The following is a 144,179-nucleotide window of genomic DNA, read 5'->3' as shown; positions in this document are numbered from 1 at the left end:
CATTACCTTCGCAAGGTCAACTTGGGGTGGCCAATAAATGCTGGCCCAGGCAGCGAAGTCCATTTCCCGTGAATGAATAAGAATAAAACCAATCCTAACTACCCTCTGTAATGGCCTAGCAAGCCAATCAGTTCACGGGCAATTAGGGATAGACAACAAATGCTGGCCTTGCCTTCGGTGCCCAAGTCCTATCAAAAAAAAACAGTGTTAGACATAAAAATAAGTTTGTGGATCTTTTTCACACTGAAAGCAATCGTTCTGAAGAGACAGTGAAGCTCTGAAGAACCGGAGTAGCTGACAGTGAATTTAAATACATTGAACAGGAGCTATCCACTCTGAACGCAATTGCGCTGAAACACACATATTCATGCCGAATGCCACTTAGGAACTGGGCATTTTTCACGTTGGGCTTCAACATTGATGGTAGTGACAATGATCTGGGCAATTCTGCATTGGAAGCCATCACGAAGAACTGGGCTTGCGCACAAGATGTGAAATGGAACGGCATTGACAACACTGATTACACAGAATGTGACAGTAAAGAGAGTGAACAATCACAGAGAGAGTGGAACCAGGTGAACGCGGCCCGTGAGCACACGGACGGAATGATCCTCGAGAACTGCGAGAGCTTGGTGGCGTTTTGCTATTGGTTGAGACTATCTCTCGTCAGATGTTCCTGGGGCGATTAACTCAACATTAAATTGTTCAACCTCGTAATTTCTCGTGTATAGATACTGACTTTGAGGCGGCCTGAATTAATAATTGATCTGGGAACAGAATGACAGAAGCGAAGGGGTGAGAAAACTTTATTGGATGAAGCCAGAAAAAATTTATTAAGTCAACAGATAAGCTATCACAATACAGGCAGTAATTTTCGGCCAAAGGCGGTGTATATGCTCGCAGGAGCTACATGATCACAGGATCACAGAAACACAGCGCAGAAGCGACCCTTCGGCCCATCGAGTCTGCACCGACACGTGAGAAACACCTGAGCTACGTGCCAAATCCCATTTAACAGTACTTGGCCCATAGACTTGAATGTTATGACGTGCCAAGTGCTCATCCAGGTACTTTTTATAGGATGTGAGGCAACCCGCCTCCACCACCCTCCCAGGCAGTGCATTCCAGACCGTCACCACACTCTGGGTAAAAAAAACCTTTTTCTCATATACCCCCTAATCCTCCTGCCCCTCACCTTGAACTTGTGCCCCCTTGTGACTGAGCCTTCAACTAAGGAGAGCAGCTGCTCCCTATCCACCCTGTCCAGGCCCCTCATAATCTTGTACACCTCAACCAGGTCGCCCCTCAGTCCTCTCTGCTCTAACGAAAACAACCCAAGTCTATAGAACCTATCTTCATAACTTAAATGTTTCATCCTCGGCAACATCCTGGTGAATCTCCTCTGCACCCTCCCCAGTGCATTCGCATACTTCCTATAATGTGGCGACCAGAAATGCAAACAGTACTCCAGCTGTGGCCTCACCAAGGTTCTATACAACTCCAACATGACCTCCCTACTTTTGTAATCTATGTCTCGATTGATCAAGGTAAGTGTCCCAAATGTCTTTTTCACCAGCCAACTAACGTCCCCCTCTATCTTCAGAGATTTATGGACACACACGCCAAGGTACCTTTGATCCTCGGAACTTCCTAGTGCCATGCCGTTAATTGAATACTTCCTTGTAAAATTACTCCTTCCAAAGTGTATCACCTCACAATTTTCAGGGTTAAATTCCATCTGCCTTTTATCTGCCTATTTGACCATCCCGTCTATATCGTCCTGTAGCCCATGACATTCAACCTCACTGTTAACCACCCGACCGTTCTATGTGTCATCTGCAAATTTATTAATCCTACCCCCCACGTAAACATCTATGTCGTTTATATAAATGACAAATAATAGTGGACCGAGCACAGATTCCTGTTGTATGCCACTGGACGCTGGCTTCCAGTCACTAAAGCATCCTTCTATCATCACACTCTGCCTCCTACAACTAAGCCAACTTTGTATCCACCTTATCAAATTACCCTGTATCGCATGTGCATTTGCCTTCTTTATAAGTCTTCTATGTGGGACCTTGTCAAAGGCTTTGCTGAAATACTTATAAACTACATCAACTACACTACCCTTATCTACACAACTGGCCACCGCCTCAAAAATTTCAATCAAATTTGTTAGGCATGACCTCCCTATGACAAAGCCATACTGAATATCCCTGATCAAACCTTGCCTCTCCAAGTGGAGATTGATACCCTCCTTCAGAACTTTCTCCGATAATTTCCCTACCACTGACATGAGACTCACTGGCCTGTAGTTCTCTGGCTTATCTCTGCAAACCTTCTTAAATAGCGGAACCACATTAGCTGTTCTCCAGTTGTCTGGCACCTCCCCCGGGGCCAGAGAGGAATTAAAAATTCGGGTCAGAGCCCCTGCGATCTCCTCCCTTGCGTCCCTCAGCAGCCTGGGACACAAGTCATCCGGACCTGGAGATTTTTCCACTTTTAAGCCTACCAACTCTCCAATACCTTGTCACTCCCTATGTCAATTTGCTGAAGAAACTCGCAGTCTCTCTCCCTGAGTTCAATAACTTCATCCTCATTCTCCTGGGTGAAGACGGATGTGAAGTATTCATTCAATGCTCTAAAGATGTCCTCCGGCTCCATACATATATTACCCCCTTGGTCACTTCTGGGCCCTACTCTTTCCCTGTTTATAATCTTCCCATTGATATACTTATAGAATATCTTGGGATTTTCCTAACTTTTAAAAGCCAGAGCTTTCTCATATCCCCTCTATGTTCTCCTAATTGCTTTCTTAAGCTCCAACCTCCACTAGCGTCTCTGCTGATTTGCTTCCCTTGAAACTGCTAAAAGCCTCTCTTTTCCTTCTCATTGTAACCTGAATATCTCTGGTCATACATGGTTCTCTGGGCTTGTTACTCCATCCTATCACCCTAGAGGGAACATGTTGAGCCCGTACCCACCCCATTTCCTTTTTGAACACCCCCCACTGTTCCTCTGTAGATTTCCCCACAAGTATCTGTTCCCAATCTACCTTGGCCAGATCCTGCCTTATTTTACTAAAATCCACTCTCCACCAATCAAAAACATTTTTTTTTTGCAAATTGTCGATATCTTTGTCCATAACAAACTTAAACTGGAGCATGTTGTGGTCGCTATTTATAAAATGCTCTCCCACCAACACCTCAGCCACCTTCATTCCCCAGAATTAGGTCCAGCAATGCACCGACCCTTGTTGGACCCTCTACATACTTTCCTAAAAAGTTCTCCTGTACACATTTCAAGAAATCAACTCCATCCAAGCCCTTAACACTATGTCTATCCTAATTAATGTTGTGAACGTTCAAATCACCGAATGTAATTACCCGATTGTTATTGTTTTTACACACCTCCACAAATTGTGCTCCTCAATTTCCCGCTGACTATCTGAAGGTATATAATAAACACCTAATAATGTGGTTGCCCCTTTTTTATTCCTATGCTCTACCCACAAAGCTTCCTTCGATGCCCCCTGCAAGGTATAACCTCTCCTTACTGCAGTAACGGACTCCTTAACTAATAATGCAATGTCTCCTCCTCTTTTACCCCCTCCCCTGTCTCGCCTGAAGATTCTGTATCCCGTAATGTTGAGTTGCCAATCCTGCCCTTCCCTTAACTACATCTCTACTATATCGCAATTCCACGTTTCAATCCTCAACCTTTACTCATCCGTTTTACCCTTAATACTCCTGGCATTAAAGTAGAGGCCATCCAGCCTTGTCTTAATCCCTTGAAGCTTATTGCAGCTGTACACCCTCTGAGTTGATTGTTTTACTCTATTGTTATGTGCCCCTATTCTGCTAACATTATGTGTCCCCTCTCCCTGCTAAATTAGTTTAAACTCCTCCCAACTGCGCTAGCAAACCCGCCCGCAAGGATGTTAGTCCCTCTCTGGTTCAGATGCAGACTCTCCCGTTTGTATACGTTCCACCTTCCCCAGAAACGGACCCAGTGATCCAGGAATCTAAAACCCTCCCTCCTGCACCAACTCTTAAGCCACGTATTCATCTGTGCTATTCTCCTGTTTCTGAGCTCGCTAGCACGTAGCACTGGGAGGAATCCAGAGATGACAACCCGATGACGTCTTGCTTTTCAGTCTACTGCCTAACTCCCTGAATTCTTGATGCAAGGCCGCATCCCTCTTTCTACCTGTGTCGTTGGTAACAACATGTACCAAGACCTCTGCCTTATCACTTTCCCCTTTCAGGATGCCTTGCAGCCATTGAGTGACCTCCCGGGCCCTGGCACCAGGGAGGCAACGCGTCATCCTGGAGTCACGTTGACGGCCACATTAGCGCGTATCTGTTCCCCTGACCATAGAATCCCCTATTACTATTGCTCTTCCTCACATTCTCCCCTCCTGTACAGACAGGATGCTTGTGTGCCAGAAGCTTGGCTCTGACCGCACTCTCTGGAGGAACCAGTGCCCTCATCAGCCTCCAAAACAGAATACCGATTTGCGAGCGGGGCCCCATGGGACTCTTGAAATACCTGCCTTTTCTCTTGGACTGCCTGGTGGTCTCCCATTTCCTTCCTTCCTCAAGTCCCTTCATCTGCTGTGTGACGACCTGTTTAAACGTGCTAACCACAGTGCTCTCAGACCCATGGATGCTCCACAGTGTTCCCAGCTGCTGTTCCAGCTCTGAAACCCTTGATTCCAGGAGCTGCAGCTGGACACATTTCCTGCACACAGGCTGGTCCCGGGCACTGGAAATGTCCCCGCCTTCCAACATGGAGCATTATGAGCACAACACGGCTTTGAGCGCTCCTGCCATGACTTATCCCTTTAAATTAAACCTTTTAAGTCAACTCCTCTAGGGCCCTTCTTTCATGATCCTCTTTACTGTAGAATATACAAACTGTAAACGACAAAAACCTTAAACTATAAGCGATTAAAGAAGTAAATACCTTCCCCACTACTTACCAGTGATTCCTTTACCTTGTAACCTCTCCTGCTGCAGCACACTGAAGATTTAAGAATTTGGATAGCAAGGAAAAAATACAAAGAGCACCTCGGCCCCTATGTACCGAATTCCTGCTTTGCACGAAATTCCGAACATCCACTCTGGCTGTGCCGCACTCAGGATGTGCTCTCTCTCCTGTTCGTGTGCAAGCACACTGTAGAGTTTATGTTCTTGTAGGTTTTGTCTTTTTATGGGGCTCAACTTCTCTGTTTCTCTGCCTTTACCCTGTCTCTCATTCAGTTGGCTCCAGTGATGGATGGGTTGCCCCGCTGTACAGAGACAAACAGCTTAATTACCCAAGCCCTCTGGCGGTGGGCATGATATGTGGCATGTGCAGAAAAAATGGTACGATCAGCATCACGGCGGCGAGAAGAGACATCGCGATCATCCATTCAGCCCGAAGATGGCAGACCGCGTTTTCCGTCATCGAACGGCACGGAGCTCATTGTGGTACATCAGCAGATAATTAAAAGGCCACCCCGCCTGGCCCTTGGAACCCCACTGGATCATCCGCCCACGTTGGAAGCAAAGCACGGTGACATGTTTCACAACAGCATGCAGGAGACGTGCACTTGGCGGCCTTCACTTTGGGGGAAATAAGGTAAGTGAGCGGCACCATTTTCAACAGCTCGCCTGCTGTTTCCTGGCCTCAGGGGGCACGGGGGGCGGAGGAAACTGATGTCTGGCCCCAGCGGCGATGGCTGAGGGGGCTGTGTTTCTGGGGGTAAAGTGCTGGCCAGGCTTGGAGGTGACTGCTGAAGAGGAGGTGGGTGGGCCGCTGGGGGAGTGGGGGCGGGTGTGTCTCCGGGGTCAAGTGCTAGCCAGCCTGGGAGGCGGTTGCAGGGGAGGGAGGGGTGAAATTCTGCCCAGGCGCTGCATCCCTCACCCGGGCAATTGAGGTGGATGGCAGGGTATGCGAGGGGAGCTGCCTAGCTTTAGAGACACCTTATAAATTGACCATGTTTCCGCAACTGAGATAGATCAGGCGCAGCAAGTGAAATGATTGGGGTTATGCTGATAGCCTGCGAGCAGTGTGGAGGCAGCAAAGGGCCGACAGGCGATCGATACGTTACCACCACAACCCTCCGCCTCTGCCCCACCCCCACCCAAACCAGCATAGATTTTGAGTCTGCCACCACTTTTTTTGGAACGCACAGCAGTTGTACAAACACCTCGCCAACGCTGGCCATGTGGCAGTCACTGCTGGAGGCGTTTACAGCCCCTTGCAATCTCAGCATCCAGGTTTGGGCCAGTGTCGCCCATGGCACAGGTTAACTGGGCAGTCAGGCAGCACACTCATCTCTGGCCTTCTGAGGGGTGACCAGCACTTTCCGGGAAGCGTTAAGAAACAGTCAAACAGGGCCAGGAAAGGTAGTCTTTACAATCATGAAAAACACGTCTCTCTCTCTTTCATGCTGCAGGAGGACCACGTCAGGTTCATGGATCCTGGTGACCTAGATGTTTGCATATTGGCCAATAGAGAACGTAGAAGGCAGATGGGAGAGCATCTGAGGCTCTTGGCTGCACAAAGACAGGAGCAACTGCCTCAAGGAGAAGAGGAAGCAGGTGCTCCTGTACGCGATGCCCAGTAGTGAAAGTGAACCATGACTGGTTGTCGCCTAGCTCAGGGTCTTTGGACGCCTCGTGCCATTCCTGCAGCTGACTGAGAATCAGTGGCACCAACGACTGCAGATGTATAGGGACCTGGTGGCTCACATCTGCTACTTGCTGTATGACTTTTCACCTAGAGTATATGGAGAGCATCAACTGACAGTGACTGTGAAAGTGACTGCGGCACTCAATTTCTACGTTAGTTGCCCGTTTCAGGGCTCCTCTGGTTACCTTTGTGGGATTTCACAATCCTCCACTCAGAAATGCATCCATAAGGTCATTGATGCCAGCTTCTCCATGGAAACACAACTTAGGACAATTTGCCTGGACTGGGCAGATTGGTTTCGGTATGATCCCAGGATTCGCACAGGTGCAGGGTGCTATTAACTGCACTCATGTGGCGCACAGGTCTCCATCATTACACCCGGTGGACTTCTTCAACCACAAGGGCTTCCACTCACTGAACGTGCAGCTGGTATGCGGCCACCAGAAACACATCCTGCAGATGTGCTCACGGCTTCCAGAAAGTGTGCACGACGCCCACTCCCTGAGTTGCTCGCAGATCCCTGCAGTCTTCCAGGGTCCACAGAGGCTGCAAGGTTGTGTCGTTGGGAACAAGGGCTGCCCGCAGGGGCTGTGGGTGATAATACCTGTGCGCTGGTCTCAGACTGCAGCAGACTGACGCTATAACGAGGCTCATGTAGCAGCTCGCAACTTGGTGGAGCAGACCTTTTGGATGCTGAAGATAAGGTTCAGGTGCCTGGGCTGGTCTGGTGCAGCCCTGAAATACAGTCCGCAGAGGGTGTCACACGTCATCTTTATCTGCTGCACCCTTTACAACCTGGTGCTCTAACGGGGAGAGGAGCTGGCAGAGGAGATGATGGAGGAGCTGCACGCCTCCTCCAATAAAGAGGTCACCGACCTGGATGAGGATGATGGGCCTCGGTGGTGCAGATGACGAGGATGATCCTCTCCCACTCGCCATACGAGGCAGTCGCCCTCGGGAGGCTGTCATAGCTGCCAGACTTTTGGACTATGATGACGACATGCAGTGAGGTGACCCCTTAGATCCTCACATCACAGTTGTGGAAGTTTGATTCCAGTCTGGTTTATGGCAGCACCAGCGTCTGCGATAATGCTCCTGTCATGAAGATACAGTGGACACCCTAATAGTCGCTCGATCACAGGAGGATGATGACAATATGTAGTCAAGAGACTCCATAGGTCTTCACATAGCCTCTGAGAATGTCTGACTGCTGTCTGGCCGAGGGCAGCCCGCTTGCATTACAAGATCAGGGACATCTCAGAGACGCAGCCATGGAAACGTAGACGCATCTGAAGCTGTATCCTCCACAACACCTCAGCCCTGCTGGGGCTGGTGCAGAGTATCATTGGTAGCAGATGCTATTGTGATGGGGGCCAGCCCCACCTTAAAGGCGCTGAGATGACACCGAGACAATCAGTGAATGCTGTGGCGCCAGCCCACCACATTCTGGAAGCAATGACCAGCACCCTCGAGGGGCAGATATCAATAATGTTTCCAGGGAGTGTGAGGCTGGACCATCACTGTGGTCTTAAAGCTGCACAGAGCACAGGGAAGAGGCCCTGAACTGAGTCACCTGCCTTTTACCTTGTTCAATAAGCTTTCACATCTGAGTGACGAGAACAGTCCTCATCAGAACAGGAATCCACAGGCAGGGAGACATTCTTACGGGTTTATTGACAATAGTGAGCAATATGTACAGGTGATCAACACCCGTGCCCAGGCTGTGCAACTACTTTTACCTGACTTTCCTAACCCTGCCACTATGTCTTGGTGCTCCCCGGACATCCACAGCAGAGCTGGAGGCATAGTGCTCTCTGTGGCGCCCTGTCTGTGATGACTTTGGCGGGCTTCCTCTGGAGTGCCAAGGCTTGGTGGGGGGGGGGAGGGTGGGGGGGGGGGGGGAAAGAGAGAGAGAGAGAGAGAGAGAGGGGGTGCCCGGCCTGATTTTAGGATCCTGTTGTGCAGCAGTGGCACCCCCATCAGCCTAAAAATCTGGAGCTGCAGAGTTCACAAGAAGAGGGAGTCCGGATGGGCCTGTCGCTCCCAGAGTCACCTGGGTGGATGGCCCAGAGTCTGCATCTGCTGACCCTCCTCCCTCTGGGTGCCCGAGGGCCGTTGGCTGACTCCGTGAGCGGAAGGGCCAGCTGGAGGATGCTGGAGCTGCCCAGCACTCCTCCCGCTTACAGACGGTTGGAGGCCAACTGTGGCTTCAGTAATGGGGCTATGCCCCCGCAGCAGTGCAGGAGGGACGACCTGGACCATTTACGTGACTGCTGCAGATCTTAAACATTGATTTCAGCAATGCCAATTGCATTCCCTACTGTATTTAAACTTTTCTTTTTGCATCCACAGGTTTCTTATCTCATAAAGAGAGACATGTATATTCCACGCTCACACAAACAGTTCCTTCAGACAACTTCAAGATATGTTTGCAACGAGTAAACTATTTTAAAAATTGACAAAATTTTCCCATGGCTCCACTACCTTGACTTCGTTCTATATTGTACCTTATTTCTAATTGCCATCCTTTACTGTCCTACAGAGCGGAGTAGCCAATAAGGAAGATTTTACTTAAAAATGAAGCTAGATGTTAGTTATTTTTTTCTTCTGAGTTGGGTCTTGGCAATTAGTATTATGTTTGTGATCAAATAATCTTACACAGCACTCACTTCCATTTTTGAAATAATCTATTTAACTTTTAATTGTTTTTTAAAAATATAACAGAACAATAACGGGACCATACTGTACACCCTGGATATTTCATTATGGGGCCTACCAGTGCCATGGGGAACATTTAATTCCAGCTGCTCACGTGCATGGGACTGGCAACAGCTTCACAGCGCTGTTTTTTTTTTCAATTAGTGTAATTCGTGGAAAAGATGAAACCATTTAATTGCCTCCCTGGAGCGAGACAATTGGTATAAATTCCACAATTTTCAATTGTCTCCCTGGAGCCAGACACGAAATATTAATGTGACAATATTCGGTTAAAAAGGGAACACACTCCGAGCTTCATCTCGAGTTGCACGCCGCACCAAAATGTCTTGCCTTTGCCATTTACTACCCCGTACTAGCAGTCATCGCTGTTCCAGGTAACGTGTTTTGCATAGTTAGCCGTTTTTGGAGTCATTGCTTACCAGCATCATTGTTCTCATTAACTTGCAGTGTTAATCACTGGTACTAATATCCCTCCTGTCCTTTAACGGGATAATTTCTCCTATTCAACGGAACAATTGCTTCATTTTAATTGGGATAATTTATCTCTTTGTACAGTTTAACGGCATTAATTATTCACGTTAACAATATCATTTTACTGCTTATGGACACAATTGCTCGTCATTACAGGTGTGCTTTGAACTTCAATGGTGCCATTTCTCCCCTGTAACGGTTTTTTTTTCATTGCCGGTACAATTCCTCACCTTTAACGGCTATATTATCTTCCATTTAGCTGAAAATTTCCATTCTTTTTAATGTACCCTTTCTAGCATTTAGCTTTACCACTAGATTTTACTGAGGTGGAGGGTTGCATCCAGTTCTCGGCACAGCCCTTTTGGAAAGCTGTGAAGTCATTCGGGAGGGTGCAGGAAAGATTCACGGGAATAGTTCCGCGGATTAGGTGTTCAGTTCAGAGAAGAATGCCAACTAAGCTCCATCAGGAAGATATGAGATATTTTAGTTGATGCCTCAATTGGTTAACAATCAGTTGTCCAGGTTGCTTTTATTTCCCATGCACCGGGTTTATTTCCACTTAAATAATATTATTATTGTCCCCATGTGAAGCAATTTGTCTATACCGAATGCAATTTTCTGACTTTCTGTCCATCTGGCTGATATAATATATGTGTTCCTTGACAATTTCCAGCAACTTGAACTGTCATTGTCTTTGCATATTTTATTGTATTGAATCGGTGAATGATAAATTTCATTACTCATAGCTGAGTTGCAAGTTCACAAAGTTGAAAGTTCATTTATAAAGTTGATTCTGTAGCCTTCCTGACAGTACTGTGCAGTATTGAGAATGGGATGTAATTTTTGAGTGAACTTAATCCAGTAGCACATATAGGTCATCAGCAGAAATGTTTTCCTCTCTGTGTAATTATTGCTCAGTAAATGTTTCCCAGATTGTCGGTTGTACCACAAAGTCAATTCATTGCTTATTCATTCGCTGTGTTTCTCTGTGTTCCACAGCTAATTTGTCAGTGATCGTGATCCTATCCAGAGGAAGATGTGGTCTCTCCAAATGTATCACCTATTACCTGGTATCCATGGCGGTGACGGATTTCCTTGTAATTATGACCTCTGTGATATTAAATCGGATTGTTGGTATTTATTTCCCATTTAGTTTCCTGTCCATCACTTCGGTATGTAGTCTTAGTTTTGTACTAATTTATGGAATCAGAGATTGTTCTGTGGGTGTAGCTGTTGCATTCACCTTTGATAGATTTTTAGCCATTTGCTGCCCGAAACTGAAAAATAAATTTTGCAACGAGAAAGTGGCTACCCTGGTTATAGGCTCTGTTTGTGTTTTTGGCTGTGTGAGAAATATTCCCTGGTACTTTGTTTATGAGCCTACTTTTATAATTAACAATGTTCCCTTTTTCTGCAGTGCGAAATTAATATTTTATACATCACCACTATGGGCTGCATTTGACTGGGTTCTCGCTATTTTAACCCTGTGGCTTCCATTAATTGTTATTTTGCTGCTCAATGCTCTGACGGTCAGACACATTCTACATGTAAATAGAGCGCGGAGAAGACTCCGGGCCCAGAGCAATGGAAAGGATCAGAGTGACCCAGAAATGGAGAGGCGGAAGAAATCCATTGTTTTACTCTTCACCATTTCGGGCAGTTTCATTTCATTATATTTGTTATATTTTATTAATATCATTTCTGTCCACACTGCAAATGTTACTTATTTCTCAGGTACAGGCTCCGGTCAATCAACGTTTCTTCTGGAGGAAAGTGGATACATGCTTCAGTTCTTGAGTTCCTGTATAAACCCGTTTATATACGCAGGGACCCAGAGTAAATTCAGAGACGAGTTAAAGAATGGAGTGAAATATCTACTGAGGCTTTTTTGCTGCAACATTTAAATGATGAAAATTTAATAATATGCATGTTACTTTCCTAAATTTTAACATGGAAACCCCCAAACATATTGTTTATAATTGGCATTTAAAATAAACAGTGATCTTCAAGTCAAGGGCAACATTGCACTCTAATGAGCACATCGGATTTTTCTTCCTAATGTTCCATATTCCTCTAATCCTTGCTGAAAACATTCCGGAACTGAAGCAACCTTCTGTTTGTGTCAGCATCCAGCACTTCTGGAGTGAGCAGTCTATGGGCTAAATGCTGAGCAATTCTATTCACAGTTCGCAGCATTTCTCAGATCCTAAAAACAAAACACTGCGGATGCTGGAAATCCAAAACAAACACAGAAACAGATATACCTGGAAAAACAAAGCAGGCCTAGCAACATCGGCGGAGAAGAGTACAGTTGACCTTTCGAGTCCTCATGACCCTTCAACAAAACTAAGTAAAATTAGGAAAGGGGCGAAATATAAACTGGTTTAAGTGGGGGGGGGGGGGGGGGGGGTGGGGGGGTGGGGGGTGGGGGGGGGGGGGGGGTGGAGGGGGGGGGCGTTGTTTGGACAAGCAGCCAGTGATAGGAGGAGATAACCAAAAGAGTAAAGAGGTGTTGAAGGTGGTGATATTATCTAAAGGAATGTGCTAATTAAGAGTATAAGACAGGACAGATATGGTACAGATAGCTCTAGTCGGGGTGGGGGAATACTAAAAGTTAGAAATAAACAATGGTGGAAATACATTTAAAATTAGTGAAAATAGGTTGGAAAAGAAAAAAGATCTATATAAATTATTGGTAAAAACAAAAAGGAGGGGGAATAAACGGGAAGGGGTGGGGATGGAGGAGAGAGTTTAAGATCTAAAATTGTTGAACTCAATATTCAGTCCGGAAGGCTGTAAAGTGCCTAGTCGGAAGATGAGGTGCTGTTCCTCCAGTTTGCGTTGAGCTTCACTGGAACAATGCAGCAAGCCAAGGACAGACATATGGGCAAGAGAGCAGGGTGGAGTGTTGAAGTGGCAAGCGACAGGGAGGTTTGGGTCATTCTTGCGGACAGACCAAAGGTGTTCTGCAAAGCAGTCACCCAGTCTGCTTTTAGACTCTCCAATGTAGAGGAAACCGAATTGGGAGCAACAAATGCAGTAGACTAAGTTGGGGGAAATGCAAGTGAAATACTGCTTCACTTGAAAGGAGTGTTTGGGCCCTTGGACGGTGAGCAGAGAGGAAATGAAGAGGAAGGTGTTGCATCTTCTGTGTTTGCATGGGGAGGTGCCGTTTGAGGAGGAGTAGTGGGTGATGGAGGAGTGGACCAGGGTGTCACGGAGGGAACGATCCCTACGGAATGCCGCCAGGGAGGGGGTGAAGGGAAGTTGTGTTTGGTGGTGGCATCATTATGGAGTTGGTGGAAATGGCGGAGGATGGACCTTTGAATGCGGAGGCTGGTGGGGTGATAAGTGAGGACAAGGGGGACCCTATCATGTTTCTGGGATGGAGGAGAAGGTGTGAGGGTGGATGCGAGGGAGATGGGCCGGACATGGTTGAGGGCCCTGTCAACTACCGTGGGTGGAAAACCTCTGTTAAGGAAGAAGGAGGACATGTCAGAGGAACTGTTTTTCAAAGTAGCATCATCAGAACAGATGCGACGGAGGCGAAGGAACTGAGAGAATGGTATGGAGTCCTTACATGAAGTAGGGTGTGAAGAGCTGTAGTCAAGGTAGCTGTGGGAGTCGATAGGCCTGTAATGGATGTTGGTGGACCCTCTATCACCAGAAATTGAGACAGAGACGTCAATGAAGGGAAGGAAAGTGTCAGAGATGGACCATGTGAAAATGATGGAGGGGTGGAGATTGGAAGCAAAATTAATAAATTTTTCCAGGTCCTGACGAGAGGATGAAGCAGTACCGAAGTAATCATCGATGTACCGGAGAAAGTGTTGTGGGACGGGGCCGGAGTAGGACTGGAACAAAGAATGTTCCACATACCCCAAAAAGAGACAGACATAGCTGGGACCCTTCCGGCTACCCATAGCCACACATTTTATTTGGAGGAAGTGAGAGGAGTTAAAGGAGAAATTGTTCAGTGTGAGAACAAGTCAGCCAGATGGGGGAGAGTCGTGGTGGATGAGGATTGTTCGGGCCTCTGTTCGAGGAAGAAGCAGAGAGCCCTCAGACCATCCCGGTGGGGGATGGAGGATGGTCTGACGGCTCTCTGCTTCTCCCTCGAACAGAGGCCCGAACAATCCTCATCCACCACTACTCTCCCCCATCTGGCTGAACTTGTTCTCACACTGAACAATTTCTCCTTTAACTCCTCTCACTTCCTCCAAATAAAAGGTGTGGCTATGGGTACCCGCATCGGTCCCAGCTATGCCTGTCTCTTTAAGGGGAATGTGGAACATTCCTTGTACCAGTCCTACTCCGGCCCCCTCCCACAACTCCTTCTCCGGTACAGAGATGCTTACTTTGGTGCTAATTCATGCTCTTGTTGGGACCTGGAAAGATTTATTAATTTTGTTTCCAATCTCCACCTCTCCATCATTGTCACATGGTCCGTTTCTGACACTTCCCTTCCCTTCCTTGACCTCTCTGTCTCAATTTCTGGTTATAGACGGTCCACCAACATCCATTACAAGCCTACCGACTCCCACAGCTACCTCGACTACAGCTCCTCACACCCTACTTCCTGTTAGGACTCCATCTCATTCTTTCAGTTCCTTCGCCTCCGTCGCATCTGTTCTGATGATGCTACTTTGAAAAACAGTTCCTCTGACATGTCCTCCTTCTTCCTTAACAGAGGTTTTCCACCCACGGTAGTTGACAGGGCCCTCAACCATGTCCGGCCCATCTCCCGCGCATCCGCCCTCACACCTTCTCCTCCCTCCCAGAAACATGATAGGGTCCCCCTTGTCCTCACTCATCACCCCACCAGCCTCCGCATTCAAAGGATCATCCTCCGCCATTTCCGCCAACTCCATAATGATGCCACCTCCTAACACAACTTCCCTTCACCCCCCCAGGCGGCATTCCGTAGGGATCGTTGCTTCCGTGAAACCCTGGTCCACTCCTCCATCACACTCTACTCCTCCTCCCACGGCACCTTCCCATGCAAACACAGAAGATGCAACACCTGCATCTTCATTTCCTCTCTGCTCACCGTCCAAGGGCCCAAACACTCCTTTCAAGTGAAGCAGCATTTCACTTGCATTTCCCCTAACGTAGTCTACTGCATTTGTTGCTCCCAATTCGGTTTCCTCTTCATTCGAGAGACCAAACGCAAACTGGGTGACCGCTTTGCAGAACACCTTTGGTCTGTCCGCAAGAATGACCCAGACCTCCCTGTCGCTTGCCATTTCAACACACCACACTGCTCTCATGCCCACATGTCTGTCCTTGGCTTGCTGCATTGTTCCAGTGAAGCTCAACGGAAACTGGAGGAACAGCACCTCATCTTCCGATTAGGCACTTTACAGCCTTCCGGACTGAATATTGAGTTCTACAATTTTAGATTTTGAACTCTCTCCCCCACCCCCACCCCATTCCCGTTTCTTCCCCCTCCTTTTTGTTTTTTCCAATAATTTATATAGATTTCTTCTTTTCCCACCTATTTCCACTAATTTTAAATTTATTTCCACAATTGTTTATTTCTACCTTTTAGTATTCCCCCACCCCCACTAGAGCTATTTGTACCTTATCTGTCCTATCTTATACTCTTAATTATCACATTCCTTTAGATAATATCACCACCTTCAACACCTCTTTGATCTTTTGTCTGTGACAGCTTTTGGCTATCTCCTCCTATCACTGTCTGCTTGTCCCAACAAACCTCCTTCCCCCGCACCCCCCACCATCCCCCCACCTTAATCCAACTTATATTTCACCCCCTTCCTAATTTTACTTAGTTCTGTTGAAGGGTAATGAGAACTCGAAACGTCAACTGTACTCTTCTCCGGCGATTTCTCAGTTCCTGCCTTGCATTGCCCCCGGCTCTGAGTAACACAGGAACACCAGGGCAGAACAGATAAGCACAGCGGTAAATCATACGTCCCAGTGGAGGCTGCTGAGGCTTTCTATACGATTATGGCTGATGTTGGACTCCAAAACCACTTTTTGCCCCCATCCCAGGTCCCTTGATTTACGGAGAGGATAGGTTTTCTCTATATTTGACCTAAATATATTTAACGATCCAGCACTTCCATAACTCTGTGGTAAAGAATTATGAAGCTTCGTAAATCTTTGAGTGAAGAAATTTCCCCTCAAATTAGTTCGATCTAGACATTCCCAGTGAACATTCGTCGCACTGCACATAAATCCTTCTTTAAAGATAGGGGCGAAAATTGCACACAATATAACCGGTCTGGTATCGCCAGGCCCTTGTGCAATTTTAGCAAGGCTTCCTTTTTTCCCGGTCATTAATCGGCTTGCATTTAAGGCTAACGTTCACAAAAATGCCGAAGAACTTTGTCAAGCAGCATTCCGTTTGGTAAAACAATGTTGACTTGTGATATTCAACCTGGACTTATTCAAATTGCTTTGTTAAGACTTGCTTAATACCAGATTCCAGCTCCTTCCCCATGGCTAACAAAAGGTTCAATGGCCTGTCACTCCATGCTATCTACATCCTCCACACCACCCCTTTAATTGAATAATACAGCTACATTTGTGGAGTTCCAATCTGTTCGACCATAAGACATAGGAGCAAATATTAGTCCATTCGGCCCATCGTGTCTGCTCCGCCATCCAATCATGGCTGATAAGTTTCTCAACCGCATTCTCCCGCCTTCTCCCCGTAACCTTTGATCGCCTTACCAAGCAAGAACCTATCTATCTTGGTCTTAAATACACTCAATGACCTGGCCTCCACAGCCTTCTGTGGCAATGAATTCCATAGATTCACCACTCTCTGGCTAAAGAAGTTTCTCCTCATCTCTGTTCTAAATGGTCTTCCCTTTACTCTGAAGCTGTGCCCTCGGGTCCTAGACTCTCCTACTAATGGAAACATCTTCCCTACGCCCACACTATCCAGGCCTTTCAGTATTCTGTAAGTTTCAATGAGGCCCCTCCTCATCCTTCTAAACTCCATCGAGTATAGACCCAGAGTCCTCAAACGTTCCTCATATGTTAAGTCTTTCACTCCTGGGATCATTCTCGTTAACCTCCTCTGGACCCTCTCCAGGGCCAGCACATCCTTCATGAGATACGGGGCCCAAAATTGCTCACAATATTCTAAATGTGGTCTGACCCGAGCCTGATAAAGCCTCAGCAGCATATCCCTGCTTTTATATTCTAGTCCTCTGGAAATAAATTCCAACATTGCATTTGCCTTCCTAACTACCGACTCTACCTGCAAGTTAACTTTAAAAGAATCCTGGACTAGGACTCCAAACTCCCTTTGCACTCCAGATTTCTGAATTCTCTCCCCATTTAGAAAATAGTCTATGCTTCTATTCTTCCTAGCAAAGTGCATGACCTCACATTTGCCCACGTTGTATTCCATCTGCCACTTCTTTGCTCATTCACCTAACCTGTCCAAATCCTTCTGCAGCCTCCCTGCCTCTTCAATACTACCTGTCCCTCCACGTAACTTTGTATCATCTGCAAACTTAGCCAGGATGCCCTCAGTTACTTCATCTAGATCATTAATGTATAGAGTGAAAAGTTGTGGTCCCAACACTGACCCCTGCGGAACTCCGCTAGTCACCGGCCGCCATCCTGAGAAGGACCCCCTTATCGCCACTCTCTGCCTCCTGCCAGACAGCCAATCTTCTATCCATGCTAACCCCTTGCTTCTTACACCATGGTCTCTTATCTTACTGAGCGGCCTCCTGTGCGGCACCTTGTCAAAGGCCTTCTGGAAGTCCAAGTAGATAACATCCATTGGCTCTCCTTTGTCTAACCTACTCATTACCTCCTCAAAGAATTCTATCAGATTTGTCGGGCATGACCTGCCCTTGATGAAACCATGCTGACTTTGCCCGATTTTACCATGCACTTCCAAGTATTCTGAAATTTCATCCTTAATTATGGACTCTAAAATCTTAGCAACGACCGACGTCAGGCTAATCGGCCTGTAATTTCCCATCCTTTGCCTCACTCCCTTCTTAAACAGAGGGGTTACATTAGCGATTTTCCAGTCCTCTGGGACTCTCCCTGACTCCAGTGATTCCTGAAAGATCACCACTAACGCCTCCACTATCACTTCAGCTATCTCCTTCAGAAATCTGGGGTGTAATCCATCTGGTCCAGGTGATTTATGCACCTTCAGACCTTTCAGTTTTCCTAGCACCTTCTCCTTGGTAATGGCCACCATATTCACCTCTGTCCCCCGACTCTCTTGTACTTTGGGGATGTCACTTGTGTCTTCCACTGTGAAGACTGATGCAAAGTACTATTCAGTTCCTCTGCCATTTCTTTGTTCCCCACTACTACTTTTCCAGTGTCATTTTCCAGCGGCCCAATATCCACTTTTGCCTCTCTCTTACCCTTTATATATCTAAAAAATACTCTTGCAATCTTCTTTTATTTTACTGGCTAGTTTCCTCTCATTTTTAATCTTCTCCCTCCTTATTTCTTTTTTAGTGGTCCTCTGTTGGTCTGTGTGGACTTCCCAATCCCCTGGTTTCCCACTGCTCTTCGTCGCATTGTATGCTTTCTCTTTAGCTTTTTTGCTGTCCCTGACTTCCCTTGTCAGCCATGGTTGCCTCGTCCTCCCTTTAGTATGCCTCTTCTTCCTGGGGATGAACTTTTGCTGTGTCTGCCAAATTACTCCCAGAAACTCCTGCCATTGCTGTTCCACTGTCTTTCCTGCTAGGCTCATCTCCCAGTCAATTCTGGCCAGCTCCTCCCTCGTGCCTCTGTAGTTGCCTTTATTCAACTGTAATACCGTTACATCTTATTCCAGCTTTTTCCTCTCAAATTGCAGGGTAAATTCTATCATATTATGGTCACTTCCTCCTAAGGGTTCCTTCACCTTCAGCTCCCTTATCAAATCTGCCTCATTACACATCACTAAATCTAGAATTGCCTGTTCTCTCGTGGGCTCCACCACAAGCTGCTCCAAAAAGCCATCACGTAAACATTCAACAAATTCCTTTTCTTGGGATCCCCTACCAACCTGATTTTCCCAGTCTACCTGCATATTGAAATACCCCATGATCACTGTAACCTTGCCTTTTTTACACACCTTTTCTATCTCCTGGTGTATCTTGTGCCCAACATCCTGACTACTGTTCGGAGGCCTGTACATAACTCCCATTATGTTTTTTTTTTACCTTTGCGGTTCCTCAACTCTACCCACACAGATTCTACATCATCTGACGCTACATGATTTCTGGCTATCGATTTAATTTCATTTCTTACTAACAAAGCAACCCCACCCCCTCTCCCAACCTGCCTAACTTTTCGATAGGATTTATATCCTTGGATATTTAGCTCCCAGTCCTGATCCCCTGGCAGCCATGTCTCCGTGATGCCCACCACATCATACATGCCAATTTCAATCTGCGCCACAAGTTCATTTACCTTATTTCGTATACTGCGTACAATCAGATACAAAACTTTAAGTCCTGTATTTCCCATCCCCTTTCTCATTGTCGTCCCTTTAGCTGATGTGCTTGAAGTTAGATTCCTAGCCCTGCCCAAAAACTCTGTCCTATTTTGTGTTCTGGAGACTTTAGTAGCCTCTCCTGGGCTCTCCTTTCTTTTCAGTTTTTTCATAATTTTCCATGAAGTTGAATCCACCCACCCACACGCTAACCTGCTGCTTTGTCTCCCATTAGTCATACTTCTTGGAGTTTTACGCTTCCCTCCCCCACCCCCCCAGCGCCCCCCCCCCCCCCCCCCCCAAACCCCCACCACTTTCTAGTTTAAAGTCCTGTTGACCACCCTATTTACCCTTTTCGCTTGAACATTGGTCTCAGATCGGTTCAGGTGGAGACCATCCCAACGGTACAGATCCCTCCTGACCCAATACTGATGCCAATGCCCCATGAAATGGAACCCCTCTTTCCCGCACCACTCCTTTAGCCACGTGTTTAGTTCCCTTATTCTCGCGTGCCGAAGCCAATTTGCACGTGGCTCGGCTAGTAATCCGGAGATTATAACCCTGGAGGACGTGTTCTTTAATTTAGTTCCTAGTTCCTGATAATCCCCAAACAGGTCCTCTTTCCTAGTCTTACCTCTGTTATTTGTCCTGACATGGACCACAACAACTGGATCCTCCCCCTCCCTCTCCAATACCCTTTCAAGCCGGTCAGAGATGTCCCTCACCCTGGCACCGAGCAGGCAACGTACCATGGCGGGACCCTCTATCCTGCTTACAAAGGAAGCTATCAATTACCCTAATTATAGAATCCCCTGCAACTACCACTTGTCTTTTTGGTCCCCCCTCTTGAATGGCCTCCTGTGCCACGGTGCCGTGGTCAGCTGGCTCATCCTCCCTACAGGCCGCTTCCTCATCCACACAGGGAGCAAGTACCTCGCACCTGTTGGACAAGGTCAAGAGCTCAGGCTCCTCTGTTCCTGAACACAGGATCCCTCTATCTGCCTCACTTGCAGTCACACCCTCCTGACCCTGACTACTAACCAGACTTGATGTGCTTAATCTACCGGGTGTGACCGCCTCCTGATATAAAGAATCCAGGTAATTGTCCCCCTCCCGGATGTGCTGCAGTGTCCAGAGCTCGGACTCCAGCTCATCAATTCTGAGCCGGTGTTCCTCCAGCAACCAACACTTGCTGCTGATGTGGTCACTGTGTCTCGCAATGGGATCTCCCAGCTCCCACATCATACAGCTACAGCACATCACCTGCCCAGCCATCTCTACTTAGATAATTATTTTTTTAATTAGCTTTGCAGTGTTTTTTTTCAAATTTGGTGCATATTTCCTACCAACCAATCAGGTCACAGCATTCCTGTGACGTCACTTTTTTCAGTTTTGGCTTCAGTTACTCTGTGCCCCGAGGTCACCGCTCCAGTGCTCCTCCCTCCAATTCTCCTCCCTAGTGACAAGGCCGCGAATCTCCAAGTTAAGCTAAATTTATACTCACCGCTCCTGTGCTCCTCCCTCCGAGTCTGCTCCCTGGAGACAAGGCCGTGAATCCCTGAAGTAAGCTAGATTTATACTCACCGCTCCGGTGCCCCTCCCTCCGAGTCTGCTCCCAGGATTTAATCATCAATCAGCTGCTTTTTCTTTAAAATCCACTTTCAGAAGATTGTCCCTCGCAGGTCTGGTGCACTCCTGAAGGCACTGCCTCTTCCTCTCTCTCTTTTTTTTTAGGTTTCAGGAGGAGGGAGGGATGGAAAAACTACAGCAATGTAATGTTTGGGGCTATTCCGTTCTTTGTCAGTGGGTCCTCCTCGATTCCCTCCTGAGTCACGGTAGCTGCGATGACTTCTCCCAGAATGCTTCAGTCACTTATCACCAGCGCCCTCTGTTGGATGCCGTTCCTCCTGTTGAGTGCAAGAGTCCTTCTCCTCGATTCTCTCCTGAGTCGTGGTGGCTGCGACGACTTCTCACAGAATGCTTCAGTCACTTCTCACCAGCGCCCATATGAAGCCTCCCTGCCCACTCCGCTGGCTCCATTCCTCCTCATACACCCACTAACTCTGTTAGTTTGCTCCACTCGACATTCTCTCACCCGCTCTGATCGGCTTCAGTCACAGACCAGCACTGCGCATGCGCGTGAAAAAGATCGAAATGCGCATGCTCCACGCCCACACCGTAATGCGCATGTGCGACGAGCTGCTACAATGAGTATGGAGCACGTTCTGTACCGTAGTGAATGCTGGCTGACCGCTCCGCCATTGAAAGCTAATATTGTAGAATGAAACTGAAGTCTAGTAATCCGAATACGATGGGTGCTATTGGGACAAGATATAAAGTCTTCGAATCAATTGTTACAGCAATTCAAATGCTCTGGACTCCAACATAATTCTCTCCTCGATATTATGAACAGCAGAACAAATACCATGCAGTTAGATCCAAACTCGATGCAGTCTCAGCAGATGGATTATTTTTCACCATACATGGAACACTAAAACTCTGCCAACAAGAATGCTCTGACGGTGGATTAAATCCTTTGAATTTTAAAGTTGGTGTGTTGACTCCTTTGCAAACTGAATAAATCCCTTCACACATGTGAAGTATCTGGATGGTCTCGGACTGGTGTGACTGTGTTGATGAGTCAGTAACTGTGACAAAGGAGTGAACCCATTTGCATTTTCAGCTTGTGCACATGAGCTTACTTGCACATTTTCAGCTGAAATATCGATCTCAAACCTTATGGGTTCCACATTCTTAACACTAATTAGTTAAAGAAAATCAAAAAGCTGCAGATGCTGGTTTTCTGAAATAGAAAAAACAGAAAATGCTGGAATTCTCGGCAGGTCTGGTCGCGTCTCTGGAGAGAAAAAACATAGCTTTTATTTCAGGTCTGTAACATTTCCTCAGAACTGCACTACATCATTGCACAGATCTGACAGATCAGGAATTAAAACCTTAAATGGGCTTTGGGACAATATCAGCCAAGACACCAAAAGGCTCGAAGTGAGAATCTGTTGTATGACAGCTGGTTCCTGGTTACATGGATGTGTCTGCAGTGGGTGGGATCGGACTGTTTCCATGTTTCCATAATCAATGTCCCACCTACTCTTTTCGAATTGTGAAACTGATAGAAAACAACTGTCATTCCGGTATTGACAATCTGAAGCTTTAACTAGCTGAGTCAGTTTAAGATACCTTGCAGGTTTTGATTGTGTGAGCCTCTATTGTATGTTTGGTAGGAATTTGGAAGGTAACCGAAAGGTTTCTGGTTTCAGACCATCAGGGACGAAACCTTTACTGTTTTCTCCCCATTATCATTCATTGTCACAGAGTACCAGGATGACAATTGGAACTTTCACTGCAGGAAAATATTTGGCAAACATTGCCAACTCTGCTTTTATGCAATGGATCCCCAAACTGACAGTGTTTATTTCATGAATATTCATTTCAAATATAATGAGAAAACAATTAAACCTACCATGTACCTAAGTGTAACCCATTTGAAATCTATGAAGTTATTGGATTCAAACAAACCCATCAATTATTCTCTCTTCCTCTGCTCCACAGTGAGTGAGACAGGGAAAAGCAGAAAAGCAGCAATATTGCAGCCCCGCACTCTCTAATCACCCACTGCCAGCAGAAAGCGGCGGCTGCAGCTTCAATCAGCGGGTTACTGCCCATCCCTGGGACACAAGATACTCCAACGCGGGCCAAACCTCGTAATACACCGAGCACAGGCTCAGGAAAACACAGGTCACTAAACATCCGAGCAGCATTTACAGAATACCCGAGTGAGTGAGTCACAAATAAAAGTCACACCAACTTTGTATATCTTTTCAATAAAAATTATGTCATTTTTTTGAAAAGCGGAGTGTTGTGACTCTGCAAATGAGGGCCATGGGATTAGTGTTACTGAGTGACTTGTTTTCCATTGTTTGTTCATCATGTTAGCAATTCAAATTGTGTTGGATATTGAAGCGAATCCCATTTCAAAATGAGGGCACAAAGCAGGTAAATATTAAATCCAGAAACAAATCCTGAGGAAAATTGAACCCCGTGAGAAGGAGGTGCAGCTAAGAAGCGGAAGCTGTGAATAATGCTATTGATTATTGGGGGGAAAGCAGTGGTCAATTTTCACAGCCGAGTGGTTAAATGGATGGTTTCAAATTCTATTGGGGTTTACCCAGGTAGATTCAAATCTTACCAACTGATCATTATGCTGATTTCAACCAGGTGTCCGTAGAACTAACTATCGGGTCAATGGAAGGAAAAACATCTAAAAATCGTCTTTAGCTCTGAAGAGGAGTCAAACGGACTCGAAACGTTGAATCCGTTTCTCTCTCCAACAGATGCTACCAGACCTGCTGAGTCTTTTCCAACATTTTCTGTAGTTTCTTCATGTTTCCAGCAGCCACAGCCCTTTCCTTTTGTCCAACAATTCTAATCATATTTGGACTCTAAGGGAATGAAGGATCATCGGGATCAGGTGGGAAATTGGTGTTGGGACTGGGGATCCGCCATGATCTTATTAAGTGACGGGGTAGGCTTGTGGGGCCATTCAACGTATTGCTGCTGCTTTGCTTCTGTTCTATTTCTGCATCAACACCAGCCAAGGACATGGGAAGTAACAGCCTGAGCTTGATAGTGTGGCTGAGCAGTCTAATGTGCATGATCGTACTTCTACTTTCTGTGGAAGCGTCGATTTGAAGCTTACAGTTACCAACATTGCACTTTCGGAACTCCCATTGGTCGAAGAAGTGCCAGCCTAAAGTTGGAGCAGGTGTGTGCAGTGTTTTATTTTAACAGGAAGAGCGAGGAGAAACAATACAAATATAAATTGCTGTGCAGAAAAGGCGGGTTGTCAAAGTCGCTGAATTCCTCTTCCATCGGTCGGCATGGACACCAGAGGCCGAATGTCATCCTCCTCTGCTGTCCCCATCTATGCTTGTATACCATAGGGCTAGACATCGTCGCCGAGTTGTTAATGCCATTGAGTCCAACTGCATTGGCCTTTCCCGTTTTTTACTATGCCTGGTTTTAACTGTGTGCTACAGAGTTTATTATTGGTTAAATGGAATAAAATTCATCCAAACACTCGGGCGTTTTCCTATTACTGTTCATTCACGAAACTATCAGTTGGAACTGGAAAATAAAGTTATTGGTCATGCTTGCTGTCTGGGTGTTTGTGTCTCCTTTGAAAAAATCCCTTGCCCTCTGTCGCTCTCGGTGCATATGTCGGTATTTGTTCCTCTGTGTGTGTCAAATTGGTTCAGTTCACAAGGGAGTGAGCACATTTTTACCATCACAAACTTTATTCACATGATTTGAGCAGCTTCAGATTAAATTGTTACAGTCAAAAATGCCGGGATGAAAGATGCAAGAGGAGTTTGCAATGTTTGGAAGGAGGTGCAGCTAAGAAGTGGAAGATGTGAACGATGTTATTGATGATTGAGGGGAATGCATTGCACACTTGGGGCATTTGCAGGTCGATGACCTTCTGCACTTTGAAATTCAGACCAATCTGAGATTCCAGGTGGAAAGTTGTTTCCATGTATATTGTTATATGGATACACCGTTCGGTGTTCCCGCCTAGCTCTGTCGCCAGAGCATGCGACCCAGCAACACAGGGTCGTGGTTTCGAACCTCACTTCTGCTTTTAATCTTGCTGCTTTTTACGCCAACCCAATCCCTGCGGCAGCTGTGAAGCTTACAAGGCAGACATTAAACATTGAAACCAACCGATGCACAAAAAAATTCAAATCATTGCCTTGTTGCATATCTTTCTGCTTCTGCCCCTCCAGCTCCCTCTAAACGGCCAACTCCTCGGACAATTACCTGCTTGATGACGACACAGTCAGTTGATGGGAATGGAAGACACAATACCATCGGTTTGCAAACCATAGAGTAAAAAGACACCAGGATCTCACAATCCTGATTCTCCCAGATACTGATTACAGGAATGTGCACAGTGCCGATTATCCACAGTAACACTTTCCTTCCAGTCTTGTGCACGTTTTTCAGCTTTGAAATTGCTCAAGCTTTCACACTGGAATTCAATGTGAAGAAAGTAGAGCTGTCGTTGGCTGAAGAATTGGTTTGTGCGGAATCTAAACATGCAGTTTTGTGGTTTAAGAGATCTGAAATATTTATATAAATGGTAAAAGCTGCGTTCATAGGCCACTCCGGAAGAAGACTTGACAGCATTTCTGGTGGTCCAGTGGTTAGGCTTCGGTGCTTTTAGCGCCACAGGTGGTGTTGGATTCTAGGTCAGGGAATGAAGATTTATTGACCTTGTGAAATGGTTAAAGAAGAGTGTTGCGAATTTATTGATTGAAAACATTTCACATTTGCAACGGAGTCAGTGGAAGGTGAGTTGGAGTTTTGCCTCAGAGCACAAAATGGCACATTGGGAACAGGTCAAGAAAAAAGGCAATAGCGGAGTGAAGAAATTAAAGGAGAATGAGGGGCTGATTGTAGAGAACTGACAATAGAGACGGTGGTGCCAGGCATATTATGGCTGGGAGAAGGATACATTTTGCTGCCTCCTGATTGCACTGGCACAATTATTACTCCTTATCGACCAAACAATCAGATCTGCTCTTTGAAAGCAGTACAAAGGGCCGAATGGCCTCTTCCTATGTGGTAACATACTATAATTTCATTTTTTCCAACACTACTGCTGCTACTTTTACAACAATTCTGCCATTTTATTGGCCACCACAGATAGATATACTTTCATACCTTGGAATAGACTCTTTTGAAACATAAACACGGAGCAAATTCAGTGTGTTTCGTTGTCACGTCGAGCACGAGATTTGTCACGAGACTAATTGAGCGACACATTAATGGTGCCAATTCTTCCCTGGAGCTCACCCCCTCCAGAGAACACTGTTACCATCAGCCTGTTCTGTTTATTCACGAAAATTACAGTTGGAACGGGATAATAAAGTTCTTGGTCATGCTTGCTTTCTGGGTGTTTGTCTCTCCTTAGAAATAATCCATTGCCCTCTGTCACTCTCGGTGTATATGTCTGTGTGTACTCCTCTGTGCGTGTCAAATTTGTTCATTTCCCGAGGTGGTGAACACATTTTTACCATCACAAACTTTACACGCAATAGTTGTGAAGCTTCAGCTTAAAATGTTACCGACAAAATGACAGGATGAAAGATGCAAGAGGAGTTTGCAACGTTAAAAAGGAGTGCAGCTAAGAAATGGAAGATGTGAACGATGTTATTGATGATTGAGAAAAATGCATTGCGACCTTGGGGCTTTTGTTGGTCGATTACCTTCCACACTTTGAATTTCAGAACAATCTGAGGCTCCAGCTGGAAAGCAACTGTTGTTTCCATGTATGTTCGTATGTGGGCGCATTTTCCAATGTTCGTGCTTAGCTCAGTCGCCACCGCATGCGATCCTGAGTCTTAGAGTCTTGGGTTCTATGCCCCTTTTTGCTTTTAATCTTGCCACTTTTTACGCTAACCCAATCCCTGCGGCAGCTGTGAAACTTACAAGGCAGACATTAAACACTGAAAGCAACAGATGCGCAAAAAATTCAAATCATTGCCTTGTTGCATATCTTTCCGCTTCTGCCCCTGCAGCTCCCTCTAAATGGACAATTCCAGCTCAACTAGCTGCTTGATGCCGAAACAGTCAGTTCATGGCAATGGAAGACACAATACCATCGGTTTGCAGACCATAGAGTAAAAAGACACCAGGATCTCACCTTCCTGATTCTCCCAGATACTGATTACAGGAATGTGCACAGTGCCGATTATTCACAGTAACACTTTCCTTCCAGACATGTGCACGTTGTCCAGTTTTCAAATTGCTCAAACATTCACACTGGATTTCAATCTGAAGAAAGCAGAGCTATCGTTGGCTGAAGAATTGGGTTGTGTTGAATCTACACATGCAGTTTTGTGGTATAAGAGATCTGAAATATTTTTTTTGTGCCCCTCTGTCCGTGTCAAATTGGTTCAGTTCCCAAGGGGGTGAAGACATTTTTCCCATCACAAACTTTAGTCGCAATAGTTGTGAAGCTTCAGCTTAAAATGTTACAGACGAAAATGACAGGATGAAAGATGCAAGAGGAGTTTCCAACGTTTGGAAGGAGGTGCAGCTAAGAAATGGAAGATGTGAACGATGTTATTGATGATTGAGAGGATTGCATTGCGACCTTGTAGCTTTTGTTGCTCGATTACCTTCCACACTTTGAATTTCAGAACAATCTGAGGCTCCAGCTGGAAAGCAACGGTTGTTTCCATGTGTGTTCGTATACCGAGGAACGTTTCCATATGTCTGCTTAGCTCAGTCGGCAGCGCATCCGACCCAGAGTCTCAGGGTCGTGGGTTCAAAGCCCCCTTTTGCTTTTAATCTTGCTGCTTTTTACGCCAAGCTGCGGCTGCTGTGAAACTTCCAAGGCAGACATTAAACACTGAAAGCAACAGATGCGCAAAAAATTGATATCATTGCATTGTTGCATATCTTTCTACTTCTCCCCCTACAGCTCCCTCTAAATGGACAATTCCAGCTCAATTTGCTGCTTCATGCCGACACAGTCAGTTCATGGCAATGGAAGACACAATACCATCGGTTTGCAGACCATAGAGTAAAAAGACACCAGGATCTCACCTTCCTGATTCTCCCAGATACTGATTAAAGGAATGTGCACAGTGCCGATTATCCACAGTAACACTTTCCTTCCAGACTAGAGCACGTTGTTCAGTTTTCAAATTGCTCAAATATTCACATTGGATTTCAATCTGAAGAAAGCAGAGCTATCGTTGGCTGACGAATTGGCTTGTGTTGAATCTAAACATGCAGTTTTGTGGTTTAAGAGATCTGAAATATTTTTTTAAATGATAAAAGCTGCGTTCATTTTCCACTCCGGAAGAAGACTTGACAGCATTTCTGGTGGTCCACTGGTTAGGATTCGGTGCTCTTAGCGCCTCGGGTGGTGTTGGATTCTTTGTCAGGGAATGAAGATTTATTGATCTTGTGAAATGGTTAAAAACGAGTGTTGCGAATTTATTGTTTGAAAACATTTCACATTTGCACCGGAGTCAGTGGAAGGGGAGTTGGAGTTTTGCCTCAGAGCTCAAAATGGCACATTGGGAATAGGTCAAGAACGAACGCAGTCGCGGAGTGAAGACATGAAAGAAGGAGAGAGAGGGGCTGGTTGTAGAGCACTGACAATAGAGATGGTTGTGCCAGGCATATTGTATTTGGGAGAAGGATATATTTTGCTGCCTCCTGTTTGCACTGGCACAAATATTACTCCTTAGCGACCAAACAATCAGATCTGCTCTTTGAAAGCAGTACAAAGTGCCGAATGGCATCTTCGTATGCGGTAACTTTCTATAAGTTCAATATTTCCAACACCACTGCTGCTTCATTTAAAATAATTCTGCCATTTTATAGTCCAACACAGATAGATATACTTTCATACTTTCGAATTGGCTCTTTGGAAACATAAACACGGAGCAAAATCAGTGTGTTTCCTTGTCACTTCCAGCACGAGATTTGCCACGAGACTAATTGAGCGACACATTAATGGTTCCAATCCTTCCCTGGAGCTCACCGCGATCAAAGAGCACTGTTCCCATCAGCCTCTTCTGTTCATTCACGAAAAGTACAGTTGGAACTGGATAATTAAGTTCTTGGTCATGCGTGCTTTCTGGGTGTTTGTCTCTCCTTAGAAATAATCCCTTGCCCTCTGTCACCCTCGGTGTATATGTCTGTGTGTGCCCCTCTGTGCGTGTCAAATTGGTTCAGTTCCCGAGGGGGTGAAGACATTTTTCCCATCACAAACTTTAGTCGCAATAGTTGTGAAGCTTCAGCTTAAAATGTTACAGACGAAAATGACAGGATGAAAGATGCAAGAGGAGTTTGCAACGTTTGGAAGGAGGTGCAGCTAAGAAATGGAAGATGTGAACGATGTTATTGATGATTGAGAGGATTGCATTGCGACCTTGTGGCTTTTGTTGCTCGATTCCCTTCCACACTTTGAATTTCAGAACAATCTGAGGCTCCAGCTGAAAGCAACAGTTGTTTCCATGTATGTTCGTATACCGACGAACTTATCCATTTACCTGCTTAGCTCAGTCGGCAGCGCATCCGACCCTGAGTCTCAGGGTCGTGGGTTCGAAGTTCCCTTTTGCTTTGAATCTGGCTGCTGTTTACGCCAACCTGCGGCAGCTGTGAAACTTCCAAGGCAGACATTAAACACTGAAAGCAACAGATGCGCATAAAATTGAAATCATTGCATTGTTGCATATCTTTCTACCTCTCCCCCTACAGCTCCCTCTAAATGCACAATTCCAGCTCAATTTGCTGCTTCATGCCGACACAGTCAGTTCATGGCAATGGAAGACACAATACCATCGGTTTGCAGAGCATAGAGTAAAAAGACACCAGGATCTCACCATCCTGATGCTCCCCGATACTGATTAAAGGAATGTGCACAGTGCCGATTATCCACAGTAACACTTTCCTTCCAGACTAGAGCACGTTGTTCAGTTTTCAAATTGCTCAAATATTCACATTGGATTTCAATCTGAAGATAGCAGAGCTATCGTTGGCTGAAGAATTGGGTTGTGTTGAATCTAAACATGCAGTTTTGTGGTTTAAGAGATCTGAAATATTTTTTTAATTGATAAGAGCTGCGTTCATTTTCCACTCCGGAAGAAGACTTGACAGCATTTCTGGTGGTCCACTGGTTAGGATTCGGTGCTTTTAGCGCCTCAGGTGGTGTTGGATTCTTTGTCAGGGAATGAAGATTTATTGATCTTGTGAAATGGTTAAAAACGAGTGTTGCGAATTTATTGCTTGAAAACATTTCACATTTGCACCGGAGTCAGTGTACGGGGAGTTGGAGTTTTGCCTCAGAGCACAAAATGGCACATTGGGAACAGGTCAAGAACGAACGCAGTCGCGGAGTGAAGACATGAAAGAAGGAGAGAGAGGGGCTGGTTGTAGAGCACTGACAATAGAGATGGTTGTGCCAGGCATATTGTATTTGGGAGAAGGATATATTTTGCTGCCTCCTGTTTGCACTGGCACAAATATTACTCCTTAGCGACCAAACAATCAGATCTGCTCTTTGAAAGCAGTACAAAGTGCCGAATGGCCTCTGCGTGTGCGGTAACTTTCTATAAGTTCAATATTTCCAACACCACTGCTGCTTCATTTAAAATAATTCTGCCATTTTATAGTCCAACACAGATAGATATACTTTCATACCTTGGAATTGGCTCTTTGGAAACATAAACACGGAGCAAAATCAGTGTGTTTCCTTGTCACTTCCAGCACGAGATTTGCCACGAGACTAATTGAGCGACACATTAATGGTTCCAATCCTTCCCTGGAGCTCACCGCGACCAAAGAGCACTGTTCCCATCAGCCTCTTCTGTTCATTCACGAAAAGTACAGTTGGAACTGGATAATTAAGTTCTTGGTCATGTTTGCTTTCAGGGTGTTTGTCTCTCCTTAGAAATAATCCCTTGCCCTCTGTCACTCTCGGGGTATATATCTGTGTGTGCCCCAGTGTGCGTGTCAAATTGGTTTAGTTCCCGAGGGGGTGAAGACATTTTTCCCATCACAAACTTTATTCGCAATAGTTGTGAAGCTTCATCTTAAAATGTTACAGACAAAAATGACAGGATGAAAGATGCAAGAGGAGTTTGCAACGTTTGGAAGGAGGTGCATCTAAGAAATGGAAGATGTGAACGATGTTATTGATGATTGAGAAAAATGCATTGCGACCTTGTAGCTTTTGTTGGTGGATTACCTTCCACACTTTGAATTTCAGAACAATCTGAGGCTCCAGCTGGAAAGCAACGGTTGTTTCCATGTATGTTCGTATACCGACGAACTTTTGCATATGCCTGCTTTGCCCAGTCGGCAGCGCATCCGACCCTGAGACTCAGAGTCGTGGGTTCGAAGCCCCCTTTTGCTTTTAATCTTGCTGCTTTTTACGCCAAGCTGCGGCAGCTGTTAAACTTCCAAGGCAGACATTAAACACTGAAAGCAACAGATGCGCAAAAAATGCAAATCATTGCATTGTTGCATATCTTTCTACTTCTCCCCCTACAGCTCCCTCTAAATGGACAATTCCAGCTCAATTTGCTGCTTCATGCCGACACAGTCAGTTCATGGCAATGGAAGACACAATACCATCGGTTTGCAGACCATAGAGTAAAAAGACACCAGGATCTCACCTTCCTGATTCTCCCAGATACTAATTAATGGAATGTGCACAGTGCCGATTATCCACAGTAACACTTTCCTTCCAGACTAGAGCACGTTGTTCAGTTTTCAAATTGCTCAAATATTCACATTGGATTTCAATCTGAAGAAAGCAGAGCTATCGTTGGCTGACGAATTGGCTTGTGTTGAATCTAAACATGCAGTTTTGTGGTTTAAGAGATCTGAAATATTTTTTTAATTGATAAGAGCTGCGTTCATTTTCCACTCCGGAAGAAGACTTGACAGCATTTCGGGTGGTCCACTGGTTAGGATTCGGTGCTTTTAGCGCCTCAGGTGGTGTTGGATTCTTTGTCATTGAATGAAGATTTATTGATCTTGTGAAATGGTTAAAAACGAGTGTTGCGAATTTATTGCTTGAAAACATTTCACATTTGCACCGGAGTCAGTGGAAGGGGAGTTGGAGTTTTGTCTCAGAGCTCAAAATGGCACATTGGGAATAGGTCAAGAACGAACGCAGTCGCGGAGTGAAGACATGAAAGAAGGAGAGAGAGGGGCTGGTTGTAGAGCACTGACAATAGAGATGGTTGTGCCAGGCATATTGTATTTGGGAGAAGGATATATTTTGCTGCCTCCTGTTTGCACTGGCACAAATATTACTCCTTAGCGACCAAACAATCAGATCTGCTCTTTGAAAGCAGTACAAAGTGCCGAATGGCCTCTGCGTGTGCGGTAACTTTCTATAAGTTCAATATTTCCAACACCACTGCTGCTTCATTTAAAATAATTCTGCCATTTTAAAGTCCAACACAGATAGATATACTTTCATACCTTGGAATTGGCTCTTTGGAAACATAAACACGGAGCAAAATCAGTGTGTTTCCTTGTCACTTCCAGCACGAGATTTGCCACGAGACTAATTGAGCGACACATTAATGGTTCCAATCCTTCCCTGGAGCTCACCGCGACCAAAGAGCACTGTTCCCATCAGCCTCTTCTGTTCATTCACGAAAAGTACAGTTGGAACTGGATAATTAAGTTCTTGGTCATGTTTGCTTTCAGGGTGTTTGTCTCTCCTTAGAAATAATCCCTTGCCCTCTGTCACCCTCGGTGTATATGTCTGTGTGTGCCCCTCTGACCGTGTCAAATTGGTTCAGTTCCCAAGGGGGTGACGACATTTTTCCCATCACAAACTTTAGTCGCAATAGTTGTGAAGCTTCATCTTAAAATGTTACAGACGAAAATGACAGGATGAAAGATGCAAGAGGAGTTTGCAACGTTTGGAAGGAGGTGCAGCTAAGAAATGGAAGTTGTGAACGATGTTATTGATGATTGAGAGGATTGCATTGCGACCTTGTAGCTTTTGTTGCTCGATTACCTTCCACACTTTGAATTTCAGAACAATCTGAGGCTCCAGCTGGAAAGCAACGGTTGTTTCCATGTGTGTTCGTATACCGAGGAACGTTCCCATCTGCCTGCTTAGCTCAGTCGGCAGCGCATCCGACCCTGAGTCTCAGGGTCGTGGGTTCGAAGCTCCCTTTTGCTTTTAATCTTGCTGCTGTTTACGCCAACCTGCGGCAGCTGTGAAACTTCCTAGGCAGACATTAAACACTGAAAGCAACAGATGCGCATAAAATTGAAATCATTGCATTGTTGCATATCTTTCTACCTCTCCCCCTACAGCTCCCTCTAAATGCACAATTCCAGCTCAATTTGCTGCTTCATGCCGACACAGTCAGTTCATGGCAATGGAAGACACAATACCATCGGTTTGCAGACCACAGAGTAAAAAGACACCAGGATCTCACCATCCTGATGCTCCCCAATACTGATTAAAGGAATGTGCACAGTGCCGATTATCCACAGTAACACTTTCCTTCCAGACTAGAGCACGTTGTTCAGTTTTCAAATTGCTCAAATATTCACATTGGATTTCAATCTGAAGATAGCAGAGCTATCGTTGGCTGAAGAATTGGGTTGTGTTGAATCTAAACATGCAGTTTTGTGGTTTAAGAGATCTGAAATATTTTTTTAATTGATAAGAGCTGCGTTCATTTTCCACTCCGGAAGAAGACTTGACAGCATTTCTGGTGGTCCACTGGTTAGGATTCGGTGCTTTTAGCGCCTCAGGTGGTGTTGGATTCTTTGTCAGGGAATGAAGATTTATTGATCTTGTGAAATGGTTAAAAACGAGTGTTGCGAATTTATTGCTTGAAAACATTTCACATTTGCACCGGAGTCAGTGGAAGGGGAGTTGGAGTTTTGTCTCAGAGCTCAAAATGGCACATTGGGAATAGGTCAAGAACGAACGCAGTCGCGGAGTGAAGACATGAAAGAAGGAGAGAGAGGGGCTGGTTGTAGAGCACTGACAATAGAGATGGTTGTGCCAGGCATATTGTATTTGGGAGAAGGATATATTTTGCTGCCTCCTGTTTGCACTGGCACAAATATTACTCCTTAGCGACCAAACAATCAGATCTGCTCTTTGAAAGCAGTACAAAGTGCCGAATGGCCTCTGCGTGTGCGGTAACTTTCTATAAGTTCAATATTTCCAACACCACTGCTGCTTCATTTAAAATAATTCTGCCATTTTATAGTCCAACACAGATAGATATACTTTCATACCTTGGAATTGGCTCTTTGGAAACATAAACACGGAGCAAAATCAGTGTGTTTCCTTGTCACTTCCAGCACGAGATTTGCCACGAGACTAATTGAGCGACACATTAATGGTTCCAATCCTTCCCTGGAGCTCACCGCGACCAAAGAGCACTGTTCCCATCAGCCTCTTCTGTTCATTCACGAAAAGTACAGTTGGAACTGGATAATTAAGTTCTTGGTCATGTTTGCTTTCAGGGTGTTTGTCTCTCCTTAGAAATAATCCCTTGCCCTCTGTCACTCTCGGCGTATATATCTGTGTGTGCCCCAGTGTGCGTGACAAATTGGTTCAGTTCCCGAGGGGGTGAAGACATTTTTCCCATCACAAACTTTATTCGCAATAGTTGTGAAGCTTCATCTTAAAATGTTACAGACAAAAATGACAGGATGAAAGATGCAAGAGGAGTTTGCAACGTTTGGAAGGAGGTGCATCTAAGAAATGGAAGATGTGAACGATGTTATTGATGATTGAGAAAAATGCATTGCGACCTTGTAGCTTTTGTTGGTGGATTACCTTCCACACTTTGAATTTCAGAACAATCTGAGGCTCCAGCTGGAAAGCAACGGTTGTTTCCATGTATGTTCGTATACCGACGAACTTTTGCATATGCCTGCTTAGTCCAGTCGGCAGCGCATCCGACCCTGAGACTCTGGGTCGTGGGTTCAAAGCCCCCTTTTGCTTTTAATCTTGCTGCTGTTTACGTCAAGCTGCGGCAGCTGTGAAACTTCCAAGGCAGACATTAAACACTGAAAGCAACAGATGCGCAAAAAATTGAATTCATTGCATTGTTGCATATCTTTCTACCTCTCTCCCTACAGATCCCTCTAAATGCACAATTCCAGCTCAATTTGCTGCTTCATGCCGACACAGTCAGTTCATGGCAATGGAAGACACAATACCATCGGTTTGCAGACCATAGAGTAAAAAGACACCAGGATCTCACCATCCTGATGCTCCCAGATACTGATTAAAGGAATGTGCACAGTGCCGATTATCCACAGTAACACTTTCCTTCCAGACTAGAGCACGTTGTTCAGTTTTCAAATTGCTCAAATATTCACATTGGATTTCAATCTGAAGAAAGCAGAGCTATCGTTGGCTGACGAATTGGGTTGTGTTGAATCTAAACATGCAGTTTTGTGGTTTAAGAGATCTGAAATATTTTTTTTAATTGATAAGAGCTGCGTTCATTTTCCACTCCGGAAGAAGACTTGACAGCATTTCGGGTGGTCCACTGGTTAGGATTCGGTGCTTTTAGCGCCTCAGGTGGTGTTGGATTCTTTGTCATTGAATGAAGATTTATTGATCTTGTGAAATGGTTAAAAACGAGTGTTGCGAATTTATTGCTTGAAAACATTTCACATTTGCACCGGAGTCAGTGGAAGGGGAGTTGGAGTTTTGTCTCAGAGCTCAAAATGGCACATTGGGAATAGGTCAAGAACGAACGCAGTCGCGGAGTGAAGACATGAAAGAAGGAGAGAGAGGGGCTGGTTGTAGAGCACTGACAATAGAGATGGTTGTGCCAGGCATATTGTATTTGGGAGAAGGATATATTTTGCTGCCTCCTGTTTGCACTGGCACAAATATTACTCCTTAGCGACCAAACAATCAGATCTGCTCTTTGAAAGCAGTACAAAGTGCCGAATGGCCTCTGCGTGTGCGGTAACTTTCTATAAGTTCAATATTTCCAACACCACTGCTGCTTCATTTAAAATAATTCTGCCATTTTAAAGTCCAACACAGATAGATATACTTTCATACCTTGGAATTGGCTCTTTGGAAACATAAACACGGAGCAAAATCAGTGTGTTTCCTTGTCACTTCCAGCACGAGATTTGCCACGAGACTAATTGAGCGACACATTAATGGTTCCAATCCTTCCCTGGAGCTCACCGCGACCAAAGAGCACTGTTCCCATCAGCCTCTTCTGTTCATTCACGAAAAGTACAGTTGGAACTGGATAATTAAGTTCTTGGTCATGTTTGCTTTCAGGGTGTTTGTCTCTCCTTAGAAATAATCCCTTGCCCTCTGTCACCCTCGGTGTATATGTCTGTGTGTGCCCCTCTGTCCGTGTCAAATTGGTTCAGTTCCCAAGGGGGTGACGACATTTTTCCCATCACAAACTTTAGTCGCAATAGTTGTGAAGCTTCATCTTAAAATGTTACAGACGAAAATGACAGGATGAAAGATGCAAGAGGAGTTTGCAACGTTTGGAAGGAGGTGCAGCTAAGAAATGGAAGATGTGAACGATGTTATTGATGATTGAGAGGATTGCATTGCGACCTTGTAGCTTTTGTTGCTCGATTACCTTCCACACTTTGAATTTCAGAACAATCTGAGGCTCCAGCTGGAAAGCAACGGTTGTTTCCATGTGTGTTCGTATACCGAGGAACGTTCCCATATGCCTGCTTAGCTCAGTCGGCAGCGCATCCGACCCTGAGTCTCAGGGTCGTGGGTTCGAAGCCCCCTTTTGCTTTTAATCTTGCTGCTGTTTACGCCAAGCTGCGGCTGCTGTGAAACTTCCAAGGCAGACATTAAACACTGAAAGCAACAGATGCGCAAAAAATTGATATCATTGCATTGTTGCATATCTTTCTACTTCTCCCCCTACAGCTCCCTCTAAATGGAAAATTCCAGCTCAATTTGCTGCTTCATGCCGACACAGTCAGTTCATGGCAATGGAAGACACAATACCATCGGTTTGCAGACCATACAGTAAATAGACACCAGGAACTCACCTTCCTGATTCTCCCAGATACTGATTAAAGGAATGTGCACAGTGCCGATTATCCACAGTAACACTTTCCTTCCAGACTAGAGCACGTTGTTCAGTTTTCAAATTGCTCAAATATTCACATTGGATTTCAATCTGAAGAAAGCAGAGCTATCGTTGGCTGACGAATTGGCTTGTGTTGAATCTAAACATGCAGTTTTGTGGTTTAAGAGATCTGAAATATTTTTTTAAATGATAAAAGCTGCGTTCATTTTCCACTCCGGAAGAATACTTGACAGCATTTCTGGTGGTCCACTGGTTAGGATTCGGTGCTCTTAGCGCCTCAGGTGGTGTTGGATTCTTTGTCAGGGAATGAAGATTTATTGATCTTGTGAAATGGTTAAAAACGAGTGTTGCGAATTTATTGTTTGAAAACATTTCACATTTGCACCGGAGTCAGTGGAAGGGGAGTTGGAGTTTTGCCTCAGAGCTCAAAATGGCACATTGGGAATAGGTCAAGAACGAAAACAGTCGCGGAGTGAAGACATGAAAGAAGGAGAGAGAGGGGCTGGTTGTAGAGCACTGACAATAGAGATGGTTGTGCCAGGCATATTGTATTTGGGAGAAGGATATATTTTGCTGCCTCCTGTTTGCACTGGCACAAATATTACTCCTTAGCGACCAAACAATCAGATCTGCTCTTTGAAAGCAGTACAAAGTGCCGAATGGCATCTTCGTATGCGGTAACTTTCTATAAGTTCAATATTTCCAACACCACTGCTGCTTCATTTAAAATAATTCTGCCATTTTATAGTCCAACACAGATAGATATACTTTCATACTTTCGAATTGGCTCTTTGGAAACATAAACACGGAGCAAAATCAGTGTGTTTCCTTGTCACTTCCAGCACGAGATTTGCCACGAGACTAATTGAGCGACACATTAATGGTTCCAATCCTTCCCTGGAGCTCACCGCGATCAAAGAGCACTGTTCCCATCAGCCTCTTCTGTTCATTCACGAAAAGTACAGTTGGAACTGGATAATTAAGTTCTTGGTCCTGCCTGCTTTCTGGGTGTTTGTCTCTCCTTAGAAATAATCCCTTGCCCTCTGTCACCCTCGGTGTATATGTCTGTGTGTGCCCCTCTGTCCGTGTCAAATTGGTTCAGTTCCCGAGGGGGTGAAGACATTTTTCCCATCACAAACTTTATTCGCAATAGTTGTGAAGCTTCAGCTTAAAATGTTACAGACGAAAATGACAGGATGAAAGATGCAAGAGGATTTTGCAACGTTTGGAAGGAGGTGCAGCTAAGAAATGGAAGATGTGAACGATGTTATTGATGATTGAGAGGATTGCATTGCGACCTTGTGGCTTTTGTTGCTCGATTCCCTTCCACACTTTGAATTTCAGAACAATCTGAGGCTCCAGCTGAAAGCAACAGTTGTTTCCATGTATGTTCGTATACCGACGAACTTATCCATTTACCTGCTTAGCTCAGTCGGCATCGCATCCGACCCTGAGTCTCAGGGTCGTGGGTTCGAAGCTCCCTTTTGCTTTTAATCTTGCTGCTGTTTACGCCAACCTGCGGCAGCTGTGAAACTTCCTAGGCAGACATTAAACACTGAAAGCAACAGATGCGCATAAAATTGAAATCATTGCATTGTTGCATATCTTTCTACCTCTCCCCCTACAGCTCCCTCTAAATGCACAATTCCAGCTCAATTTGCTGCTTCATGCCGACACAGTCAGTTCATGGCAATGGAAGACACAATACCATCGGTTTGCAGAGCATAGAGTAAAAAGACACCAGGATCTCACCATCCTGATGCTCCCCGATACTGATTAAAGGAATGTGCACAGTGCCGATTATCCACAGTAACACTTTCCTTCCAGACTAGAGCACGTTGTTCAGTTTTCAAATTGCTCAAATATTCACATTGGATTTCAATCTGAAGATAGCAGAGCTATCGTTGGCTGAAGAATTGGGTTGTGTTGAATCTAAACATGCAGTTTTGTGGTTTAAGAGATCTGAAATATTTTTTTAATTGATAAGAGCTGCGTTCATTTTCCACTCCGGAAGAAGACTTGACAGCATTTCTGGTGGTCCACTGGTTAGGATTCGGTGCTTTTAGCGCCTCAGGTGGTGTTGGATTCTTTGTCAGGGAATGAAGATTTATTGATCTTGTGAAATGGTTAAAAACGAGTGTTGCGAATTTATTGCTTGAAAACATTTCACATTTGCACCGGAGTCAGTGGAAGGGGAGTTGGAGTTTTGTCTCAGAGCTCAAAATGGCACATTGGGAATTGGTCAAGAACGAACGCAGTCGCGGAGTGAAGACATGAAAGAAGGAGAGAGAGGGGCTGGTTGTAGAGCACTGACAATAGAGATGGTTGTGCCAGGCATATTGTATTTGGGAGAAGGATATATTTTGCTGCCTCCTGTTTGCACTGGCACAAATATTACTCCTTAGCGACCAAACAATCAGATCTGCTCTTTGAAAGCAGTACAAAGTGCCGAATGGCCTCTGCGTGTGCGGTAACTTTCTATAAGTTCAATATTTCCAACACCACTGCTGCTTCATTTAAAATAATTCTGCCATTTTATAGTCCAACACAGATAGATATACTTTCATACCTTGGAATTGGCTCTTTGGAAACATAAACACGGAGCAAAATCAGTGTGTTTCCTTGTCACTTCCAGCACGAGATTTGCCACGAGACTAATTGAGTGACACATTAATGGTTCCAATCCTTCCCTGGAGCTCACCGCGACCAAAGAGCACTGTTCCCATCAGCCTCTTCTGTTCATTCACGAAAAGTACAGTTGGAACTGGATAATTAAGTTCTTGGTCATGTTTGCTTTCAGGGTGTTTGTCTCTCCTTAGAAATAATCCCTTGCCCTCTGTCACCCTCGTTGTATATGTCTGTGTGTGCCCCTCTGTCCGTGCCAAATTGGTTCAGTTCCCAAGGGGGTGACGACATTTTTCCCATCACAAACTTTAGTCGCAATAGTTGTGAAGCATCAGCTTAAAATGTTACAGACGAAAATGACAGGATGAAAGATGCAAGAGGAGTTTGCAACGTTTGGAAGGAGGTGCAGCTAAGAAATGGAAGATGTGAACGATGTTATTGATGATTGAGAGGATTGCATTGCGACCTTGTAGCTTTTGTTGCTCGATTACCTTCCACACTTTGAATTTCAGAACATTCTGAGGCTCCAGCTGGAAAGCAACAGTTGTTTCCATGTATGTTCGTATACCGACTCATTTATCCAATTACCTGCTTAGCTCAGTCGGCAGCGCATCCGACTCTGAGTCGCAGGGTCGTGTGTTCGAAGCTCCCTTTTGCTTTTAATCTTGCTGCTGTTTACGCCAACCTGCGGCAGCTGTGAAACTTCCAAGGCAGACATTAAACACTGAAAGCAACAGATGCGCATAAAATTGAAATCATTGCATTGTTGCATATCTTTCTACCTCTCCCCCTACAGCTCCCTCTAAATGCACAATTCCAGCTCAATTTGCTGCTTCATGCCGACACAGTCAGTTCATGGCAATGGAAGACACAATACCATCGGTTTGCAGACCACAGAGTAAAAAGACACCAGGATCTCACCATCCTGATGCTCCCCGATACTGATTAAAGGAATGTGCACAGTGCCGATTATCCACAGTAACACTTTCCTTCCAGACTAGAGCACGTTGTTCAGTTTTCAAATTGCTCAAATATTCACATTGGATTTCAATCTGAAGATAGCAGAGCTATCGTTGGCTGAAGAATTGGGTTGTGTTGAATCTAAACATGCAGTTTTGTGGTTTAAGAGATCTGAAATATATTTTTTAATTGATAAGAGCTGCGTTCATTTTCCACTCAGGAAGAAGACTTGACAGCATTTCTGGTGGTTCACTGATTAGGATTCGGTGCTTTAGCTCCTCAGGTGGTGTTGGATTCTTGGTCAGGGAATGAAGATTTATTGATCTTGTGAAATGGTTAAAAACGAGTGTTGCGAATTTATTACTTGAAAACATTTCACATTTGCACCGGAGTCAGTGGAAGGGGAGTTGGAGTTTTGCCTCAGAGCACAAAATGGCACATTGGGAACAGGTCAAGATCGAACGCAGTCGAGGAGTGAACACATGAATGAAGCAGAGAGAGGGGCTTTTTGTAGAGCACTGACAATAGAGATGGTGGTACCAGGCATATTGTGGCTGGGTGAAGGATATATTTTGCTGCCTCATGTCTGCACTGGCACAAATATTACTCCTTAGCGACCAAACAATCAGATCTGCTCTTTGAAAGCAGTACAAAGTGCCGAATGGCCTCTGCGTATGCGGTAACTTTCTATAAGTTCAATATTTCCAACACCACTGCTGGTTCATTTAAAATAATTCTGCCATTTTATAGTCCAACACAGATAGATATACTTTCGTACCTTGGAATTGGCTCTTTGGAAACATAAACACGGAGCAAAATCAGTGTGTTTCCTTGTCACTTCCAGCACGAGATTTGCCACGAGACTAATTGAGCGACACATTAATGGTTCCAATCCTTCCTTGGAACTCACCGCGACCAAAGAGCACTGTTCCCATCAGCCTCTTCTGTTCATTCACGAAAAGTACAGTTGGAACTGGATAATTAAGTTCTTGGTCATGTTTGCTTTCAGGGTGTTTGTCTCTCCTTAGAAATAATCCCTTGCCCTCTGTCACCCTCGGTGTATATGTCTGTGTGTGCCCTTCTGTCCGTGTAAAATTGGTTCAGTTCCCAAGGGGGTGAAGACATTTTTCCCATCACAATCTTTAGTCGCAATAGTTGTGAAGCTTCAGCTTAAAATGTTACAGACGAAAATGACAGGATGAAAGATGCAAGAGGAGTTTGCAACGTTTGGAAGGAGGTGCAGCTAAGAAATGGAAGATGTGAACGATGTTATTGATGATTGAGAGGATTGCATTGCGACCTTGTAGCTTTTGTTGCTCGATTACCATCCACACTTTGAATTTCAGAACAATCTGAGGCTCCAGCTGGAAAGCAACGGTTGTTTCCATGTAGGTTTGTATACCGAGGAAATTTTCCATATTCCTGCTTAGCTCAGTCGGCAGCGCATCCGACCCTGAGTTACAGGGTCGTGGGTTCGAAGCCCCCTTTTGCTTTTAATCTTGCTGCTTTTTACGCCAAGCTGCGGCTGCTGTGAAACTTCCAAGGCAGACATTAAACACTGAAAGCAACAGATGCGCAAAAAATTGAAATCATTGCATTGTTGCATATCTTTCTACTTCTCCCTCTACAGCTCCCTCTAAATGGACAATTCCAGCTCAATTTGCTTCTTCATGCCGACACAGTCAGTTCATGGCAATGGAAGACACAATACCATCGGTTTGCAGAGCATAGAGTAAAAAGACACCAGGATCTCACCTTCCTGATTCTCCCAGATACTGATTAAAGGAATGTGCACAGTGCCGATTATCCACAGTAACACTTTCCTTCCAGACTAGAGCACGTTGTTCAGTTTTCAAATTGCTCAAATATTCACATTGGATTTCAATCTGAAGAAAGCAGAGCTATCGTTGGCTGACGAATTGGCTTGTGTTGAATCTAAACATGCAGTTTTGTGGTTTAAGAGATCTGAAATATTTTTTTCAATGATAAAAGCTGCGTTAATAATCCACTCCGGAAGAAGTCTTGACAGCTTTTCTGGTGGTCCACTGGTTAGGATTCGGTGCTTTTAGCGCCTCAGGTGGTGTTGGATTCTTTGTCAGGGAATGAAGATTTATTGATCTTGTGAAATGGTTAAAAACGAGTGTTGCGAATTTATTGCTTGAAAACATTTCACATTTGCACCGGAGTCAGTGGAAGGGGAGTTGGAGTTTTGCCTCAGAGCACAAAATGACACATTGGGAACAGGTCAAGAACGAACGCAGTCGCGGAGTGAAGACATGAAAGAAGGAGAGAGAGGGGCTGGTTGTAGAGCACTGACAATAGAGATGGAGGTGCCAAGCATATTGTGGCTGGGAGAAAGATATATTTTGCTGCCTCCTGTTTGCACTGGCACAAATATTACTCCTGAGCGGCGAAACAATCAGATCTGCTCTTTGAAAGCAGTACAAAGTGCCGAATGGCCTCTTCGTATGCGGTAACTTTCTATAAGTTCAATATTTCCAACACCACTGCTGCTTCATTTAAAATAATTCTGCCATTTTATAGTCCAACACAGATAGATATACTTTCATACCTTGGAATTGGCTCTTTGGAAACATAAACACGGAGCAAAATCAGTGTGTTTCCTTGTCACTTCCAGCACGAGATTTGCCACGAGACTAATTGAGCGACACATTAATGGTTCCAATCCTTCCCTGGAGCTCACCGCGACCAAAGAGCACTGTTCCCATCAGCCTCTTCTGTTCATTCACGAAAAGTACAGTTGGAACCGAATTATTAAGTTCTTGGTCATGTTTGCTTTCAGGGTGTTTGACTCTCCTTAGAAATAATCCCTTGCCCTCTGTCACCCTCGGTGTATATGTCTGTGTGTGCCCCTCTGTGCGTGTCAAATTGGTTCAGTTCCCAAGGGGGTGAAGACATTTTTCCCATCACAAATTTTAGTCGCAATAGTTGTGAAGCTTCAGCTTAAAATGTTACAGACAAAAATGACAGGATGAAAGATGCAAGAGGAGTTTGCAACGTTTGGAAGGAGGTGCAGCTAAGAAATGGAAGATGTGAACGATGTTATTGATGATTGAGAGGATTGCATTGCGACCTTGTAGCTTTTGTTGCTCGATTACCTTCCACACTTTGAATTTCAGAACATTCTGAGGCTCCAGCTGGAAAGCAACGGTTGTTTCCATGTATGTTCGTATACCGAGGAACTTTTGCATATGCCTGCTTAGCTCAGTCGGCAGCGCATCCGACCCTGAGTCTCAGGGTCGTGGGTTCGAAGCCCCCTTTTGCATTTAATCTTGCTTCTTTTAACGCCAAGCTGCGGCAGCTGTCAAACTTACAAGGCAGATATTAAACTCTGAAAGCAACCCATGAGCAAAAAATTCAAATCTTTGCCTTGTTGCACATCTTTCTGCTTCTGCCCCTACTGCCCCCTCTAAATGGACAATACCAGCTCAATTAGCTGTTTGATGCCGACACAGTCAGTTGATTGGCAATGTAAGACACAATACCATCGGTTTGAAGACCATAGAGTCAATAGACACCAGGATCTCACCTTCCTGATTCTCCCAGATACTGATTACAGGAATGTGCACAGAGCAGATTATTCACAGTAACACTTTCCTTCCAGATAAGTGCACGTTGTTCAGTTTTCAAATTGCTCAAATATTCCAACTGGATTTCAATCTGAAGAAAGCAGAGCTATCATTGGCTGAAGAATTGGTTGTGTTGAATCTAAACATGCAGATTTGTGGTATAAGAGATCTGAAATATTTTTTTAAATGATAAAAGCTGCGTTCATAATCCACTCCGGAAGAAGGCTTGACAGCATTTCTGGTGGTCCACTGGTTAGGATTCGGTGCTTTTAGCGCCTCAGATGGTGTTGGATTCTTGGTCATGGAATGAAGATTTATTGATCTTGTGAAATGTTTAAAAACGACTGTTGCGAATTAATTGTTTCAAAACATTTCACACTTACACCGGACTCCGTGGAAGGGGAGTTGGAGTTTTGCCTCAGAGCACAAAATGGCACATTGGGAGCAGGTCAAGAACATACGCAGTAGCGGAGTGAAGACATGACGGAGTGAAGACATGAAAGAAGGAGAGAGAGGGGCTGGTTGTAGAGCACTGACAATAGAGATGGTGGTGCCAGGCATATTGTGGCTGGGAGGAGGATATATTTTCCTGCCTCCTGTTTGCACTGGCACAAATATTACTCCTTAGCGACCAAACAATCAGATCTGCTCTTTGAAAGCAGTACAAAGTGCCGAATGGCCTCTTCGTATGCGGTAACTTTCTATAATTTCAATTTTTCCAACACCACTGCTGCTTATTTTAAAATAATTCAGCAATTTAATACTCCAACACAGATAGATATACTTTCATACCTTGGAATTGCCTCTTTTGAAACATAAACACGGAGCAAAATCAGTGTGTTCCCTTGTCACTTCCTGCACGAGATTTGTCACGAGACTAATTGAGCGACACATTAATGGTTCCAATCCTTCCTGGAGCTCACCGCGACCAAAGAGCACTGTTCCCATCAGCCTCTTCTGTTCATTCACGAAAATTACAGTTGGAATTGGATAATAAAGTTCTTGGTCATGCTTGCTTTCTGGGTGTTTGTCTCTCCTTAGAAATAATATGTTGCCCTCTGTAACCCTCGGTGTATATGTCTGTGTGTACCCCTCTGTGCGTGTCAAATTGGTTCAGTTCCCGAGGGGGTGAAGACATTTTTCCCATCACAAACTTTATTCGCAATAGTTGTGAAGCTTCAGCTTAAAATGTTACAGACAAAAATGACAGGATGAAAGATGCAAGAGGAGTTTGCAACGTTTGGAAGGAGGTGCAGCTAAGAAATGGAAGATGTGAACGATGTTATTGATGATTGAGAGGAATGCATTGCGACCTTGGGAATTTGGTTGCTCGATTACCTTCCACACTTAGAATTTCAGAACAAACTGAGGCTCCAGCTGGAACGCAACAGTTGTTTCCAGGTATGTTCGTTTACGGGCGTGCTTTTCCTTATGTCTGCTTAGCTCAGTCGGCAGCGCGTGCGACCCTGAGTTTCAGTGTTGTGGGTTCAACGGCCCATTTTGCTTTTAATCTTGCTGCTTTTAACGACAACCCAATCCCTGCGGCAGCTGTGAAACTTCCATGACAGCCATTAAACACTGAAAGCAACCGATGCACAAAATAATTCAAATCAGTGACTTGCATATCTTTCTGCTTCTGCGTCTCCCTTTAAACGGCCACCTCCCAGGTCCATGAGCTGGTTGATGCCGACACAGTCAGTTGATGGGAATGGAAGACACAATACCATCGGTTTGCAGACCATAGAGTAAAAGGACACCAGGATCTCACCTTCCTGATTCTCCCAGGTACTGATTGCAGGAATGTGCACAGTGCCGATTATCCACAGTAACACCTTCCTTCCAGTCTTGTGAACGTTGTTCAGCTTTGACATTGCTCTAACCTGCACCCTGGATTTCAACGTGAAGAAAGCAGAGCTATCTTTGGCTGAAGAATTGGGTTGTGTTGAATCTAAACATGCAGTTTTGTGCTATAAGAGATCTGAAATATTTTTTTAAATGATAAAAGCTGCGTCCATAAGCCACTCCGGAAGAAGACTTGACAGCATTTCTGTTGGTCCAGTGGTTTGGATTCGGTGCTTTTAGCACCTCAGGTGTTGTTGGATTCTTGGTCAGGGAATGAAGATTTATTGATCTTGTGAAATGGTGAAAAACGAGTGTTGCGAATTTATTGATTGAAAACATTTCACATTTGCACCGGTGCCAGTGGAAGGGGAGTTGGAGTTTTGCCTCAGAGCACAAAAGGACACATTGGGAACAGGTCAAGAATAAATGCAGTCGCGGAGTGAAGAAATGAAAGAAGGAGAGAGAGGTGCTGATTGTAGAGCACTGACTATAGAGATGGTGGTGCCAGGCATATTGTGGCTGGGAGAAGGATATATTTTGCTGCCTCCTGTTTGCGCTGGCACAAATAATACTCCTTATGGACCGAACAATCAGATCTGCTCATTGAAAGCAGTACAAAGGACCAAATGGCCACTTCCTAACTGGTAAGTTTCTATAATTTCAATTTTTCCAACACCACTGCTGCTTCTTTAACAATAATTCTCCCATTTTATAGTCCACCCATGATAGATATACTTTCATAGCTAGGAATTGGTTATTTTGAAACATTAACACGGAGCAAATTCAATGGGTTCCCTTATCACTTCCAGCACGAGATTTGTCACGAGACTAATTGAGCGAGAAATTAATGGCGCCAATCCTTCCCTGGAGCTCACCCCGTCCAGCGAGCACTGTTACCATCAGCCTGTTCTGTTCATTCACGAAAATTACAGTTGGAACTGGATAATAAAGTTCCTCGTCATGCTTGCTTTCTGGGTGTTTGTCTTTCCTTAGAAATAATCCCTTGCCCTTTGTCACTCTCGGTGTATATGTCTGTGTGTGCTCCTCTGTGCGTGTCAAATTGGTTCAGTTCCCGAGGGGGTGAACACATTTCTACCATCACCAACGTTATTCGCAATAGTTGTGAAGCTTCTGCTTAAAATGTTGCAGACAAAATTGTCAGGATGAAAAGTGCAAGAGGAGTTTGCAACGTTTGGTAGGAGGTGCAGCTAAGAAATGGAAGATGTGAACGATGTTATTGATGATTGAGAGGAATGCATTGCGACCGTGGAGCTTTTGTTGGTCGATTACCTTCCACACTTTGAAATTCTGAGGCTGCAGGTGCAAAGCAACAGTTGTTTCCAGGTATGTTCGTTTACGGGCGTGCTTTTCCTTATGTCTGCTTAGCTCAGTCGGCAGCGCATGTGACCTTTTGCTTTTATTCTTGCTGCTTTTAACGACAGACCAATCCCTGCGGCAGCTCTGAAACTTGCAACACTCAATGCAACCGATGCTCAAAAAATTCAAATCATTGTCTTGTTGCATATCTTTCTGCTTCTGCCCCTCCAGCTCCCGCTAAACGGCCACCTCCCATGTCAATGAGCTGCTTGATGCCGACACAGTCAGTTGATGGGATTGGAAGACACAATACCATCGGTTTGCAGACCATAGAGTAAAAAGACACCAGGATCTCACCGTCCCGATTCTCCCATATACTGATTACAGGAATGTGCACAGTGCCGATTATCCACAGTAACACCTTCCTTCCAGTCTTGTGCACGTTGTTCAGATTTGACATTGCTCAAACTTTCACGCTGGATTTCAACGTGAAGAAAGCAGAGCTATTTTTGGCTGAAGAACTGGTTTGTGTTGAATCTAAACATGCAGTTTTGTGGGATAAGAGATCTGAAATATTTTTTTAAATCGTAAAAGCTGCGTTCATAAGCCACTCCGGAAGAAGACTTGACCGCATTTCTGTTGGTCCAGTGGTTAGGATTCGGTGCTTTTAGCACCTCAGGTGGTGTTGGATTCTTGGTCAGGGAATGAAGATTTATTGCTCTTGTGAAATGGTTAAAAACTTGTGTTGCGAATTTGTTGATTCAAAACATTTCACATTTGCACCGGAGTCAGTGGAAGGGCAGTTGGAGTTTTGCCTCAGAACACAAAATGGCACATTGGGAACAGGTCAAGAACAAACACAGTCGCGGAGTGAAGAAATGAAAGAAGGAGAGAGAGGGGCTGGTTGTATAGCACTGACAATAGAGATGGTGGTGCCAGGCATATTGTGGCTGGGAGAAGGATATATATTGCTGCCTCCTGTTTGCGCTGGCACAAATATTACTCCTAATCGACCAAACAATCAAATCTGCTCTTTGAAAGCAGAACAATGGGCCGAATGGCCTCTTCCTACGTGGTAACATTCTATAATTTCATTTTTTCCAACACCACTGCTGCTTCTTTTACAATAATTCTGCCATTTTATAGCCCACCCCAGGTAGATATACGTTCATACCTTGGAATGGGCTCTTATGAAACCTAAACACGGAGCAAATTCAGTCGGTTTCCTTGTCACTTTCAGCACGAGATTTGTCACGAGACTAATTGAGCGACAAATTAATGGCGCCAATCCTTCCCTGGAGCTCACCCCGTCCAGAGAGCACTGTTACCATCAGCCTGTTCTGTTCATTCACGAAAATTACAGTTGGAATTGGAAAATAAAGCTCTTGGTCATGCTTGCTTTCTGGATGTTTGTATCTCCTTAGAAATAATCCCTTGCCCTCTGTCACTCTCGGTGTATATGTCTGAGTGTGCTCCTCTGTGCATGTCAACTTGGTTCAATTCCCGACAGGGTGAACACATTTCTACCATCACCAACTTTATTCGCAATAGTTGTGAAGCTTCTGCTTAAAATGTTACTGACAAAATTGTCAGGATGAATGATGCAAGAGGAGTTTGCAACGTTTGGAAGTAGGTGCAGCTAAGAAATGGAAGATGTGAGCGATGTTATTGATGATTGAGAGGAATGCATTGCGACCTTGGGGCTTTTTTTGGTCGATTAGCTTCCACACTTTGATATTCAGAACAATCTGAGTCTCCAGATGGAAAGCAAAACTTGTTTCCATGTATGTTCGTATATGGATGCATTTGTTCATATTCCTGCCTAGCTCAGTCTGCAGGGGGTGCCACCCTGAATTTCGGGCTCGTGGGTTCGAGCCCCCTTTTTGCTTTTAATCTTGTTGCTTTTAACGACAACCCAATCCCTGCGGCAGCTGTGAAACTTACTAAGCAGACATTAAACACTGCAAGCAACCGATGCACAAAAAATTTAAATCATTGTCTTTTTGCATATCTTTCTGCTTCTGCCCCTCCAGCTCCCTCTTCACGCCCAGCTCCCAGGTCAATTAGCTGCTTGATGCCGACACAGTTTATGGGAATGGCAGGCACAACACCATCGTTTTGCAGACAATAGAGTAAAAAGGGACCAGGATCTCACCTTCCTGATTCTCTCAGATACTGATTACAGGAATGTGCACAGTGCCGATTATCCACAGTAACACTTTCCTTCCAGTCTTATGCACGTTGTTCCGCTTTGAACTTGCTCGAACTTTCACTCTGGATTTCAACGTGAAGAAGGGAGATCTATCGTTGGCTGAAGAATTGGTTTGTGTTGAATGTAAACATGCAGTTTTGTGGTATAACAGATCTGAAATATTTTTTTAAATTGTAAAAGCTGCGTTGATAAACCACACCGGAAGAAGACTTAACAGCATTACTAGTGGCCCAGTGGTTAGGATTCGGTGCTTATGGGGCCTCAGGTGGTGTTGGATTCTTGGTCAGGGAATGAAGATTTATTGATCTTGTGAAATGGTTAAAAATGAGTGTTGCGAATTTATTGATTGAAAACATTTAACTTTTGCACCAGAGTCAGTGGAAGGGGAGATGGAGTTTTGCCTCGGAGCAAAAAATGTCACATTGGGAACAGGTCAAGAACAAACACAGTCGCGGAGTGAAGAAATGAAAGAAGGAGAGAGTGTTGCTGGTTGTAGAGCACTGGCAATAGAGATGGTGCTGCCGGGCAAAATATGAGTGGGAGAAGGATATATTTTGCTGCCTCCTGTTTGCACTGGCACAAATATTACTCCTTATCGACCAAACAATCAGATCTGCTCTTTGAAAGCAGGACAAAGGGCCGAATGGCCTCTTCCTATGTGGTAACTATCTATAGTTTCAGTTTTTCGAACACTACTGCTGCTTATTTTACAATAATTCTGCCATTTTATAAACAATCCAGATTGATATACTCTCGTACCTTGGAATTTGCTCTTTTGAAACATAAACACGGAGCAAATTCAATGTGTCTCCTTGTCATTTCCAGCACGAGATTTGTCACGGTACCAATTGAGCGACACATTAATGGTGCAAATCCATCCCTGGAGCTCACCGTGTCCAGAGAGCACTGTTACCATCAGCCTGTTCTGTTCATTCACGAAAATTACATTTGGAGCTGGAAAATAAAGTTCTTGGTCAAGCTTGCTTACTGTGTGCTTGTCTCTCCTTAGAAATAATCCCTTGCCCTCTGTCACCCGCGGTGTATATGTATGTGTGTGCTCCTCTGTGAATGTCAAATTCGTTCAGTTTCCGAGGGGGCGAATACATTTTTACCATCATAAACTTTATTCGCAATAGTTGTGAAGCCTCAGCTTAAAAGGTTACAGACAAAAATGTCAGGATCAAAGATGCAAGAGGAGTTTGCAACGTTTGGAAGGAGTTTCAGCTAATAAATGGAAGATGTGAACGATGTTATTGATGATTGAGAGGAATGCATTGCGACCTTGGGGCTTTTGTTGGTCGATTACCTTCCATACTTTGAAATTCAGAACAATCTGCGGCTCCAGGTGGAAAGCAACAGTTGTTTCCATGTATGTTCGTATGTGGACCAGCTTTCCCATATCCCTGCCTAGCTCAGTCGGCAGCGCATGCGACCCTGTGTCTATCGGTTCAGGGCCCCCTTTTGCTTTTAATCTTGCTGCTTTGAACGCGACCCAATCCCTGTGGCAGCTGTGAAATAAGAACTTTTGGTTTAAAGCCCGCGCGGGAAATGTGCAATCGCCCTGGTAATGCTGCAGACAAGGTTATGTTATACATCTTGTGATAATTTCAGGTCGCTGCCCGACCTGAGGCTCCATTGGTGAGTTCACACCGTAGCGAGGTCATCGCCTGCTCAGTCTACGGGAAGGAATTCACCCAGTCCCCTAACCTTCTGAGAGATTAACTGTTCCATTCAGGGGATCGTATTTGCGATTATATGACTTCTTAAAGAGCGACGTGAATTGTTTGTAGAACATAAAGAGAATGTACAACTTTCTAGTATTTTGTTTGTTGAAGACGGTTTAGAGACTCGACTCTTTTAGACACACTTTTTGGGAACATTAAACGAGTGAAATCGCAATTGAGCAGCATCTGAGAACTCAAGAAGCCATAACAACTGTTGGATCTGCATCAGGCAAAGAGATGATATGGAAAGAAAGATTCCATACTTGTAAATAATTCCTGAGGCTTCTTTAGGCACCTGTCGATTCTGTGTTTTTTCCATAACTCGATCATTAGATTACAACAGTGATTACACTTCAAAAGTGCTTCCTTAGCTGTTCAGCAATTTGAATTTCTGAGTTAATGAACGGCGCTATCTAAATGTAATTCTGGTTTTCTGTCAGTCAGTATAAATAAACAAATGGACGGAATTATGAAATCTAGCTACAGCTTCCAGTCTCTGTCTGTCTGTGTCTCAGTGGGTGTATTTGTGTCTTATCTGCCTGTGCCTCTCTCTCACTTTCGTCCAATCACTGTCATTCCGTCTGTGTCCCTAACTCTGTTTTTCCCACTCGCATTCCCTCTCTTTCCTTGATGTTCCCGAGTGATGAAAACTCTCCCTATGCTATTAGTCAATTATCACAGGATTGTTTCCAGCTCGATTCGTGCTCTGACGCTTCTGTAAGAAAATGATAATGGCGCAATAGGTTAGTTCAGCTTTAATATATTCATGAAGAACTACATCTATTACTGGTGATTCTGTTTTCAGCTCGCTGATGAACATGGAATTATTTTGACGTGTCAAATTGCATTTATATTTCTTCTGTTTCATGTTAATTGTTACAGAAAGAAACAGATGGTTAAATTTGCAAGAGGATAATGTGTCAGTGGTTTTTCCTCAGTGAAGTCGGTTAAACACTAAAACTAAAACAACAGATTTGGCAACTTTATTGCTGGCGGCTGGGATAACGAGAGTACGGACATTAAGCTGCTTTTATGGAAGGCGTTGTTAACAATGTGTTTGAGGTACTCCATTCAGCTTTGTTCTCCTTACCTAGGGAGGGATATAATTGCCATATGTTGCTGCATCTGGGTTCACTAAAGTCAGTAAAATGCACAGGGGGCAATCCGCCCATTCGGTCTATGCTGGCCCTACGCAGAGCAATCCCATCAGTTTATTCTCCCCATTCTATCCCCGTAACCCTGTATTTTTTTCTTCCTTAAGTGTCCATCATCATGATAATCATCATTAGTATCGTCATCCAAATCATCATCAGCACCATCATATTCAGCATCCTCATACACATCATCGTCATCATTATTATTTTCCTCACCCACACCAACATCACCATCATCATCAGCATCGCTATCATCATCATTATCCTGAGCATCAGCATTATCATCAACATCATCATCCTCATCATTGTCGTCTTCTTGCTCTTCTTCTTCTTCTTCTTCTTCTTCTTCTTATTCTTCTTCTTATTATTAGTATTATTATCACCATTATTCATTCTTATTCTTCCTCTCCATGTAGTCACCCACTTCTCTTCCACTGCAACTGCCCTTATGTCTCTCACAGCTGTATCTTTCCATCTGATCTTGGTCACTCATTTTCCCTTTGTTCCCCACAATCCAACCAACATCACTAAGCTCACCATGTGTCCTCTTGCCCAACGTGACTGCACAATTTCAACGCTGATCATGTGAATTCAGTATCCTCTTTCCTTTTTTCTCCTATTCCTCCAGAATCCTCAGTGACCTCTGACATGATGGCTTCTGATCCTTTCCTTCCTTATCACTTCAAACATCCATCTCCGCACCTGCAACACAGTCGTTTATCCTCACTTCCTGAAGTTACCTACGATTCCGCAGTGCATAAAAAATAAGCGTCTCCAATTTCATATATTCTATATTCAGCCTTGTTCTCAATGATTTTCCTCCTGACATCTGCCATAGGCACACGTTTTATTTTCATCTTAATTTATATCTATTTCTTTCCTCCACGGAGTTCTGCCTTTCTTGACGAACTTCCCATTTGATGGACTGTACCTTCACTGTACCCGAAATACTCATCCTTGAAGGTATCCCATTGTTCAGTTAGCGTTTCGCCCGACAACCTTTGGCTCCAACTTATACCGCTCAAATCACTGCTTACCCGATTGAAGCTGGCTTTCCCCCAGTTAATTATTTTTACTCTGGATTATTCTTTATCCGTTTCGAAAGTCAGCCGAAACCTTATGATACAGTGAACACTCTCCCCTAAACGTTCTCCCACTGACACTTGATCCAATTGGCCCACCTCATTTCCAACAACCACGTCAAGCAGCACCACAGTCCTGAACGCAGCGGAAACGAATGCTGCCTAAAATAATACCTCAAAACAGTCTAGAAATTATTGCACCACCCCCCTCATCCCACACCAAACCCCCTCCCCCCCAAACCCAGTTTAATTAACGCTACTACTATCCCAGCATATATTTAGATGGTTAAAGTTCACTTTTATATCTGCCCTATAAATTCCTTGATAATTCATTACGATACACCCTTCCCACTATTTTGTGTCTCATTGAACAATGTAATTGTTCCTTTATTTTTTTGTTACCTTGCTCTAACCAAGTAGATGCTGTACTGACCATCCCTGGACAGTCTCTTTCTCCAGCACTGCAATGTTCCCGCCGCAATTCTGGCCGCTCTGCTAGTTCAACTCACATCGCTTCTTGGTCCCGCTGCTCGCTGAAAGCTCGCCTTCCTTATGACCTCTTGGCTCGCTGAATAATCGCCCTTTTTCTGGACACTCTGGTCGTTCGAAGAATCGCCGCTTTCGTGTCTCACTTAGCTGAACTCAAGCCGCTTTTGTGGATCATCCATCCCCGTCCCTTTTCTTAGTTCTTTTTCTCCAGTGGCAGTGATTGCTGAAGTTGCACCTTCAACTTTACTCCATGAATTTCTTAGATTAAGAGTCTCCTCTACTGTGATGGCAGACGCAAAATATCTGTTCCAGTTTTCTGTCATTTCCTTGCATTCCTTTGTTATTGAGTCAGTCTGGTTCACGCGGAATGCAGCACTTACTTTAGCTTAGCATTTCAATTTTAGATGATTGTAGATGTCTTCATTCTTTTCTCTTGCGTACATTTCTTGATAGTTAAATGTAATATTATAAATGATCGAACTTGATCACGTTATTATTTTCACCGTTTGCTGGTTTCCTTGTTTCCCCCAATCTTCTGGCTGACCTCTGGGCACTCTGTATTGCTTTTCCATGATTCATCTCCACACACAAAGGATAACTTGAACAGTGGCACTCGATAGTGCTGGCGACTGGCACATTTTATGCCGTGCAATGCATGATCAATTCTCAAGAGACTGGATTAGATTTTTGGAAATTAAAATGGAAAGCCATTTAACTCACAATGCGCCTGGCACCAAGGGGAGTATTTTTTGCGTTATTGAAACGCATTGTAATCTAACGAATGAGTTAAAAGATAAATACAGATTCAGAAAATCGCAAGTAAAGACTTCAGAAGTACATTTAAACATGGAATCTGATTTTTCACTTCTAGAAATATTCACTTTGTCTGATACTGTTCAATGAGGAGCACAAAAGCGAAAGCGAAATTTGATCGAAATCACAGTCACCCAGTCCCCTGCCGAGAAAGGGTGCTTCATGTTGTGATGGCCGGGGTTTTGTCGGTGGCCACAAAGGGGAGCCGCAGGCGTAGAAGTGGGAACGTGATCTTCTCAGGGCTACTTAATTAAGGCCTGCAATGTGGGGGACCCGGGCAGTTAAGCCTCGCTTGTGGCTGGAATTACCGTCGAAGGCAAGGCGCGCTCCATGTTTAAGTGTAGGCAACAGGACTTTCAAAGGCAGCAGCGTCGACAAAACTGCCACTGATAGCGTCATGGAAGATGGTAAAGGAAGGCTTGCGCCCTGTGCTCACTGATGCGCCCTTGGTCGTGCTCTTTCAGGCCATCAGACACAGAGGAATGTTATGTCAACCTGGGGACAGCAGCAGGAGATTGCTTCGCCAAACTGAGCACGGTGGCGATAGTGAAGGACGTGAGAAGCTGTGTGCTGGTCCCACGTACCTACGTGGCTGCAATGCTGAAAGATGATCAATGGGCCGAAGCTTGCTGTCAAGGTAATTGAATAGTAATAAACCTTCATCCATAAATCCGAGGAAAAATGAAGGGGCTGCCCATTCAAATGATTCCCAGATATCAACATCGGCGGCCAGAGGACTGTTAGCCTCTCTGTGAAAGCCACCAGTGAGGCATTGGTGATTCTTGCACGGCGCTGAATATGGAAATGCAGGAGCCACGCCATTGGCACCATGATGGGAAGTTAGTTATCCACCATTTTGATCATTTAATTAGTTTTTGATGGGCGTTCACGAATAGGAAGCTGCATGCCTGCAGGAAAAGGTAGCTCAAAACAAATAGGACACGGCAAGAACTGAATGTGGTGTGCCAGGCATGGCCACCCACAAAGCGGGGAGAGAGAGGGTCTGGAGGTGGAAGCCAAGGAAGCAGGGTGGATATTCACTCATGATGGAGGCGGATGTGAATCCCCTGAGTAACGAATGCCCTAAAGGATGGAGCACAATACTTCATGCCCACGTGTGCTCGACTGGTCATACAGAGCTCCAAATGATGAGTAGTCAGAGGGAAATGTTGTTCTCTCATCTCTCTTCTTTCTCTTGGAGAGCATTAAAGAGAGCAGCCAGACTGCTCTCCTCCAACACTGAGGGAGAGAAAGAGATCTCACAGGGTGCACGTCACATCACCCCATTGCCATCCAGCAGAGTAGGTACTCTCAGTTTGGTGGTGGGTGGAATGACTGCAGTAGCAGGGTCACAATCTCGAGAGCCAAGGGCAGACTCACTCAAGCACTGAGAGGGGCAGTGACAGTTGAGGCCACTCACACTCGGAGGGCTGCTGGCTTAAGCTCAGCTTCAGACAGACGACATGTCTCTGGAGTCATCGCCAAGGCCGCAGATGCAGGTGCTGCAGCGGGAAGTGTAACAAAATCTGGCACGAATACAAGAGGCTATGCACTCCTATTCGTGAACAACGGAAGTGCCAAAGAAGGTGAAAAGCACAGCCAGAACGCTGGCATGATGGGGAAAATCAGAATTGGGCACGAAGCGTTGCCCTTGCCAGCAATGTTCAAATCCCATGCAAAATAAATAAATAACACAAGAAACAGAAAAAAACAAAGAAACACAGAGGCATGCAGAAAGACAGAAAGATAATCAGGCAGGAAGGTATAATGGATGGGCAGACAAATGGGCATGCAAACAGACAGATAGTCAGATAGATGGACAAATAAATAGAGGGATAGATAGAGAGAGAGATAGGCATATCGAGAGATAGATGAATAAATAGATAGATAGATGGATAGATAGATGGATAGATGGATAGATAGATAGATAGATAGATAGATAGATAGATAGATAGATAGATAGATAGATAGATAGATAGATAGATAGATAGATAGATAGATAGATAGATAGATAGATAGATAGATAGATAGATAGATAGATAGATAGATAGATAGACAGACAGACAGACAGACAGACAGACAGACAGACAGACAGACAGACAGACAGACAGACAGACAGACAGACAGACAGACAGACAGACAGACAGACAGACAGACAGACAGACAGACAGACAGACGGACGGAGGGCTGATGGGATGCACCAGGCCTGATTAAGTACCGGTACGTGAACAGGAAACTGACTGTGATCATTTCTCTCACTCAATCTTGCGGTGATGCTGTTTTCCTTATTCATTTTTACATTGCCACATTGGGAATGGATTAGAAACCGAGAGGACCATGGATGCGTGGTCTTACGTGGCACGGAGAAGGAGATGAAATATTGGGAAATAACGTACATTTCAAGCAGGATTTTCCGAATATCCAATTTTAATTAATTTAACCAAAAGGTTCAGTGGGTGTTTCAGCCCATTCTTTAACTCGGCCCTGAATTTACCCTGGGAATCTGCATTAATAAACGGGTTGATACAGGAGCTCAATAACTGAAGCATAAATCCTTTTTCCTCAAGTGTAAATGTTCCTTGAGTAGAAGTGGTTCCTGAGAAATAGGTTACTTTCGCAATGAGGACATAGAGGATAGTTATAAAAAATAGCAAATATAACAGAATGAAATTTCCCGAGATGGCAAAGAGTAAAACTATGGACTTTCTCCGCTTCTCCATCTCTGGGTCACTCTGATTCTCTCCATTACTCGGGGTATGGTGTCTCCTGCGGGAACTATTGGCCGCTCGAATGTACCTGGCGGTCGGAGCATTGACGAGTAAGATCAGAATAAATGGGAGACAAGGAGTTACAATGCAACGAATCCAGTCATACGCAGCCCATGCTGGCGACACGTAGAATATTGCTTTCACGCTGCAGAACCAGGGTATATTTTTAATTGTGTACCTCGGTTCATATATAAAATATAAGAAGGCATTTTTAACACAGGTCAGTGCGGATACGATTCCTATGACCCATGTTGCCATCCTCTCGGTGCAATATTTTAGCTTTAGCTCCCGGCAGCAAATGGCCACAAATCGATCAAAGGTGAAAGCGACCGTTAACCAGGCAGAACTGTCTATAGCTGCAAAGATTTGTGCAGAACGGAGACTGCACATTGGTGTGATAGAGAGGAAACTGAATGGGAAATAAATCCCAGCAATTCGGTTCAATATTACAGCCATAACTATGACCAGGAGATCCGTCACCGCCATGGACACCACGTAATAAGTGATACATCCAGAGAGGCCGCATCTTCCACGAGACAGGATCACGATCACTGCCAAGTTAGCTGCAATAGAGAAAGGGAGAGAGAGATGTGTGTGAGTTAGATTGAGAAGAGGAAAATTACTTGCTCGCCTCCAAACAAAATCATCTTTTTTACAGTTGTGTGCAAAACTTATAGCTTCGAGACTTGATATTCAGTTGGAAATTATCTCTCATTCTATGGACGATTATTTTGCGTTTGTAATAATCATTCTGTTTCAAAAGAAATTGAGCCAATTGTTTGGGAATGAAAAATATTCTCATGAAACGTAACGGAGAATGACAAGGAATACAAAACTTATCGAAAACAACAGAGAATAATGGAACACGCAAAAACGAAAACCCATCAGCGAGGAATTATAGAAACCATTGAAGTAGACAAATAAAGCAACCATCAACAAGTGTGCAATCTAACAAGAACACGGATTATGCCTCATTGAGGATCAGAAGTTGGTCCTACAAATTAAATCCTGTAAACTTATTCACTGTTGAAAATGTCTGTAATGAACAGTGTAAAACATATTCTCAAACAACGAAGCGTTTGGGATATTCGCGCTTCCGACTATGCAGTGGACATTTTATGCAGAATGCAGAGTATGTCGGAGCTCTTCACCTGATAATCACCTGATAATTTTGGGAGTCGATCTGAACCAATTGAATCAAAGGCAGCTGACGTGGTCTCCTTTAGAGAAATAACCTTCCACAATGCAGCACTTCCCCCGTCCTGCACTCCACAGTCGGTATAACGGCCACATGTAGCCGAGAACGAATATTTGAAAGAAAAATATTGTCTGAGAGAGTACCGCCACCTGTGGGTCCTCAATTAATGCTGAGACATTCTGAGACATTACCGAGTGCTCGGAGCAGATGGGAATCCCACACTCAGCAGTCATAAATGTTGAACCAACAGCAGCAGCGCATGTGGAAGAGGAGAGCCGGATGAAGCAGTGAGTGTGATAGACTGAGTGCCGAAACACTATGCTCTGTGAGTGAGGGACATATGCCAATTATTCATCAACGGAGAAATCTTTACTTTTACATCTTTCAGAATTTCACTGCCCAATAACTTCCCTTCAATGAAGTCATTCGGGAATTGGTTGAGTGATTGCCCGTCAAAGTGAGGAGGGCGATGGCCTTGAAGTACATCCCGTGGAATGCAGGTGAACGTGGAACCTTTTAACTTCAGGAGGTTCTTTCGCCACAACTACCACACTCTTCTGGCTTATTAGTAGTCTCTCCTGGGCTTACAGGTTGTCATTGACGTGATGGAAGGAGTTGCAGCTTAATGCTCAAACTATTTAGCTATTTATGTCCGCACCTCCCGAGATCATAAGGCCTTGGGCTCGAACCCAGAGTATCTGGCTCACAGGCAGACACGCTACCCGCTGCACCACAAGGCCTCCCAGTCGGGTAACATTCACAACTCAATCACTGAACAACATTTGGGAATTATTCTCCCATTAACGAAGTCAATATATCTACTCACACAGTGACCAAGCTATGATTATTCTCCCACAGTAACAGTGGCAACAACACAATTGAGTTGCACTTGCACCGTGATAATGGCGTGTTAATTCACTCAAAAAAGCAATGTCTGTAGCTCAGTTGATCAAAGTTGTCACAGAGATGACACTATAATACTCCATCTGTCACAGAGACAATGGCACATTTGAACTCCAATTACGCTGTGATCACAGTTTGAAAATTTAGCCACAGGGACAGTACGAATGTCACAATTGAACACTCTTTGCACCAGAATAACTTAATGGTAATTCCCCCCACAATAGTATTGTCAAAAATGCAATAAAATTGCCTTCATATTGTGATAACAGTATGTTAATTTAAAGACAGTAACAGTGACAAAACTGGAATCCAATTGTACTTACATCGCGAGATTGTGTAATAATTGGGACAAATTATTCAATTGATGTGCAGAGCTGGGGCTGAGTTCCTTGCAGGACGTTTCACTAGTGCTGTTGGGATGGTGCGGGAATCAAGAGAAGATATTAGAGAGGTGCACAAAACCAGGGTGCACAAAATACTGGGAGGGGCCGATAGCACTAGAATAGAGAATAGTAAGTTAATAGGTGGTAACGGGTTGTGGGAGAAGGTAATAAAATTTAAGTCAGGGTTACTATGCTTTTATGTGAATACGCAGAACATAGTAAATAAAATTGAGGAGTTACAGGCGCAGACAGCCATGTGGAAACATGATATTGTGACGATAACAAAGTCCTGGCTCAAGGAAGGGCAGAACTCGGTGTTAAATATTCCCAGGTACAAGGTGTTCAGAAAAGCTAGGAAAGGAAAGAAAGGAGGCGGCGTGTTGGCATTGGTTAAGGTGGACATTGCAGTGCTGGAGAAAGAGGGTATCACAGAGGGTTCCGGGACTGAATCAATTTGGCTAGATCTAAGGAAGAAAAGGGTGCAATTACATTGCTCTGTGTAGTCTTTGGACCGCAAACTAATGGGAAAGATGTACAAGAATAAATCTGCAGGCAAATTGCAGGGAAATGCAAGCATTATAGAACAGTTATAGTGGGGGACTTTAATTACCCGTGCGTAGGCATTAGGAGAGTAGTTGTGTAAAGGGGGAGAGGGGCAAAGGTTCGTATATCGTGTCCAGGAAAATTTTCCTGACCAATATGTGTCCAATCGAACAAGAAAAATGTGTACTGTTGGACCTGATTCTGGACCTGGAAATAACGTGGGCCAAGTAGATCAAGTGCCAGTGGGGGAAAAATTAGGGGACAGTGATCATTGCATTGTACATTTTAGAATAATGATAGAAACGACTGATAGGTAATTCAGAGTAAGAATAATTAACTGGACAACTGCTAACCTCGATGGAACAACAACGGAGATGAGCCGAATAGACTGGAATGAAAGATTGACGGGAAAATCAGCAGCTGAATAATGGGTTACCTTCAAAAACGATTTGGTTCGTGCACATTCAAGGTATATTCCATCGAAAGGGAAAGGTAGAGAAAACAAATCCAGAATTCCCTGGGTGAAAAAGGAGATAGATATTAAGATAATGAATAAAAATTGTGCTTATGACAGGTGCCAGGTAGAAAATGCAATTGAGAACCTAAAGCGATACAAATAGTTCAGAGGGGAGGTGAGAAAAGCATATTCGAGAAGCGAAGAGGGATTATTAAAAAAAAAGAAAGGCAGCCAACATAAAGGGGAATCACAAAGTCATAAGAATGGAAAAACGGATTTAAAGGGAGGAGTCTGAAAAATTAAGGACCTAAAACAATTTACACTTCAACGAAAGGGCGATTGCTAAGCTATTAAATGAATACACTGCATCCGTCTTTACCAAGCACACAGATGCTGCCCAGGCCATGGTGACAGAAGAGGAAACTGTCATTTGAAGGGTTCAAAATTGATAAGGAGGAAGTGTTGAATAGACTGTCGGCACATAAAGTTGACAAGAGACGGAACTGGGCACGGTACATCCAAGGATATTGAAGGGATTGAGAGTAGAAATTGCAGGGGCACTGGCAATAAATTTTCAGTCTTTCCGAGACTCAGGGGAAGTGCCAGAGGACTGGAGAATTGCCAACATTCCGCCCTTATTCAAACATGTTGTCAGGATAAGCCCATGAATTACAGACCAGTCCGTTTATCTTTCGTGGTGGGCAAGATTCTAGAAACAGTTATTCGGGATAGAATTAGTCGTGACATGGAAAGATGTGTGTTCACAAGGAAGAGAAACATGGATTTCTAAAGGTGGAGTCGTGATTAACTAACTTGCTGGAGTTTTTTGTAGGGGTAACAGAAAAGGTTAATGAGGTTAATGCTGTTGATGTGGTGTATAAGGGCTTTAAAAAGGCATTTGATACAGTACCACACAAGAGACCTGTGAGAAAAGTTATTGCTCATTGAATAAAAGGCAACTGGTTGGGCAGCATATGACTGGCTGGACCGAATTCATACCCCATGTGTACCTTTCGTTCTAATTATTATATTAAATGTCGTGACCATCAGGCACATTCAAGTAGCCAATGCAGCCAGCAAGAAATTCCAGGCCCAGAGTGATGGAAAGATTCTGAGTGACCCCGAGATGGAGAGCCGGGGAAAGTCCATCATTTTACTGCTGTCTATATCGGCCAGCTTCATCCTGTTCTGGATGGTATATGTTATAAAGTTGGCATATGTATTTTGCAGGCACAAATTTAACTGACCCAAGGTTCAATTTGCAGGAAGGCGGGAACATGCTGCAAATTTTCAGCTCTTGCACCAACACGTGTATTTTTGCAGGGACACAGGGTAAAGTCAGAGAGCAGTTAAAGAATGCTGCAAAATCTCCATTAAAACTCATTCCGAAAATCATTACATAATTGAATTTCAAAAACCGTCTCAGTGTCAACGTGTTCCTTCCCATTTCTTTTCATCCTCTCTAGACAATGGCTGCCCATTGGATATTTTGTGCGTATCCCATCCCATTTGTTTACTTCATCACCAGCGTGAATATATGATGTGTAATCCAACCCTCTGGATTCTAGAATGGTGCCTTTGAATTGGTAAAATCTGGAAGTTACTCCATTATTTACGAATGGTGGCTGCAGAAGACTAGGCCAATAGAGCCCTCTCACTTTAATGCTAATGAAGAGCGATTCCTGAAATCTATGAAAAACGACGAAGTGATTGATCATACGACCAAGTACAATCTGAGCAAATTGTCATTTGGACTTGTTACCAGTGACTGCTTTGGTTATAAGAAAAGACTCACAACTAAGTTTTCGGCCAAATAAATTGGCAATAAATGCTCGTCCTTCCAGCAAAATTCGCCTCAGGGCAATTAATTAGGAAAAAATATCACTGCCAAATAAATCCCATGGCATATATTGCACTGCCTTAGAGCTATGTGGTCTGCAACACAGAGACTATTATATCCATATTCAAGCTCATTTCTTTCCTTTATCATCAAGTTTCCAACAGCCTTTTTACATTCTTGGCTTTTCGTATTCTTTTATGGGATGCCGGCATTTCTGGCCAGGCCAGAATTTATTGCACATCCCTAGTTGCAATTGGAAAGGTGGTGGTGAGCTGCCTTGTTGAACTGCTGCATTCCATGTGGTGTAGGTACACACACAGTGCAGTTGGGGAGGGAGTTCCTGGATTTTGGCCCAGCGACAGTCAAGGATTGGAGTTATATTTCCAAATCAAGATGGTGAGTGATTTGGGAGGGCACTTGCAGGTGGTCGTGTTCCCATCTATCTGTTGCCCTTATCCTTCTGGATGGTACTGGTCTTGGAATTGGCAGGTGATGTCGAAGAAGCCTTGGTGAATCGCTACAGTGCATTTTGTAGATGGTACACACTGCTGCTACTAGTGCCTCGGTGATGGACGGAGTGAATATTTGCTGGAGAGGTTGCAAACAATTGGGTTGCTTTGTCCTGGATGGTGTCAGGCTTCTTGAGTGCTGTGGGAGCTGCGCTCATACAGGCAAGTGGGGAGCATTCCATCACACTCCTTATTTGAGCCTTGTAGATGGTGGACAGGCTTTGGGGAGTCAGGGGGTGCTCTCACGAACATCTATTTGGAACTTCTATGTGGATACGAGTTGAACTAAATGTGTTGCAAATTGCCTTGGGGAAGATAACAGAGGATGCTACTTTTGACTCACGTTAAAGGCTTGACTGAAAATCAGCGAAAGCCGAACAGGGGCAGCAGCTCTTTGAAGTCAATAGAGGTTATAGGCTCCTTTGAGATTTGCAAGCTTTACACAGTGACTTATCCTCTTACTCCTTCAAGCCTGCCCACCAACCACAAATCACAGGTCAGGAGTGTGGTGGATGAGCACAACAATCAACAAGCTTGACACCATCCAGGACAGAGCAGCCCACTTGATTGGCGCCATACCCACAAACATTCATTCCCTCCATCACCAAAGCACGACGACAAAAGTGAGAGACTATAGGTGAGATGAGGCGAGAATGACTGTCCTTGACATCAAGGCAGCATTGGTCGGAATGCTCCATCAGGAGCCCGAGCAAAAACTGGAGTCAACGTGAATCAGGTGAAAAACTCTCCGCAGGCTGGAGTCATACCAAGTAGAAAGGAAGATGTTTCTAGTTGTTGGAGGTCAATCATCTCAGTTCCATGGCATCATTGCAAGAGCTCCTCAGGGTAGTGTGCTAGGCGCAACCACCTTCCGCTGTTTCATCAATGACTTTCCTTCCATCATAAGGTCAGAAGTCGGGATGTGAGCTGATGCTGAAGCAGCGCATGTCCAATTGCAGCAAAAGAGTCTGTAAAATATAAACAGAGCTGTTTGTGGGGATCAGTAAGTTAAGGCTGTGTATAAGGGCAGTATAAATAGAGCCATGTGAGTGGATAATATAACTAGAGCTGTATGTGTGTGTGTGTGAGCAATATAAATAGGGCAGTGAGTAAAGATAACATAAAAAAGCTATGTGTTTGGATAACATAAATAGAGCTGTATATGTGCATGATAAAAATAGAGTTGTGTATGCTAATAATATAAACTGACCTCTGTGTATGGAAAGTATAGATATAGCTGTGTGAATGTGAATAATATCATGAGTGCTGTGTGTGTGGATAATATAAATACAGCCATGTGTGTGGGTAAGAAAGATGGGGCTTTGTGTGTGGGCAGTTTAAATAGAACAATGAGTATGGAAAATATAAATCGAACTGTGTGCGTGTACAAGAAAGATAGGGCTGTGTGTGTGGATAATATAAACAGAGCTTTGTGCGTGCATAATATAAATCGAGCTGTGTGTGTGGATAATATAAATAGGGTTGTGAGTGTGGTTAATATAAAGCGAGCTGCCTGTGTATAAGAAAGACAGGGCAGTGCGTGGAGATATAAAGAGAGCTTTGTGTGTGTGGATAATATAACTAAAGCCCTGTGTGCGACTAATTAAAATAGAGCTCTGCGTGTGGTTCATGCCTATAGAGCTGATATTGTTAAAATTATGAGGGCTGTTAGTGTGACCAATATAAATCAAGTTGTGTGTGCTTGGATAATATAAATAGAGACATGTGGGTGGATAAGAAAGATAGGGCTGTGTGTGTGGACAGTATGAATGGAGCTGTGCTCTTGGAAAGTATAAATAGAGCTGCGTGTGTGGACAGTATAAATACAGCCATTTGAGTGGATAATACAACCAGAGCTGTGCGTGCGTGTGTGGATAATATGAATAGGGCAGTGAACACAGATAACATAAATAGAGCTCTGTATTTGCGTAATATAAATTGAGTCATGTGTGCCGATAATATAAACAGGATTGTGTGTAAGGAAAGTATAAATAGAGCCGTGTGAATGTGGTTAATATCAATAGAGCTGTGTATCTGGACAACATCAATGGAGCAATGTGTGTGAATAAGAAAGATGGGGATTTCTCTCTGTGGACCGTATAAATAGAGCAGTGAGTATGGATGCTATAAATCGAACTGTGTGCGTGTATAAGATAGGTGTGTGTGTGTGTGTGGATAATAAGGATAAGGCAGTAAGTGCAGAAAATATAAACAGGATTGTGTGTGTTCATAATATAAATAGAGTTGCGTGTGCCGATAATATAAACAGACCTGACTGTATGGAAAGTATAAATAGAGCTGTGTGAATGTGGATAATATCAAAGGAGCTGTCTTCGTGGTTAATTTAAACAGAGCCATATGTGTGGATAAGAAAGACAGGGCAATGCGTGGATATATAAATAGAGCTTTGTGTGTGTGGAAAATATAACTAATGCGCTGTGTGTGCCTAATGAAAATAGAGTTCTGCGTGTGGTTCATATAAATCGGGCTGATATTGTTAAAAATTTAATGAGACCTGTGTGTGTGACCAATATAATTCAAGCTGTGTGCGTGTGGATAATGTAAATAGAGACAGGTTGGTGGATAAGAAAGATAGGGCTGCTTGAGTGGGCAGTGTGAACAGAGCTGTGCTCGTGGAAAGTATAAGTAGAGCTATGTGTGTGGGTCGTATAAATAATGCAATTAGTGTGGGTAATATGAACCGAGTTGTGCATGGAAATGAAAAATAGGGCTGTTTGTGTGGATAATATAAATTGAGCTGTATGTATGCACAATATAAATAGAGCTCTATATGTGGATGTTATAAATAGAGCCCTGAGCGTGGTTAAGGCAGATAGGGCTGTCTGTGTACATAAGATAAATATGTGCATATGTGTAGATAATATATATAGACCTGTGTCTTCAGATAAGGTAAATAGAGCTGTCTGTGCGGGTAAGGAAGAGCGCGCTGTGAGTGCGGATAATTTAAATAGAACTGTGTATGCTGATAACATTAATAGAGCTGTGTATGAGTGAATAATCAAAAGAGTGTTGTGTGTGTGGATAGGAGAGTTAGGACTGTGTGTATGGATAATATAAATAGAGCTGTGTGTGTGGATAATGCAAATAGAGTCGTGTGTGTAAATAAGGAGGCTAACCTCCTTATGTGGGTTTGGACAGTATAAATAGAGCAGTGAGTAAGGGTAATATAAATGGCGTTGTGCGTGGAATGAAACATAGGGCTGTGTATGTGGATAATATAAATTGAGATGTATGTGTGCATAATATAAATAGCGCTCGGTGTGCGTATAATATAAAGACAGCATAATGTGTGGATAAGACAGATAGGGCTATGTGTGTGGAAACCTCCAATAGAGCAGTGTGTGCGGATATTATGATTAGAGCTGTGTGTGTTAAGAAAATATCAATAGAGCTGTGTGTGCGGTTTATATAAAGAGACCTGTGCGTGTGGGTAATATAAATAAAGCTGCATGCATGTTTAATATGAATTGAGCTGTGTCTGTGGATGATACAATTATAGCTGTGTGTGTGGAATATTGAAAGAGAGCTGGTGTGTGTGTCAAATATAAATAAAGCTGTGTGTGTGTGTTGGTAATATAAATATAGATGTCTGTATTTGGATAATAGAAATAGAGCCATGAGTGTTGATAATATAAACAGAGATTTTTGTGCGGAAAATATAAATATAGCTGTGCGTGTTATCAATACAAAGCAATCCTAGTCGTTAGACAATAGAAATAGAGCAGGGAGCGTGCATCAAAAAATAAAGTTGTGTATATCAATAATCCAAACAGGGTTGTGTGTGTGGACAATATAAACAGCTGTGTGTGCCGATAATATAAATAGGGCTGTGTTTGTGGGTAATACCAATATAGCCGTGTGCGTAGATAATATAAATAGAGGTGTGTGTGTGAAAGCTTTGAATAGATCTGTGTGTGCGCATATTATGCTTAGATCTATGTGTGTGGATAGTGTCAATAGAACTGTGCGTATGGATAATATAAATAGAGCCGTGTGTCTGGCTAATGTGAATGGAGCTGTGTGTTTGTGGTTAACATAACTAGTGCGTGGATAAGAAAACTGGGGCTGCCTGTGCGGATATTATGATTAGAGCTATGCATGTTGATAATACAAATAGAGCTGTGTGTGTGAATGACAAAAATAGAGCAGTGTGTGTGGACGATATAAACAGAGCTGTGTGTGCGTGGATAAGATAAATAGAGTCGTGAGTACGGAAAATATAGTAGAGCTGTGTTTGTGCATAATATAAATAGAACAGTCCGTCTGAATAATATAAATATAGCTGTGTGTATGAGAGTAAAATGAATAGAGCTCCGTGTTCGTGGATAATACAAATAGAGCCATGACAGTGGATAATCATGTTAGGTTTGTGTGTGTGGATAGTATCTATAGAGCTCTCTGTGTGGACAGTATAAATAGAGTTGTGTGTATGGATAATATAAATTGCTGGTTGTGTGCATAAGAAAGTTAGGGCTATGTATGTGGACAGTATAAATCGAGCGTGTGAATGGATAGTTTAAATAGAACATTGTGCGTGTCAATGAAATAAATAGAGCAGTGAATAAGTATAATACAATTAGAGCTGTGCTTTTGGATAACATAAATAAAGCTGTGTATCTGTGCAGAAAGTTAGGGTTGTGTGTGTGGATAATATAAATAGATCTGTGTGTGTGGATCAAATCAATAGAGCTGTCTGTTTGGTAATATAAATAGCGCTGTGTGTGTTGATAATATAAATAGAGATGTGTGTGTGAATAATATAACTAGAGCTATATGTGCGGAATACATATATAGAGCTTTGTTTCTGGAAAATATAAAAAGTGCTGTGTGTGGACAGCAAAAAATAGAGCTGAGTGTTTATGGATTTTATAAATAGAGTCATGTATGTTAAGAAAGGTAGTGCTGCGGCTGTGTATAATGTAAATCGAGCTGTGTATGGATAATATAAAGATGGCTGTGCGTGTGTGGATAATATAAATAGAGCTGTGTGTATGGCTAACATAAATAGAGGTGTGTGTGTGTGGAACATTGAAAGAGAGCTGGTGTGTGTGTCAAATATAAATAAAGCTGAGCGTGTCTTGGTAATATAAATAGAGATTTGTGTGTGGAAAATATAATTAGAGCTGTGCGTGTGATCAAGATAAATCAATCCTGGTCGTTAGACAATTTAAATAGAGCAGGGAGGTTGGATAAAATAAATAACGAAGTGTGTGTCGATAATCCAAACAGAGCTGTGTGTGTGTGGTTAATATAAATAGAGCTGTGAGCTTGGATAATATAAATAGAGCTGTGTGTTTGTGAACAATATAAATAGAGCTGTGAGCCTGGATAATATAAATAGAGCTGTGTGTTTGTGGATAACATAAATAGAGCTGTGAGCCTGGATAATATAAATAGAGCTGTGTGTGTGTGGATAATATAAATAGAGCTGTGAGCCTGGATAATATAAATAGAGCTGTGTGTGTGGATAATATAAATAGATCTGTGAGTTTGGATAATATAAATACAGCTGTGTGTTTGTGGATAATATAAAAAGAGCTTTGTTTGTAGATGATATAAATACAGCTGTGTGTGAGTGGATAATACAAATAGAGCTGTGTGCGTGTGAATAATATAAATAGAGCTGTGTGTGTGTGGATAATATAAATAGGGCTGTGAGCGTGGATAATATAAAAAGAGCTTTGTTTGTAGATGATATAAATACAGCTGTGAGTGAGTGGATAATACAAATAGAGTTGTGAGCGTGGATAATATAAATAGAGCCGTGTGTTTGTGGACAATATTAATAGAGCTGTGAGTTTGGATAATATAAATACAGCTGTGTGTTTGTGGATAATATAAAAAGAGCTGTGTTTGTAGATAATGTTAACAGAGCCGTGTCTGTGTGGTTAATATAAATTGAGCTGTGTGCGTGCATTAGAAAACTAGGGTTGTCTGTGTGGATATTATGAAAGGAGCTGTTTATGTGGGTATTATAAATGGAATTCTGTGTCTTGATAAAGTAAGTACAGCTGTTTTTTTTTGATAACTTAAATAGGACCGTGTGTGTAGATAATAACACTAGAGTTGTGTGCGTGGATAACATATACAGAGCCGTGTGTGTTGATAATATAAACATAGCTGTGTATGTGTGGATAACATGAATGGAGCCTTCCGTGTTGATATTATGAACAGAGTTGTGTATGTGGATAATATAAATAGAGCTGTAAGTGTGTATAATATAAATAGAGTTGTGTGTGTGGATAATATTAATAGACCTGTGTGTGTGGATATAATAAACAGACTTGTGTGAGTGTGGATAACATAAATTGAGCCGTGTGTGTGGATAATTTAAACCGAGCTGTGTGTGTGTGGATAGTATGTATATGGTCGTGAGTGTGCAATATATAAATAGAGCAATGGGTGTGCGTGGATAATATAAACGGAACTGTGTGTAAGCTTAACATAAAAGGAGCCGTGTGTGTTGGCAATACAAATAGAGTTGTGTGTGTGTGTGAGTAAAATAAATCGAGCTTCGTGTGTGGAAAATATAAATAGCACTGTGTGTGTGGATACTATAAACAGTGCTGTGTGCGTGCTCAATTTTAGTCAACCTTCGTGGTTACGTAATATAAATAGAGGTGTGAATGTCGATGAAATAAATAGAAATGTGTATGTGGATCATGTAAATAGAGCGGTGCGCGTGTATAACATAAATGGAGCTGTGTGTGCAGATAATATCAATAGAGCTGTGTGTGGATAATATGAATAGAGCTATTTGTGTGGATAAAATAAATAGAGCTGTTTGTGTGGATAATATACACAGAGCTGTGCTTGTGGAAAATATAAATGGCGTTGTGTGTGTGGATAATATTAACAGATCTGTGAGTGTGTTCAATATTACTCAATTTTAATGGTTAGACAATTTAAATACATGTATGAGTGTGGATGAAATAAATAGAGATATGCATGTGGATAATATAAGTACAGCTGTGTGCGTGGATAGTATAAATAGAGCTGTCTGTGTGGATAATATAAATGGAGCTGTGTGTTTGGACAATATAAATAGAGTTGTGTTTGTGGATAATATAAAAACAGCTGTGTGTGTGGATAATTAAAATGTAGTGTGTGTGGATGAGAAAGTTAGAGCTGTGTGTTTGTTCAGTGTAAATAGAGCATTGAGTCTGGATAAGATAAATTGAGTTGTGCATGGAAATGAAAGATAGGGATGTGTGTGCGGATCATATAAATTGAGCTCTATGAGTGCATAATATAAACAGCGTTCCATTTGTGGATAATACATATAGAGCACCGTGTGTGGATAAGACAGATTGGGCTCTGTCTGTGGAATCTTTGAATATAGCTTTGTGTCCGCATATTATGATTAGAACTATGTGTGTGTAGAATATCAATGGAGCTGTGAGTGTGGATATTATCAATAGCGCTGTGCGTATGTGGGTAATATAAATAAAGCTGTATACATGGATAATATGAATTGAGCTGTCTCTATGGATAATACAAATAGAGCTGTGTGTGTGGAAGCTTGAAAGAGAGTTGTTGTTGTTTCAAATAAAAATAAAGATGTGTATGTATTGGTAATAAAAATAGAGCTGTGTGTGTATGGATAATCGAAATAGAGCCATGTGTGTGGATAATATAAATAGCGATTTACGTGTGGAAAATATAGATATATCTGTGCCTGTGATCAATATAAATTAATCCTGGTGGTAAGACAATATAAATAGAGCAGGGCGGTTCGATGAAATAAATAGCAAAGTACGTGTTGATAATCCAAACAGAGTTGCGGAGATGGATAATATAAGTAGAGATGTGCGATTGTGGATAATATAAATAGAGCTGTGTGTGGATAATATAAATGAAGCCGTGTGCATGGATAATAAAACTATGGCTGCCTGTGTGGATATTATGAATAGAGCTGTGTATGTGGATATAATACATTGAGCTGTGTGTGTGAATAAGATAAATAGAGCTGTATGTGTGGATAAAATCAATAGAGCTGTGTGATTGTGGCTGATATAAATAGAGCTGTAAGTGTGGATAATATAATTAGAGCCGTGTGCATGGATAATAAAACTAGGGCTATCTGTGTGGATATCATGAATAGAACAGTGTACGTGGATAATATAAATAGAGCTGTGTGTGTGGATAAGATATATAGAGCCGTGTGTGTGGAAAACAGAAATAGAGCCGTCTGTGATGCTAAGATAAAAAGAGCTGTGTGTGTGTGGATAATGTGGATAGAACCGTGTGTGTGGAAAATATAGTAGCACTGTGTGTGTGTATAATATAAACACAGCTGTGTGTTTCAATAACATACGTAGAGCCTTGTGTGTGGGGATAATGAATAGCGCTGTGTATGTGGATAATATTAATCAGACTCGCTGTGTGGATAATATAAATTGAGCCATGTGTGTGAATAATATCGATATAGCTATGTGTGTGTGTGAATATTATACATAGAGCTTTGAGGTAATAATATGAATAGAGACATGGATGTGGATTAGAATTATAGGCCTGTGTATGTGTGCGTGTGTGTGTGTGCGTGAGAGGGTGTGTGCGTGTGTGTGCATGTGTCTGCATTTTTTATCGAGCCCCATGTGTCGATAATATAAATAGAGCTGTGTGTTTCAAATGAATTTGAAGCTTTCTGAGTGAGTAATAGATATAGAGCTGTATGTGTGTGTTTCATATATAAAGAACTGATTGCCTGGAAGATTGAACAATAGCTTTGTGTGTGGACAACATATTTAAAGCTGTATGTGTGAGGATAATATAAATAGAGCTCTGTGTTTTAGTGAATAATATAAATAGGGCCATGGCAATGGATAAGCATGATAGGGCTCTGAGTGTGGATAGAACATATAGAGTTTTGTGTGTATGGACAATATAAATAGCCGTTTGTGCATGTAAGTAAGTTTGGGCTATGTGTGTGGACAGTATAATAAGTGCTGTGTGAGGGGATAATTTGAAAAGAATTGTGTGCGTGTGGATACAATAAAATCTAGCTGTGAGCAAGGATAGTGTAAATAAATGAATTTAAATAGAGCTTTGTCTATGGACAGCATAAATAAAGCTGTGTCTGTGAGTGGAAAGTTAAGGCTGCGTGTGTGTGGATAATATAATTAGAGCTGTGTGTGTGGATAAAATCAATAGAGCTGTGTGTGTGGATAAGTTGTGGATAAATTTTTTTAAAAAGCTGTGTGTGTGATTAATTTAAATAGCGCTGCATGTGTTGATACTATAAATAGAGCAGTGTGTATGGATAGTATAAATAGAGCTCTGTTTGCGGATTATATATAGTGATGTGTGTGTGGAGAGCAATAATAGAGCAGAGTGCGTGTGAATAATATAAATTAAGCCTTGTGTGTTAAGAAAGGGAGGGCTGTGGCTGTGCATAATCTAAATTGAGCTATGTTTGGGCATGATATAAATAGAGCTGTGTGTATGTCAAATATTAATAAAACTGAGTGTGTGTTGGCAATATAAATAGACCTGTGCGTGTGTGGCTAATATAAATGGAGTCATGTGTGTGCATGATCTAAATAGAAATGTATTTGTCGAAAATATCAATAGACTATGCGTCTGATCAATAAAAATCAACGCTGGTCGTCAGGCAATATAAAGAGGGGGGGGGGGGGGGTGGGGGGGGTGGATTAAGTAAATAAAGATGTTTCTGCCGATAATCCAAATAGAGTTGTGTTTGTGGGTAATATAAACAGAGCTATGTGTTTGTGGATAATATAATAGAGCTGTGTGTGTTGATAATACAAACAGCTGTGTGTTTGTGGAAAATATAAATAGAGCTGTGTGTGTGGATAAGGAAACTAGGGCTGTGTGTGTGGACATTACGAACAGGGCTGTGCATGTGGATAATATGATTAGAGCACTGTATGTGGATATTATGACTAGAGCTGTGTATGTGGATAATATAAATATAGCTTTGTTTGTGGCCAATAAAAATCAAGCCATGTGTGTGTCCCTAATACAAATAGAGCTGTGCGTTTATGTGGATAATATAAATAGAGCCATGTGTATGGATAAGAATGATGGGTGTGTGTGTCGATAATATAAACAAAAACTCTCTGTGTTCGTAATATAAATAGAGCTGTGTGTGCGTCGATCATAACAATAGAGCTGTTTATCTGGGTAATAAAAATAGAGCTGTTTGTGTGGATAATAATGAAAGGGCTGTGAGTGTGGGTATTATGAACAGGGCTGGTGTGTGTGGATAATTTAAATAGAGCTTTGTGCGTGGATCGTAAAAATGGAGCTGTTTATCTGGATAATATAAATAGAGCTGTGTGCATGGATAAGATAGATAGAGTTGTGTGTGTGGATGATAAAGGTAGGACTGTTTGTTTGGTCAGTATAAATAGAGCAATGGGTCTGGATAATCTAAACGGAGGTGTGCGTGGAAATGAAAGTTTAGGCTCTGCATGTGAATAATATAAGCTCAGCAGTATGTTCGCATCACATAAATGGTGCTGCGTGTATGGATAATATTAATAAAGGCATTTGTGTGGATCAGACAGGTAAGACTGTGTGTGTGAATAATATGAATAGAGCTGTGTGTTGATAACTTAATAGAGCCATGTGTGTGGATGAGGTTGTTACGACTGTGTGTGTGCATAATATTAATATATCTGAGTGTGTGTCGATAATATAAATAGCGCTGTCAGTACAGATAATTTAATTTAAGCTGTGTATGTGGATAAGCAAGATCGTGACGTGTAAGTGGATAATATAAATAGAGCGGTGTGTGTGAAAAATATAAATAGGGCTGTGTTTTTTAATAATGTATATAGAGCTGTGTACACGTACATTATGAAAAGAGTCTTCTGTGTGGATAACATCTATAAAGCTCATTGTGCGAGTAATAAAAATAGAGGATTATGAGTATGGTTCATATCTATAGAGCTGATGGTGTGGAATATTGAAAGATAGCTTTGTGTGTGGTCAATATAAATAAAACTGTGAGTGTGTGTGGATAATATAACTAGTGCCTTGTGCATGTGGATCAGTATAAATGCAGCGATATGAGAGGATAAGCAAGATAGGGCTGTGTGTGTGTGGCTCATATATATAGAGCAGTGAGTACAGATAATGTATATAGAGCTCTGTGTGTGGTTATCATAAATCGAGCACTGTGCGTGCATAATGTAAATAGAGCTGTGTGCGTGGATAATATAAAGATACCTGTATGTGTGGATACTATCAATAGAGTTGTAAGTGTCTGGGTAAAGTAAATAGAAGTGCGTGTGTAGATAATATAAATAAACCTATTCGTGTGGATAATATAAATAGAGCTGTGTGTTTGGAAAATATAAATAGAGCTGTGTGTTTGGACAATATAAACAGAGCTGTGTGTGGGCAATATAAATAATGAGGTTTATGTGTGTGTGTGGATATTATAAATAAAGTTATGTGTAGATAATATCAATAGAGCTGCATACACAGTTAAGATGACTAGAGCTGTATGTGTGTGGGAAAATATGAATAGAGCTCTGCTTGTGGATAATATCAATCGAGCTGTGTGTGTGGGTGATATGAATTGAACTGTTTGTGGACAATATAAATGTAGCTGAGAGGATGCAACATAAATATAGAACTGTGTGTGTGGTTAATATAAATAACCTGTGTGTGCTCACTGTATAAATAAAGCTGTGTGTGTGTGTATTTAATATACATAGATCTCTGTTTATGGACAATGTAAATTATAAATGCAGCTGTGTGTGTGGTTAATATAAATAGGTCTGTGTGTGTTGACAATATAAATAGAGCTGTGTGTGCGGTAATATAATAGATATCTGTGTGTGGACAATATAAATAGAGCCATATTTGAGGAGAACACAAATAAAGCTGTGTGTGTGGGCACTATGGATAGAGCCGGGTGTGTGAAGAATATACATACAGTTACTTTTGTGGATAGCATAAAGTAGCTGGAAAATATCAATAAATATGTGTGTGGGATCTATGTATAGAGCTGTGCGTGTGGAGAATATAGGGTTGTTTGTGTGGATAATATAAATTGAGCTGTGTGTGGACCATATAAATAGAGCTCTATCTGAATATCATATAAATAAAGTTGTGCGTGCAGAAAATATAAATGGAGCAGTGTGTGTGCGTAATATAAATTGAGCTGCTTGTGTGGATAAAACATATGTGTATGGATAATGTAAATAGAGATGTGTGTGTGCATAATTAAACCACAGCTTTGTCTGTGGATATTAATGGAGCCGTGTGCGTTGAAAATAAATACGACAATGTTTGGTGAATAAAATTGCTACTATTTTGGGTTACAAAAACGGAGAAAATGATTGATAATATTTTTGTTGGTCCATTTTATACTATTTGCCCAGCTGACAATGACCACAAGGTTGGGATGGGTGGCACATGCAGATGTCAACTCACACTATCCCTCACAGTAATGTGGATGTCTACTTAATCCGAATCCCACACCAAGGCCATGGATTTAAGGTAAGAGGTTGTGAATGTTTCTCACTCAGAGGGGGGATGGCATCTGGATCGTCCTGGGGAAGAAAGGGCAGTGTAGGCAGAAACTGTGATGTCGTGTTACAATGCACGGAGATACACTTCACGTTGATAAAGCACACGGCTACAGATCCAGTGTTGCCAAGCAATGGCTACCTGTCAGCTGACGAGGACACAGTACGGCGAACTTACTCAGCTCTGTAAAATGCTGTGAGTGCACCCATGTGCTGCCACTGAAACTTCCCTGGAATCTCCAGAAACTCCCTCGCATGTTTTCGTTACTTGGCCATTTTATTGGTCATCTTGAGTGGATATTTCAGAATTTTCATGAATTCTTCTCTGAATTTACTTTGGGTCACTGCATAAAAGCACGTGTTGGTGCAGCAACTCAGGTGCTGGAGCATATTGCTGCTCTCTTGGAGAATAAACTTTGGGTCACTGAAACCTGAGATCTTTTAATCCTGCATGGTCCCCACATAGAGGAAATTCACCACGTAGGTCATCCATAAGAGGTTGAAACTGCCCGAGATGGTGAAGAGTAGAACGATGGACTTTCTCCGGCTCTCCATCTCTGGGTCACTCTGTTTCTCTGCATTGTTCTGGGTCTGGAGCATCCTGCGGATACTAGGGGGTTGCTAGAATATGCCTGACAGTCAGGGCATTGAACAGTGACATCAGGAGGAAGGGGACACATGGATTCAAATTGCGGTCAATCCAGTCAAAAGCTGTCCATGCAAGTTCATAATAAAAGGCTAACTTAATGCTACAGTACCTCGGGACATCCTAAATCATGTACAAGGGCTCTTATACAAAGTACCAGGGGAGGTTTTTCAAACTGCTCAGAGCACAGAACGTTCCTATTACAACAGTTGCCCTGCTGTCCGTGCAGTATTTAGTTTTAAGCTATTGGCAACAAATGGCTACAAATCGATCAAAGGAGAAGACGACTGTTAACGAGACTGAACTGTCTCTGGCTGCGTAGGTTAAAGCGATTTTAAGGCTACAGACTGGAGTGATTGACAGGAAGCGTACTGGAAAATATATGACACTGATGCGGTTTAATATCACTCAGGTGATAATGACCAACAGATCAGTCACTGCCATTCCCACCAGGTACCGAGTGATACATCGGGGAGACCGCACCTTCCAAGGGACAGGATCACAATGGTCACCAAATTAGCTGTGCATGGAAAAGAACAGTTGAATCAAATAAATGTTTTCTTTCATTGGATGTCACCGTTCATGACCAATTTCGGGTGATCAATTTGTATTTACATTTTAATGTGGAGCTGGGCATTTATGGCCAGTTTTGATTGCTAGGTGTTCATGGACATGATACTAATTTTATGCTCCGTTGCATTTTATGTTCCATTAAAATTTCACATGATCACACCCTGACATGCAGCACCGAACTTGGCTGGGGACCAGATCCACGAATGTGGACGGGCCTTAAGTGTTTTGGTTAGAAGAGACCTTTCCGAACTGATAGGGCAATGTTCAGTCCGAACATAATTCTTTTTGCAAATCGCATTCAAGGCAATTATCCGTGCAGTTAACCCTAGTTTTGAGCTTATGTGTCTAATACTGCGGGGCGCCAGTGACACTGACATTGTGAGGGGTGGATCACTCAGGTCATTGCCCAAGGAAGTCCAACTCAAACACGAAACGACCACAAAAGATCAACAATAGTTTTGAGGAAAGCGGCACGACTGCATCATGGATAGAAACGTAATTGATCGACTTGCACACGTTGTGATCAACAGCTAATTGAAATATAAATTAAATGGTTTTCGAAAGTAATGAGTTACTTAATTATTAAAGCCAGCCAATATTATTGATATCACTTCACATTAATGCGAGAAAGTGCACTTTCCAAAGTGCTCGCTGCTTGATTCTTTTAATTTCGATTGGGAAAACATGGGATGAGAAGTTGCATCTCTAGGTTTTCTTACAGGGTTGATCTCCTTAATTTAGTTCGCGGTTTGAGGTGGAGACTTTTACACTGACACATGGAGAGTTCCTGATCTTCAAATGCTGTCTGAAGATAATTAAGGGGCAGCTGCCATAACTCAGTAGACAGTCGGGACCTAGAAATGATAAATCTGATAAAGAGCAGCTTTGACCATGTCATTCACCCCCACTATGCTGGAAAATGCAAATGTCGGACAGCCAGGCCGACATTCCTCTCTCTATGTACGACCCTTGCACCATTCAAGAAGTTAAAATTTTTGAACCTCATCTCCGAATTCCGGGCTGATGGATTCAGTTTGCATGGTTTGCAAGGCATCTGCACCATCTCAATGTTGGCATAGGGAGGCATTCTGCACAGTCAACCCAAATGTGGCTTTCGCAGCTCAGTTACATACCTCCTCCCGTTACCACGGTTAGCCTCCTCCTGAATTGCAAGTCAATTTAAGCTCAAGAAATTTTCAAGGAGCTGAGAGCTGTCAATGCCTCTGGCACTGTGACGTTTGGCATCAATACTGAGAAGCAAAAGGCGGGAATAGTGGGAAATTACACCATAGCATCTGAAAATGTAAACGGCTATCGCCGGATTCCGAGAGAGGACATGTTGTCTTTGAACTTTTCAATGTTCAGTATTTGCACCAAATTGTATTATTTTACGGGAAGGGTCTAGAATCCGAGCTCTTTCTCAAAATGTATGGGAACTCACAAGAACTATTGATGGGTGTAAATGAATGGGGCAAAAAGGGATCATAAAAGCTGAAGACATTTTATCTTTAACGGTCCTTACAATTTCATAAGATCATCCTCTACAAGCAGTTAGCCAGTTGCTTCGGGATTACACTGGATGCTGTGAGTGGTGTGGGAAGAACTGAATGATCAGAAAGGCTTCAAACAATTCGTGACTGACGTGGATGTAGGGTACCTGATTCCACTTTGTGCTCTTCCCCACTCTATCTCTCATCAGAGGGAAGTGAGGCACACCTGTAATTGTTGGTTTTTGACATATATATATATATATTTAGGTATATATAAACGATTTATACTTTAATGTTGGAAGTGTTTGATCAGTAAACTCGTGGTTGACACGAAAATTCGTAGGGTGGTAAATCGTGAGGAGTATGGCCTTAGATTAGATGAGGATACAGATGGGATGGTCAGATGGGCTGATCAGTGGCAAACGGAAGTTAATCCGGAGACGTGTGGGGACTTGCACTTGTGCAGGACAAACAAGGCAGGGGAATACAGATGGATGGTTGGACCCTGGGAAGTACTGGTGTTCAGCAGGAAGTTGGTGTGCAATTCCACTGGCCCCTTAAGCTAGCGGGGCAGGTAGATAAGGTGGTTAAGAAGGCACATGGGATACTTACCATTATTAGCCGAGGCATAGAATATAAGAGGAGGAAGGTTATGCTGGAGCTGTATAAAACACTGGTGAGGTCATAGCTTGAGTATTGTGTGCAGTTCTGGGAATCCGCATTATAGGAAAGATGTGATTGCACGAGAGAAATCCTGGTCTGTAAAGTTTTAGTTTTGAGGAGAGATTGGGTAGGCTGGAGATGTTTTTACTGGACCAGAGTAGATTGACCTGGGGGGGATGGGTGGGGGGCCAATATTGAGGCTTATATAATTTTAAGGGGCATAGACAGGGTAGGCAGTGCGGAACTATTCCCATTGGTGGAGGGATCATATCCAGGGGTCATAGATTTAATGTAGGGGGCAGGAGGATTAAAGTGGATGCGAGGAACATTTTTTTCACAAAGAATGTGGTGGTAATCACTGCCTGAAACGGTGGTGGAGGCAGAAACCCTCATAACATTCGATGGTATTTGGATGTGCACTTGCGATTACATGGCATAAAAGGCTATGGGTCTAGAGCTGGAAAATGATGTTAGAATAGTGAGGTACTTTTTTTAACGGTGCTGACTCTATGGGCCGAACGGCCTTTTACTGTGCTGTGGGCCTCTATGGCTCTATAACACCAACATTCATTCCCTCCACCACCGATGCACAGTAACATCAGTGTGTTCTATCTACAAGGTGCACTGCAGGAATGTACCTAGGCTCGTTTGACAGCAGCTTCCAAAGTCACGACCACTCCTACCTAGAAGGGCAAGGGAAGCAGACACATGGAAACACCACCATCTGGAAGTGCCCCTCCAAGTCACTCACCATCCTGACTTGGAAATATATCGCAGTTCCTCCACTGTCGCTGTGTCAATATACTGGAATTCACTTCCTAAGAGCATTGTGGAAGTGCCTGCACCACATTGACTGCAGTCGTTCAAGAAAGCAGCTCACCATCACCTTCTCAATGGCAACTAGGGATGGTAAATAAATGCCGGCCCAGACAGCAAAGCCCACATCCCGTAAAGGAATAAAAACAATCGCTTATGTTGATCCAAATCCATTTTCAATGCCCATAGTTTTCTTTCAATCCAGCTCATTTCCTACTGCCCCACTGCAATCTGATATGAACGTAACTACCCAAAACTAATTCTCTGTGAGGTATTCTATCTATCTGGGCTCTGGGGGAGGTGGGCATAGTGCTGTTGTCACTGAATTTGTTATCTAGAGACACAGGATAATGCTTTGGAGATGCAGATTTAAATTCCAGCAAGGACAGATGGTGGCATTTGAATTCGAATCCATTATACGTCTGGAATTAAAAGTCTATGGATGACCATGAAACCATCGTCGATCGTTGTAAAAAAACATCTGGTTCACTAATGCCCTTTAGGGGAGGGAACCTGCCACCCTTCCATTTTCTCAGCTACATGTGACCACCAAAACATCATAATTGACTCGTAATTGCTTTCTGAACGAGGGTAATCAGGGATTGGCAATTAATGCTGGCCAGACTGTACTCCCCACTTCCCATGAATGGATAATAGTAAATAAAAAATAACTTTACTATCTCCCTGCAATGCTTTGTAAATAAGAAACGAATGATATCACCATTCTCTCTTTCCACAGCAATCCATGAACTAATCCCAATGCCAGCACTCTCCAGATCACCTGTTTATCAATATTAGATCAATCCCATTGCCCGCCTCCTCCTCAAAAGTTGACATTAATTCAAAATCCACTCCTTTGTCCCAAACAGTACCAAAGGCCTGGACCAAATTGAATTCAGGTCCACCAGACCTGGCCCTCCCAATATAACTGTCTTCCTCACACACTCACCTGTAAGAGTTGTCACGATTTATATTGCACCAGAGACATAACAGGGATTGGATGCCACAAAGCAAGCAAAAATTCAAAGGATACGATAAGCACGCGAAAATTATCCATTTTATTTCAGTTTTAACAAAATGTAAAAGCTTTAAATAACGACACTCTGTATTAACATGAACCGGGACGTAAGTAAACACAGAAGTGAGGTGCAGATGACGGTGCCATGAGGTTTCCAACCTGCAGCAGCAATACTCAGTTCAAGGTAGAGTAGTGGTATGGTCACTGGGCTAACCATGTTGCGACGGTAGCTAAAGCTCTGGCGACCAGGGTTCAAATCCAGCCAGAGCAGGTGATGAAATGTTTGAACGAAACAAAAGTCTGATAATGATTATGAAACCATTGCTGATTGTCATTTAAAATGATCTGGTTCAATACTGTTCTTTAGGGAAGGAAATCTGCTGTTCTTACCTGGTCTGGCCTACATGTGACTTCAGAGCCACCACAATGTGGTTGACTCTTAAAGTGCTGTCTGAACAGGGGAAATTACTGATGGGCAGCAAGTGCTGGCCTAGCTTGTGATGCCTACATCCCCAAGAACCAATGCAAAAAGTCACTTTTTTATTTCATGGGATGATGAATGTCACCGACGAGGCTAGGATTCATTGCTCAAGCCTAATTTCCCCTTGAGAAGTTGGTGGTGAGCCGCTTTCTTGAACTGCTGCAGTCCATGTGGTGTAGGTGCACTCAGAGATCTTTTAGGAAGGGTTATGAGCCAGCGACAGTGAAGGAACGGCGATATATTTCCAAGTCAGGATGGTGAGTGCCTAGAGGGGAACTTCCAGGTGGTGATTTTCCCATCTATCTGCTGCCTTTGCCCTTCTAGATGGTAGTGGTCGTGGGTTTGGAAGGTGCTAAGGAGCCTTGGTGAATTCCTGCACTGCATCTCGTACATGGTACACACTGCTGCCTCTGCACATTAAAGGTGGAGGGTTTGTGGAAGAGGTGCGAATCAAGCGGGCTGCTTTGTCGTGGATGCTGTCAAGTGTTGTGGATGCTTTACTCATCCAGGCAAGTGGGGGTATTCCATCACACTTCTGACTTGTGCCTTGTAGATTTTGGAGAAGGATTTGGGGAGTCAGGAGGTGAGTTACTTGTTACAAGATTCCTAACCGCTGGCCCGCTTTTGCAGCCACAGTCTTTAAATGCCTATTCAGGTTCAATTTCTGGTTAATGGCAGCGCCCATGGTGCTGATAATGGGGGAATCAGCGATCTTACTGCCATTGAATGTCAAGGGGAGATGGTCAGATTCTCTCTTTTTGGAGATGGCCGTTGCCTTGCTCTTCTGTGGTGCGATTTTACTTCTCATTTATCTGACCAAGCCTTCACCATGTCTCCATCGTCAGCACCTTCCAAACCGAAGACCACTACGATCTATAAAGCCAAGGGCAGCAGGTAAATGGGTACGCCACCACCTGCAAGTTTATCTTCAAGTTACTCACCATCCTGACTTGGAAATATAGCGCCGTTCCTTCACTATAGCTGAATCAAAATCCGGGAACTCCCTTCCTAAGTGCACTGTGGGTGCCGACACGGAATTAACTGCAACGTTTTAAGAAGGCAGCTCACCACCACTTTGTAAAGGGCAACTGCGGATAGGCAATAAATGCTGGCCCAGCCAGCGAAGCCCGTGAATGAATAAAATTAGCCTGACTATATTTCCAAGACTTGCTGCATTTGAATAATGGTTGTTTGCGATTTGAAAAGTTCTGAATTGTTACGAACATTCTGACATCAAAAGCCACCAACTTCACCTCTGACGCCATTAGGCGGGGGCGGGGTGGGGGGGCGGGGGGGTGCGGGAACGTCATTGTTAAAGCAGCAGAAGATGATTGGACCTCCATGACAGTTATCATGTGACTGAATCGTCAATGCCTCCCTATCAATAACTTGCTTTGCTTGAACCATTGGGACATTAACAGCAATTTTCAGTAACTTTGGGTTGTTTGCATTTCTGGCACAGACATTCTATCTGTCAGTATACTGGATTGTAATGCAAAAATTCCTTATTCCACATTACTGTGACAAACCACTACTTACTGACAAGTTACCTTCCTGTACAAGTAACCCAAGCTTTCCAGTTGGTTGATATGTGACGATAATGTACCAGTGAACCAAACATAGCAATTAGTGACCTTCCTGTGCCAGCAACAGCAAACACCCAATTTATAGACCTTCGTGCGGCAGACACCAAGATCCAAATTTACTGACAGCTGACTGTCCTGAAGCAGAGATACAAACATTACATTTACCATAACACATACAGAAAATGCTGGCAAAACTCAGCAGGCCTAACGGCATCTACGGAGTGAAAGACAGAGTTAATAATTTGAGTCCTTATGTCTCTTCTTCAGAGCAACCATGTGAAGACACTAGGCCTCTCCCTACAGCAGCACCGACTCACCCTACCTCAAAGCTGTCCTTGTCCCCAGTTTCATTTCATTCTTCATCTCATCCGACAAGCATTGAAGAATAGTCATACCGACTTGAAACGTTAACTCCGCCTTTCTCCCCACAGATGCTCTTAGACCTGATGAGTTTTTTCAGCATTTTCTGTTTTTGTTTCAGATTTTTGCTTCCAGAATATTGTGCACTTACCCCAGTTTACCACAACTGTCCCTACTGTGGAATTCTACTGTTTGAAACTATCCTTTATGTCCACAAACAAATGAGATTTTTGGTTCAGTCCACTGAATGGAGAAACATTCCCCCTTCCCAGTAATTTATCCCCATTGAGCAAACAATCTTTGTTTTTGAAACTCAATGCATTCTAACGCAATTAATATCAGGCAGATATAATCACGGTATTTATTCGTATTGTTATATAACTAATTTGCCTATGAGAGCAAGCGGATGGTGCAGCATATTATTTAATTGCTCCCTGAATTTCCTCTGGGTAACTGCATAAATAAACGTGTTTGTGCAGCAGCTCAATAGCTGGAGCATATTTGCACTTTCTCGGAGAATAAATTTGGGATCACTAAAACCTTTGACTGCATAATCAGTCATAAATCGTTCAAAAACGAACTGCACAACATATGCCGTCCACAGTAGGAGGAAACTTCCCGAAATGGAGAAGAGCAAAACGATGGACTTTCTCCGGTTCTCCATCTCTGGGTCTCTCTGTTTCTGGCCATTGCTTTGTGAACGCAGTCTCCTGCGGGCCCGACTGGCCGCGACAATGTGTCTGACTGTAATAGCATTGAGCAGAAGAATCAGAATGAACGGGAGACAGGGAGTTAAAATACGGTCACTCCATTGGAAAGATGCCCATACTGGTGAAGTAAAAATGATTTCCTTCAGTCTACAGTACCACAGGACATTGTTAATGATGTAGATATGTTCGTGCATGAAATACCACGGGATATTGATTAAGCACCCCAGCGCACAGACAGCCCCTATAACTATGGCCGCCATTTTCGCTGTGCAATATTTTGTTTTCAGCTTTTGACAACAAATGGCCACAAATCGATCAAAGGTAAAAGTGACTGTTAACCAGACAGAAGTATCTCTGGCTGCATAAATTAACACAATACTGAAACTGCACACAGGAGTGATGGACAGGAAGCTACTGGGAAAATAAATAGCAGGGATCCGGTTAAAAAGCACAGCAGTGATAATGACCAGGAGATCCGTCACCGCCACGGAGACCAAATACCACGTGATACAGCTGGAGAGGCCGCACTTTCCTCGGGACAGGTTCACAATCGCCAGTAAATTAACTGCATATAAAAGAAAAATCTAGATGAGCTACATGATATATTCTGTGTGGAAATAATATTTCGATTTTAGGAGAAAGTCCCCACAAATGACAAGAAGACGATTGATCTGTTTTGACGAAAGGTCACGGACCTGAAACATTAACTCTGGTTTTCTTTTAAAATATGCTGGATGACGTACTGACTATTTTCAACATTTTTGCTCCACTATATACGATTACTCTATCTGACTACATAGATGTAACATATACACATACACATACGCACACACACACACGGATACAAACATGCACATACAAACACAGACAAAAATGCTTAAAGCGTCAGGAGACCTTCTGTCCTTTCTTCAACATAATCATTAACCTCCTTCCAAACCACCTAGCTGGGGCATTGGTTTATGACCCCATATGTGAGCATAGGTTCCACATTGAAACAACCCTTCTATACTTCCTTTTCTTAAGCTAGGCGAAGGGATAAGGTTCAGGGTTATTTTTCAAACTGTGAACTCTCAAACGAACAGTCCTCCCAACTGAGCGAAGAATATACAATTTCAAAGAAATATAAGAAATTGAAGCAAAGGACCATGCACAGAATATCTTCAGACACTAGGGAAGGGGCTTATGCCTTTGGGTTCCTTGTAAATACCTTCCAATCTTAGCTTTAAAACGAATGGTTGAGTCGGGTGATCTTTGCAACTTGAAAGACCTTTTAATGGAAGCGAGCAGCACAAAATGGTTTGATCGCGTGTTCAAACACGCAGAGCACGGGGAAAGAAAGTGTTAGCATTGGAAATGTCCAAGAACCTGTAGAATGCACGGATGAGGATGTGCATACATACCAAGTTTGTTTTCAGCAGAGAAAGTGGGAGTGGGCAAATGCGGAAGGCGAGTGATGGATAAATAGACTGGATGGCAGGAGGGAGAGGGGAGAAAAATTAAGCCCATGACATCACGAGCCCAGGATGTGTTAGGCTGTAAAATGGATTAATTAGCAGTATAGTCACTTGCTGCGTTTGCCTTAATATTTAACACGACACTGTGCCATAAATTCCCTGCCATAATTTCCTAACTTGATTTGTCAGTTCGCCTGTAATTATTTAATATTTTTTAATCGAACTGTTTACTTATTAATACGTTTGAGGAATTAAACAATAACTGACATAATGTTGGAATTAACATAACAAGTGCTTTAAATATTAAATGTGATTCGAAGCAAATCGTAACTCAATCCATGCAACATTTCCACCAGATTTCCTCAATGTCATTTGATAATGGATGCCCCTTTCCTCCATATCAACTATGTTGCCTTGTCTCTAAAATGAACCATGTTCGTACGCATACCATTTGTACACCCATGTCCAGTATTCTACTCAATTTGTTAATAACTTATCCATACTTCAAATTCCATTAAAGGACCGACATTTTCTTACGTTGCACTCCAACAATTATGGCTTTGATTTGATGCCCTTTCATTTTGTTGTTATTCGTACAGCCATGCATACTCATAGCTGTCCCCTTAGCTTCACGCGGCTGTCGAATTTTGAGATGCTCAGGAGATCGCATCCACCTTTTCCAATCATTTTCACTGGCAACCCTACAGTTCACTGGTGGAATTGACTTTGAACAGGTGGACGGAAGATTTTGGGACTTGACACAAAGTCGCACTCGTTGCCGTTCACTGTTTGGTTCTCCAACTGTCAGTCCCGTTGGAAAAAAAAAAATGGGAGGAGAAGGGCATTCAGTCCCTCGCTCCTGGTGTTTCATTCAATAAGGTCATAGTTAATGCACATTTCACCTCCAATTGCCGGTGAACTGCTCCAAGTAACTTAACAACCTTTTCTCACAAAAATCTGCTGACACTTTCAAGTAACGACTGATTTTTGACGAAGCGTGTTCCAGACTAAGACTAAACCTTTGTGTGAAGAAGATTACAAACTCGCTTAAGAACCGTCTACCTCTCGCTTTCAGGCCACGTTACCGTCCACTTGCATCCTTCATCAGTAGGGTGGAAACGATGCCTGGAACAACCGTGGCAATTATTTTGCTTGTCTGAATACATCATCACCTTCCACACCTTGTCTATCCAATCAATTCTCCACAACTAAAACTCCAGGCCCCAGTATCATTCTGGTGAACCCCGGATTCACCCCTGGCAAAGCCGAAGGCAATGGCTGAGTTGTGGTGCCAGAAGGGCATGTGTTACTTTGGATGGATTTTTATCCAGGGTTTCATTTATCCTGCCTCGTAGATAAAAAGGATAAGAGATAAATATTAGCACCTTGCAAAAAAACTTCACCTGGAACAGCGATAACTGCAAGGACAGTGTAATAAATGGCGTATCCCAGGCCTTTGGGTGGAGCGTGCATTTTCTCGGAGTGGCAGCTGTTCTGAATCCAACAAGGGCTGTGTTCGACATTCAAAGGCTTCTTTATTATACCTAACCTTAAACCCCCAGGGGCGAAATTAGATAGCAGCATCACCAGTAACATGTTAGGTGACATAAACATTTACATTAGGTATAGTCACTGAACAAATTGTTTTGATTGCATCAGCATGAGTATTAGTTACAGCCATTAAACAGATAGGTTCATGCAGTGTAGTTTTAGCTTTAATTTTGATGCAATAGCATGGACATGCAGAGAGGAAAGGCTATGTTACTTAGGGAAGAAGAAACTCTTATCTTTACCATTATGGTCTACATAATCAGTGAATCATAGGAAGTTTAATGAACAGAAAGAGGCCACTTGACCCATCACACCTACACCTGTAGAAAACCGAGCCATCCAGCCCACTCCCATTGTTCAGCATTTCGTCCGTAGCCCTGCAGGTTACTGCACTTGAGGTGCGTACCTAGACATCTTGTAAATGAGTTGAGGGTTTCTGCCTTTACTACACTTTCAGACCTGAAAATTCCTCTGAGTAAAAAGGAAATCCTCATTCACCCTCTAATCCGCATGCCAATCACTCATCACTGACCTGTCTGCTGAAGGAAATAGGTCCTTCTTATCCTTTCTATGCAGTGCCCTCCCCAGATGGTACATCCCAATCAAATATCCCCTCAACCACCTCTTGCCCAAGGAGAACATGCCCAGCATGTCCAATATCTCCTCATATTTTCAGTTTCCAAGCCCTAGCAGCATTTTTATAAATCTCCTCTTTACCTTCTCTAATGCAATTGCCCCTTTTGTCATGAGGTGGCCAGAACAGCATGCAGTGCTCACCTTGTGGCCTAAGTAATATTTAGTATAGATTCAGAATAATCTGCCTGCTCATATGTCCTATGCCTCATCTCATAAAAGAAAAAAAAAAAGATTCTACATGCCTTCTATAGATGTGGCTTCAATATCACTCAAACTTTTAACTGCTCTCTGAAGTGACAGTGCATGTAAGCCATTTATAGCAAACAGCGACAAAGGAACAAAGACTTGGGGCCCTTTAGATATTGGGCTCTGTACTGAAAGTGCAATGTCGATACAGGAAAGATGCTCTCAGCCCAGCCGAGCTACAAATTCACTCGCCCCAATAATTGGAACCGGGGCCAAGATTGGCGCACTCACGGCTTAATTCAACATTAGCCTGGCTGAGTGATGCTTCCAAAATCGCCCCTTTCCGCCATCCACTTGCACTCCTCCCTCACCAACTTGCGAATGTCGTGTGCCGCTTGTAGGACTGAACTGTGTGCTTACAGTTGCCATGAGAATCCACAACAGCTCATAATTTCAGCGCAAACATTGTTGAAGTGAACCTCCTGCTGGTTACTACCTCTGTCCCTCTCACAGCTAATGAAACAACGGTGAATGCTTTATGTTGAAAAATTCACCGAGAGAGCAACGAGGATGGAGAAAAAAATATAGAACATAACCCATTGGGGTCCTTCAGTGTGAATCGCCTAGAGTAGCTTATTAGTCCTGGCTGAACGAGAGGGGACCTGCAGGAGATAGCTGAGATTCTGTGCTTGTGACACGTTGTCAGGTTTTTAACTTGGAAAAAAAAAGTAAATTGTTAGGCCTGTCCTCACCAATGTTCCTGCCGGAGGTGCATCTGTCCTTGTCTTCATTGGTAAAAATGACCTGTGAACAGTGCTGTGGAAGGCATGTCAGCCTTCAGACAATATATGCGACAGTGCAAGGCAGACAGGAAACTGGGCTTCATGGGTATAATGTGCACCATCGAAAGAAGCAAACCTTTCTTTCTCGCATCAAAACCTGCAAGTCATTGTAAAAGGGTTACCCTTATCAGGCTCCAGCACACCCCTCACCCTTCGCCGCTAAGCCTAATGGTCAACTAATGGAGAACAACGAGGAAAGAAAATATTCCTAAAATGCTTCATCATGCTACTTCAAAATGATGTAGCAACCAGGGTATTTTATTTTACGTTCTTTCATGGGGTGTGTGCATCACTGGCAATACAAATATCTATTCCACACCCACAATTACTCTTGATAAGGTGGTGGTGAGCGGTTTCCAGGATCCGCTGCAGTCCGTATGATTAAGGTACACTCATTGTGCCTTTAGTGAGGGACTTCAAGGGTTTTGGCCCAGTGAAAGTTAACGAACAGTGATATATTTCCAAGTCAGAATGGTGAGTGGCTCAGTGGGGAAATAGTAGGTGGTGGTATTCTCATGCAACTGCTGCCCTTGTCCTTCTAGGTGGTAGAAGTCGAGAGTTTGGAATTTGCTGTCGAAGGAGCCTTGGTCAGTTCCCACATTGCATCTTGTAGATGAGACACACTTCTGCCACTGGCATTCGTAGTGGAAGGCGTGAATGGTTATGGCGATGGAAGCCAATCAAGCGACCACTTTGCCCTGAATGATGTCAATTTTCATGAGTGTTGTGGGAGGTGCACTCATCCAGACCAGTGGAGTTACTCAACGTACAATTCTCAGTCTCTGACTTGCTCTTGTAGGGGTGGAGGGTTGGGTTTGAGTGTTGGTAGCATAGAGCTGTTGTCACTGAACTTGCAATCTAGAGGCCCAGGGTAATGCTTTGGAGACACAGATTTCAAATTCCCTGTGAAGTGTCCTGATGAGTGCAAGGTGAAAAGCTTCAACATGTCTTCTTTCTTCAGCTTTGCGGAATGGGAGAAGCATAAGACAGTAAAGCTTGTCAAGCCTGCCTCACCATTAAATTTGTACGTGGCTGATAAACAGCTGTCTATTCCTTCTCCAACTAACTTTGAGTAAATGCCAATGCACATATAAAAATCTTTTATTTTACAATTCAGCTTCTAATATTCCTTGTTGACCTTTATGCTTCGTCAAAACATGCTGCTCAATAAAAAAACAGTGAATGCCTGCCTCTAATTGCCCTTGAGAAGGTCGGGGTGAGATGCCTTCTTCAACCCCTGCAGCCCATGAGGTGTAGGTACACCCACAGTGCTGTAAGGAAGAGGGTTCCAGGATTTTGACCCAGTGACATTGAAGGAACTATGCCATTTTACCAAGTCAGGATGGTGAATGGCCTGGAGGGGATTATCCAGGTGGTGGGTTTCCCATGTGTCTGCTGCCCTTGTCCTTATATGTGGTAGGTGTTGTGGGTTTGGAAGATGCTGAATAAGGAGGACTGGTGATCTCCTGCTGTACACCTTTTAGATGTTACACACTGCTGCTATTTGCGTGAATGTTTGTTGGTGGAGTGCCTATTAAGGGGCTGCACTGTCCTGCACGGTGTTAAGCTTCTTGTATGTTGTTGTAGCTGTACTCATCAAGGCAGGTGTAGAATATTCTACCACACTCCTGACCTGTGCATTGTAATTAATGGTCAGTTGGTCGCCGCGGATTTACAAGCCTCTGACATGCTCATGTAACCATATTATTTATAGGCCTAGTCCACTTCAGTGTCTGTCGATTGTGTACTCCGAGATGGTTATAGTGATTGATTCAGCGATGGTAATGCCATTGAATGTCAATAGAAGATGGCGGGATTCTCTCTTGTTGGAAATGGTCATTGCCTAGAACTTGTGTGGCGCAAATGTTATTTGCTACTTGTCAGCCCAAACCTGGATATTGTCCAGGTGTTGCCACATTTGGAAATGGACTGCTTCAGTATCTGAGGAGTTACGCATGGTGCTAAACATTGTGCAATCATCAGCGATAATCGCCACTTCTGACCTAAAGATGGAAGGAAGGTCATTGATGAAGCAGCTAAAGTTGGCTCGGTCGAAGGCATTATCCTCAGGAGCACATACAGTGATGTCCTGGGACTGAGATGATGCACTTCGAACTACCACACCCATCTTCCTTTGTACTAGGTACGACTTGAACGAGCGGAGAGTATTCCACCTGATTCCCATTGACTCCAGTTGTGCTAGGGCTGCTTGATTCCACACTCGGTCAAATGCTGCATCAATGTAAAGGGTAAGCAAATTCTCTTCACCTCTGGAGTTCAGTTCTATGGCCCTTGTTTGATCCAAGGGTATCATCATGTCATAAGCTGAGTGGCCCTGGCAGACCCCAAACTTAGCATCAGTGAGCAGAATAATGCTAAGCAAGTGCTGCTTGAAAGCAAAGTTAATGGCCCCTCCCAATACTTCATCATGATCGAGAGTTGACTGATGGGCAAGTAATTTTCAAGGTTTTATTTGTCTTTCTTTTTCTGTACAGTGCATACCTGGCCAATTTTCCACACACTGGATTGCTGTTAGTGTTGTGGCTGCACTGGAACAGCTTGGCTAGGGACGGCTCTGCTTAGAAGCACAAGTCTTCAGAACTATGGCCGGAATACTGTCAGGGCTCATAGCCGTTGCAATATCAAGTGCCCTCAACCCTTTGTTGATGTCGCTTGGAATGAATTGAATGAGGTGAAAACTGGCATCTCTGTGGCAGGGGACTTTGGAGCAGGCCGAGATGGATCATCCACATGACACTTCTCACTGATGATGTTGCAATTTTTTCAGCTGTTTCTTTTGAACTGTTCTGCTGAGGTCGTCCATCGTTGAGGAGGGGATATTTAAGGATACCGCTCCTCTACTGACTTGTTTCATTGTCCACCAACGTTCATGATTGGATGTGGCAGGGCTGCATAACTTCAATCTGCTCCTTTGGTTGTGGAATCGGATGGCTCTGCCGATCACTTTCTGCTTATGCTGTTGAAATGCAAATAGTCCTTTTTGTAGTTTCATCAGGTTGACATTTGATTTTCAGTTATGCCTGGATCTGCTCCTGTCACGCCCCACTGCACTCTTCATTGAACCAGTGCTGATCCCCTTGCTTGATGGTAAAGGCAGAGTGGCGGATCTGCCTGTCTATATGGTTACAGATTACAGTTGAGTACAATTCTGCTGCAGATGGCCCACAGCGCCTCATGATGCCCAATCTTGAGCTGCGAGACCGTGCTCAAAATCTCCCAATTAGCACGGTAGTAGCGCCTCACTACACGATGGATGGTATCCTCAATGTGAAAACTGGACTTGGTCTCCACAATTACTGTATGGTGGTCAGTCCTCCCGATACTGTTGTGGACACACGCATCTGCAGCACGCAGTTTGATGAGCATGATGCCAAGAATGTTTTGTTTGTTCCCGCAGCACCATTCAGACACAATCTAGCAGCTCGCTGCTACTCGGCCCGCTCATCTCGGTCTCAGGTGGTGCTAACGAGCCACTTTTACTGACGGACATTGAAGTCCCTAAACCGGAACACATTTGCGCCCTCGCCGCTGTCAGTTCTTCCTCCAAGTGGTGTTCAGCATGGAGGAGTACTGATTTACCAGCTGAGGGAGGGTGGTAAGTGATAATAAGCAGGAAGTTTCCTTGCCCATGCTTGACCTGATAGCATGCGACTTCATGGGGTCCGGGTTCGATGTTCAGGACTCCCAGGGCAATTCCCTCCCGTCTGTACACCACTGTGCTGTGCTGCCACATCTGTTGGGTCAGTCCTGATCGTAGGACAGGACATACACAGGGATGGTGCTGATGGTGTCTGGAGCATTATCTGTAAAGTATGATTCCATTAGTATGACTATGTCAGGCTGTTGCTTGTCTTATTTGTCAGCTTTGCCACTATTGGCACAAGCTTGCTTGAACTTTGCAGAGGGCATTTATAAGCCAATCACGTTGCTGTGGATCAGGTTTCCACCAATTTCCACCATCAGCCATGTTGGGACTCGAAACCGTGTCCCCAAATCACAACACCGTATTTCGGGATTACCAGCCCGATGGCAATACTACTCCACCACCACCTCCCTGGAAAATCACTTCAGAGACTTATTTGCAAATAATTGTCCCGTAGTATCTTAACAACAGCCAGTAATGAACAACGAATGACAGATATTCTAGTGCCGCCCAAGTCCTAAAAATTTAACAAGACATTTAATATTTATGAAAAGATTGACATTTATATTTGCAAGAGAAACATACGGACACAAAAACATATGGATGCACATATCTATTGATATATGTAATTTCATGCGCCACATCTCAAACTGAGGGATTCGTGATTTTTTACGCAAGTAATCCACACTGTTGAAGGCAAATCTGTCTGCAAATCAGAACCAGCTTTCGCGATGCCGGATCCACATTTGTTTTCCTCCGAATATTTGTCTAAATGTTTGTTTTGTTTATTTTCTCTCTACATTCCTCCAATGTCTGTTTACTACACTCCTCAATGTTAGACGATTAGCTGTTAAAGGGTTAAGAAATTGTGTTTTTTTATCCATTGCCAAGAGTGTCAGTCCCCAGGGAAAATGTCTGTCTCTGTAGATTGCACCCCAGCATAAATATGACACTCCTTTCTAATCCCGATCTCATTGGCTGCATCGTCAATAGCGCTGATATGTTTGCTCTTCCCTGCCAAAAGTGGAATCATGATTCGGGAGCTCTCTATAGCACTTCAGGTACTAGGACACTCTGGAATGTGCAGAAGATTTACTATCCCATCATTGCTGCATTTGGCTTTCCCTGTCAGTCACTCCATGCATTTTGTTCAACTGTAGTAATCTCACTCTTTATGTACTAATCCCTTTCACAATCTCAGGTCATTGTTGACCTTGGTGAGATCCTAATGTTGAGATATCATTGTTGTTGATGAAGAATCCTTAAGACTTAATTTACCTATCGGTATCTCGCTGTGGCAGATAATAACACGGATAACTACAAATTGATCTGAAATGAGTTTAACCTAATATTCAAAGAATGAACAAAGAAATTGCATGCACAAGTGACTATTACTACCAGTTCATCGCCAGTAGTTATTTATACATTACAATTGAGCTAGTAATTATAGCTAACATGTTCCAACAATATAGGTTTTGTGACTCATATCGAAATATACATATGTTCATTATTTTCCACGTATCCATCTTCGTTTGCCACAGTGCAATATAGCTGTCTTAATGTGTTATTTGCGTAATTGCCTTCTCAAATGTCTGATAGTTTTTTTTGGCTTAATTGATGTGGGAGTCTAATCTTCCAGCATTTCCTACCCATTCGTTAAACCCATTAGTAAGGTACTGTTGAAACACCTTCATGCACTGATACTATACTTTGTGATGTAGGTACAAGCACGGTTCTGGAGTTCATGGATTTGGGCCAGGCCACCATGCAGGAAGTGCAATATATTTCGAAGTTTCGCAACTGAATACAATTCTGATGCCTGTTTAACCGTGTGTGAGATCAAAGTAAGTATACTTTGTTCGATTAATACGTCAATTGCACACTTTGTTGAAGCTTCATGCAAAAAATTATATTTTCTATTAGCTCAGACATATTTTCAAGATTTTCTTTTTCCCAATGCTTCATGCTGCCTACAATTTTGTATGTAGGGCAGCAAGGTCAGAAATACACGGGAACATTTAAAAATACACACCAGCTCCACTCCAACAGCTGTCTGACTTTCTACTACCGCCCGCTCTGTATTTTTCCATTTAGTTTAGGATGCTTGAACCCGGATTAAATTTACAACACTTGTTCCAGTAATATGGTCAGTGAAACATATCTCATCAAATTTAATGATTATCAATACACTTTCACGTGAATGTAAACACATGGTTGCCTCGCACCAATCAGGGGACTTTCCCAATATGCTCGAACATATCACACAAAAGCCACAGGAAACCTGCACAGTTCGGCCACTCTGGCAGTGAGGAGCAACTAAAGCTTTCATAATTGAATATTTACATTATATAAATAACTGTTAACCTGAATATTTGTCATGCATTATTAATCACTTTTTGGTTCTTGTCCTGTGATTACGTTTGCAAAATAATTGGGAATTCGCTATAAAATGAGCTGCAATGCACATAGGAACTAGCCACATTCATTTTAAATTAGAATAGATATGTTTGGGCAACATGGCAAAATTTTCTTGCGAAAAGTAACGATTATCTGCCATTCACACTTTTGAGTTAGAGGAAAAGTGCCGCAAAATAATCCGCCACATCTCAAAGAAATTGGATAAATTAACAATTCATGTTTCTTGTAGCAATGCAAGTTCGGATGCTGAAACTTGCATGCCCTTCATTACATGTTGCCAATTTTCACATCCCATCAGAGAGTCGAGTCGGGAAAGCTGATCGCTAAACAACCTCTGCTTCAACGGAGGACGGACCAGATAGTTTGGCGCCCCAGCACTGAGCTGGAGTGTTAACCTTTCTTACTTCCCATTTCGTGTACTTTCTTATAATAGTCAATGACCAGTGATTAAAGGAATATCCTTGTGCAAGGTCTGTTTCTGATACAATAGCAATATGATACCTATGATAGTGAAAGCCCAATTTTGCACAACATTCGTTTTGTTCTTGGGAAGTTTGAGTGATAACTGCTTCGACTAACAATAATTTATTACTTTCTAGAAGATGCAGCAGGAATCCTTCATCTCAGGACGAGTATTCTTCTGGTTTGTTGCAGTCTCTGTTTATTATTGTGGTTAATTTTATCCTGCGTGTTGTTTATTTCACAACACAATGCTGCTTTCTTTGTAGTGCCTGCCTCCAACAGGAAGAACTGCAGCAGGTGAAAAAAAGTACACTCTAAATGTGTGGATTAATGACACTTCTAAATTCGTATTGAACTCTAATGTACTGCTGCTGCTTTTATTTTGCAAACTCCCTTACAGTGAACTTAGTGACGATTCTGATACTATCCTAAGGAATATGCGGTCTCTCCAAATGTGTGAATCGATACCTGGTGTCCATGGCAGCGGCTGATCTACTGGTCATTTTAATTGATGTGATACTGAGACAGATTCCCATTGCTTACGCAGCACTCTTCTTTTTCGTACAGAACGTTAAAGTGTGTAATGTACATGCTGTCCGGCTTTATGCAGTAACTGACTGTTTAGTGTGTTACACGGTTGCTTTTACCTTTGATCGATTTGTGGACATTTGTTGCCAGAAGCTGAAAGGAAAAAATTGCACCGAGAAAACGGCAGCTATAGTTCTAGGAATAGTGACTGTGCTCTTCTTCATGACAAATATTTCTGGTCCTTTACTTTGGCAAGAGAATATATACTTTTTAATGCTCCATGGTTTTGCAATGTTTTGGACAGCTTTCTTCTTTCAAGCGTAAGGGGAGCGTGAGAAACTATTCACTATATTTTAACTCCATTTGTCCCCTTCCTTCTGATTCTACTGTTCAATGCTTTGACTGTTAGGCACATTCTAGTATCGAGCAGAGCACGAATGAGACTCCGTGTCCACAGAAGTGGGGAGAGCCACAGTGATCCAGAAATGGAGAAACGAAGGAAATCCATCATCTTGCTGTTTCTCATATCGGGGAACTTTATCCTGCTATGGGTTCTGTTTTTGATTGATTATATATACTTGTGAATTATTATGATGCAAGATAATGCATCAATTAGCATTTCAGATGTACTGCAATAAATCGGATTTATGCATCAGCTTTTGAGTCCTTGTATAAATACGTGCATTTACGCAGTCACTCAGAGTAAATTCAGAAAGGAGTTGAAGTTTCTGTTGATATACCCCATCACTTTCATATTTAACTAATTATGCAACAGTGGTTAGAGATTAAAGCTTCCCACCTGGCAGCTGAACTACAAAATAAATTTAAATTGCCCCTGATACAGTTCCCTTTTCAGTGTTAGTTTAAAGTAATTGTGCAACAAGCCATACTTTATACAAGCAACTGGGTATGTTATTCACAACTGCAAAGGTATTTCAGTAAGTATGTATCAACATTTTAACAGGACAATAAAATGAGGAAAAATGTACAACGTTTCAATTGGAAAGAAAGGAAAAATGCAGCTTGCCCTTGATTTATTCTTATATAGAGAATGCGTTTTCTACTCGTGTGCTTCTCATAACTTGCCATGGGACAGAGCCTGAGGTCTCAGCTGCAAGAACCATCCACATGATTATTTACCTATTTGGAGAATGCCTGTTCGTTGCACTGTGTAGGTGTTATTATTTGAACAGAAGGACCAAAGTTCCAACGAATGCAGTAAAATTGTTCTTTTGTGAATCGATATTGACTTCATGGTCTTGGTGATCAAGATTAAATAGCAAAGCACACACCTTATCCATACAACTTTGATATGTGTTGGTAAGTTTTCAGCCAGAACTGGGTGCCCACTTTTCCGTGTTCTGAGCACCTACACAATATAAGAGTCCTGCTCTTTTAACGCTTTCTTGTATGGGTTTTTGGCGGACAGAATGAAATTTCTCGATATCTCCTGATCGCTTTACGCGAGAGACAACAAAAGAAATCATGGCAAGTTATTAAAGTCCCTGATTACACTTGGCACGATTGACAACAATCAAATATTTGGTGGTCATTGAGAGGCAGCGGGAATGAAACAGGTTAAGTTGTTACGAGCGAAACATGATGACGATTTCATAGACATAATTTAATGGCATGGATGGAATGCAAATTTGCCAAGGCAGATATTTAGCCTGAGAATTGGGAGAGCTTTATACGCCAGCAACAATGATGATAATTAAGTTAGTAAAATAAAACAAACAATGATGACGGAGAAAACATTGTGCTTAATTTAAACGGTGGTACATTATTCCTCGCCCTGGGACAGAAAGTGTCCACCTCTTCTGACCTCTTAAGTTTTGTTGATTCCCAGATGATTTCAATTAAAAATTGAACTGTGCATTGTAGAAAAGGGCGATCACGAGGCGGGCGACGCTCTTCAGTGATTACACTCTCTATCAGCTGAAAACATAGCAGCTATGGGTGATCAACGATACAGCCTCGTGGACAAAATGGGAGGCACTTCATCACAATCATAGTAGTTCTGTCTAACTCCATTGTAATTTCCATGGGATTTATGGAGGTTATAAAGGTCGCACGGGTTTGTGCTTTCCAAACTCAAATGTCATTTGAAAACATTACACCTTGCATTGGTTTCATTGTATTCACGTTTGTCTCATTAAATTGCATTGCACATGACTTAGGGAGACAGCAAAATGATCCAGCGTGCCTCATTCCTGGCACGTATTAATGCTTATGAGGAGTTAGGGAAGTTTCCTTTATTGTGGAAGAAACCATGTTTCTGTGATTATGTTCCAGCCCAGTGATGTACGCACCAACTTGTGGGAAATTGTTGAACTTACAGGTGCAACTGCCTCTCCCATCTGTGCATTATTAAATGCGAAGGTCACTCTCAATGGGGATAATCGGAATGTTCTCAATGAATTAAACGCACTGTAAGAACCATTCCAGTGAATAGCATGAGATAGACACACTTTGAACCGTACTGAAAAGGCCCTTTAGGAGCCTAATTTTCTTACATTGGCTGACTGTTTCCACCAACCCTAATGCATCCAGGACTGCTGGCTGCTCCCAATTCAGTTGTTATGAGCTGACAAGACATTACGTCATCATTCGGATCGGCCTTCCACTCTCTAATAACCCCATGCCAGCACACAACCTCCTTATCACCATTGGATCCCGCTTGCTGGCTGCGAGCAGCCATATAAGATGCGAATCTGCGGCTCTCCTCCACGTTGCTACAGAGTTCAGCAAAGGAAAACACTGATCTCACATTGAAGTGCATTACGTGAACTTTTACACGCCACGTTGAAAGAAACGTGAACAGCATGCCATGAGGGTCTCGTGCGCCAGTGACATTATCCGAATGGTCAGATGTAATTAAAACAAAGTTTTAATTCAAGGAGTATTCATTGTTTGGAACTGTAATACAATGGAGCTGCTGAATAAAGTCATCCACCGCTTTCCCCACTTATAAGTCCGATAGCGTCACTCACTCATTCCATCCCCTCAAAATGGCAGTAAATTAAGAATAAATGTAAACACGTGTTCGAACAGCTTAACAACGCATACAAAAAAGATTAGATTCGCGAAAGTAACGATATCAAACTGGAAATGTGCACACCGAATGTCACCATAGTGAAGTTAACTCTCCAGAGTGAATACGATGAAGCAAAATTGGATGTTTTCAAAATAAACGTAAGCCTAATGGGAGTGACCAGTCCAAAATGAAAGGTAACGTGCAGACTTGGGCCTACACATACTGCAAGCAAACTTCCTGAACGAGACATGCCGCACAAATTAAAGTTGTGTTGAAGTGGAGGAGTGCATATTAGCAGCAATCATGCTGAATCGCGCCGGTGCACATTTAGTGTCCATTGAGGGTGAACTAGAGCTGTCCTGATTGAGAATAAAGATGCAAACCCCCTTCTGCGCATTCTGAATCTACACGTGCTGAACTAGACATGCTCACCTAATTATCTGCAGACCTCAACTAGGCGAGATTGAATATGATCGTGTTCACTGAAGGTGGACAGTGAGAAGGGAGGAGGGAAAGGGACAGGTGTTGCACCTTCTGCGATTGCATAAAAAGGCGCCGTGGGAGGGAGATCAGTTCTGACGGACGAGTGGACCAGGGTGTCACGGAGGGAACCGCCCCTACGGTTTACCAACAGCAGGGGGTGAAGGGAAGATGTGTTTGGTGATGGCATCATGCTGGCATTGTCCATAATGGCAGATGATGATCCTATGCATGCGCAGTTTGTTGGGGTGAAAAGTGAGAACAAGGGCATCCCTATTATGGTTCTGGGAGGGAAAAACTTCTGACAGGTCTTCCTTCTCCCTTAACCAAGTTTTCCCACCCATTGAGGTTAACAGGTCCCTCAACCGTGTTCAACCCATCTCCCGCACCTCTGCCCTCACACCTTCCTCTTCCTCCCCAAACCATGAAAGTGCCCCCTTGTTCTCACGTTTCAACCCACAAGCCATTGCTTTCAAAGGATCATCCTACGCCATTTCCGCCAACTCCTGCATGATGCAAAATCTTCCCTTCAACCACCCTGTCGGCATACCGTAGGGTCTGTTCGCTCCTGGACACCTGATCCACACCTCCATCACCCCCAATACCTTACTTCACACCCACAGCTACTTCCCATGCGATCGTAGAAGGTGCAACACCTGTCCCTTTACCTCCGCCCTCCTCACCGCCCAATGGCCCAAACACTCCATTCAGGTGAAGCAGCGCTTCACTTGCATCTCATTCAATTTGGTCCACTGTATTCGCTGCTCCCAATGTGGTCTCCTCTACATTGGAGAGTCCAAACGCAGACTGGGTGACTGCTTTGAGGAACACCATTGGTCTGTCCGCAAGCCTGACGCAAGCATTCTGCCTCTTGCCATTTCAGCACTCCACACTGCTCTCATGACCACATGCCCGTCCTTGGCCTGCTGGAATGTTCCAGTGAAGCCCAATGCAAACTGGAGGAACAGCACCTCATCTTCCGATTATACACTTTACAGCCTCCCGGACTTAACATTGAGTTCTACAACTTCAGGACATGAACTCTCTCCTCCATCCCCACCCCCTTTTCATACTCTTTAATCAGTATTATTTATTTTTCCTTCTTATTTTTTCTTTTTTTCTTTTTAACAACTGTTTTATTTATTTTCATTTTTGTTATCTCCACCTTTTTTCCCATTTTCAATCTTTTTTCCTATTACAGTACTCTGCCCCCTCCACACCCCCACCATGGCCAACTGTCACATGTTCTTGTTGTTCTTTCCAGAGTGCTTATCATAGTTCTGCTATTATCACATTCTGATTTCTGACTTTAATGCCACCATCAGCAATTTCTTTAGCCAGTGCCTCTATCATTAACACGCCTTTGTCATTTTGTCCATGACATCTCTGGCAATCTCTCCTTTGCCTCCACATTTTTACTTCTATTTAGCTCTGAAGTAGTGTCATATGGAGTTGAAACGCCAACGCATATTTTTCTCCACAGATGCTCTTAGGCCTGCTGAGTTTTTCCAGCGTTCTCTTTTTAGTTTCAAATTTCCAGCATCCACGATATTTTGCTTCTACCTTAGTCTTTGTGTAAGTTCTGTAACTTTGTAATTCCTGGAAGACTATGACGCACTACAGACTTTTTTACTCTATTTAATTAACTGATGGCATGAACTGGCAGATATGGCAAAACATTTAATGGCCAGTACATTCGCTCAGCGAAAACATACTTAATAGTTCCTGCCTTCATGAGAATGCTACATAGCACACCATATTGATACATGTACTTCGATTAGATGTTTGCAAAGATGAGATCCAAATTTTGATCATTAGAATAAGACATGACACGCTTTCTTATCTTAAATAAATCGACACTGAATCTCCCTGCAGGCCGCCGGTATCTTGGTAGAAAGTAATAAAACTGAATTAAATAACAGGAAATAAAAACAATAATGGGCAGCATGGTCCCATTTGTAATTTACTCATTAGCGAGCCAGTCAGGAGGAAACAGGGAGTGACATTAGTAGTGAAATTACACCCTCAGAAAACGACGAAGGAGCTCATCATGGTCTCAACAAACCAATCGGGGGCTGATCATGCGCTGATCAAGCCAATCAAACTTCAACAACACCACCGATCATGCAAATGGGTTGTCGTGTGGAAAGAGTTAGAAAATTCCAGCTTTCAGTTGCCAGGCTATCTGAATTTGAAACTGAAGACTGTTTTCCAGCTGGGAAAAGAGACCCGAGGAATCGGGATGGGGCGGGAGGAGGGTGGGGAAGGTGTGTGGGGTGGGGGGGGAGTGTTGGGGGAAGGAGAGAGAGGGAGAGGTTGGGGGTTGCTGGGATGGTTGGCGGCGGGGAAGGGTGTTGGAGGTTGAGAGAGAGAGAGAGAGGGAGAGATGGAGAGGGTGGTGGTTGGTGGGGGTGTTGGGGAGGGCAGAGGGACAGAGAGAGAGAGAGGGATAGGGTGATGGTTGGTGGGGGCTGGGTTTGGGGGCGAGTGTTGAGAGAGAGGGCCACATGTCGATTCACGCCTTAGGCTATGTAGGAAGGCAAGGACTGTGTTGAGCCAGTAACGTCACTGAAAAACTTGTAACGTATAGCTTTTGTTGCTTAATGAATGTTCATGAGTAGCTTGACTAGATTGTGTCAAATTAATTGAAATGTTAAAGACTCAAAAGAATATATTAATACGGAGTTGGTGGGATTGGAGGTTAAACACGCCCAAAAAACTAACAGCAGATTGCACCATGGGACATGCTGATCATCAATTCATATTTGTGGGAAAAAGATTCAATACTTGCATCCTAGATGAACTGCACAATCGTCTTTCAATTCCATCAAAGTAGAAGATTTTGTCTGCCTCGGCAGACGATCACCTCATCCTCATTCCCTCCAATTCCTACAGCCTCGTCAACGACCCCTTCCCCTCCCTCCTGCACCTTACCACTTCCACCCTCCCCCCTCAGCCTCAGTAAAGACATGGTTCATTCAGAAAGAAAATGCCTACGATGCCATGAAAATAATAATTTTCATAAAATTTTGTGATGCTTGTAAAGGTAGATTAATAGTAGAGTATTGAATGGTTTCTCTGTGTGACTTTATCTGCGTGTGGAGGACAGTTAGTTGAATTGGAGGCAGTTGCTCTGTCGTTTTTGAGTTATCAAAATGGAAGCCAGGCTTGAAGTGTTAAACAGGTAAACATGGCTGAAGTTTTAGGATGTGAGGTCTGAGGAACAGTTGCATTTTTAGTTAAATTATGTTGGTTTGAATTTCAAAGAGTTGATGAGATGTCATACCAAGCTATAAGAAGCTTAGCCGAATGTTGTGTTTATTTTTCCGTAGGTTATTGATAATATGAGTACTGTGAACGATTTATATTATGAGAAAAGTAAAATTGCAAAGACACATTGGAACAATGGATTTTACATTTACAAAGGGAGAAACATATATAGTGTAGATCAGGTTACTTGTAAGGGGGAAGGAATTCTAAGACCTAACACAAATGTGAAACGCCTCCAGCCTCTATGCATCAAGTTGCTGTTCACAGGAATCAATGCTAAGAAAACTCATTGTGAATATCACTGCCCAGGGCAGTTTGTGCTTTGCCTGGATCTGTTGAAGCTTATTTGTTTTCACAGTTGCATTGACAGAAATGTAACTGGTTGTCCGATTAACCAGGGAATTTGGGAATTATTAGAGTGGTAATTTGGAGGCCTAAGTATGTGTTTAAAATATGTCCCTCTATTCATAAATGTTTAATATAGTTTTGTAAGAAGGCCCCTAAGACTCGATGCACTTATTACAACTGAATTCAAGTCACACATCTCAAAATAAAATACAAATTGCAATCCAGTTGTGGCGGCTGTTCCAAGTTTCCCTCTAGGAATTGATCAGCTCGGCATTCACCATCCACTGTGCCATAACAATGAGAAGGGTAAACCAATGGTTGATAACTAAGGAAGTTAAAAAAATTATGAAATTGAAAGCAAAGCTGTATAATGCTGCAAATATTAGTGTAGGCCAGAAAGTTAGGAAAGTTTTCAAAACTTGTAACGGATGACTGAAAGCAAAATAAGAGAACGAGAATGTGGAGTGAAAGAAATATATATATATACATATGTATACACACACATAGATATAGATAAAAAGAAAGCAAATAAAAAGATTAACAGATAGATAGACAGATAGATATATAGACAGACAGATAGATAGATAGATAGATAGATAGATAGATAGATAGATAGATAGATAGATAGATAGATAGATAGATAGATAGATAGATAGATAGATAGATAGATAGATAGATAGATAGATAGATAGATAGATAGATAGATAGATAGATAGATAGATAGATAGATAGATAGATAGATAGATAGATAGATAGATAGATAGATAGATAGATAGATAGATAGATAGATAGATAGATAGATAGATAGATAGATAGATAGATAGATAGATAGATAGATAGATAGATAGATAGATAGATAGATAGATAGATAGATAGATAGATAGATAGATAGATAGATAGATAGATAGATAGATAGATAGATAGATAGATAGATAGATAGATAGATAGATAGATAGATAGATAGATAGATAGATAGATAGATAGATAGATAGATAGATAGATAGATAGATAGATAGATAGATAGATAGATACGTACATAAGCACATACTTAAATACATACATATAACAGGGCAGTAAAGTTTTCAACAAGCACATTAAAAACGTTACAATAGCAGAATTGAATTTTGGAACTTTAGCTGATGAGACAGGGAATCAATAATGGGAAACAGTAAAATGGCAGACATTTTAACAAGCATCTTACATCTGTTGTTAAAGCTTAAGGAACCAAAACATCCCTAGAATAGGAACACCTCTAGGGTCAAAATGGGGAGAAGAAATTGATACAATCATCATCACTAGAGAGGAAGATGGTGGCATTGTGAGAGTGCCACTGGACCAGCACTGCAGTGAGAGCTGTGTCAAATAACATTATGGTAGCTGGTGGAATTTATATTCAGTTAATTAATCTTGAAAGCCAGTTTCAGGAATGGTGAGCATGAAACTAATATTGTTGTCATAACAATGCATCAGGATCACCAATGCTCTTTACGGAATGAAATTTGCCATCCTACCATACTTCGCTATGGTTGTCTCTTAACAGCCGAGTAAAATGGTTAACAAGTTACTCAGTTCAATGGCAATTATAAGTGGCGAGCAAGTGCTGGCCTTGACGTCAACACCATATCCTATGGAAGAATAAAAGGGGGGAAAAGCACGAGCGAAGCACTAAATAAAATAACGGGGATCTCCCTCCCTAAAAAGGTCGATGGATTTATTTGAACCACATGGACTGCAGCGGTTCAACGAGGCATTGCACCACCACCTTCTCAAGGGTAAGTAGGATAGGAAATAAATGCTGGCCCAGGCAGCGACGCCCACAAGCGATGAATGAATTTTTAAAAACTGACAAGTCCACTCGAACTATGGCCTACAATGTACGACTCAAAATGATTGATGCATTATTTGTAGATGCAAAACCTCCACATGATCGACATTCTGGAAAGTTTGGAAAACTGCAAAGATTGGCAATGCTTCTACTCAGGAATAGATGGAGAAAGAAAACAGAAAACTATAGGCTAGGTAATTTTTCATCTGTTGCTAGAAACATGGTAGATTTCTCTCTTAAAGAGATTGTGCTAAGGCATTTGGTACATCATAATGCACTAAAAAACAGTCAACATAGTTTTATGAAAGGGAAAATCACATTTGATGAATGTAGTAGAGGTCTTTGAGGAGTTAACAAGTAGGATGGTTAAAGGCAATCCGGTAGGTTAAATGTATTTGGATCTGAGTATTGCTGAAAAAAAGAGACATGTCGAAACTTTTCGTATTGCACTCATCAGGATACTTCGAAAGAATACCAAGATAAGAGGAAATCAACAATATATACTTTACGCGAAGAGAGTGCACGTTGGTTGGCAAATTGAATTATTCCTAGAGGCGCTGCCATGAAGAATGTACCAGTGATCGTGACTAACATTTATCTCTCAAACAATGCTTGAAACTTAAGTGAGGCAGCTTGACCATGATTGGTAAAGGCATTGCCCAGACGCATGAGCCAGCGAATGCCTCTTACTTATTTCGTTCAGCTGAAACAGGAGCAATCTGTTCAGGTTTCTTTTTTAAACCTGTCTGAAAATAACAGAGCCCAGTGTATCTATATACGTAGTTTCAGTAAACGAAAATTCACCACATTGTCACCCGTCTGACAATCTTAAAGTCGTTGTCAGTGCATTTCTTAGCACATTGATGATTACTTGTCAAAATGTTGTCCAATCGTGGAATTACATGCAGTGCTGGACGCTGTATTTTGAGTTTTGTAAGCACGGGCTGTTTGGACATGGTATTTCCCTTGTCTGTTATGATCCACCAGCCTTTGCGATGTACTGCCTGCATACCGAGCATGACACCCGCACTGAAATTCATTTATCATTTTTCTAATTTGTATAATAGGCAGAACATCTTTTTGGTTTGACAACAGCATCTTCTTAGTGGCGAATAACACTCGTGTTGCTATTGCATTTTTGCAGCGTGAAACAGCTTCACCTGTTGCTCACATTTTTGAGATGCCTTGCCCTTCCAGGTCGACTTGCCACTTGTCAGGATGAAGGGGAAGGCCTGATGATTTAAGATTTTCTGTGTCATGCAGTGTGAAATTATATGAGCAGGGTAGCCAATATACCGTTGAATGACTTTAATTCGCCCCCCTTTCATCATCAAGTGAGGAAATGAGTAATGTGGTATATGTATTCCATGCTGGTGTGATGGTAGGTATATAGGCAATACGTCCCATAGACTCGAAAATCGTATCAAACAGCATGTCTCAGCCCCTGTTCGAAACATTGTGTCTGTTTCAGCAATAAACAAAACAAGAGGCGGCTATTCGCTGACACCTTCCTCAGGGAATGCCCTGACAATTCAGGGTCAATCTATCAATCTTATATTTCAAACAATTCTTGCCAGTTAACTGTCATTCACCATCACTGGTCCATTCGCCATGGCAGCGCCCCTACCCATCAGAGTCCACTTGGCGACCAATAAGCACTCTCTCCTCACACAATAGAAAATGTTGTTGTTCTCCTCATGTTGGTAATCTTGCGAACAGTCCTGATAAGTGCAAGACAATAAGCTTCGTCTTGTCTCTTTGTTCAGCAGTGCTCAAGTTCTTTCCTCCCAAATTACCATCTGCGTTTGGAGTTCCAAAAAGCATTCTGTTACGTATAATCTTACTTTACATGATAAAAGCTCCTAGCATATTTGATATTATATTGGTCGGGATAGAAGGTTGATTAACTAATAGTAGACTGGGAAACAGGGTGAAAGGGTGACTAACAATTTGGTGAACTGTGAGGAGTAGATTGCCTAGGAGTAAGTCCTGGGTCTTCAAATATATACTAATGGTTTTGATAACTGTTCTTTTCTCAAAATTCTTAACGATACAAAGCTGGTGAGGAAGGTAATTTGTAAGGGGGTTGCAAATTGATATTGATAGGTTAAGTGTTGGGAAACATATTCGGCAGATGGAGAGTCATGTGGGAAAATGTGGCGTTGTTCTTTTTTACAAAAATAATATTAAATCACAATGAATTTAAACTTGATGAACTGGCCCGGTAGATATGACACGTTACCGTGTTGATGTGCAGTTATCCACGCTGGCATCATATATGCTGAATTGAACCTGTGCAGACTGAATGTAAGCATGATGAGCTAGGACAGTCGACAGTGCATGGAGCCCTGGTGAACAGGACTCAACTTGTAAGTGTGCTGAACTGCAGATGTGGGCACTGAGTGTTTGCTGAACCAACATTTCCCTCCCCACATTAAATACAAACGTGTAGAATAAATACAATAGGCACAGTCATTATGCCTGCAGAGTTGGAATTGCCCACAGTGAACGTAAGGGCGGCAAAACGAGCCTGTGAACACGGCTGTGGAATTGCTGACCTAACCCTGCTCAAAGTAAACGCTGCTGTTCTGACTTGATCCAATCACTTTGTTCCGACTGAAACTTTCGGCAGTGTATGTAATCTTGGGAACCTGGCCAAAGACACAACGTAACTGCTCACCTGGAGCTGTGGTCTTGAATGTATCTGTACTGACCTTGATCAATCAATCGTGCTAAACTGGACCAGTGAAACTGGACCTGTGCAAAATGACTGTTACTGTGTTTTACCAGTTAACACTGATTGTGAGAGGGCTGAACTAGAAGGGTCAATATTGAAAACAGCTGAACTGAACCGTGCTGTTTGACAAGTAAGAATTGTACTTTGTTGAAACATTTGGCTATTTCACTTCAGAAGCTGTCAATTTACTTTTTAAAGAAAGCAGTCCATTGCACCAAAACAAACACGAGCCTGATTGCATCATTACTGATCTGTTTGCTTCAATTAGCGTAATTAACGTACCCATTTAATTACCTCCTTGGATCCTGACATCGGGTATAAATGTCACAATTTTCTAAAGTAGTGCAGAGCGCTCTCCGGTTCTCTGATAGAAATACACGGATTACCGAACGGCCTGGTGTTTGCCGTTTACTATACGGTTCTTGCAGCAATCGGAGTTCCAGGTAAAGTACTGCAGTTAGCGATAACACTGCTGTTACTTCTGTTGTTATTCTCCTTGGGAACTATGTTCAGCATTTGTTGCCCATCCTTAATTGCTCTTGAACAGCGTGCCTTGCTAGGCCATTCCAGGTTGCAGCTAAGAGTCAGCCACATTTCCGTTGGCCTGTACTGACATGTAGGACAGGTCAGCTAAGAACGACAGATTTTCTTTCCTGAAGGACATTAGTGTTCCAGATGTTTTTTTTTGTTTTCTTTTTAATGACAATCGACAATGGTATCAGGCCATTATTACCGACACTGGATTTAAATTGCAGACTTTCAATCATTGAATTTAAATTCCAGCAATTTCTATGTTAGGATGTGAACACATGAAACCAGAGCAATCGCCTGAACCTTTGCATTACTCGTCCAGTGATATTGGCACGACACCACCGCCTCCAACTAATGCATCTCTACTGCATCATTGACACCTCGACTTTAGGTGAATTGCCACACTGCTAAGGTACTGTAAAGGGAAGTCTCATTGCATCCTTGACACGTACTGTGTATGGAATATGAAACTGTTATCAACCAACACATATAGATCTAATGTATTATCGATACTGTTATTCCAGGTGAAATATCGCATTTTTGTCGTAATGTAAACGTATTTCTATTATTTTATGGGCATGTCAACGTGGAAGATTGACAAAGTTGTTACAAGGGGTACATGGGGAAGGTCTATTGTCTAATTGACAGTGCCAAGCTAATTTCCACAAAAAAGTCACAGATTTAGATGTTTCAATAGTAAAGAAATTCACGATTGAATTTAATAGTGATGTTTGAAAGGACGTCATGAGTTAATGTGAGAAAAATATGAACAGAGTGACAAGCCGCTGTTATGTGAATGAATCTGCATTTACACAAAACTCACAAAATGTCAGTCCATAACTTTAATTATTTCAGCCTGGCTCCCATTCCACAATATTGCTGCTGTCATGTCTACAGTACTCACTGCTAACCCCTGGATTTCCTTCAGCCACGGTCGCCAGGCGATGCCCCCGACGGTTCCCGTCTTCGGTCAAATCCTTGGGTTGATTCAGGGCCGATAACTGTTTGTATCTGAGTGAAAGAAAGACTTTGCGTTCAATGTCGACTGTGCAGGCAAACCAGTTAATTTTCCTGACATCTTAAACCAGTTTTGAGGAACCATCTCGGAAGGAAGTTCCAGGGCGCAGGTGGAAAAATTACAACCCAGGTAATCATCAGGGGAAGATTTTGGTCTGGACACTGCGTCCTTACCAATAACCGTCCATCCATTGTTTCCCTCTCTCTGAGAATAGATTCGAAAAGCTTAACAGACTAATTTTCCAAAAGTGAACACAATTGCTGAATGAGGGAAATTAAGGATCTATCCAGCATTTAGTATATTTTCCGTATTACCTAATTATTTTCAAAACATTTCGTTGGTCGTTGCATCATTCTACTTTTTCATGCATTTAAATGCCATCTACAATGCATTTGTCTAGTTTTTTCCTTTCTATCAGAGTTTGTAAAGTCGGTTTAAATGCGTTGCATTTTATTTATTTATCTACATTAAGCTTTAACAGAATCACAGAATCTTAATGGCAAAGAAGGAGCACATTTGTTCAGTCGTGTTGGCACCGGCTCTGTAAAAGAGCATTTTGACCTCGTGCCAAGGCCCTGCCTTTTCCTCCTAACCCTGCACATTACCTCTATTCAAATAATCATCTAATGCCCTCTTGAATGCCTGGGTTGAACATCCCAACGACATTGTTATACCCTATTCGTAGTGAGGGTAAATAATTATAGAGAAAATCATTGTCCATGCTGGAAGTGAAAATTTCCAACCCAATATAACAAGTCAATTTTTGTAAGTTGCACATATAATACTGTAAAAATGGTTGAACTTTCTGGGCATCCGACCAACCTAGTCACTTAGACTCTCACTAGCACATACAATATCATTGTCTCCCTCTGTCGCTTTCTCTCTGTTGCAGCTAACTTTTCAGTGATTGTGATCCTGTCCCGAAGAAGATGCGGCCGCTCCAGATGCATCACTTACTACCTGGTGTCCATGGCGGTGACGGATCTTTTAGTAATTATCACTGCTGTGATTTTCAACCGGGTTGCTCGCCTTTACTTCCCATTTAGTTTCCTGTCCATCACACCAGTATGCAGTGTCCGGTCTGTCTTAATATATGCATCAATTTATAGTTCTGTCTGGTTAACGGTCGCTTTCACCTTTGACAGATTTATGGCCATTTGTTGCCAGAAGCAGAAAATAAGATATTGTACCGAGAAAATAGCGATGTGGGTCATAGCAATCGTATGTACACTGAGTTGTTTAATAAACTCTTTCCTGTATTTTATATATGAACCTTTGTATGTAGTTAAACATATACCCAGGCGCTGTAGCGTAAAAAAAACATTTTATACCTCAACTGCATGGGCCGGGTACGATTGGTTCCACCGCATTTTAACCCCTTGTCTGCCAGTCATTCTGATTTTACTGATCAATATTTTGACTGTCAGACATATCCTAGCAGCCAGTGCAGCCCGCATGAGGCTCCGTGCCCACGGAAACAATCACAGCGACCCAGAAATAGAGAGCCGAAGAAAGTCCATTGTTTTACTCTTTGCTATCTCGGGCAGTTTCATTCTGTCATACTCATTAATTTTTGTGACAATTCTCTATGTCCGAATTGCCAGCCTTACTTATTTCTCTGGCTCAAATTTCAGCGAATCAAATTTTATTCTCGAGGAAAGTGGATTCATGCTTCAGCTTCTGAGTCCCTGTATCAACCCGTTTATTTATGCAGGAACGCAGAGGAAATTCAGAGAGGAGCTCAAGAATGGTGTGAAACATCCATTGAGACTAATTCATAAATCATTTAAATAAAGTGAAATCCAACATGAATTGCATAGCTTTGTTTGGACATTTTTCTTCATCTCAGTGCCAAACACGGCTGTCCCTCCTGAATACATAGTCACTCGTTGTGTGATCTTGTATGACTGTGTAAATCGAATAATGTGCAGGTACGCTGTAGCAGTTCAGTGTTTCAACTTATTCTGAACAAATATGCATGTCTCTTCCCATTGCAGTCTCAGAGCTGGTACATTCCAAGTAGCTTCATGTTACAGGAATGCCTTTATCTCCCAGAGGCAGACAGTCCTACCTGTAGTGTATCATTGTGTATCAAGTTTAGCTTTCTTAATAAAGAGAGTTTGATATCCCTCCTGTGCATGATTTAGTTCTTGACAGTATGAGTTTTTCTTAAATGGAAATTCACTCTGTACACATGTTGTTCTTGCCGCATTAGGCACTGCCCACAGCCATATCCCTTTATTCACAAATTTAGCAACAGTGGAATTGTTGGAGGACAAAAGACAAAACCCTATCTAGTTCATCTTTTTGCAAATTTCAATTGGTCAATTAGGACGACGTCCCCAGTGTATTCAATAAACTTCAAATTAATTCAACAAGAGATATGTGCAATAAACATCTGTATATCAAAATAACCTTGTCAAATTAAAATAAACTTTGTATTTACTAATCACTGCTTTCTACTGCCTAAGTATATTTCTATCATGCTGGTAATTAACTGGTATATAGGAATGATAGGACTAAAGTTGCCTTTACCCCGCATACAATCCTGCGCTTCGCACGCATTATGCCTCCAAATTGCTCAGATATTGCATTTCAAAATGTTATGCAACGAATCAAGTTACCTAGTTTACATTGCAAGAATCGATATCAACGGTTTGCGCCATACCTACAGATAGAGTGGTGGAACACTGAATGATTTATTGTTTCAGCAGTTTGCTTTCTAATTTGCCACCTTCAAGCACAAGTTGTGTGGACAATGTCAAATAAGTTCCCTTGCTCTTGATCATATGCCTCGCTTAGAACCTTGCAAATATAAACAACAATCACATCATATTTCCTCCTTGTCCTTTTCAAAGAAAAATAGCTCAGATTGTATAATCGTTCCAGTTCAATACATCCATTCGAAGTCATTCTTGGTCCTCTCCTCCATGTCCATTCCACGGTTGCAATATCCTATGTTGTGCAGAACTGTACATGCTAAGCTAATTGCAGTGGTGCTTGTAATTTAGAAAGCGACTGTATTACCTCAGCATATCGACTCAATATTCAGAAATCAATCAATTCCAGTTTCATATTTGTTTTGATCATTGTTTGCGGCAGCTTAATTTTGTTGTCATAAGTAGCTCTGGGAAGTGTTTCATTTCTATGTATTTTTCTCTCATTCTCAGAGATCCTCCGATCCTCTTTTTATCTTCTCCACGTGGTTAATTTCCCATTTCATAACATTCTGAAGTAAACTGTGCTTTCAAATAATTTTTTGATGGGGTGTGTTGTGGTGGTGGGGGCGGGGCCAGTGGGGGTTGGGTGGTGGTTTTGGTTGCATCCTATCTGAAAGGCAACTGAACCTTCTGTGCTTCGGGGAAATTAAAACTGAAAGCGGAAGAGCAATAGAAACTGAAGGTGGTCGCAATCACGTCAACTACACAGAGCCAACCAAGCTCAAATGATCCAATGCTGCAGAGCAGGAAGTACCAGGAATCTGAATCGTGGAGCAGGGATATGGGAAGCTAAGATCATTTCTGCTGCTTCTATAATTTGTGAAGGAACCAATTGAACAGAACCGTTCATACAAATGCAAAGGGCTGTTACTGAGGGTTTGGAATATGATGTTTCTGGTGGATTCATGTCATTGAACCAGTCGTAAGTAGAGCTGTGAAGATTTTGCAGATGTGTGTCACATTGGTGAAGACCATGCCTGCGGAATTCGGCTTGGTTGCAATCTGCTATTGCATGAGGATCAGTGTTTTGACGGTACTGGAAAATCAGCTGGAACTGCACCTGAGAATGTTTAGAGTTTTGCAGCAGTTTGTGGCTGAAATTGGTGCTAAGTGGCCAGCAAAGTAAATTCATGGACAAAAACAGAAATACCTGGAAAAATTCAGCAGGTCTGACAGCATCTGCCGAGAGGGTAACAGTTGAGGTTTCGACTACTTATGATCCTTCATCAGAACTAAGACATATAGAAATGATATGAAATATAAGCTGGTAGAAGGGGGTGGGACAGCAGAGCTCGATAAGTGGCCAGTGATTGGTGGAGGCCAAGAAGAGACTGCCAAAGATGTCATAGACAAAAGGACAAAGGGGTGTTGACGATGGTGATATTATGTAAAGGATGTGCTTATGGGGACATTAAGGGAAGCAAGCTAGTGGCAGATGGCCCTAGTGCGGGTGGGGTGGGTGGAAGAGATCGAAATGGGCTAAAGAATGTGGAGATGAAACAATAGATCGAAATAAATTTTAAAATACTAGGGAACAGGAAAAGTATATAGTTGTAAAAAAAATTATAAATTATTGGAAAAAGGGGGATCGGAAAGGGGGTGGGGATGGAGGAGCGAGTTCATGATCTGAAGTTGTTGAACTCATTGTTAAGTCAAGAAGGCTGTAAAGTGCCTAGTCGGAAGATGAGGTGCCGTTCCTCCAGTTTGCGTTGAGCTTCACTGGAACATTGCAGCAGGCCAAGGACGGACATGTTAGCATGAGAGCAGGATGGTGTGTTGAAATGTCAAGCGACAGGGAGGTCTGGGTCATGCTTGAGGACAGACCGAAAGTGTTCAAGTAAATTCATGATATTTATCCATGTATTGCCTGCCATTTTAGTGTAATATATAGTTTATATTAAATGGAATTTGTCAGTTAATTCATGTTTAATTTATGTTCACGTGGAATTAATTGTTAAGTAAACATTATAAAATAAAACTCCCTTTATTGTTTTATTTTCCATTGTAGTCATTTGTTGAATTGGTTCTTTTGGTTTCATCGTCTCCATGGGGAACATGCTTACATCGGATGTCATTTTACACCTACATTCCAAATTTCGGCATGGTTAACACCTATTGTACATTCTCTTCTTCATCTTTTCAGTTTGTCACCTTCATTGGGTTCATTTCATCTGCAAATTTTCCTGCTGCAAAAATGCAATTGCTCCTTTGAGCTCCAATTACATTCCATTTATACAAATTCTGAGAATATGAGGCCTAAGACAAAACTCTCGGAAATATACTTGGAACATTCTGTCAGACCGATGATAATCCACATATCACCACTCTCTGGGTTCCATCCATCAACGAATTATAATGTTGTAATTGTAAAAGTTTTTTTTTAGATCCACAGGTTCCGGGCTGTACTTGTTGTCAAGCACATTCTTTACAAATGTCATGCACCAAAGCCTACTGGAATCCTCAGTTGCAGAGGTCATCATTCCAAAATGGAAGGTTAATGCCGCTCATTCCTGGGATGCAGAACTTACCTCATATAAATAGTAGAACAGGTTGGGCCAATCCCCACTGAAGTTCAGAAGAATGAGATCTGACCTTGTTCATTGTTATTATATCTTGAGGTACTTGATAACGTAGATAGAGGAGCATGGTTCCTATTGCAGGAGAGGAGAAACCTAGGGGGTAATAGTTTAATAATAAGAAGCGAGGAGATTTGTTTTTTTTATATGCAGAAAGTCGTTAGTTTGTGGAATTCCATTCCTTAGAAAATAGTGGGAGATGGGTCTTTAACTTTATTCAAGGCTGAATCAGGTACACTTTCGATAGGCAAGGGAGTCGATGGTGACGGAGTGGGGTGTGGGGCGGGGTGGGGAGGTGGGTAGGCAGGAAAGTGGAGCTAAGATCACAGCCAGATCACCCATGATTATGTTGAATGGCAGACCAGGATCGAATGGTCTATTCCTGCCCCGATGTTCAATGTGCCTGTCTTCCAAAATCCCCAAACCTTGCCATATCTGCCTTCTCTGCCACACAATCCATGTAGAGCCGTGAATTACATGGCAAGGTCTCTCTTGTCTGAGCATAGTTTTGCTTTTTTGGGGGGGGTTTAGATAGCTATGCAGATGTTTATGATGTTTTCCTTGGTAAGGTTTCACCTAATTGGGTCGCAATAGACATGTTCATAGGAATTCTGCGCTGATTCCTTCATGAACTTGACGGCTTTCTTCTTTCTGTGATCTTATAGCTGCATAGATTCCAGGTTCAGTTTATAGCGCACACTGCTTACCAATATATCAAGATGTCGTAACATCGGTGGAAACAAATGCTCCTACAGAATGACAGATATTGTATACATCCTGCTCCCTCTTTGTCTCTCTCTCTCTCCTAAAGATAGTGCTGCTGGCTGGGTTCTTCAAATGCACATTAAAACCTGATGCACTCTCGCTTTTTCTGGAGCTCCTCTCTGATGGGAATATCCCAAGGTCAATAGTCGACTATTCGGTAGCACGATTATGCCCGTCTATTAAACTAGATCATGGAAAATTTCTATTTTATTTTAAGCAACTCTGCAGAGTCACAGAATTGCTACAGCGCAGGAGCAGGCCATTCGGCCAAACCTTCCTGCACGGCTCTCCCAATGAACAATTCATTCGTGCCATGCTCCCGACTTCTGCCCGTAACAGTGCACATTCTTCCATTTTAGAAACACTCAGAATTCCCTCCAAATAACTCGATTGAACATTCCTCCAGTGCACTCTCTGGCAGGGTATTCTAAACCCTTGCAACTCGCTGTGAATATTTGCTTTTTCTCTCTTATTTCGTTTTTCTTTCTCTTTCCAATGGTTTTTGATCTGTGGCCTCTTCGGTCCGATCTTTCATGAGCGGAAGACATTTCTCCCTACCGACTCTCTCCAGTCCTCTCACAATTTTGAATACCCCTATCGAATCTTCACTGGGCTGTTGGTCATATTATTTCTCCAAAACAGCTGATGGATATTAATCGCATTGCTGGCTTTAAAAAAAGGCAACATCCCCAGTATCAAGGGCTCTATGAAAAGACAGATTGTACATGTTGTGAAAAGGTTATGCTACTGAGCTACTAATCCTGACAATTAGTTCAAAGACCCAGAAATATGAATTCCCAGTCTTCATAGCAGTGGAGGAACTCAAATTCTGCCAATTAAATAAACAGCAAAAGAACGCTTTGTTGTAAAAGCCTATCTAGTTCACGTTTTGCCCTTTAGAGAAGACAACTATCTTTCTTGTCAGTTCTTGCTTATATGCGACTTGTAACCAACAGGAATGTGGCTGAGTTTTAAACGAACCAAGAAATGCCGGAGCAAGGCATTTTTATCAAACTTTGAGAAGTTTTTTAATATTAAGCAAAACAGGTGGATCTGATATAGATCTAGGTATTGGACATGGCAAAGGGATATCAGCCTAATCAGCCAAGTTAAGTTCTCCTCAGTACCATTTGGGTATTTGCAACAAATCTCAAGAGTTCTCCAATGGGCTAGGCAAATAGCTGCTGAACGTCGTGGTTCTCAAAAAGTGGTATAGTTCAAAAATGTTAAATAATCCTCCTTTTTCATTATGATCTTTCTAATTAAGAGGGTAGGCAAACCATTGGTGGCACAGGCCGGAATACAGTGATGCAGATTGTCCCCAGGATCCCTCAATATTGACCTAGCTCCTATTGTGACAGCGGGTGAAACATGGGGAAGCAATTCCTCAGGCGGCCAAAACCTCCAGCTGGCCTCAGCTGAAAAAGTGCTCTGCAATTTTGAACTTCACTTGTAAGAAGCATTGAGAGTAGTAAGGTCACATAAAGTATTCTGAATGGGTAACTTCAATGACCATCAGTAAGAGTAAGTCTGTGGCAACATAACTAAAGTAGCACAAAGTCCAAGTCCTAATGGATATAGCTCATTAACGAGGCATTCCACAGTTGAGGAGGGAACCAAAGCATGGGGAAAACCCCATCCCTGTACTTCCAATATGCTCTCCTTTTCTTCATAGGGCAATTTCCTCTTTCTACGTCAACCTCTCCAACAACACTACACCAGAAGTGTTGGACTAGTTCCTGGACCGTTACCAACACATTTAACGCAGTCCGGATCTCACTCTGTTGCCTACGCATTCAAAGGCATTATCATGGCTGATCCCTCACTGCAAATATCCTGAGATATTGGTAGGTAGAGCTGTGTCGCCATTTTACAGAAGCGTAACTAGACTCGTCAGTTCATACTGTGTCTAGAAGTGCAGCATGCACTTTGATATACAGTTGCTAGTAATCCAACGTCTGTTTTGGCAAGTCCAAGCCACAATATATAAGGAGAATGTCAGGAGTGTTATGGAATACTATATACTTACCTGGACAAGGGAAGCTCTGAAAGTAATTATCAACACCAGCAATGTTGTTAACAAAGCAGTTCGTTGGAAACAGAGCAAAGATGTTACTTTGTACATCTGTTCATCCGCCATTGGTGCACTGTGTCAGCAGTGTCTGCCATCTATAGGATGCAATGTAGAAACTATTGGATCTCCACCTGATCGCAGCTACTAAAGTGGAAGCCTCTGCTGCATAATGGGACAAAGGAGAGCAGAAGCAATGTAGCCCCTCCTGTGGCATGGTCTCTTCCATTTGATACAACGTCTTGACACGGAGATAGATTATCATTTCGTCATTGTGGCTGGGACAAAACTCTTCACTGGAACTCCCACCTTAATATTCTGTGAAACTTCCTGCAGATCAATGACTGCAGTTGTGGAAGCAGGCGGCTCACCTCCTTAATGGCAATTTGGGATGGGGAATAAATGCTAGTCTTAACAGCAACACCAATAGCAAATAACCGAGCAGATCTATGCTCCCAGGTCATATCAAGCCGCTGTTCCAGAAAAAAAACATTTCCACGTTATCCTCTTTATTTATAATTATTAATTTCGTGACCATTCAAAAACTTAATAAGTTTCTCTCCGTGCCCACCCTCCCCCACTGCCCCCTCCCCACCTCCTCCATAACACATAAATTTGGAACACATTTATTGCAACGTCCATTAAGCTTACCTGATCGAAGTAATGCAGCCCCAGCATCTACCGGACAGCTGCTTAACTGAAGTCCCTCATGCGTTTCCAATTCTGTTACACTGCCTCTGCACTGCCTCTAAGTCCTGAAGACAGTTCCTCTAGTGTCATGTTCATAAATTGACACGTTACAAAAAGAAGTAATGTTCTCGAGAATGAAATCTTAGATTTGGGAGCAATCACATCAAATTGTATGTTTAAAAATACGTGGCAGTGCAAAAATGTAACACCACTATTCAAGAAAACAGGGAAAACGGTCGGGTGTTGGGAACGGCAAACCAGCTTTCTTCACATCAGTCTCCGGGAAGGTTTTGAAATGTATTAAGAAGGAGGTCCGAACAATGCGCTTCTAAAATCATAATGCATTTTGAACAAGTCAGCATGATTTTGCGAAGCAGAAGGCATGGTTCACAAATTTCTTCGTGTTATCTTTTTTTGAGAATATATCAAGAAGCTGCACAGGGACTCAGTAGATGGAGCATTCCTGGCTTTCCAAAGGCAATTGATAACGTGCAACGGAATATGATACCAAACAAGATATGTTCTCATCTTGTTGGGTTTGACATATTTTAATAATTAGGGTAATGATTAATCGCCAGGAAGTAGAGGGTAGGCTTAAATTATACATATTCAGATTGGCAAATGGTATTTAGTGGAGTGCTGCAAGGGTCAAAGTTGAGAAGCTAGGAATTTACAATTTATATTAATTACTTAGAGTATGGAGTGGAGACGTATACCTAGCTCTGTTGAACGCACAAAACTAGGTGTTAACTGAAGCTTTGAGGAGGACACAGAGGCGCTACAAGTGATAAAGACAGGAAAAGTGAGTCGCAGCGAGATGCCAGATCGAATGTTATGTGTGGGAGTGTGAGGTTACTCACTTTGGGCTTAAGAATCGACAAGATCAGTGTTTTTTTGCTTTATCAAGGCGCGAAGCTTGTAGAATGTGAATGCTTGGAGAGCTTTGGCTGTGCTGGTAAGGAGAGCAGAAAACTTTTGCATGCAGGCACAGCAAGCAGCTAGAATGGAAAATGGCATGTTGGTTTTTTATGCAATGCAATTTGAGTACAGGAATAATGTATTTTTATAAGCCTATTGTTTTTAACATGAATTGTTACAAATATGAATTTTATAAAGTTGTTAATGGTTTGGATATGTGCCTTTAATTTAGAATAGGATGAATGGTGCATGTGACCTCTCCAGAACACCCCCTGACAGCAAGCCCTGATGACCTTGTTGATAAGTATTACAGAGGAGTGGGCAGGAGAGGGTGGGGTGGTGTGCGGTTGAAAACGTGCAAGGTTTTCATACTTACAGACAATGCCAGAAGCAGCTGTGCTGAGAACAGATATAGTGATAGCCTGAAAAGCACCATGGGCGCGTGAAGAATGAGAGGTTTTTTAAACAGTTATACTTAAATAGGATATTTAATTTCAAGATGAAACAGAATTGGAGGTGTAAATGATATTTAATAACCATGTTTACCTGGATACAGGCCCATGTGAGTGACGTCGACTTTAAATGTAATTCTGGAGAGAAGAAGGTTTCAAGGGGGATCGGATTAAACGAATTTCTCCACATAAAGCCAAGTTTCTTAGACAGGGCAGCCTTCCAGGATTCGAGAGAGGAAGAGGAGCTGAACAGATAAAGGGAGAAAATATCTATGGTTCACTGCACAGGGATGACGGTGGGAGCACATGGTCAAACTGAAAAGACAAAATTCATGGGTATATAAAACGAGACTGCAGGAATCTCGAGCAATTCCCTCACTGCGAAATACAGATCTGGGGTCAGAAGATACCCACCTGGGAAAGGGGAAAACAAGACTGAGGTGAACCATCTGGAGCTGCGAATCACTTTTGTCTGGTTCCGGGAGAACTGGATGTCGACTTAATAAATTGTGTGAAAAATAGTCATAGGCTGGGATTTTCATTTTGTGTTAAATGTGGAAAATGTTTTCTTTTTTTTTCATGTAATAGGGTGTAATTGATAGCTTGTGGGGAAGTGGGTAGCTCCCCTGTCTCTGAGACAGAAGCTTCGATTTCCAGTCCGGCTGAAGAACACGATGGCCAAGGAAGGCGCATTTATAACAGAGCCTAACAGGCTGAAAATCAAATTGCAAATCTTCTCAACCTGCGTGATGGGCAGCTGGTATGAACAAGCGGAGACTCTAGGTCAGCCAGTCGGCGTTAAGAAATTGAAGGCATGAATCCCTAGCTCCAGGCTGCACCATGCATGTAGAAGTGTATGCTGCCAAAGCATGTCCGCCTTCTTGGGGTATCTGTTTCCTCATTTAGCTGGAATGCCCGTGTGGATCATGTTCGTGCCACCAGCAGGTGGTCCGAACTATTATCCTGCAGGGGTAGATCCTGCACCTGTCTCCTTGCTCTATCCGTAAAAACAAACTGTGAAAAAACATAAAGGTGTAGTTCAATAAGACAAGACTGGTTTAATGAAAAAGACGAATTCAAAGTGATTTGGTGCAACTCTAAAGATGGTGATTGAAAATAGAAACACGGGGATGGATGAAGTGTTGAAAATGTTAAAGCAAGTTCAGAACGACGTTCATGATCATCTGGTACCTGGGCGTTTATCATCGTGAAATAGATAATAAAAGCCTGGCAATTATGTTAAATATTTATAATGTAATGCTTTAGGCCATAGGAATATATATTTGCCCTATTAATCTCATGCTCTTAATCACAGGAAGAGGACTGGGGTTTATGGTGATTATCTGCAGGCTTTGCATAAATTAGGGTTAAATAGATTTTACAGCTAAATCCAAAATAATAAACACTCAGCCTCACGCCCCACCCACCCCTATCCCCACCCCGGACACTGCCGCCCTTCTCGGACCGTCAAAAATGCTCAGCCCCTCACGCTCTTGGGACACGCCACACTGCTTCCTGACAAAGAGAATTGTGACAATGCTCATCCCACACACTATCAAGGGTGCTGAGGCAGCGCACTACAAACACGTCTCAACTTAAGTTCTCTTGACAATGCTTAACACTTGCCGGCGAGACACATTTAAATCCCTCCACCTCGAAAAACCTCAACACCACCAGCTCTCGAAATTGCTCACCACCCAACTTCTCTCTCTGATACTTCACTCCTGCACACTCACATTGCTTTTTCACATTCAACCAACCCGAACAAGGCTCACTCCCGCACCCAGACACACAGGGCGCTTCATTTACTTTGTCCCAGACATTTCACATCCCCTTCAAGGTTCCGCAATTTTCTACAAGGCTCATGTCCGCCAGTATTCACCACCTCCCACATTGCATATTCCTCACGCACACAAACACTGCCACACAACTCCACGCCTCCCTTCCGAGAACAACATTGCCATGATTCAGCAACAATGTTCATCACCCGCCACCTCAACACTGCTCATTACTCTGCACCCATGCAAGTCCTCATATACTCTAGACAAATCTCACCAAGGCGTCCAGTCATTTCTAAACCCCCCATCACGTCCAACGATGCTCACTCCCCGTTATCTACACTCACCGTTCTCTCACAGCTTCCCACCCCACAATACATTGCTCCGCCCCGAACGTCTGGAACTTTTGAACCTTAAAAGACACAGCGTGGCGCGTTTGCCTCAGTGTTTACAAACCGAGATATGAGGTCCTTGACCCAACCCCGCCTCAAACCGCTAAAAAATCGTGCTGGAACCGAAGCTGGTAGGTGGACGGGCGAATATAACAGGAAGGTAGGTTGGAACATTTGGCATGGCAATGATTCCAGTTTTCGACCTTGAATGTTATATGTTGGGTCTTGAGACTGTTGTGAAACCCGGCAGTTTCATCCGGGACAGGAGTTGGATGAGTTCAGGGGGTGAGCGCCTTCACCACTATCTTCTGGTGTCTCAAGTTCACTGACCTTTTCCCACTCCTGCGTTTCACCATCTGATAACCCAATATGGGATCACACACACACACACACACACGCACACACACGTACACACACTGCAGCCTCCAGTTACCCACTCAGGTCTCCACTCGTCCCTGGCCTGCACTCCGTCCAGACGCCTCTGTTATACATTCCTACAGGGGTGGGATCGCCCACTCCCCATATGACGACTCCAAATCGCCTCAATACAGCCCCAACATTCGCCCAACCAACCCACCAATCTAAAGCTCGACACACCTCCCTGCATGAGAGATCGTTCATACTTACCAACATCTATTCAAACTTTTGACTTGTCTTCATTACTTTCAATCCTCCCGCCCCTCAACCACTGAACAAAGGTTGACCACATCTCGAAAGTGTCAGATCTTCTACCTGGTCACCCACCCCCCGCCACCCTCCCCCCTCCGCCCCCACGACCTTATCTCACTGCTCAAGCACACATTGATTGACTCCATCACTCTGATCATCTATTCAGTAATGTACATCTTAGCATCGTTCCAATGGGCTAAACAAACCCAAATGCGTATCTGAAGCATCTCAGTCTGTCCTTCTGGTTCAGCGACCTCACCCTCCAAGCGTACTCCTAAAGGCCTAGAGCAGACTTATCAGCTGATGCAGCTTTGGCACACTGGCTCCCTGGCTAGATGAAAGTGTATCTGTAATTCAGGCTCTCCTCTTCTCAGGGAACAGATTAATGACACCATGGACTTCCTGTGTAGGTGGCAGTGCAAAACATTTTGAAGGATCATGAATTACGGGTAAACCCAGAACTCAATGATATCCACTCTCCATTGTGTCAGGGAAGTGAAATCCCCCTCCCACCACGAAGCGTCTTCACCTACACTAGACCCGCCCCACATAGTTTATGATGCGCGCCAGAGGCTTCGCATCCAAAAGATCCTGATCACAACTGAACGGTTTTCCATGTCCTACGTCCTGCTCACACCATGTGCAGTCCCATTGACCTATTTTGGTAACATTAACTGTTGTACCACGCATTTATTCAGTGCCCCTTTGTAAAACAGCCATTCAAAATTGTAGGTTTGCCCAGTACCTCCTTGTGCTCTTATCTAGTAAACTCCTTTAGATTCATCCAGGATTCCAGTCTAGGTTTATCTATTAAACTGTTGCTATTTTTTTTCATTTTTCACAGAGTAATTGTATTTAATGATCTATTCTAGCTTTTTCCATGCAGGATCGATGATCCTTCTTAGGTTTGTTCAGTGCATTTTGTGATACGCGAAATGTTTCTCCAGCATCAATTGATAAAGGCGGCTTGAAGTTTTCTTAGCCTGGTAAAGTAAGCCTGTGGCTGTCAGTTGTGAAACGTTGCACCCCTCTAAACAGCTAACCAATATGAGTGGTTTATGTCAAATAAACAACTTTTTATCTTGATTCATTCATGAGTTACCTATGTCAGTGGCAAGGCGAGCACTTCTTCCCATTTCTAATTGCCATTGAACTGAATGGCTTGTTAGTCCATTTCAGAGGGAAGTTAGGCGTCAACCACATTGCTTTGTGTCTGGATTTGAATGTAGGCGAGAATGGCGGTTTATTTCACTAAAGTACACTGGTGAACCAGATAGGTTTTTTATGGTAACCGACGTTCGTTTCATGGTTACCATCACTGAGAAAAACGTTCAATTACCCGTTTTATTAACTGAACTTGAATTCCTCCACCTGCCGTGCTGAGATTGGAACCCATGTCGCCAAAGCATTAGCCTTTACACTCTGAATTACTAGTCCAGCAACATCACCACTGCACCAACTGCGCATGAGCAATGTTCATGAATGTTGGGTGATTGAAGACAGAGCTTCAAGCTTTTCTCTGATGAACTTTGAACGATGACTAATGGTGTGTAAACCCGGGGTCTGTCAACTAGTGTGCGGCATCTCCATTCCCCAAGCGCAGCGCCTAGAGACATTGTTTAAATCTGTTGAAAAAAATAAACAGAACAATTGTTTTCCGAAATAATATTTGCATATTCATTCTTAGAGAACGCGATTAAATCATTTAAAACTGTTCGATCAAAGCAAAAAAATAGTGATATAACGACACAATTCCAAAAATGTTTTTATTTATCCAGCAACCGGCAGGAACATTTGCAACTGAAACAACCTGTAGCTTTGGTTCCGCGTTTGCAGGAGCTTTGACCAGCTTCTCCGAAAGGCTAGATGTCCAAAACCGAAATTGAAGAAACTCGGTCGCTATGACGAGCCTTACACCAAGGCCAAGTCCGCGTTCTTAGGTGTGCACCTAAAAACTGAGACATGGCGCAATGTCGAAGAAGAGAGTGAGGGAAGATACCCTGTTTACGTGACCTATGTTGAAATGTCTGCTCTCCCACAGATAATAGCATTCCCCCTTTTGCCCCGAAAGGCGTTGAATTGAAGTTAAGCTCCATGGCGGACGCACAAAAAAGTTAAAGCTGGATAACAGTTGAAAGCGCTGACTTTCGGTATGAGATTCGGAACTAAGGCGCCGCCTATCGCTCAGCAGGTGTAATAGATAGCCTGGCGCTCTTGAGAAGTGGAGTGAAATCCTCCCTCGTGCCGAGGCCAATGTTAACGAAAAAGCTCCAAGTGATAATTGGTGAGACTAATTGGCAGCAGAACCATCAGAGCGATGAGAGTTTCTTTATGGCAGAGATTTTTGATTGGGAGTGATCTGCCTCAAGGGACGGTGAATGCAGATCCAGGGGTAACTCAAAAAGGGAATAAGTAAATACTTGAAAAAGAGAAATTCAAAGAGAATAAAGAAAAGAGAGTTATTGTGGTCCTAACTGTATAAATCTTCCAAGGATTCGGCAAAGGCACGATGGGCAAAATGGGCTTCTCTTGTGTTTTAACATTCTATGATTCAGCTACGAGAGAAATGAACATTCCTTGCTGATGGTGAGCTCCTCGCTTTTAAAGGCCGAGTATATTGTTTGCATAAACCATTTTAGTTTGATGACTAATGTTAGACCTTTAAATGCCACTTTGCTTAACGTACGGAGTGGTGTGGCTTCTACTGACTGGAGACTGTCCATATAAACCAATAACAAGAACACTTGTATCTCTAGAGATATCTACACCAACTTCCTGAAAGTTTATCCTGTGACCCGTTGGTTTACATGTTGAAATATTGCAAGTTGATACATATCAGCTTGAGTTAGCGACCGAATCTAGGGTTGTTCAGTGAACTATTGTAGGCTTTTGCAGGGATCTTTTGAAGGTCTTTCCAGTCACACATTATAGTCGATTTAGAGGCATATTCTGCATTAGTGCAGTGATCTTCTGTAAGCTTGACCCTAGGATATATTGGGGGTAATTGTGGGAATCTATTTCTTAATGATGGAGGTTGTTGCACCTCATTTTATCCAGAGTAAACGGCTCATCTGTGTAGACGGAGCTTGCAAAATGTGTTTCTGATGATATACAAGAATAAACATTATTCAACGTGACCTTGAAAAAAAAAGTCAGCCTCAGCTAATTGTGTCTGAGAGTGTGACAACAGCGTGGTGACCAATGATGGACATACGTTGGATGAGAATAATGTGTGATCCCCGGTAAAGAGACTGCCCTGTTCACAAACAATAATCCATTGCACGTTCAGTTTCTTCCAATAAACCCTCAGCTCAATGGTTAAATTACACAATACTGAAAACTTTTCTCCGGGTTTGCCTGCACTGCCGGGTGCAACTTGAGATCAGAAGCTTTGCCCTGATCCTAACTCAAAGGCTGACGTTGGCCCCTGACGCTAGCTCTGGTTCCGAGCGCTGAACAAGAATCACAACCTGATGGAGCTACCGATTATGATGCTTGCAAAGGCCTGGGAATCAAGTAATAGTCTGAGATAGAGAAACTATGAAGTTCCATTGTAGAAACTTGACACAAAGTGGGATAGCAGGACACGCCGCAACTTTCTCTTGACAGGATCAGAAATACCAATAATGTAAATGTAGATTTGACAAAGGGAAACCGGTGGTGATGCTGGGCGACCATCTCACTTCTACTTATTTCCTCTTATGAGAAATGTGCAAACTTGTTCGTTCATAATGCCAGAAGCGTGCTAAATGTCAAGTTGGAGCATTAAGCATATTTGTTTTGTGATTTATGTCTTTAATTGTTGAACAAGTTTCACAAGTATTCCGAATAAAATTTTAAAACCATTCTGTAATTCCTCTCTGAATTCACTCTGGGTCACGGTATAAATAAACGTGTTAGTGCAGCAGCTCAAGAGTTGGAGCACATTTCCACTTTCCTGCAGAATAAATTTCGCATCATCAATACTGGAGCCGGAAAAATAATAATCGTTTGTAATTCGTATATAAAGAAATTCTACAAGGTAGTCCATCCATAGTAAGATGAAACTGCCCGAGATGGCGAAGAGTAAAACGATGGACTTTCTCCGATTCTCCATCTCTGGGTCACTCTGATTCTGTACAGCGCTTTTGACCCGGAGTCGCCTGCGGGCTCGACTAGCCACCAGAATGTGTCCGACAGTCAGATTATTGAACAGTAAAATCAGGAAGAACGTTATACAAGGGGTTAAAATACGATCACTCCAGTAAAACGCGGCCCATAGGGGTGAAGAGTAGAAAAATAATTTGATGCTGCAGAACCACGGCACATTGTTCATTATATATAAAGGTTCATACACAAAGTACCAGGGGATATTTTTTAAACAACACAGGGCGCATATGATTGTTATAACCCTCGTGGCATTGTCTTTGGTACAATATTTTGTTTTCAGGTTTGGGCAACAAATCGCCACAAACCTATCAAAGGTGAAAGCGACTGTTAACCACACAGAACAGTCCCTGGCTGCATAAACTAATGCATTACTGAGGCAGCACAGCGCAGTGTGGAACAAAAAACTGCGGCGAAGATAAATCCCACCAATCCGGTTCAGTATTACTCCAGCGATAATCACCAATAGATCCGTCACCGCCATGGACATCAGGTACTGAGTGATGCATCGGGTGAGACCGCACCTTCCTCGTGCTAGGATCAGAATCGCCACTAAGTTGACTGAAGGAGTGACAAAGGGAAACAAGTGTTGAGACTGAGAGCGACCATATCAGTTCTACTGTTTATTTTTAAAATGTACAGCACTGTTACATCATAAATCCGGAATATTGTACAGTTTTTCTGGAACTAAGATTTAAATGAAATGAAATGGAATACTGAAATGCCAAAGATACGACAGCAGTATAGGTGAGCAGGGGACCAAGCTAGGACATAGAGGTAGGTTTTAAAGAGTGCATTAATGGGGGAAACCGTGGTGCAAGAGCAGAGAGGAGCAAGGGTCTAATTCCAGGGTTTATGGCCTAACCAACGCAAAAGAACGTGCTGTGTTTCAAATAGACGTTGCATACGAGGGCAGAATTAGTGTGGCACATTAATCTTAGATGGTTGTGGATCTGGAGTGGATTGCAGGAATAGGGAGCGGTAATTGCATGGAAGGATTTGCAAACATTTGCAATGATTTTAAAATCAAGGCTTTACTTGAGTGAAAACAAGCAGAGGCCAACATGCACAGGTGGTATAGGGTGATGTGAGTTAGGACATCGACATCAGAGGTTAACAAGAACAGGGAGTTCGATAAATGTTCAAATGTTTTGGCAGCATTTTTAAAGAGAGAAAGAGATTTTCTGTTTTGAGTACAATAAGACTCATCTTTGGGGTTTCATGTCCTCATTTTCACGGAGGCAAGAATTTGGGAGAGCAACCATGAGTCTTTTCTGATAGTTTAGTCTGGACAATGGCGTTTTTTATGAGGGTATGAGTATCATAAACACCGAGACCGGGGCAAAATCGAGCGATCTTACCGATGAAAAGTGTGAGATGGTACACTTGGAAAGGAGTAATTTGACAAGCAAATATTCAATGAACGGCATGACACTAAGAAGTTCAGGGGGACAACGGGACCTTGGCGTGTACGTCCATAGATCTCTGAAGGTGGATGGGCAGGTTAGCGGGGTGGTGAAAAAGGCATATGGGACACTTGCCTTTATCAATCGAGGCATAGATTACAAAAATTAGGCAGGACATGTTGGAGTTGTATAGAATTTTGGTGAGGCCACAGCTGGAGTACTGTGTGCAGTTCTGGTCGCCACATTATAGGAAGGATATGATTGCACTGGAGGGTGTTCAGAGGAGATTCACCAGGAGGTTGCCTGGGATGAAACATTTAACTTATGTAGAGATGTTTGATAGACTACGGTCGTTTTCGTTGGAGCAGAGAAGACTGAAAGGCGACCTGATCGATGTGTATAAGATTTAGAGGGGCATGGACATGGTATATAGGGAGCAGCTGTTCCCCTTAGTTGAAGGGTCATGTATAAGGGGGCATAAGTTCAAGGTGAGGGGCAAGAGGTTTAGGTGGGTTATGAGGAAAAACATTTTTACCCAGAGGGTGGTGACGGTCTGGAGTACACTGCCTGAGAGGCTGGGACACCCTGATCCACTCCTCCATCACCCCCTATACATCAACCCCTCCCACGGCAACTTCCCATACAACCGCAGAAATTGCAACACCTTCCCCTTTACTTCCACTCTCCTCACCGTCCAAGGGTCCAAACAACTTTCAAGTGAAGCAACATTTCACTTGCATTTCCCTCAATTTAGACTACTTTATTCCTTGCTCCCAATGCAGTTTCCTCTACATTGGAGAAACCAAACACAGACTGGGTGACCGCTTTGTAGAACACCTTCGTCTGTCCGCAACCATTACCCAGACCTCCATGTTCCTTGCCATTTCAACATTCCACCCTGCTCTCATGCCCACATGTCCGTCCTTGGCCTGCTGCATTGTTCCAGTGAAGCTCAACGCAAACTGGAGGAACAGCACCTCATCTTCCGACTCAGCACTTTACAGCCTTCTGGACTGAATATTGAGTAAAACAATTTTAGATCAGGAACTTTCTCCTCCAACCCCACCCCCTTTCCGATCCCCCTCTTTTTATTCCAATAATTTATATAGATTTTTCTTTTCCCACCTATTTTCATTATTTTTAAATGCATTTCCATCCATTGTTTTATCTCTACCTTTTAGGCTCTTTCGATCCCTTCCCTTCACCCCACCGCGCCCCCACTAGAGCTATCTGTACCTTGCTTGTCCTGCTTTCTACACTTAATTAGCACATTCCTTAGAATATACCACCACCTTCAACACCTCTTTGCCCTTTTGTATGTGACATCTTTTGGCTATCTCCACCTTTCACTGGCCCCCTATCCAGCACAACCTGTCCCACCCCACTACCCTTAAACCTGCTTATAATTGACCTCTTTTCTACTTTTACTTAGGTCTGTTGAAGAGTCATTCGGACTCGAAACGTTAACTGTGCTCCTCTTCGCAGATGCTGCCAGACCTGCTGAGTGTTTTCCAGGTATTTTTATTTTTGTTTTGGATTTCCAGAACCCGCATTTATTTGCTTTTATCAGGGTGGTGGAGGCGGGTTGCCTCACATCCTTTAAATGTACCTGGATGAGCATTTGGCACGTCATAGCAATCAAGGCTATGGGCCAAGTGCTGGTAAATGGTATTAGGTAGGTAGGTCAAGTGTTTCTCACGTGTTGCTGCAGGCTCAATGGGCCGAATTTCATCTTCTGCACTGTGTGATTCTGTGTTTCTGTGCAAATAAATAGTCTGAGTCTTGGCACAGATATAAGTTTGGAAACTCATCTCAGATCAAAAGTGGCTATACGTTTGCGAAGAGAACGGCTTAAATTAAGGTTGTTGCCAGGGAGCGGGACGGAGTCGGTCGCTTAGGACTGAGATTGCAATGTGCAGTTCCCAAGTACTCTTAGTGAAAGTAACTGTCCATCCGGTGCTGGCATCGAATAAGCAGTCTGATGATTTAACAACGGTCGTGGAGTCGAGAGAAGTGGTGCTAGGGAAGAGACTGGTGTCAGCAGCGTAGATTTTAGAAGAACGCAGTGCTTCAGGGTGATGTCGCGAAGGAACAACCTGTCGAGAAGAAATTGGGGGTTCATGGCGGGGGAGGGTGGTGGTGTCAAGTCTCAAACTTGGCGGACTCCAGAGGTAACAGTTCGAGAGGGGAAGGAAAGTCCTTGCAATTGTTACTCTGCCAACGATTAGATCGATAATTATGGAACCAGGTGGGAGCAGTCCCAAGGAACCTGAAGACAGTGAAGTCGTTTTGGAGGAGAATATTGCGGCCAACATCGTTAAAACATTATAACGGGGCACATAGATAAATCCAACATAATCAGGCAGAATCTGCATAGTTTTGCGAAAGGGAAATCATGCTTAACCAATTATTTCCAGTTTTGCGACTAAGTAACAGGTACGTGGAGAAGGGGATCGGGTGCATGTCTTGAACTTGTTTTTCGTGGGCATTTGCTCAGATCACTCATCATAGCTTATTGCGGAATACAAAGGCTCATGGTGCAGAGGGTAATATGTTGGCATGGATAGAAGATTGGCTGGATGACAGGAAACTGAGAGTAGGCATAAATTGTTCATTCTCTCGTTGGCAGGATGTGGCGAGTGGTTTCCCACAGTGTTCAGCGCTGGGGCCTCAACTGTTTTCAATTTATTTCAATTAATTGGATGAAGGGTGCGATGATATTGCTGCTAAATTTTGTAAGGGCACAAAAAATAGTAGGAAAGTTATTTCTGAAGAGGAAAAAAGGAGGCTACCAAGGCAAAAAGATAATCTAGGTGAGTGGGAAAAAACACCAGGTAAATGGAGCAGCATGTGGTAAAATGTGAGGTTCTTCATTTTGCCATGACAATTAATAAAGAGGCATATTATCGAAATGGTGAGAGATTGCAGAGCTCTTAGATGCAGAGGAACCTGGCTGTCTTAGTGCATGATTCGCTAAAAATAACATTAGTGTGCAGGTGCAGCAAGTAATTGACAAAGCTAATGGAACGGTGCAGACTCGATGGACCGAAGTGCCTTTTCTGCACTGTGACTCTGTGATTCTGTGAATGTTATCGTTTATTGAAAGGGCAATTTAATTAAGGGTTATGGAGTTTATGCTTCATTTATACAGGACGTTGGTGAGACCACATTTGTGTGCAGTATTGGCCCCCTTGCTTGGTAAAAATGTAAATGCAGTTCATACGTATTTACTAGTTAATACCTGGAATGGGCGGGTTGCTTTCTGCTGAAAGGCTGGATAGGCTTGTATCTGCTGGAGCGTGGAAATGTAAAATACGAATTGATTAAAACATATAAGATTCCGAGAGGACTTGACAGGGTGGTTGTGGAGCGTATGATTCCCCTTGTAGGATATTCTAGAGCTCGGGGACACTGTTCAAAAATCTGCCTTCGTCTTCCAGCTTGGGTCTGGGAGTGGGCTGAGAGAGAGAACTCTCACCTGGTCCGCACTTAGCTATGTAATCGTAGCCAGAGAATCACTTCCAAAGTTTTATCTTCCTGCTCGTACACCATTACGTGTTTTGTCCTCCGAGGAAATACTCATAGTTAGTCAGCATTTCATTTGGGATGGAATCAAAGGAGAAGGAGGTGGGTGTAATGGAGAAAGATAAATTGTGAAAAGATATGAGAGGATATAGGAGAAAAAATTGAGATTGAATTCTGTTCCAGGAGTTGGCAGAGGGCTATTATAATACGCTCTGTCTGGTGCTCTTATGGAAGTAAGGAATGCAACAGAGAAAACTGATAGTATTGTCTGAAACTTCCTGTCAAAGAAACCAATACTGTACTCACACTTATATTTTGAGAATAGGACGGGAAGGAAAGCAGGGAGTGGTTAAAGAAACGGCATCAGTGAAACGACTTAATGGTTATGTTTGCATTCTATGATGATCAGAGAATAGCGCGCAGCATAAACAGATGAGAGCAGGGTCCATAATTACTTTGTTTGATCGATTTTATCTGATGGTTGAAGGCTGAGCCTATTGTCAGCCATAAAGCTTCGGTCCACTGCCATTGTACTTGTAGAGGTGAATGAGGGCTGTTTCCGGGGGAAACAAAAGCCATGGAGAATGATGATTTAGTTTTTCATTTGGAGTGACAACGTATAAGTTGTACGGGGTGGGGAATGCAATTGTGGGAAATAGCAGCAGAAAAAATGTTGTGGAGAAGGAGCAACAAAATACTCGACAATTGGGATGTTGAACGTGAACATTTAAGTCAATGGGTCCATTTTTGTCCACGGTTCCATGCCGAAGAGGGACGCTGCTGGGGCTTGGAGGGCTGTGGGTTTTGAGTAATACAACAAAATTATCTCTTACCTGCCTCTGATACAAATGGGTGTAGCAAGACGACATAAGATGCCAAGATCGAGGCAGTGCAATTATGGGTTTTTGAAGTTTCCCTGATGGACATAGGGATGATAAGAGGGCAGTGAACTCAAAGGAGGCAGAGGATGTGATGAGCTAAGATCGATCTAGAAAGTAGTAAAGGTGAGAAGATGAGCGAGGGTGGTGCAGTGTGTAAGGGAGGCAAAGCCAAATGTACCTCGGGTAGCGCAATGGAGAGTTTTGATTTTGAAGGAGGTGTGAGCTGGAGGAAACTGTGTGAAATGCTCAAGGGATTAGAATGTACCAGAGATGTACACAGTCACTAAATGGTGTGACCTGGTGATAAGTGCAACATCACCTCAACGATGGTCGACCCTGAGCAAGTCATATAGATGTAGCTGGGAGTTTTCTGGAGGAAGCTTCATTAATTGGCATGGTGCCCTTTTCCCTAAGCCACGTTTCCAGTAAAGCAAACATGCCGAGGTCATCATCCATAAGACGTTCATGAACGACAAGTGTGTTGTTCACAATGGGATAGACATTTTGTACACCTCCCCATTGGCAGTATCGACAGAGTCAGCAGAATGAGGGGAAAGTTTAACAGGGTGTCATCATTAGGGAGTCAGCATGGAACATCAAGGATCTCCGCTTTGAGATCAGGGACAGGGGAAGCGACGGATCTTTTTAAGATATTTGAAGCTTGAATGTCAGAGGTCACCCTGATAGAGTTGCTTTCGTCAGAAAAAGAAAAGAAAAATCCAGTACTTGCACAGTCAGACACAGGATATGTAGTTGAGGATGATGTTGAAAAGTCTATCGAGCCCTGAAGCAGCAGTTATTCGTTCTTTCGTCAATGGGATTGCACTCTGTTGAGAACAGGGAAGAGGGTTTGAGTGCAGGAGCAAAGAAGTCTTCCTGCAGTTGTTAAAAAAATAGCTTTGATGAGACCAACGATGGAGATTTGGTGCAGTATTGGTCGCCGTGTCTGAGGAGGGGTATATACACCATAGGGGAATGTAGCTGTAGTTCAACAGGCTATTGATTGGGATGGCGGCATTGTTCTATGAGAAGAGAATGAGAAAATTGGGTCTGTGTTATCTGCAGATTAGAAGAATGGGAGGTGGCTTCATTGAGTTGTGCAGAATTCTTCCAGGTCACAATAGGCAGGCAAGATGTTTCCCTAGCTGGGTGGTCTTGGGCCTGGGACAGAATCTAAAAATAAAAGGTAGGCAGCTTAGGGCAGAGATGAGGGAGAATTTATTCAGTCAGAGCGTGGTGAGTCTTTGAAATTGTCTACCCTTGAGGCCTGTGGAGGCGCCATCATTCAATATGTTCAAACCAGAGTTCGATTGATTTCTCCGCACTAATGACATTAAAAGAAATATCTTTGAGGTAGAAGATCAACCTTAGATCTAGTCAATAGACGGAACAGGTTCGAGGGGTGCAATGGCCGATTCTGATCCCATGTTTCTATGTTCCTAAACAGAATCTGACACGAGTACAAACAGCGAGAATACACAAGCTCAGCAGGGAACAGGCATCTATCAATCGGAGCCAGGAGACTTATAATTGGCTGTAATACCACATCGGGAAACAGCAGCAAATAAGAGGCAGGGTTGAGTCATAGAGTATAAACATTGTAGCCAGAGCAAAAGCGTGTCCTGGATGTCCAGAGTAGTGCAGTAATTTGAAGCAAAGTTTGAAAGAATATTTCCATTACTTGCGAGATATTTGTAACAGTTTGGTGACTGAAAGCAAACAGCAGCAGCTTACATACAGAAGCAATGATAAATGCAACAAAAATGCAAAACGAATTTTTATCATAGCATTATAGCATCGTGCAGGAATACAACATCCCAATAACTCCCACAGTCCAGCTCTTGCCCTATAGCTCGTCAATGATTCCCTTTAAAACACATGTCGTCATGATAGTCCAAAATGTCTCCAGTCAAATCTCATGATTCTATTCACCATTCTAAGAACCGGTGTATTAATTGTTGAGCTGGAGAGATTTCAGTGCAGCTAACTTTGTAACAAGGTGGAAAATGAGACAAATAGCTATAGATCCGATCATTGCGGACAGAGGTGTATGGGTAACACGATCGATATGATTAGTCGAACGTTCATTTATTCATAAGTTATTTTCACATTCACAAATAACACTGTTTCATAAACTGTGTTTAAAATTTATTTCGGACCTTTAATGAATCATTTATTTCACTTAGTACTTATTTAATCAGCTGAATTTTTAGCTGCTTCCTTGGCTGAAGATTATTCCATAACTGCCAGCCTAAAAACAGCATTTTCACCGTTTCATGTACACAACCAATGGCCATTCGAATTATGCATTAAACGCCTGCAAAAACTTCAAAATTTGTTAGTTCGGAAGTGTTGGCATTGCTGAATCAAATCAAAGCGGAATTGAAATCAACACTAACTGCAGCGCTTTCGCCATCAGTTGCATTGTATTATCAGCTGTTTAGATATAATATGGAATAGTTTAATATATCAGACTTCAACGATGCCTGTTCACGAGTCATGTCAATGCAGACAGAACAGAAGTGTCAATATGCATTAGGAGCTGTATTATATCGATATGCTTTGTTTGCAATTGTAGGTGATGTATATTTGGAGCTGAGACTTTAAGAACAACGTTAAATCAACTCATGGGAAAGAATTGGAACTAAACGGCCAAGCTGTCAATTCTGTTACAGATTAATATTTAAGTTGGAGTCTAGGGAAGTTAGAAATTTCAGAAAAATGACATATTGAGCGCACATAGGAAGGCAATAGCATTGAGCTCATTGGGCGGGAAAATTTGGAGAGATGATAGGTTATCGAACATTGAAAGGAAGACGGTGAACACCGCGGAGTCGCAGCACAAGCACGAACGCAGTTTAAAAAAGATTTTTATGCCAGTCAAAGTAGCTTGAATAACTCACCTGGTGCACCAAGAGCTGCAAGAACAGGATACAGTGCGGAAAAGTCAGGATTATTAGTCGGAGTATGCATTCTCGTATAGCCAACAGGTTAACGTCCTGGTAGATGTCATGTGGCAGATGCTAATTCTTTATACAAACAGCTAATCTCTAGAGGGGCAATTAGATGGCACCATGGAGGTCATTAGTTCCAATCATTTGAACAAAGATGCTCAGACAATCATTGTACAAATTGTTTTAATAAATGTATATTCTGGAGAAAGAAATTTATGTTTATTTTTTAGAAACCGGAAGGCGTTCTTCATAACAGCTCTTCATAGTAAAACATATTGTTGGGTAAATGGATCCAGACACAGGAGGCAGATTTGGGGTTAAGTCGCTGATTAAAGCTGAAAGGGAAAACGTAGGTCTGGGGCATTTTTTGATGAATGGCTTGAATCGCACATCCAGCAGCAGGAACGCTCATGGAACTAGCTGCCCTCTTCCGCTTTCCAGATAAGGAGGTGCATAGAGGTCAATCTCTGGAAAATATAACCGAAAAAAGTTACATTTTTTCTTGGTTCAGTGAAAAAATAAGATCATACTGTTTAGACTCTTCAAAGTATGAATGATTGCGCTAGCGATATAGTAAAATATGTTTTGCATCTGACAGAGCGAATCCAGTTCAGTGGAATAGAGAGGTTAGAATGTGCTTACATCTCTGTACAGTGGAAGTGCTGAATTAACATGTGTCAGGTGCATCATTGCATTGCATTTTTTCTATTCATCCTCGTGATGTGGTCGTCACTGGCTGGCCCAGCATTTATTGCACATCAATAATTACCCTTGAGAAGATTGTTAGCTCCCTTCTTGAATCGCTGACACCCGTGTATTGCAGGAAGACTCACTGTGCTATTAACAATGGCAAATGGAGTTGACCCAGCAACACAGATCGAGGCTAGGTGTAATTTCAAGTCAGGATCGCGTGTGGCATGGAGGAGAACTTGCAGGTGATGGTGCTCCCATGTATCTGCTGCTCTTGTCCGTCTCCTTGTAGCAGATTTGGTAGGTGCTTCGAAGGAGCCTTGATGAGCTCCTGCAATGCATCTTGTAGACGATACACACTGCTGCCATTGTGCGTCGGTGGCAAAGTGAGTGTATGTTTAAGATGGTGCATAGGGTGCCAATCAAGCGGCCTGCTTTATCGAGGATGGTGTAGGGCTTCTTGAGTGTCGTCAGAGTTGCACTCACCCAGACAATTGGAGTCAATTAAATCACACTCCTGGCTTGTGCATAGCAAATGGTGGACAGATTTCTGGGAGTCAGAAGGTGAGTTATTCTCGGAAGGATTACCAGTCTCTGATCTGTTCTTATAACCATAGTATTAAGACGGCTGTCCCAGTTCAGTTTCTGCTCAACGGTAAATCCTAGGATTTTGATAGTGGTGGATTCAGCGATGGTGATGCCACTGAACACAAAGAGCGGATGATTGGATTCTCTCTTGTCTTTGCCTGGCACTGGTGTTGCGCTAATGTTACTTACACATAGTGCTAATAATGGTTGGCTATGTAGCTTACGATATGTTTACCCATTGCTTGTACGGGAATAAAATAAATTAAACGTGTCAGAAACACCGCTGGCAATATTCACACAGCCACGGAATATTTTCCCATGTGTCAGACACACCACTTATAAACCGGAATATATACCTAAAAACATTGATGTATGTGAATATCCGAAGATTTTTAAAAAATATTATTTCATGGGTGTGTGCACCAGTGGCAAGGCCATCATTTGTTGCCCATTCCTAATGGCACTTTAACATAATTTCTTGTCAGGCTATTTCGAACGGCATCTATAAGTCAACAACATTGCTGGAGGCCTGTAGTCAAAAGTAGATCAGACCAGGTAAGGATGGCAGATTTCCTTCCGTAAACGATGAGTGAATCGGTTGGCTTTTTACAGCAATCGATTATGTGTGACATGATCACTATTTCAGATATATTAATTTAATTGAAATTTCACTATCTGCCATGGTAGTTTGAAAACCTATGTTCCCAGAGCATAAGTTAGGGGGGACTTTCTAGATTGCTAGTCTAGGGAATTACCATTTCCCACCAAATGACACAATTCAATCATCTGTGACGCAGCAGAAGAGTCATTTGTTAAAGGGTGAACCCAGAACAAGGGCTGGTTTGAGCCTGAATCAGGTAAGACGAAACCTGTCATTGATCCAAAGAACAAAGCCTGCCGAATGTGTACAACATAGGTCCAATAACTGAAACATTACACGGCCTGAAATTAGCTAAATTAGCTGTACAAAAGATAGGGAGACACAGAGAGAAAGAAACACTTGATCCGCTTATGGTAAAGAAACAAATACTTTTTGACAATGGAAACCTGTGAGCTATGGACCAAATAATCAAGAGGGCGCTTTGCTCTGACATCATCAAAGTTGCTCCCCGACGATAGGTGGGTAGCCCTCACCGACAGAAGAAACAGAAGTGCTGCTGGGCTGAGCAGTACACGGAGTTGCAATCCTCAGAAACAGACATCTCTCAGTCTGCGCTTGGCACTCTTCGACAACTCCCTGTCATGGATGATTTAGGTGAAAAACCATTATCACTTAAGCTCGAGGAGGCCATAAACAACACAACTAACAGAAGGGCGTCCGACACGGATGGACTCCCTGCTGAACTGCCGGAGCACTCTACCTCACATCCAACGCTATATCTTTATGACCCTCTCCTTCTCTGTTGGAATGTAAGCTCCATTTCACAGGAGATACATCGCACCAATTCATCATATTGCACAAAAAAATGGGTCAGAGAGAATGAAAAAAAACTACAGGGGCATTTAATTCCTTAAAGTAAAACTGAAGGCCTTTGCTAGGTCAACACTGGAACGACTCCATCTAACTGCAGAACGAATCCACAGGAAGAGGCAATCTGTCGCCTGATGCTGAGCTCGAGATATGGAAACAGGGGAAGCAGCTTCAGGCTGAATCGGGAAATGCAGGTTGGATAATACCAAGCTGACCTTTAGAACCATTAGTATGGCTTGTAAGCCATGTGTTCGGAGTACCTTTCTGGCAGGCAGTGAAACATGTGCAACTTACAGCAAGCAGGAAAAGACGCTGAATAATTTATAGTTTTACATTCTATGTTGAATTATGAAATGATCTAGCACGACAAAAGCATGAATAATGTAATCTTCTCAGAACTCCCAAATGTGTTGCAAATAAACTAGCGGAAGTGGCTTCAGTGGATGGATGACAGATCTATAAGCAAGAATTTTCCAATTGGTGAGGGAGCCGGAGCCAGTTGACCAATGGGGCGCCCAAGACTCCGCCTCATGGATTCCAGCATGTGTGACATGAGGCCATAAACAAGGGCGTTCGGAAAATGAAATTACTCGTTGGCGAAAGATGGAAATGTTGACACTTCATGTCACCACCATAACAAAAAGTGGCTACACCTGCATCACAGCTGGCTCCAAAAGCAAAAGTAAGATACCACAGCGCCATTTTGCAGCTGCATGTGCAGAGCTTGTGACGGGGCCTTCACAACCAATAGCAATGGTGCACAAAATCAAAACCGAAATGGCTTGCTCGCTGCGTGTCCATCACCTATCCTCGATGGAAGACGGCCAACACAAAGTTCCACTGAAGAAGTGTAATACAGACTCGAAACGTTAACTCTTGTTCCCTCTCCACAGATTCTGCCAGACCTGCTGAGTTTTTCATGCATTTTCTGTGTTCTTGTTGTGTTAGTAAACAAGATGTATTTTTACAACTGGCGATGAATGTTTCCTGGTCATCATTACTCAGACTGGCTTTTATTACTTAGAATTTGCATTCCACCAGCTTCCATTGTGGGATTGTAACCCATGTCCTCAGGAATGTTTCGAGGCCTCGGGATTACCTGTTCCATGACATCACCATGTTGAAATGTTAAATTGCGTTAGGAAGAATGTGGGATGGCCAATTAAATGAAGTGGAAGAATTTTAAAATGAATATCAGGGAAATCATTTCTACCAACCTTTGAACAGTAATAAGTTTTCAAGAAGCAAATAGAAAATTTTATTTTATTAACGCTGCAGACTGAAAGACATCAAATATATGATGGCCAGGATTTGTAAAATACCATTTTCATCTCAGCTGCATAATTCTGTTCACTTCTGGATGCAGAATTCATGGAAACGTTTAAGACCTTAGTTAAACTGTGCAACATATTATCTCGTATGATACAAAGGCGTAGGGACTTTAGCTATGTCGACAGACTGGAAAAAAATAATGACTACAAACATGAGTCTCCAATGTGGCCGCTCAATCGTGTGTCACCATTCAATACGATCACCGCTGGTGAAGTCAAAGCCATGTGAATATGTAGTTAAATGAGAGTCAGACCATTCATGAGAGATGCTAAGAAATACGTCCTCATGAACAAATATACATGTGGACCTGCCTCCCTTGATAAACAGAAAAATTTGCTTCATTTAATAATTCTAAATCTCTGAGAGACAAATTCTTGTTAGCCAAGGTCATAACATATGGAGCCAATGCAGGTGGATGCCGATAATAGACATATCAGCCATTATATAATAGATTGCAAGAACAGGATCCTCCGAAATCGCACAGACCTCCTCATGTATATTCACAGACACATCCAGTGTATCAATTTCAGTAATTCCATTCATTAACGACAAACGAACAAACGACTGGGTATCATTCAGACTGTGTGCATGTGATTAAAAACAAGGAGAGATCGGCACAGAGGACAACGGCATAACCGCTTTCAAGAGCTGGAAACTTGGGAGAAATGGCAGACTTGGATTTTTAGCAGGGCTGATTGGAAGGGAATGGAATGAAAATCCGCCTATTGTTTATTGAGCAGTTACATTACAGTTGCTACTTTCTAATTCAAAGTAGCATCGAGAAAGTAAGGCAATTCTTTAATCAAAATCTTGCAAGCACTCTCTATGCCAGAAACTCTTATAAAACCGCAGGGCGTAAGAGATCATTGCCTAGGGCATTGATGGACTTTCATCACAACGACTTTAAAATAGGTGCTGGCAAATGGATTGGATATCTTGCTATCTCAATATAAATATTGATCGAACATCCATTCTAACGTCGGAGGGAATGCAGTCCACGAAGCAGTCCAGAACATGACATATGTGTAAAGTGGGTCGAACACATGACAGAAATGAGCCTTTCAGTACCCGAAGGAAGAATTAGTGGTTCTTCATTTCTAGTTCCACCAATGCCTTAAATGCTATCTGAATTTAATGCTACAAATTGTTGCATTGCACTGTTAAAAAGATCATCTTGAGAAAACGTTAAGCACTTGATTTCCCTCCACTCTCGGTAGCGTAAAGACATGAAGCAATATCTTATGCAGATGTTGGATGGTCAGGAATTCTGGGAAACTGACATATATTTTGAATTGTTTCGAAATTTTCCATGCAAAAACAAACAAGTTTGGAGGACACTGCTGAAATATTACGGTTATCAACAGCAAACTAAGTTGGAAGAGGCTTGGCCTTAAAATGTTGATTTCTTGAACTTTCACAGTGCTTTCTCTCCCTATTGTTTCAAATTCAAAGACTTTTCAGCTAATAAAATTCTCAGTTGTATGGAATGAAAATGGAAAGCAATAATGTGATGTGGGCGTCGCTGGCTCGACCAGCACTTATTTGCCATTCCTAATTGCCGTAGAGAAGCTGATGGTGAGCTGGGTTTTGAACCATTGCAATCCAAGTGGTATAGGTACATAATGTAACATATTTTTGTGTAAGTAAATCCACATACAGAAGGCAGATTTGGGATTACGTCGCTGATTGTTACTGAGTGGGAAAACGTCAGTTTGGTGCATTCGTTGATGAATGGCTTGAGTCTTCCATTCAGCAGCAGGAACGGTCATGGTAGTACATGCTCCCTTCGGCTGTCCAGTTGGAGGGTAGCATGGGGGTCAGTCTCTGGAAAATATAACTGAAAAATTTAAATTTCTCCTTGATTCAGTACAAAAAAAAACAAAAAGAAACTTATTGTTTTGACTCATCAAAGTAAGAATTATCATGCGGGTCAGACTGGAAAAGGTGCCTCGTAGCTGACAGTTAGAATCCAGGAGTCAGGCAGCGCGTTCAATGGAATAGAGAGTTTAGAATTTACATATGCCTCTGTAAAGTCCAAGCACTGAACGAACATGTATCAGGTACAGTAATTACGTTTTTTTTTTCTTCGATTCATTCACCGGATGTGGGCTTCGCTGGCTAGGATAGTCTTTGTTGCACATTGATAATTACACTTGAGAAGGTGGAGAGATCCCTTCTTGAGCCACTCATGTCCGTGTGCTGTAGGAACACCCATAATGCTATTAGGAAAGGGGAACCAGGATTTTGATCCAGCGACAGTGAAGGAATGGCGATATATTTCCAAGTCAGGATAGTGAGTGACTTGGAGGGGAACTTACAGGTGATGGTGCTCCCTTCTATCTGCTGCACTTGTCCTTCGACATGGTAGCGTACTTGGGTGTGGAAGGTGTTACCTGAGCAGCTATAGTAAGTTCCTGCAGTGCATCTTGTAGATGGTACACACTGTTGATACCATGCGTGGGCGTTCGAGGGAGTGAATGGTTCGTGGATGGAGTGGTAGTCATTACCTGGCACAAGTTTGGCGCGAAACATGCTTGCTAATTGTGATCCTAAGCCTGCATATTTTGCAGATCTTGCTACATTTGACACATGGACTGCTTCTGTATCTGAGGGATCGCGAATGGTGCTGAAAATTTTGCAATCATCAGCGAACATCCCCACTTCTGACCTTGTGATGGAAGGAAGGTCACTGATGAAGCAACTAATGATGGTTGGGCTGAGGGCACTTCCCTGAAGAACTCCTGCAGTGATGTTCCGGAGCTGAGATGATTGACCTTCAACAATTACAATCTCCCTCTGTGCTAGGCATGACTCCAACCAGCGGAGATTTTTTTTCTCCAGAATGTTTTTTTTCTCTCTCCAGAAAGAAAGCGGGAAACCATCGTCAGTTAGGTTAACATCTACCATAATGAAAATGTTATAAGCTATTGTTAAAGACGTTATAACGGGGCACTTGAATAATTTCAATATAATCACGCAGAATCAACATGGTTTGTGCAAGTGAAATCATGTTTCACGAATATTTTGGACATCCTTGAAGAAGTGAAGTGCCGTGCATAATGGGGAACCGGTGAATGCAATGTACTTAGAATTTCAGAAGGCATTTCATAAGGAGCCTCATCAACGTTTATTGTGGATAATAAAAGCTCATGTTGTAAAGCGTAACATATTGACATGGATAGAAGATTGGCTACCAAACATGAAACAGAGAGTAGGCATAATTTTCTGGTTGGCAGGATATGACGACTAGTGTGCTACAGGGATCAGTGCTGGGCTATCACATTTTTGCAATTTATACAAAGAACCTGGATGAAGGGACCGATGGCCTGTCTGCTAAATTTGCTGATGTCACAAAAATAGATGGGGAAGTAATTTATGAAGAGGATATAAGGAGGCTACAAAATGATACCGATAGGTTAAGTGAGCGGGCAAAGATCAGGCAAATACATTATAGTGTTGCAAAATGCGAAATTGGCTAATTTGAACGGACGAATGCTTTCGAAACGATGAGTGATTGTAGTGGCTTGAGATGCAGAGGAATCGGCCTGCACTAGTGCATGAATCAAGAATGTCAATGTGCAGGTGCAGCAATACTTAGCAAAGCTAATATTATGTTATTGTTTATTGCAAGGGGAATTGAATACAAAAGTAGTGAGGTGTTGCTTCAATTACAAACGGCTTTGGTGAGGCAACATATGTAACAGTGTACAGTGTTTGGCTCCTTATCTAAGCAATGTTGTGAATGGGATAAATGCAGCTCAGTGAAGGTTTATCACGCTAGTACGTGGAATGGGCGGAGTGTCTTATGAGGAAAGGTTGGACAGTCTTGGCTTGCCGCCATTGGAGATTAGACGAGTAAGAGGCGATTTGATAGAATCATATAAGATCATGAGGAGACAGATTCAATGTGGAAATGATGTTTCAACTTGTGTGTGAACCTAGAACTAGGGACCACGGTTTAATAATCTGGGGTCGCCCACTGAAGCCAGAGGTAAGTTTTTTTTTCCTCAGAGGGTTGTGGGTCTTTGGAACTCTTCTTCAAAAGTCAGTGGAAACAATATCATTTTGCCGGGGGTTTGCCGTCCCATTGTGGCGGAGCCCACTACGTGAGATTCTGCAGCACAGCCAAATGTTATTGGGTTTCCACAGGAGCAGATGATCCCGGCAGTGGTTGCGGCCGAAAAATCCCGCAATTTGAAATTTTTGAGGCAGAGCTAGATGGAATCTTGAGGTGCCAGTGGAGAAAGGTTATTGGGGGTAGTGGAGAACGTGTAGTTGACGTTAAAATCAGATCAAACACGATCTTATTAAATAATGGGGCAGGCTCGAGAGGCTGAAAGGCCTATTACCACTCTTTACTCGTGCGTTCATATGTGCACGCCTTTAATATCATATGTTTTCCTGGCGCTTTCGTCTCCAGCGATTATGGTTGTTATGAATTCCTCCCTCCTCCCCCCCGCCCTCCCCCCCCCCCCTCCCCCCCGCCAACAACATGTTGGAATTTGTACCAGTATGTATTTGGTGTCTTCTCCCATGAGAGAGGATACAAAATAATTGTTTAAAGTCGCTTTTTCTTCCCGCTATTAATTCCACAGTCTCATCATCGAATGCACCAACGCGCATTTCACTATACTCTTTGTTATAAAAATATAATCGACAAGGAGCGATTGCGTTAACATGTCCTTTCTATTGCTTCAATTTCAAATCCTTACATTTTTATTGGTTGTTACGGTTTTCTGTTTCCAAAAGATGACTGGGTTCATTTCTGCACTTATTGTTACTCTATCTCTCTCCATTTTCCTACCCTGAAGGTGCTGACTCTTTTTTGCTGCAGTTCATCAGTCACTGGACCTTCTCTCACCTTCTCTCCCCCCATGAAAGTTCTGACTCTGGCTGAGTGCAGTTCACTTTTCACTGCTTCCCCTGACCTATGTCACCTAT

Source organism: Cetorhinus maximus, chromosome 23, assembly GCF_964194155.1.
Source record: "Cetorhinus maximus chromosome 23, sCetMax3.hap1.1, whole genome shotgun sequence".
Lineage (NCBI taxonomy): Eukaryota > Metazoa > Chordata > Chondrichthyes > Lamniformes > Cetorhinidae > Cetorhinus > Cetorhinus maximus.
This window is presented reverse-complemented; position numbering follows the sequence as displayed.